Genomic DNA, 144179 nt, shown 5'->3' on the forward strand with positions numbered 1-144179 from the left:
GAAAATATTCTGGGGGCCATGAAAGTTTGTGAAAATTATAAAAAATGCTGGCAGAAAAAGTTAAAAGTTAAATTACAGTTAAAGGGTTAGTTCACCCAAACATGAAATTTCTGTCATTAATTACTCACCCTCATGTCGTTCCACACCCGTGAGACCTTCATTCATCTTCAGAACACAATTTAAGATATTTTTGATAAAATCCGAGAGCTTTCTGATCCCCAACAGAAAGCAATGTAATTACCACATCCAGAAAAGTAGTAAAGACATCAATAAAATAGTCCACGTGACTACAGTGGTTTAACCTCAATGTTATGAAGTGACGAGAATACTTTCTGTGCACAAAAACAAAACAAAAATAACAACTTTATTCAGAATGGCAACTCAGTATAGATCTAAGCCTGGTTTCACAGACAAGGCTTAGATTAAGCCATGATTAGGCCTTAGTTTAATTAGGACATTTAAGTATAGCTTTTATAAACATGCCTTGAAAAAAAAAAAAAAAACATTACTGGTGTGCATCCTGAGACAAAACAATGGCACTGACATATTTTAAAATGTTCCATTGCAAGTTTAGTTAAATCAGCTCAAACATAGTCTAGAACTTGACTTAAGCTTTGTCTGTGAAACCAGGCATAAGTATGATGTTAAGTTCACTTAAAGAAAACTTACAAATATTACAGTATAAATAGTACTTTCATAAACTAAAAAAAAAAAGTGCTACAAAAATTTAACCAGTAAATTATCAGTATACCTATAAGTCCACTTGTAGTTGCAGTACAAAAAAAAAATATTGTTGTAAATTACTGAATACACTTTATATTTTTATACACTAAAAAGTGGGCCAATTTAGTCACAAGTATTGAAATAGTACACTTCCAATAGTGTGTGTGTGTGTGTGTGTGTGTAGAAGATAATATATACATCTTTAACAGTGACTGAAGAAAGTAACAGGACCAGGAGAGGCCCTGAAGCACTGGCTGCAGTCAGTAAATGATGATAAGGGGACTGGCCGGTTTTGAAGGTGTGTGTGTGTGAGTAATTGTGAAAAAGTGCTGCTGCCCAGTCTGGTTTGCTGAGTGTGGCTAAAACAAATTGCAAACACATTCATTCTTGCTCTCTCTCTCTCACTCTCTCTCTTGCTCTAGCACAATATATACAGAATTACAGATATAGTCAAGGCCAAAAGTTTGTGAACAACCTATATTTTAGTGGGACTATATTCTGGACACATTTCCTTGGGCCATCAAGATCAGCCTTTCTCCTGTTTTAATTGTATATAATAAAGTGTGCCAGACAGGCTGTCTTTTTTTTTAAAATGCAATTATCTTTGATCAAATGAACAGGTATGCTAAGATCTTCACATATTTTAAAAACTCAGTCTCATAAAAAAACAAAAATCTGAGGTTGTTTACTGAACATTTGAATTGGCTGAATATTGATGCACAATTTACAGTGCAAGATTTTTAATTGTTAGTAATTCTAAATAAGGTATTATTTGTTGAACAAACAAAACAACACAGTATGTTCTGAACAGTTCTGTTGTTATAGTGTTAAAGAAAATTAAATAGAATTGATACATTGTGCACTGAAAATAAAGGAACAGATTTTGGATTGTGGATTTTGTCTACTTCTTATTAGTGAAGAGTAATATATGTGATAGGCCAACCAAATGTTTATTTGCCCTCATGTGTCCATCAAGGAAACGAGTGAGCGAAATGCTTTCGGTGTAAATCTTCACCTCACAGCACAATTCTTGGAAAAAAAAGCAGTAGGGCTATCACTTTCAAAATTCTAGGAATATAAATAAAACATCCAGGTTTGGGACTCTGTACTTTCTGGAACTAAGTTGTTGGTGTTAAAGTGCCCTTTAGTGTTTGTGCTATTGGGTTGTTGTTCTTCAGGATCTTTCACATTGGTTTAACAGCTCAGTCAGATCTAAACAAACAGATGTGTCAAACATTTCACGGTATCTGAAATGCTCTTTACACCACTGAGCTTTACAATAGACACAGTACAGTGTAACCTTCAGTAAACATGCATTTTCCCTAAAGTTTGTAATTAAGAGCAGGTTGTTACTTGCATGTACAAACAATTCAACAACTATTACCAACAATTAGTTTTGTTATGTAACATTTACAGAGTAACAAAGAGTTACATGTACATTATGGAGCTGTTGAAGTAGAGCTGTTTCATCACCAGAAATTTGTTTTAACTATAAACAATGGAAGCAACAAAACAAAAGCACAGTGAAGTGATGTTGTTGACTGAAGGCATACATGTTCAGAACCTCTAATGTAACATTTATGAATCACTCTACAAATATAAAATGTGACGCCTAAACTATTCTTCTCCTGCAGTAATTATGTTCATCAGGAACTCATTTTATTTCTAATCTATTTCCCTCTTCTTGAATCTCTACAGAATATATATGAATTTGATTACTTCGACTGAATTCGCTACCATTCAAAAGTATGATTTTTTAAATAAAATGAATTTTATCAAGCAAGGATACATTAAATTAATCAGGTCAGGTAATCAATAGATTTTAAATAAATGCTATTCTTTTGAACTTTCTATTCATCAAATAAGCCTAAAAGTATAATGGTTTCCACAAAAATATTAAGCATCACAAATCAGCATATTCCAATGATTTCTGAAGGATCATGTGACACTGAAGACTGCAGTAATGATGCTGAAAATTCAGTTTTGCCATCACTGGAATAACATTTAAAATATATTAAAATAGAAAATAGCTATTTAAATTGTAATAATATTTCATAATATTGCTGCTTGGACTGCTTTTGACTATTTTTTAATTTTAATAAATTTAATCTATTATTTATTTAATCTATTTCCCATCATTTCTTAAATATGTGAAGAAATGACCAAATGAGCAGTGATCTGTAAAAAAGATTGTTTTCTGGTATAAATATTTCTTAAAACAAATAATCTATAAAACAAATAATCTATGTTGTCATAGAAACGTAATGAAATGTATAAAGTTTTAAAGTCCCCCTGTAGTCAATAATTTCATCCCTTACAACTCATCTTTGATCACCAAAATGACATATTGAAACATTTTTCCTATGGAAAAAAAAAAATTATTGCCTTAAAATAGCTTGAATGTAACTCTACACCCTTGCCTCATTTAGAATATGTGGATCTATGAATATGCTAATTAGCCCCGCCTCCACTCACTCGCACGAGCTCAGAGATCCACTCGGTCAACTTACTGAGGTAACCGCTGCACAATGGTATCGTATTTTCCAGTGTCGGACATGATGGTAATTAATATGATTAGCCTTTTCAAACAGCTAATAATGTGTTGCTAATGTTAGACAAACCATGTTCCCATTCACGAGTCAGCTCTGTCTTCTAACAATCAGTATCCTTAGAAATGCTTTGAACACCTTAAAGGTGCCTTAGATTCAAAAATTGAATTTACCTCGGCATAGTTGAATAACAAGAGTTCAGTACATGGAAATGACATACAGTGAGTCTCAAACTCCATTGTTTCCTCCTCCTTATATAAATCTCATTTGTTTAAAAGACCTCCAAAGAACAGGTGAAACTCAACATAACACAGACTGTTATGTAACAGTCGGGATCATTAATATGTATGACCCCAATATTTGCATATGTCAGCCCATGTTCAAGGCATTAGGCAAGGGCAGCCTGTATTAATATCTGGATGTGCACAGTTAAATCAACAGACTAGGTAAGCAAGCAAGAACAATAGCAAAAAATGGCAGATGGAGCAACAATAACTGACATGATCCATGATATCATGATATTTTTAGTGATATTTGTGAAATGTCTTTCTAAATGTTTCGTTAGCATGTTGCTAATGTACTGTTAAATGTGGTTAAAGTTACCATCGTTTCTTACTGTATTAACGGAGACAAGAGCCGTCGCTATTTTCATTTTTAAACACTTGCAGTCTGTATAATTCATAAACACAACTTCATTCTTTATAAATCTCTCCAACAGTGTAGCATTAGCCGTTAGCCACGGAGCACTATCAAACTCGTTCAGAATCAAATGTGAACATCAAAATAAACACTGTACTTATGCGATTAGCATGACGAACACTTTGTAAAGATCCATTTTGAGGGTTATATTATATTATTGAACTTTTTTTTATGTTGTTTAAGGCAAGCGCAAGCTCTTGGGGCGTGGAGCACGAGAATTAAAGGGCCACACACCCTGAATTGGCTCATTTCTAATTATGCCCCAAAGTAGGCAGTTAAAAAAATGAATTAAAAAAATCTATGGGGTATTTTGAGCTGAAACTTCACAGACACATTCAAGGGACACCTTAGACTTATATTACATCTTTTTATAAAAAGTTCTAGGGCACCTTTAATGTCAGTGGAGAAACGCATATAGTTCATCATAACATCGCAATATATATCATACACCCGCTATATTGCTAAATCTACATGATTTTTATATCAATATACAACAAAATACTGGGATGGATTCTTGAGACTCTCCTGCTTCAGAGCTCTCATGGTTAATGATATGCTAAAGCCCACTGGCATGTTGACGTGATTGGTTACAAGGTAGTTTGTGATGTCAGAAACATCAGCGATTTTAAACTGCGTTTTTGAAACTGTCTTTAGATCACTGCAGATTTAAACAGAAAATATTCAGCAATGGTGTTACGTTGAATTTGCACACGGTTTGTCTTAAAGCATATTAAAAACACCACATAGACATATAAACATTAAAAACATTATTTTCACCAAAGGGGGAGTTTGATTGTACCATTGACCACAATCATTTTCTCATTTCAAGCATAAACCTGCATAAACAGCATAAACAATTTTTAGAAAGCATCATTAAGAAAAATCCAGATTACTGAAATTAAAGGTGCTAAATAGGATGTTTTGTTTTTAATTTTTGCAATATTACTTGAAACTGTCTTTACTAACTGATAAAAGACTCTTTATTAGGTGCACTGAAAGGAATAATAATAATATACATCATCTGTGCACGAGGTAGGGCCTTAAAAACATCAGCCAATCGTTTACGCGATCATTGCCTAAACGATTGGCCCTCTGGCTTGTCAATCACTGCCATGACGTTCCTTGTGAGAGGACAGTAACAGTAACTTTCCACACTCCACAGGCGCTGCATGCAATGTTTTTGTCAGGAGACAGGAGTAACAACTGCAGATTATGAGTTTCCTGCGGTGAGTCCGACATAATGAATCCACTAGCACAACACAGTGAATGCCGGTGGTAAAGACTTGTGTTCCAATACTCGTGCACAAGTTTTGGGTGGTGTTCCCTTGAAATGAGCTGTGAAGGAGGGGGGTTGTTCTTACGCATGCGCTCATTTCAAAAACTCACTAACAGTCTTTGGTTTCTCAGTCGACGGAAAGATCCTCTTTAACACCTTTAAAAGAACGCTGAAATTATTGATTTTATAATAATAAATTAATTTTTAATTAATAAACGAGCATTGAATCAGAAAAATAAAGGAGTCGTATATGGTCCATGTTTTCTGTGATGTTGGGAGACATTGTAAATATTTAATGTGGTCACCCATCCATTAGAGTGCTGATAAACAGAATCAATGGAGCTGATAGATTGACTATCCATGAAGAGACAGATAGAGAAAGAAAACACAAGAGAGGATGGGCAGGAGTTTTTTCACTGCTTTGCTCTCTGGCTTTTTATAATCCACAGGAATAATAATACTAGTTGATGTTATGAGCGAGGGGTTAAATGTTTAATTTTACACCGACTCTTGAATATGTTTGCGCGTTGGTGAGGAAAAGCCAGGGAGTTTATCAAAGCAGTGTGACAGGAGTATATGGGTAGGTATATCTGACTACATGACTCCACTGGTGTGTGTGCATGTGTGTGTGTGTGTGTGTGTGTGTGTGCTTTTTGCAGGCAGCTCCGTGTGGAATACGTGACTTCCTGTGTGTAGTAACTGACATTTGTGTGAGTGTGTCAGTGTGTGTGTGTTAGGAGTGAGGGGGATCTCTGACTCATTCCCTTGGTATTCAAAAAAAGAATCCGATCTCTCAAGAAGAAGAATTAATGAGAGTTTTTAGGACAAGAGGTTGGAGGACAAAAGGGAAAGGCATGTGCGCAGGAGAGAAAACTGAGGAGAGGAATTATGAGAAGAAAGAGAGAAGAGAAGCCGTGGCAGGTGAGCTGGCAGTGTGCGGTGCGTGCCGTGGATCTGTGGAAATGCTCCCAGTCACGCATCCAACATGCAGTCACTTAACATACAGAGGATGGGAGGTGTGTGGGTGTCCTAGTTTCTGCACTGTCATGACTGCACTCTGTCTGCTCTGCCTTAAATCATGACACTTTCAATAGGTCTTAAAATCATCAAAGATATATGAGTGCAGTTTACATTTACAAAGGCAAACTCTTGTCATTTTTACTTTATGTTGCCATTTGGCCGATATGTCAGTTATCTTGGACTTGGATACTGACACCTAGTGGTGTGGATGCAGAATCATGCTAACGCAAACCTTTTCAGTTACTAATTCCACTGTAGAAAATGCAACAGTCAGCAATAGTTATTGATTTCATGAGAAAAATTGATAATAGGGAGGATTCTGAGATATGAATAGTATTCGGCTATCTATCTATCTATCTATCTATCTATCTATCTATCTATCTATCTATCTATCTATCTATCTATCTATCTATCTATCTATCTATCTATCTATCTATCTATCTATCTATCAGCATAAAATGCTAGACAATGAGTCAATGAGAGATTCATTCTGAATCAGCATCACGTCTTCATGTTGGGTCCAGCCTGAGGACTTTGTCCAGAGGCAATGTTGTCTCTTGCCAGGCAAAGAAAAAACCCTCTGGTGTGTTGAATCCAGCCTTGACAACTCTCTCCACACCTTGCTCTTTCTCGTCCTCATCCTCTTCCTCCTCGTCCACCACCTCTTACATGCACTCTTCCTCCTCTCCCTCTCAGATTCAATTCATTGTTCATATCAACATTCAGTTCACCTTTGCCACCTGTGCAGTCTGAACTGACTTGTACAGTTGGTTTGGTCACATCATTCGGAACAAGTGTGAACAATTTTGAGTTGTTGTGTGTAAACAATGATAAATTGTACACTGCAAAAGTAAACAGTGAAATTAATTCAATGAAATTGAGTTAATTTCACTCAAATAATAATGAAAGTTCATTGTACTTAATAGAAAAAAGTTTAAGAAATTAAGAAATTAAGTGTTATTTTGTGTGTTTTTGCACAAGATTAACATAGGGAGACATAAGCTAATGTTAATATTATGTTAAAGTTAATATTATGTTGGTATTTTAGAGGGGGTTCTGTTAGTTTTATAGGGTTACCACTGTGGTGAAGAGCAGAGCCTGTGGTTAGGTTGAGGATGGGCTGCAAAACATTTAAGACCATACTGTATGTTGTTTCACTACATCTATATACAAGTATACAATGACAATACAAGTATATAATGACAGTCTCTTTGATAGTTATATTAGCATGTGTTATTTGCTATCTAACATTTCACCAAGATCTGAATGTGATGTTTATAAATTGTTATAAACTGTATGTAATTAGTTTTTTCAATTGCTAACATACTTTTGTCCAATCTGTAGTCACATTTTCAAAACTCTAAACACATTTAGCAGAACATCCGTCTGTTGTGGCCATACCATTAACACAATTCATGTCGTTTTCACACAAAATGCAGTCAATTAACACATTTCTTAAATGCTTAAATTTTCTTTTAATATAAGCTTACCTCATACCAAAACCATGGATCTTTCTCATCTTATTTGCAAATGCTTAAACACAGCAAGTCAGAAATGAAGACCCAATGTTCCAGTCATTAAATATAGTATAAAACCTGTGCATCTGCAACAACAGCAGCTCAAAGGTATTGAAAAAATATATCAAACAAATACTGAAACAATTGATAAGCATTTTTAATTGGCAGATCACTGAAATATTGAGAAATAGCAGAATCCAGTCTCAGTTGGAAGCATAGTCAGGTGTTGAAGTTCTTTCCATTACATGGGCATACAGTAAAATATGACTCTTTGAATCGGATTTGTTCAATGTGGATGAAGAACAACACAGAAGAGCAGAGAGAAAATAATATCTGGGAAAGGGAGAGGAATAGATGAAGGAGGAGAGGAGAAGGTGGATCAGGACAAGGGAGAAGAAGAGGTAGAGGAGAGGAGGAAGAATGTGTGCTGGATTGTGCATCTCTGTTGTTTTTTTTTCACTTACAAATGTAGAACCTATGAAAGCTTATTTCTGCCATGAATAGAAAATAAAAAAGGTAATTAAGTCTTTTTATCTCACAATTCTGACTTTTTAAACTCAATAAATGAATACAAAAATAGAATTGTGAGATAAAAAGTTACCTTTTATACTTTTTTTATTCTGTGGTGGAAAAAAAGCTTTAACAGTAATCAAAGGCCATGTATGTTGGATTTGTTGTTGATCAATGGCAGCAATTTCATGTTTTCATTTCAGTAAAAGCTTCATGTAAAGCTTTTACTACAACGATTCCACTACCACTGTTCCATATATGTGGTCTGCGTAGGGCACTACCAAGGGGACACCATCCCACCCTCTATGAGGGCACCATCAACACCACACACTAACCCCCAGAAAGAGATTTCAACCAAGGGGCCAACTGAAGTTCTGCAGAGGGGACTCATCTGACCAGCAGCTGCCCTGAGCAGTTCTGTTTTTTCTTTTTTTTTCTACTGCACATTCTGTAAAATAATGACTTACTTCTGTTGCCAAGAATGCACACATTCAACACTCAACCAAACATGTAGAAGGGCTTACATGCATTACACTTTTGCTGTAGTAAAAGTAAACTGCATTTTAAAATCAATGGATTTCATATTTTCTCCAGTTAGAACCAAAACATGACAAGTAATGCAGTTTTCGTAATGCTATCAACTGTTAGTATTTTGACAGTCATTGCGCTTTGATTGACGATAAGTTCATATTGGATAGAAAACTAGTGCTATGTTTTGACAGAATGACTCGATTTTGAATCAGGTTTGCTGTGTTTTGATAGAGTTAGTACAAACCCGATTCCAAAAAAGTTGGGACACTGTACAAATTGTGAATAAAAACAGAATACAATGATGTGGAAGTTTCAAATTTCAATATTTTATTCAGAATACAACATAGATGACATATCAAATGTTTAAACTGAGAAAATGTATCATTTAAGGAAAATATACGTTGATTTTAAATTTCATGGCATCAACACATCTCAAAAAAGTTGGGACAAGGCCATGTTTACCACTGTGTGGCATCCCCTCTTCTTTTTATAACAGTCTGCAAACGTCTGGGGACTGAGTTGCTCAAGTTTAGGAATAGGAATGTTGTCCCATTCTTGTCTAATACAGGCTTCTAGTTGCTCCACTGTCTTAGGTCTTCTTTGTTGCATCTTCCTCTTTATGATGCACCAAATGTTTTCTATGGGTGAAAGATCTGGACTGCAGTCTGGCCATTTCAGTACCCGGATCCTTCTTCTACGCAGCCATGATGTTGTAATTGATGCAGTATGTGGTCTGGCATTGTCATATTGGAAAATGCAAAGTCTTCCCTGAAAGAGATGTCTGGATGGGAGCATATGTTGTTCTAGAACTTGGATATACCTTTCAGCATTGATGGTGCCTTTCCAGATGTGTAAGCTGCCCATGCCACACGCACTCATGCAACCCCATACCATCAGAGATGCAGGCTTCTGAACTGAGCGCTGATAACAACTTGGGTTGTCCTTGTCCTCTTTAGTCCGGATGACATAGCATCACAGTTTCCCAAAAAGAACTTAAAAATTTTGATTCGTCTGACCACAGAACAGTTTTCCACTTTGCCACAGTCCATTTTAAATGAGCCTTGGCCCAGAGAAAATGCCTGTGCTTCTGGATCATGTTTAGATATGGCTTCTTTTTTGACCTATAGAGTTTTAGCTGGCAAAGGCGAATGGCACGGTGGATTGTGTTCATCGACAATGTTTTCTGGAAGTATTCCTGAGCCCATGTTGTGATTTCCATTACAGTAGCATTCCTGTATGTGATGTAGTGCCCGAAGATCACGGGCATCCAGTATGGTTTTCCGGCGTTAACCCTTACGCACAGAGATTGTTCCAGATTTTCTGAATCTATGGATGATATTATGCACTGTAGATGATGATAACTTCAAACTCTTTGCAATTTTTCTCTGAGAAACTCCTTTCTGATATTGCTCCACTATTTTTTGCTGCAGCATTGGGGGAATTGGTGATCCTCTGCCCATCTTGACTTCTGAGAGACACTGCCGCTCTGAGAGGCTCTTTTTATACCCAATCATGTTGCCAATTGACCCTAATAAGTTGCAAATTGGTCCTCTAGCTGTTCCTTATATGTACATTTAACTTTTCCAGCTTCTTATTGCTACCTGTCCCAACTTTTTTAGAATGTGTATCTCTCATGAAATCCAAAATGAGCCAATATTTGGCATGACATTTCAAAATGTCTCACTTTCAACATTTGATATGTTATCCATATTCTATTGTGAATAAAAAATAAGTTTATGAGATTTGTAAATTATTGCATTCCTTTTTTATTCACAATTTGTACAGTGTCCCAACTTTTTTGGAATCGGGTTTGTATATGTTGAAAAAGGTTTTTAGCATTTTGAAATGTAGAGTTTGTGTTTATATAACAAAATATGGTTTTGGGCAGAAAATTAACTATTTGGCTAATTGTGTGATGTAGGTGTGTTGCTGTGTTAAGAGGTTAGAAAAAGTACTTTAAGTATTGCTAAACGCTTGTTAGCAATTGAAAAAAACTGTAACATTATGATGAGTTGGGCGAGGCTGAGAACTGTAGGAGTGAAGGGATGCCAGTGACGTGATTGTTAATGAGAGACACCTGTGCACCACACTGGCCTTGCTCCGCTTCCATGGCTCTCAGCCCCGCCCCACTTGTCACAAAAAATTAAGTTCTACTAACTTAAAAAAAAAAAAGAGTTTGAAAGAAATGTTTTGATGGAGTAAATTTCCTCAAATGTTTAGAGTATTCTGAACTCACAAGTATTCAAGTATTCACAGTGTAGTTGTGTTTAAGTTTTGCCACTTGTGTTTATCGTTTACCCTTACGAAAACTAACCATGGTCTCATTATAGTAAAAGTGTAGTAACCATGTTTTTTTCAGCAAATTTATTTACAGTTTGTATAAAGTTTTACTACAAATATCATGGTTAAACTATGGTTAGTGTAGCAAAACCATGGTTAATTTGTGGTTACCATGGTTTAACTATATTAACCATGTTTTTTTTAGTTTTATTTAAAGTGATTAATTTTCCTAAGAGTTTGCAACACAAGTGCATCACAGTAAAAAATGTGTTTTAATTGTTTGAGTGAGAATGTGTCTAGAGTTTAGAGCAAAAGAGTGCATGAGATTTGCAAATGTCTAACTGCTTGAACTTGTTTACAAGTAATAAGGGGACAAATCATGAAAATCTGGCTTTTTCTATGTTTAAGTGCTATAATCGGGTCCCTGGTGCATCTACAAACTCATAAAACGTGAAAAAGGACAACCCAACTTTGTTTTTTCAAGTCTTTCTCTGCAAGCATGTGAAAAACGAGCCGCTCAGATTTTGCTCCCCTTGTGACATAGGAAGGGGATCTTGTTATAATATTACCGCCCCTTAATCTGCAGGTTTCCACCCATGGTGCCGTAATTTTGTTTTCACAAGCAAAAATGGTGTAGCAGTTCTAAGGCCATGGCAAAGGTTCAAGTAAAGCATGCTAACTGTTCTATCATTGGCTGCACAGACGAGCACAGAGCACTATTTAGAGTCTCGTTAGCTTGGATAGCCTGTAAGTTGACCCTGGCAAGCTCGATTGTTAAAGGAACACTCCACTTTTTTTGAAAATAGGCTCATTTTCCAACTCCCCTAGAGTTAAACAGTTGAGTTTTACCGTTTTCGAATCCATTCAGCCGATCTCCGGTTCTGGCGGTACCACTTTTAGCATAGCTTAGCATAGTTTTTTTAGCATAGCTTAGCATAGTTCATTAAATCTGATTAGACCGTTAGCATCGCGCTTAAAAATGACCAAAGAGTTTTGATATTTTTCCTATTTAAAATGTAATAATCAAGGAACTTTGCTGCCGTATCATGGCTGCAGCAGGCGCAATGATATTACGCAGTGTCTCTCACAAACGTCTCCATGGTTGCAAGGCACGTTCCCTGTGCAAGCAGGGGCTCACGGGTGCTGCGTAATATCATTGCACTGCTGCAGCCATGATACGGCAGCAAAGTTCCTTGATTATTACGCCTGAATGAGAGTATAGTCCCTAGCCATATCAGCCTAGAAAATCACAACTTTTTATTTTCCGCTGGTCTTAGTACACGATTTAACTACAGAAGAGTCAAGTTTTAAATAGGAAAAATATCAAAACTCTTTGGTCATTTTTAAGCACGATGCTAACGGTCTAATCAGATTCAATGAACTATGCTAAGCTATGCTAAAAGTGGTACCGCCAGAACCGGAGATCGGCTGAATGGATTCGAAAACGGTAAAACTCAACTGTTTAACTCTAGGGGAGTTGGAAAATTAGCCTATTTTCAAAAAAAGTGGAGTGTTCCTTTAAAAACGGAGTGATATTTTGGAAAAAAAAAATATTAGACCTTTCACAGCATTTGATAGCAATCATAACTGTTAGCCTGGTGGTGTGTATGGCTCCGTTCGGCAAACAGGTACGCTATGTATAGTGGGTGTCCATATGGGTTTTTTTTCACAAAAGATAAACATGACGGCACATGCTAGTGATGAGTTGAATCAACTCCACAGCAACTATATAAATGTATCCACTAACCATTCAGAAACGTCCAGTTGCATTCTAAAAATTGTAACTTCTTCCTCAGTCTCTCCATCGGTGAGACTTTGGTTTGAACAAAGTAAGACTGAGCACCGTTACTGACAATAGTCATTTTGGCTGCGTGAGATTCTCCGGCTTTGTTGTTGAGCAACTGAAGCGCAAGCTGTTAAAGCTCTGCCCTCTTTTGGAAAGCGGGCAGGGAGCAGCAGCTCATTTGCATTTAAAGGAACACACATAAAAACGGCATGTTTTTGCTCACACCTAAATAGGGACAAATTTGACAAGCCATAAATTAACTGTGAGGTATTTTTAGCTGAAACTTCACAGACACAATCTGGGGGCACCAGAGACTTATATTACATCTTGTGAAAAGAGGCATAATATGTCCCCTTTAAGGTTTTACAGAAAGAATGATTTATTTGACAAATGCGTTTAGGCCTTCGAGAATTGTGAAAAACTGAAAGTTTGTTCGTAACGCTTCTTTCTCTGTGGATTTCACTACCGCTAACCCTTGACATACATAAATTAGTTACAGCCATGTAAGTCTTTGAAGGGGCATTCAGTACTTTTAATAAATAAATAATTTAAATGAAGAATATGGTAGACATTTGAAAATGAGCACAAAAATGAGCACAAAACCATTATCTTCTTTACATCATGTTCACCATAAAAAGAAGCAGTTATATTAAATACATATTTTCCTGCAGCTGGTGTTCTAGTAAATCTGTTTCACTCTGTCGCTTTTTGCCACAGCCAAAGCATGTTTACAGTGAAGTAAAGACAACATGTGTTGCACATATACTCTCTGACCTGTGTGGAAATGCACATCGCTCCAGGATCTTGGCTGAAGAATCAATAGCAGAACAGCAGACTGCAGCAGACAGCAGAGGCGAGCAAACGTTTGGCCTGTGCTTTTAACCACACTCTTGTTTGCAGCCTTTTTCCTCTTTTGTATTTTTATAGGAAACCAAAAAAACAAAAAGACTAGTTTTTTTTCTCCAAAAATGTAAAAATCCTCCTGAAATCATGCCGCTTGGTTGGACTCCAAACCCACTAATAAGCCAGATTGATAGGCTTTTTATTAAAATGATTTTGAAAACATAAGGTCATAGTATTTACATACAATTAATCACATAACATTAAGTCTTATAAATACTTACAAAAAGGCTTTCATTAGAAATGTTGCATTTACTCTTACCAAAACCCCCAAACACAACACAAATACAGTGACTCAAAATACTGCTATCTGAAGCAGATATGGAGAAGAAACTATTTTTATATTCCTTCTATAGCTCTTTTTTATCAGATTGACTCGCAGGACTCTTTCAGTTGTCATCTACAGCAGGAAAAAGAAGGTACAGCGTAAATGGCAACAACATAACAACGACAGCTCACATGAGACTGAGCTCTGAGATCTGTCTAGTGTATTTGCCATGGTTTGATTACACTGGAAAGACAACCTTTCCCTGGAACACTCAAACAGAGACATTCCTTTTTCCCAAAAGAACAGATTTATGCATCTTTTGTCATCTTGACAAAAGAACTCAGGCGTGATTGTGCTAATCATACTAATTAAAGAAAATGAGATGCATGGAACATTTCCCATGATTCAACTGTCCACATGCAAATTTAATTGGCATACAGTATGGTGCAAACTCCTACATGCTTTAAATGTCTCTTTAAAATTCTGTGATATAATAGTCATAACAAGTTTAGATTACCAAGTTCAGATCTGTGCCAAGTAGGCTACTTACTGTATACTCATGACTCTATCATTCATGCATTTCTTTCTTCCTTGTATGAAGAACGTTTTGCATCATTTTTTAAGCTTGAAAGTTTTAGCCCCATTTATTTTAATAGCATGTCACTATTTTCTTCATTATGTCTCTTTTTATGTTCCATGGATGACAAAATTTTCATTTTTTGGTGAACTGTTCCTTTAATGGGGGTTAAAGAAAACCTATTTTTGAAAACAAAATTTTGTTTTGACAACTTTGTTTTCATATACATGCCACAGTCATGGCGGCAATCACAGTAATGACTGTCCAAACCACTAATAGCAGTTTGGTTGGTCTGGTGCAATTAGCATTGTTATGTAGTAACCAGGTGTTTTGAGGTGTTCACAGATATAGTGCAACTGCTTTGTCTCTCTGTGTCTGAGTTGATAGCATTAGATGGAGACCTATGTGGCCAACAGTGTAATATAAGAGCATGACTTCATTTTTTGTTTACCTGCTCAATCCTAGATTAGTGCTTTCCACATTTGACTAGTCATGCTGAGATACTACTACTTGAACTCCTGGACTGCCTTTGGGCTACCCAATGACTAAGCATATTTTAGTGAATACAAGACACGGCCTGAATTCTTAATAAATGAACAGATGAGCAGTGAAAAGAGGTGATTAACTTACAGAAAATGGTGATTTTCAACCTAAGGAGGTTAAGCAAAATATTATGATTAATTTATTTTATATGAAGTTATATGTATACTTTTAGCAAAATATGGGACTATAATATAGTTTAAAAACATGATTTATGTGAATTTATAATTGACAAATATTAACTAGACACATACATATATATATATATATATATGAAATGTTAATTGAACTACATAGGTCTGGGGTGGGGCAAGTGCGTTAAATGCGATCAAAATTTTAACGCATTATTTTTTACCGTAACTAATTAATCTAATTAACATGTAAAATTGACAGCCCAAATATATATATATATATATATTAATTGCATTTAACTCACTTGCCCTGCCCCAGACCTATGTAGTTCAACTGAAATTTCATACAGTTGATTGATGAGGAATATGATGCAATGCAACAACTCACTACGCAAAAGTCCTTAAAATTAAAGCTATGGGGCAAAAATGCCCCTGTACGGCAGTGTTTCATTTCTGAATCCGCATTTTGAACGAATCGAGTGAAATCAATGATTCAGCAGACCATTCATTTAAGACTTGTTGGACTTGAAGCGGCGCTACACAGACCGATCATTGTATGATATCAAAGTACAGCGGGAGCGATTCAAAAGCATACAGAGCTGTCTGCTCTCTTATCGCTGTCATGGTAATTTACTACTTTGATGTCATACATGTCATTGGTCTGTGTAGCGCCGCTTCAAGTCCAACAAGCCTGAAGAGAGCCATCTACTTCACTCCTGAATAAATCAGCTATTTGAGTGAATCGAATAAATAACTTAAAGGTGTCATCGAACTTTTTTTACAAGATGTAATATAAGTCTAAGGTGTCCTCTGAATGTGTCTGTGAAGTTTCAGCTCAAAATACCCCATATATTTTTTTTTTATTAATTTTTTTAACTGCCTATTTTGGAGCATCATTAGAAATGTGCCGATTCATGTTGCGGCCCCTTTAATTCCTCACGCTCCACGCCCACGGAGCTCGCGCTTACCTTAAACAGCATAAACAAAGTTCACACAGCAAATATAACCCTCAAAATGGATCTTTACAAAGTGTTCGTCATGCATGCATGCGCCGGATTATGTGAATATTGTATTTATTTGGATGTTTACATTTGATTCTGAATGAGTTTGATAGTGCTCCATGGCTAACGGCTAATGCTACACTGTTGGAGAGATTTATAAAGAATGAAGTTGTGTTTATGAATTATACAGACTGCAAGTGATTAATAATGAAAATAGCGACGGCTCTTGTCTCCATAAATACAGTAATAAACGATGGTAACTTTAACCACATTTAACAGTACATTAGCAACATGCTAACGAAACATTTAGAAAGATAATTTACAAATATCACTAAAAATATCATGATATCATGAATCATGTCAGTTATTATTGCTCCATTTGCCATTTTTCGCTATTCTTGCTTGCTTACCTAGTCTGATGATTCAGCTGTGCACATCCAGATGTTCTGCCCTTGTCTAATGCCTTTCATAATGTTGGGAACATGGGCTGGCATACGCAAATATTGGGGGCGTACACCCCGACTGTTACGTAACAGTCGGTGTTATGTTGAGATTCGCCTCTTCTTCGGAGGTCTTTTAAACAAATGAGATTTATATAAAAAGGAGGAAACAATGGAGTTTGAGACTCACTGTATGTCATTTCCATGTTCTGAACTCTTGTTATTCAACTATGCTGAGGTAAATTCAATTTTTAATTCTAGGGCACCTTTAATCATTAGGACATTTACCGCCACATACTGGCAGTTTTAGTTTCTTATTTAGATTTTTTTTTGTTTTCTTATTCTTATTTCTTATTTTTATTTTCTAATTATACTTAGAAAAAAATTATTTCATATTTCCATATTAATTTAAAAAAAAATAGTCCAAAAGTTCATGTGTAAAAAATTCTATGTTGAATAAAATAAAATAATACTTTCTGAAGCTACTTTTTGTAATGTCTATTTCATGCTTTAAACAATAATGGCTACAAATTATCTTTTGGAGGTAATTTTTCAGACAAAAAAATGTGCGATTAAATTGTGATTAAATAGATTAATTATCCGCCACATCATGTATTATTTAAATATTTTACATTTTTATAAAATATTATTTTTTAATACATAATAAAATAAAACAGTGTTTCAAATTTAGCCTGCAAAGCTATCAATCAGTAGAAACTAGCAAATTTAGGACCAAATGTTGGTTTGCAGTTGATAAATACACACTATATATATATATATACAGTACAGTCCAAAAGTTTGGAACCACTAAGAGGGAGGATCATGTGACACTGAAGACTGGAGTAATGATGCTGAAAATTCAGCTTTGCCAACACAGAAATAAATTACTTTGTGAAATAGAAAACAGTTATTTTAAATTGTAATAATATTTCACAATATTACTGTTTTTACTGTATTTTTAGTTCAATAAATGTAGCCTTGGTGAGCAGACGAAACTTCTTTTAAAAACATTAAAATCTTAGTGATCTCTAAAGATCTTAGTGGTTCCAAAATTTTGGACTGTACTGTATATTTTATATATATATATATATATATATATATATATATATATATATATATATATATATATATATATGTATGTATGTATGTATGTATGTATGTGTGTGTGTGTGTGTGTGTGTGTGTGCGTGTGTGTGTGTGTGTGTGTGTCGCACGCTGTATTCAAGCTATTCTACATTGTTTGTATTTTGGTATTGCTATATTTTTTAAAATGGTGTGTAGGTGTGCATGTCGCGGATGTCCTAATCGCCAAAATCAATGACGTAAAAGTGCATTACCAACGCCGACAAATGAAAGGATTCAATGGAATCAATTCAATGGAAAGGATTCCGGAAGAGAATACAGTGCTGAATAAAGTTGTAGTTTTTGTTATTTTTGGACCAAAATGTATTTGCCAAAATGTAAATGCTTCAAAAACTTCTAACTAACCCACTGATGTCGCATGGACTACTTTGATGATGTTTTTATTACCTTTCTGGACATGGACAGTATACCGTACAAACACTTTCAATGGAGGGACAGAAAGCTCTCGGACTAAATCTAAAATATCTTAAACTGTGTTCCGAAGATGAACGGAGGTCTTACGGGTTTGGAACAACATGAGGGTCATTAATGACATAGTTTTCATTTTTGGGTGAACTAACCCTTTAAAACAAGCTACTTTTCATGCTCATATTATGTGAGGTAATAGTTTATTGAAACATCTAATAATTAGCACAAAAGAGGAATTTGTGCCTAATTCTAAATAAAAATACAGTGTACTGTATTAATACACTTGAAAATATAGAGATCAGTAGATAAATAATTTCATGTTGACAAGGTAAATTCTATGACGCAGGGTGACAAAAGGGAAAGGTGACTTTTTGTGAAACTCATAATACAACATGTAGCACTTTTACAGTTCTTTCTAAAATATGAAATGGAGTCACAGCAGGTAAACTGGACTCACATTCTAACTCCTAACCATGCACGTCAGATGTATATGTGTGTCTATGCCAGGAAAGATACAACTTTAATGTCATTACTGGAGGTAAACCATGTATTCAGTGATTACTCAAACTCAAGCATGTCCACAGATCAAATCCGTGATCGAAAAATGTAACCAAACCCACAATAGATATAGGCCTATGCACTGTCACACACACATACTTAGATCAACTGGGATCTGATAAATATTTTAAAGCCAATTCCATTAGTAAAATGAATTGCACAGGAAGACTGACAGGTAAGAAAGACACACAAACACACCTATTCATGTGCTCACAACTTTTCATTCAAACACATTAAAGCAAGTCTGTGCCAATACTACTGATTAGTGGTAGTGAAAACCCTGGTGATTAGCAGATCATCGACACACACGTATCTGAGCTCAGATTAAATTATCCCACTTAAAGTAGAAGTATTCACATTTAAAGTAACCATGAAATTTTTTTTTGATGGGATATTGCAGTGTTTGCTAGAAATTATAAAAAAAAAAAAAAAAAAAAAAATCATGTGCCCTAGTAGCCTAATCTTAAATGTAAAGGTGCCATCGAACGTTTTTTTACAAGATGTAATATAAGTCTAAGGTGTCCCCTGAATGTGTCTGTGAAGTTTCAGCTCAAAATACCACATAGATTTTTTTGAAATATTTTTTTTTAACTGCCTATTTTGGGGCATCATTAACTATGCACCGATTCAGGGGCTGCTGGCCCTTTAAATCTCATGCTCCCTGCCCATCGAGCTCACGACTCTATAATACATTGCATTTACAAAGTTCACACAGCTAATATAACCCTCAAATGGATCTTTACAAGATGTTCGTCATGAATGCTGCATGTATGCTTCGGATTATGTGAGTATAGTGTTTATTTGGTTGTTTATATTTGATTCTGAATGAGTTTGATAGTGCTCCGTGGCTAAAGCTAACATTACACACTGTTGGAGAGATTTATAAAGAATGAAGTTGTGTTTATGAATTATATAGACTGCAAGTGTTTAAAAATGAAAATAGTGACGGCTCTTGTCTCCGTGAATACAGTAAGAAACGATGATAACTTTAACCACATTTAACAGTACATTAGCAACATGCTAACAAAACATTTAGAAAGACAATTTACAAATATCACTAAAAATATCATGATATCATGAATCATGTCAGTTATTATTGCTCCATCTGCCATTTTTTGCTGTTGTTATTGCTTGCTTACCTAGTCTGATGATTCAGCTGTGCACATCCAGACATTAATACTGGCTGTCCTTGTCTAATGCCTTTCATAATGTTGGGAACATGGGCTGGCATATGCAAATATTGGGGCGTACATATTAATGATCCCGACTGTTACGTAACAGTCGGTGTTACATTGAGATTCGCCTGTTCTTCTGAGGTCTTTTAAACAAATGAGATTTATATAAGAAGGAGGAAACAATGGAGTTTGGAACTCAATGTATGTCTCTTCCATGTACTGAACTCTTGTTATTCAACTATGCCAAGGTAAATTCAATTTTTAATTCTAGGGCACCTTTAAATAACTTCACCTCCCTCTTACAACAACATCTCTTTTCTTCTTTGATGACGTGTTTACTGGTGCGCAGGCGGGATATCCTGTCACTCATGAGATCACAGCAATATCAAACCACAAACATCCAATCAATTCCTGATGGACAAAATTGGACAAGTATATTCATTGGTCTGTGCATGCATTCTGTAGCTGCGTTTCATTTCGGAGGCCGCGTCCTCTAGAGGTCACATTTGAAGGCTGCTTATGTCATCAAGGATGTCTTATTTAAGAAAAAGTAACTATAATAAAATGGACTGTTATTCCTCATGAGGTGTTAAATACTGTAATTTCTTTCTTACTTTACAATCTAACAGTTACTTTTCTTAAACAGTTACTTTTCTTAAATTGTTCACCTCAATGACGTATGCATCCTTCAAATGCGACCTCTGGAGGACGCAGCCTTGCGAAATGAGACACAGCTTGTATGTTTTGGAGTTAAATGTTAAATTGTTAAAATTAAATGATAGTAAAACCGCCAGTAGGTGGCGACAAATCATTGTCTTAACAATTTAGTCATTGAATCATTCAGTCAAGCAATTTGTACAAAATTGCTGATTCATTCAGGGACAAAGCAGAAGTGTGTGAGTCGTTGGGCTGGGACGATACATCGATTCTTGATCGATACAATGAATCTAGATTGATCCAGATATTTTCTCTGTCTAATCGATTCTGAGCTTAGTTTTAACAGCAGATGGCACTCTAGGCTATTTTTTAACCACACGGTCTCAAATGCTCACAAAGAAGACTGCTGGATAGCACTCGTGCAGTCATGTAAGTGGTTAAATATACTTGCACCTCGCCTCAGAAGGCTATTATGATGTGAGATTTGTAATTCGCTTCAACCTTTTCGAACTTTATGAATGATTATTTTAGGTTTAAGTGGTGTGTGTAGGCAGGCAGTGTACAAGTGTTTCTAAAGCACGTATAGTGGTGCCATCTGCTGTTAAAAACTAAGCTCAGAATGGATTCAAGAGAGAATCGCGATACATTGGAAAATATCAGAATCGTTCCAGATATATAATCGCGAATCGAGATTTGATGTATTGTCCCAGCCCTAGTGAGTCGTCGAGCCATTCATTAGAATGATTAGTTGAAAAACACAGAATTTATTCAGAAAAAAACTGAAACTGTGTTGCTCAGAGACGTACAGACGTACAATGACTCTACTCTACTAATTGAACTATTTTCATTGACAAAATAGATTAAAAACAGACAATACTGACAATATTGTGTCTAAAATGTAAGTCACCTAATATCCTATTAATATTATTTATTATTATTAATATTATCCTATTAAAAGCCTTATTGTTTATTGAATTGTTGTATAAAATCAATATCACATTTGCAAATGTGCTGATATTTGGGAAAACAGCACTTTTGCTTGTGTGATATTGCTTATAAATATTAAAAACAAGAACATATATGGAGACTTTTTTGCATCCTATCTTGGAAGCATTTTTATTTATTTATTTATTTTCTTGGTGGCATTTGTCCCCCAAGCCCCCTTTAATTTTCTGACTCTGGTGTACAAGTGGAGGTCCATTCTGTTGTGAGGCCCATTTCAAGTGAAATGGGTGAAACATAGCAAAGGCTGCTACTGTTCTGAGCACTATAATGTTTTGCTGTAGTGGCTGGCAATGAAGCTTTTGACTAACTGAGTCATGCTAACCAGCCACACCCAGAGAAATACATTTGCACATTTAAATTAACTTGAGAGTAGAGGTGAGAATGAATACATTGAGCTGGTAGTGTGGAAGAGTGAAAAATGAAGAAGAATGAGTCGAGCTGAACTATGGAATGTGAAACTACAGGTTGCAGATTAAGGAAAGGTAAACTTCCAAGACGGTCATTCAGAGTGTTCACTGAAGCTTCCTTGACAGATTAGAGGGTGGGTTGTTAAGAAAGTGGGTTGTTTAACTGCTTTCATATGTTGGTCCTCTCTTAAAAATGTAGCGAGAGAACATAGAACGGAGAATGACAATACTGGAACATCAGTCAGAATCTTAATAGACCTGTTTCTGGTGCTTTAGAGCAGGGGTTCAAACTTCACCACTTCAACCGTAAAGATACTTAATAAATTGTATTGGTAATTATTATTAAAATAAATGATTTTTGACAGTGGGTCTCCAGGACCAAGTTTGGACACCACCTGATGTAGGGCAACAAATAGCCTGCTGGACCTTTACAGACCACCAGGGGTTCACAGCAGAAATCTGGTTGAAAGTCAGACTTTAGAGTAGTGGTTCTTCATTTTTGAGGATCTATTTGTCCACAACAATTTTCAAAGGCCATAGTCATTCATAATTTACTTAATGGGGATTTTTAAAAATATTTTTAACTTGCAATTTTAGAGCTAGTAAACTGTATATTCACTATAAAAATAGCCACTGGCCTGGATTCACAGACAGGGCTTAGATTAAGCCAGGATTAGGCCTTAGTTCATTTAGGACATTTGAGTAGCTTTTATAAACGTGCCTTAGAAAAAACATTACTGGTGTGCATCTTGAGACAAAACAATGGCTCTGACATATTTTAAGATATATCAGTGCAAGTTGTTTTCAGTGCAGCTCAAACATGCATTTTAGTCTGGGACAAATCTCAAGCCTAGTCTATGAAACCGAGGGATTGTGTTTTAAGAATTTATACATTTATACTACTTTTCCAGGTCTAAAAATCACACTTTTAATAACCTTCCACATACAGTGTATTCAGGTTTTTAAAGACAGCGGGAACCCTGGTTCTTTAAAGAAAAAAAAAAATTAATCAAAATAAGGACTATCTTGATTTTTTTGCAGTTTTAATTATTTAATGCTTGTTTTGTCTTATTGTTTGTCTTAAATCATTTTAAGTCACCTTGAGGCCCCCTTGGAAGTTTGCTGATGCCCTCTAGTGGGCCCCAGGCCCCTGGTTGAGAACCACACAAAGTCTTGTCCAAAAGCAGTGAGTCCAATATTGACCATAAAAGAATAACCAAAACCAGGCATGAAAAGTGCATGTGAACATGTAAGTATATTAAATATGAAGTTTGATAAAGATGGGGAAAATCACAACAACAACAACAACAAATTTTTACCATGTCTAAAGGGTTCCCCATTAATACCTTGTGTTATGTCTTTCACACATTTTTGCTTTATCATATGAGCAAAAGTTACATTGCATAGTCTGATGTTTCATAATGAGTATTTGAAAGTGCAAACTGCAGATAATAAGAATAACCACAAATACACTGGATCGTTTGTTTACTTGTATTTGCATGTGGATTTACTGGTGGAGGTTCTGTCAGAGGAAGATGACGTCATAATGTCATAGAGACCATCTGCAGAGATGGCCCTGGCACTCCACCACAACGACAGCTCCTTCCTGTCGTGTCACCGCAACAACGCCTCACACTCCCCTTCCTGAAGCCTCTCCAGGGCCAACCCTCCCAAATTCTCTCTTACACATTGCATATCATATTCTCAGCATGAGCATTTAAACATATTCAGACAACACATCAATACAATATACACTGGAAATTAGGCGATTTTAGTGTCACATGATACAAAAATCAATCTGATATGCTGATTTGGAGCGTAAGAAACAGTTCTTAAAGGGATAATTCACACAAAAATGAAAATTACCCCATAATTTACTTACCCTCAAGCTAGGTGTATATGACTTTCTTCTTTCAGACAAACACAATCAAGAGTTAAATAAAAAAATTTGCTTCCAAGCTTTATAATGGGGGAGATTGATGAAATTTTGAAGCCCAAAAAAGTGCATCCATCGATCATAAAACATACTCCACGCAGCTTCTGGGGGGTAAATAAAGGCCTTCTGAAGCAAATCGATGCGTTTGTGTAAGACAAATATCCTTATTTAAAACTTTATGAAGTAAAATAATGAGCTTCCGTCATTACAACCATACGCATTTGGCATTCTGTTGCGCATGCGCGAATTTAACTGCTACTTCTTGATGTTCTACTGTAACCCAGGTAGTAACCATCTACTACAGGAGAGTAGCCGATTTGCCGTAGTCAATAATACATGAAAGATTAGATAAGTAAATGTTATGTTTTATGGTTATGTGGCATGGTTATGGTTATCTGTATATAATTTAATGCCAAAAGCAACTATTCTCTAGTAATTTATTTTTTTATTATGTCAAATGATTAAATGATCCGTTACGCCATTCTCTTTGTTGTTGCTCAGTGATTTTTGCATTCTTTAGCTACGGCAGTTGACAGTTTACTTCTGGTTGCCATTGCCGTTTACTTAAAGTCCCTAATGATATGACATACTACGCGTTATAATGTGGGAAATAGTGTAGTACGTCATGGCATAGCGTAGAATGTCATGGCAATGAGTTTCCGGCGTGACAGCCATACGCATTAAACTTAAGTCTAAAAAGTGTTAACTTCTGCGATGTAGTACTCGATGACATGATGTTCTATGCGCTATAACGTAGGACATAGTGTAGTACGTCATGGCATAGGTATTCCGTTGTGTTCTGGCTTTATTTCGTTGTGTTGTGGCTTTATTTTGTTGTGTTGTGGCTTTATTCTGTTGTGTTGTGGCTCGATTTCGTTGTGTTGTGAACTTATATTTGCTTTTTTAATTTTGTTGTGTTGTGCACTACTGGGCCACCGTATAGGCATTGTGTACTACTGTACTACTGTACGTCGCGGAAGTTAACACTTTTTAGATGCATGTTGAATGCGTATAGCTGTCGCGCCGGAAGATTGTTATTTTACTTCATAAAGTTTTAAATAAGGATATTTGTCTTACACAAACACATCGATTCGCTTTAGAAGGCCTTTATTAACCCCTCAGAGCCATGTGGAGTATGTTTATGATTGATGGATGCACTTTTTTGGGCTTCAGAATTGCATCCTCCAATTGACCGTTCGCAAAGACCCACCCCCTTTAGTCACTGTTGCTATGTCCCGCCACAGGTTCTCACGCAGTGAAAAATACATTGCGGAATAAAGAGGGCGCTGACAGCGCGTCGACAGACAAGACAGAGCAGGTTACTTTTGATATGAAACAAAGTCTCAAATTTCATATTTTGTCATTTTTAACGAAATTTAAACAATAAATACCGTTTTGTGGCTCTTTAATGTGTCCTGACAGATCGCTGTAGCTCCTCAGATCAGCGGCTCGTAAACGGGTCATCTCTTCTTACTAGTTAATTTATAGCATCAAATAAATATAAACGAATATCAGAAGGAATGAACATCATCCGCGGAAAGATGTCAGTACACACCATTTTCAAGTTCAAGTCCATGTTACTTACTCCCCTAACTGCTTTGTCAGACGTAACGGCGGATTCGACGTTATGATTGGTTGGAACGCCTGTCAATCAAACTCCTGGCGGAGAGTCAGTCACTCTCATTATAAAGCTGGGAAGAGCCAGGATAATTTTAATATAACTCTGATTGTGTTTGACTGAAAGAAGAAAGTCATATACACCTAGGATGGCTTGAGGGTAAGTCAATTATGGGGAAATTTTAATTTTTGGCATTAATGAATTAATGTTATGAATTTTGAAATGGCGGCTGACATGTTCAAATCACATGACAAGTAAAATACTACTGATATCTCAGAATACCCCTATTATCATTCACTTTTGCACATGGAATCAATAATTACTGTTGCCTGCTGCATTTCTGTAGTGGAAATGGTAACTAAAAATAGGTCTTGCAATATCATTGCTCTTTTACTATACTTTTATCAAATAAATTCAGCCTTGGTGAGCATAAGACACTTCTTCCAATCTTTTGACTTTTGTATTTATACACACATGTTGCTTCGTCTGCAAGCATGTGTGTCTGTGTCACTGGATGAGAAAGCAGGACCATTTTGAGATTCCTTTCTCAAGGTCTTGTTAAGTATCTTGAGGGATTTCATGCTCTACACAGAAGGGGAGTGATTTGGAACATGTCTTCTGTGTCTGGGGTTCAGTTCTACCGCATCATTTTGCAGTGCAGGCAGATTGAACCTCGGCTGGATGTCACGCCTCAAAGCACTGGAGCCAGGTTCAGTGCCGCCTCCTCTTCCCCTGGCTTGGCTGACCAAAACGTGGGCACAGGGGCACCTTCACTCCCTGGTGTGTCCTAAGGTCTGGATGTGCTATGTTAGCATATTATCATTTGTATGGTGGCCGGCAATGTGATTTCCATTGATAGAGAAGACAGATCTGCACGTCTAGTGAAAAAAGAGGAAGATAGAATTGGTTTGAAAAACAACACTGTTACACCACATGCAGGTGTGTGCTGTACTGCATATTATTAAAATAGCAAAAAGGCCTAGTATTTTTTTACAGCTGTTTGGTTGGTGATTTTTGGATGGCCTTTTTGCATGTGTACTTCATTCTGCCAGTAGGTGGCGACAAGTGACTGTTTTTATGAGTGAGTCATTGAATTACACTCAACCTATTCGTTCAGGAATGAATCAAGTTACTGTTTTTCACAAAGAATATATTAGGTATACATATTTTGAAGTACACATATGTGAATGCAGCTGCCTGTCTATATTGATGAGTCACTGAATCATTCAAGCAACTGATTTGTTCAAAACACTGATTCAGGAACGAAAAACCTCTTACCATCTGCTTGAAGATATATTTGGATTCTTAATGAACTATTTTAAATAGCCGAGCAGTAATACACAAACTAACTGTCAATATTGTGTCTGCATTATAAGTTACTCAATATTACCTTCTTGTTTATTGAACCACCATTTAAAAGCAATATGTTCTGAATTGCATGGCTGTGATTACCTGATTTTTTTCTGAAATGTAACTCGATATTAACTTCTTTGTTCACAGCATTTCATTATTTCTGGCTGTACAGGGAGAGATCCCGTCGCAGCATGTGCTTGGTAACATGGTTAATTACTATTCTTGCACCAGTCAAAAAATAACATTAATTCTCATTGCTCTGCTGGTGTTCCTAAACACAAAGCTGATTTGGGGTCTGTACAGGGTTGATTGTTGCTGGTGCTTATGCACAGTGCAGATGGGTTGTGCCTCCTTTACAAGCATCAAGAGAGCCTCTGCCAGCCGTGGGCATCTGTTAACTCTGCAGTCTGAAAGGAATGAGAGATAGAACGAGAGATTGCCTATACATCTCCATTAGAGTTTATTCTTCATTCTGGCCCTCTGTCACTTATTGTGCCATTTTCTATCTGTCAAACTTTTTATCTCCTGTCAATGTATCATTCTGTTCCTGCATCTCTCTGATTTTCTCTGATCATCCTTTCTTTAAAATTTCCTTATTCTTCCTTTTCATTCACTCAGTCATGTTTTTACATTTCATCTGAAGAGACATTTATGCTATAAATGCTAACAGCTATCTCAAATTAAATTGTAACTTGAATACGGAAGGCGATCTGGCGGAAGCTAGATATTTTACTAAAATTAAAATGGAATAAATTAAAAATGATTCTAACAAAAATTAAAATGGAAAATATAAAAATAATATTTAGTTCAATATATGATCTAACTTTAACTATTTTATATAACTATAATATAACTAGTATCTGAATGATAGAAAAATAACACTGCATAGAGTCTAGTCAGAATTCCCTTCATATGACACAAATGTTTTAAAGGTGCCCTAGATTCAAAAATTGAATTTACCTCGGCATAGTTGAATAACAAGAGTTCAGTACATGGAAGAGACATACAGTGACTCTCAAACTCCATTACTTCCTCCTTCTTATATAAATCTCATTTGTTTAAAAGACCTCTGAAGAACAGGCGAGTCAGGATCATTAATATGTACGCCCCCAATATTTGCATATGCCAGCCCATGTTCCCAAAATTATGAAAGGCATTAGACAAGGGCAGCCAGTATTAACGTCTGGATGTGTGCACAGCTGAATCATCAGACTAGGTAAGCAAGCAAGGACAATAGCAAAAAATGGCAGATGGAGCAATAATAACTGACATGATCCATGATAACATGATATTTTTAGTGATATTTGTGAATTGTCTTTCTAAATGTTTTGTTAACATGTTGCTAATGTACTGTTAAATGTGGTTAAAGTTACCATCATTTCTTACTGTATTCACGGAGACAAGAGCCGTCGCTATTTTCATTTTTAAACACTTGCAGTCTGTATAATTCATAAACACAACTTCATTCTTTATAAATCTCTCCAACAGTGTAGCATTAGCTGTTAGCCACGGAGCACTATCAAACTCATTTAGAATCAAATGTAAACATCAAAATAAACACTGTACTTACGCGATTAGACATGCTGCATGACAAACACTTTGTAAAGATCCATTTTGAGGGTTATATTGGCTGTTTGAACTTTTTTTTCATGTTGTTTAAGGTAAGCGCGAGCTCTTGGGGCGTGGAGCACCAGATTTAAAGGGCCACACACCCTGAATCGGCTCATTTCTAATTATGCCCCAAAATAGGCAGTTAAAAAAATTAATTTAAAAAAATCTATGGGGTATTTTGAGCTGAAACTTCACAGACACATTCAGGAGACACCTTAGACTTATATTACATCTTTTTTAAAAAAAGTTCTAGGGCACCTTTAATATGTTAAAAGCAATTCAATTTAAATAATAAATTGATTGAAAACATTATACTTAAAATACAAACAGGTAAAGTGTACTTGCAACTAGTTTACTTTACTTAAATGGTACAGTTTGCAAGTAACATGAAGTTTTCAAAGACAAAGCAATATGGCTTTGGGATTGCAGTGTACTTACTTTCAAAGAGAAAGACTACTACTTGAGCCAAATAAGTATGGTTACATATGATCACATACAGTATATTTAGTTTTATTTACTTATACTTCAGGCTATATTTTAGCACAGAGTAGACTGTGTGGCTGTGTTTTGATTAGGCTCATTAATCTTGCATTAACTGTGTTTCTCTGCCATGTAATCACTATCTTGTAAAAGCTCAGGCTTCCACGGAAGTGTGAACATCCTGTCCAAAACCCCAACTCCTAAAATACATGGTTCATAGATCTTGCAATAAAAAAAAGATTATTATATGAAATAGCACCATTTTAAGCTTGAATAAGCTTGCATTTGCAGGAATGGTGTATATTGTTCAATTACCTTGAATATAATCAAAGGTATGATCGAACTGAACCACATGAGTTAGTTTTGTATTCATAAAAATGATGGCGCAATCACTATAAAGGTCAGTCTATGGGAGTGATATTTTTGTGTATTAATTGGTGTTGCTGGGATTGTCAATGCCAGTTTCAGGATATTTTTGCAAATATAATACCTGACTATTTAAGCTTTAGTCTATATGATATATTATTGTCAATTAGGTTTATGCTATAAAATCTATTTATTAATATTTCTAGACATTTAATAGCCACAATTAGGCTAATAAAATTCAAAATGAATAGGCCTAATATAAAAATAAAATAAGAATAATATTTAATAGAAAGAATTAAAAGCGCAAACAAACATTTCACCTAATTAATATGCAAAAGGCTGTGATGCATAAGTATATTTCTTTTTAATAAGCATTACATCTGTGTTTCATGACCACAGTTCCTTCTTTAATTTATGACAGGCTTTAACCACTAGGAGGCACTTCACACATACTTGTCAGACGATTTTCAAAGCTTTGTTGGCAACAGACAAGACTTCACCAACCCAGATAAGGTGATTCTGCACAGATGATCCTTACCAAGAAATATAAATATCATAATATTTAATAATTTATCCCACACTACACTTTCATGCTTGGTCCTGCCCATACTCTCAAAATATATTTACTAATAATTTGTTAAACAGTTATAAAGTGACCATCAAAAGAAAATATAGGAATGAAGTCTGTTGTAGCCATTAAAAGTACAATTAGGACACTTTGGACATTACGAAACTCTCTACTGGCAGAGACTGTTACATTTACAGACACTATTTGCTGCACTGTGTTAGAGTCAGAAACTAGCCTAACAACATATTTTTACATCTGCAGCCTAAAATGAAACAAGAATGACATGAAAGCTCCTAGAGTGCAATCAGTGCATCATGGCGTGTCTTTTCAGCAACTTGTAGTTATACTCTGGGCTTTTTACAACACTGATCAAAGTGCAAAACAACTAAGCTAGTACTGCCATGTGGTTTTGTTTGTGTGAGGCCATCAGACACTTCCTTTAGTTAATGTGTCACACTCATAGACTGTATTGTCACACTACTACAGCACAGATGAAATGAGACAGATGGCAGGAGAAAGTTAAAGGTGTGCGCTGTTGGGTGAGAAGGTTGGGGGAGGGAGGGAGTGAACTTTGGATCTCTCAGGCGTTGCTCTGAGTCTTCTGTGGCATTGTCACCGGAGTTGCCACGCAGGTCTGGTTGGTAACCGTGGTGATGGTGAATAATTGAGAGGGTACGACCAGACAAACACACAGTGTTTCAGGAAGAGAGAGAACCAGATAGAGAGGAAATAACCTTCCAGAGACATGTAACTAAATTGCTTATTAACATGTTAAATTGTTGTTGTTAACAGGCTAGACCCATACAGACACATTTGTGCATATTTTCAGTCATGGAGGGTGATGTAGATGAAGATGATGGGACTTTTACTAACATCTCACTAGCTGATGATTCAGGTAAGACTGCATGTCTTGTCTAAAAGCTGATTTGTTTGTTTTCTTTGAGGAACCAAATCAGTGATGGAACTTGGAAATGTGCATGAAAAAAGCACACAGGTGCACATTAAAATGACAGTTATAATCTGAATAATGTATCCACTTTATATTAAGTGTCTTTAACTACTATACTATTTAACTACATTTAAATGAATCATTTGAGACAATACATTGTAGTTACATTGTACTTAAAATTGTACTGGTCAAATGTATGGAATCTTTTAGATTTTTTTTTTTTTTTTAAAGAAATCTCATATGCTCACCAAGGCTGAATTTATTTGATCAAAAATACAGTAGAAAAGGTAATATTGTTAAATATTATTACAATAAAAGTGTTTTCTCTTTTAATATATTTTAAAATGTGATTTATTCCAGTCTTACTCCAGACTTCAGTGTCACATGATTCTAATGTATAAATAATTTTAATATGCTGATTTGGTGCTCAAGAAACATTTCTTCTTATTATTAATGTTGTAAACAGTTTTTGCTGCTTATTATTTTTTTGGAAATTGTAACACAGTTATGTTCGGTTTTTTGTCATTGTGTTTGGTTTTCCCTGTCTAACTGCACATCTGTTTTCCTAGTTAGTCTCCTTGGTTGTTAATTAGCTCTGTACCGTTTCTGTTTTACCTTGATTAATCTGTGTATTTTAACCCTTAGTTCTGTCTGTTCATTGTATGTCGTTTACATTTAATGTGGTTGTGTATTACATCTCCTGAGATTTCCTGTTGCAGTTCCAACTGCTCTGCCTGGAGCAAGAGCAATTAAACCTTGAGGACCTCACCATGGAATTTTTAGACATGGCGTACCTTACGATCTTTCCAGACAGCACTCTGTGCTTGTTTATCAGGACCAGCATTAACAAGCGCACAAAGGCCATCTGCCTGGTGATGGTCTTCAGGGAAATTTCACTGCGTTTGTAGAGTGGGTGCTGGTGAACAACAGTTCAGCTTTCACCATCTGCCCTGCTGAGGAGGACATCACCAGCCCCACTCTGGACCTAGAGCCCAGCCAGCCGCCTAAACTCTGCACGGAGTGTACACCAGAGCCCACCACAGACACGGAGCCCAAGCCTGCCGTGATTTAAGCACCAGTAGGAACTAAGACTGTACCAATCATCGTCCCGGAGCCCAAGCCCAAGGGAATGTCTAACCAGGTGCGAGGTGGAGTTTGAAGGCATGGAATGGAGCCACGCCCACGCTCCTGTTGCTGAGGGAGAGCTGCATCTGGCCTCTACATTATCCCTTAAATGCATGACTGTTTCGCCAGTCATTCTTACATATTCGGGTCTTTATCGACCCGCATCTATATCTAACATGAATGGATCTATACCTGTCGTGATAATATAAAACTCCTCTGATATTAGAGTAACAATTACAGAAGAATAAAATAAATAGTATTTTGTTACCTTTTGGAGCTTGAAAGGGCCCCGTTTGAGCAGATGTTTATTGCCATCATCACTGTCCTCGTCAGAGCTCATTTCCCAGTAAATTCAGCAAATAATGGGCTAGTTTTATGTTTGAGGTCACGAATATGAGCCCATTCGCAATCTCAAACATATTCTCAGAACTATATAATTTTCAACATCTTCAAAATCAATATTTCGATCGCTAACAGCTTCACCAGATCCATCCAGTGACAGTTACAGTCATATTTGATTGCGTTCAGTACTTGCTCTGCAGTAAATCGCTGAGCCATTTCATGTTTTTCTTATTATTTCGTTTTCTGTCTAAATGAGTCATCACTTCAGCATTGTGTATCAGACATTGCCACCTTGAGGAATAAAGGCGAATTGCACTTATTCTGTCATCTAAGATTCAATTATTGTTGTGCAGAAAAAATATATGTACACTCATACACACCTCGGGTCGTTTGCGACCCTATACAATTTTTTACAAAAAATGAATACAAAAATAGGCATTCTTTTAAAATTTTATCATTTTTTTCTTGTTATATTTGTTTTTAATGAATTGATTGTGGAATACCAAGAAGGTTGATGTCTAACTTTAAAAAAATGAACGAGGAGGAGGGTAGTGAATGACGTCCCGGGTCACTAAAGACCCGAGGTATGCATTTAAGAGTTATATGAGGAATTGGAAGATGATATCTCCCTGTGTCTCCTGTTTCCGCTGGTCCCATCCAGCTGCAAATCTCCTGTGTCTCCACTGGCCCGCCCAGCTCCAAGTCTCTTGCATCTCCAGTGATCCCGCTCAGCCTCCCTCTTCCAACTCCTCTGCCTATAACAGCTAGTTCTGTGCTTCAGCTCCTCCTCTGACTCCAGTCTGCTGTGTGGATATGCCTTGGGTCTTCCGGTTTCCAGCTCTGCCTTGTCAAGTGTATCCCCTGGGTCCACCTCCAGCCGCCAAACCCGGCTCCTACCTTGGCTCCCCCTTCCCTCGGCTCCTCCTTGGTCCATCGCCCTTAAGGCTCCACCGGGTTCCCTCGTCCCTCCGGATCCGCCTTGGTCAGATGTCACACTGCCTGTGCGATGGGCTTCCAGGCCTTCAGCTGCGTTTTGTCCCTCCACCTGTTTGACTCTGTCAGGTTCCACCTTGGTTCTTAGTCCCACTGGCTCAGCCTCAGTCCTCTGACACCCTGGCTCCACCTCAGACGCTCATCATTGTGGCTCACTCAATCAGTGTTACTCGGCCTCATCTCCATCGGCTCAGTCTCCATCTGTCATCCTACTGGTTAAACCTGCCAAATCTCTATTATGGCTCTTTCCTCCCTCGACTCTGCCATGGGCCTTTGTCCTGGCTGTGGTCTACGTCCCCACCTGGCTCCTGGCCCCTCCCTGGCTCCTCCCACCATCATCCCCTCCCTGTTTTAACAGTTATGTTTAGTTCTGTTTAGTTTCAGTGTGTTTTAGATGGGTTCTCCCTGTGCTCATTTGCCTGTGTTCTTGATATAGCATATCAGAATGATTTCTGATGGATCATTTGACACTGAAGACTGGAATAATAGCTTCTGCAAACTCAGCTTTACCATCACAGGAATAAATTATATTTTTAAATATATTAAAATAGATTATTTATATTATAATATAAATAGATTATTTAGTTATTTTAAATTGTAATAATTTTTCACAATTTTACTTTCTTTTTTTATTGATTTTTGGATGCAGCCTTGGTGAGCATAGGATTCTTTCAAAAACATAAAAAAAAAATATTTGTTTATGTTTAAAACTGTCACGATCATGTACTTTTTTGTCTTGTTTAGTTTCTAGTCTTTTCATTGTCTGTTTTTCCTTAGTTCTATTCATTCATTTGTTGCCATAGTCCCTGATAAGTGTCACTGTTCCCTGTTCCGTTGATTACCTTTCTCTGTGTATTTAAGCCTTTAGTTCTTCTCTGTTCTTCATCTTGTGTTAAAGGGACAATATGTAAGATATTTGGATTAAAATATCCAAAAACTACTAGAATAATGTTATATATTTTGTTGACTTGTACTTACATTATCCCAAATGTTTCCAAAAATGTTTAAATCCAGAAAAATAAGCTATTTTAACCAGGACACGGACCATGTCCGTCACCTATCAATGCCATCATACCCCCATTACCCACGATTTCCAGTTTTATTTTGTAGAAACCATGGAAACACCAAATACACTTTAATATATTATGTGTTTTATTAGACAGGTGAGCAACTATTTGCATACATTCATTGACAGAAATCTAATCATGTTATATATCGCAACACAGTAAGTCTTATTGTTGAAATATCATTTTCTTGATTTACCGTGAGTACCATGTTTTACCATATCGATCTAGCTTACTGCAGTGTGCAACAAGCAGTGTGTCTCATAGTAGCTATGACAAAAACATATATATGCAAAAACATATCTGCATGTCATTACCTGAAGTTACATCTATAATTACACTATTTATCATATCCCTTAACCTACCCATACCACCAAACCTGTCACTAAACTTACCTGTATTCCATCTCAATAGCAGCAAAAGTGTTTTGCAACACAACATAAATGCAATAAGTATATTGTACCTTACAATTTATATTTCTAATGTAAGTATACAGGACTACATAGTGGTTAAAGACACCTAATATAAAGTGGGACCTGAATGATCTTTTTTTAAATTATGCTTTATGAAGTATATTCTTGCAGCAAGTATGAATTCAGTGTCTAAATGCTTTAGTACTGTGCAGCATGTAGTTTTCTTGTCCAAATACATGAATGAATGGCGAGACAGTCAACACATGTCAGAAACCTCACCTGCCATAAGGGTCAGTAAGTATCTGCATGTGTATAGGGACTGTGTAGAGACAGTCTGACACATACAGTGAGCATGTGTGAATGAAGCTACTGTCAGAGCAGTAAGTAGAACAAAAGCTGCATATTTCAGATGACTCATGTCTACTCTCAGTGATCATTTTTAGAGATGGTTCACCACAAAAAGAAAATTCTGTCATTTACTCACACTCATGTTGTTTCAAACCTGCATGACTTTATTTTTTTCTGTAGTACAAAAAAGATGCTGGGGAGAGGGGACTGAAGCTAGCCTAGTTGTCAAATTTGTTTTGTTACTAGTTTAAAAGCTTTTGAACATTTCCACTTCCATTTCTCAGAAAAACACAGATACAGATAATGTGTGCTTTTGTGCCCCAATAGCAGGACATGTTGTCAAACTGTATGGGGGCAAGTTGTCACAATGGAATCAAGACTATTATAGAGAGCAAAATGTAATAAAATATCAAAACAATTATGAAACAAAATAACGCACCATTGTATACATATATTAATAGTTCTAATGAGAGCAAATGTTTACTATGTTGCATAATGCATTCTGTTCCAAATACTATTCTTTTAAAAATAGAGGGCAGTAGATAGGCATGCTAGCGTTGCTTTGTGCACACTTTACAGAGAGCTTTGTCTCCCTCTGTTGGTATTTCTCTGTAGTGAGTTAATGTGAGAGAGAAAAAGAGAGAAGTGATGAGGTAACGGACAGTCTGTACCATTACCCTGACATCTGCTTTGGAGGCCTGATTATTTTTGAACATCTTTAATAACGCTGAGAGTTGTAGTCTTATATCAGGTAGGACTGTGTGACTGTGTTTACTATAGCCGGGCTTCGCTATCACATGCGATCATGCTTATTTCGTCTCAGCGTGTATTAATTTCCTAAAGGCCCTTTTACCAAGTTTATTTGTTGCTAATGATTTAAACTGAATTTTGTTATTGGGTCATTTAAAGCCTTTTTCCTTAGCACAAAGGGTGTAGAGGCCTGTAATGCATGAGAACGGGTGGAGACTGAGTTTTGGACCTGGCACGAGTTAAAACTTTATAAAACCAGAGTAATAATGTTATGTCTCGAGTACTTATAGCTATATGATTACACTTTAATCATGCCATGTAAATCACTTAGCTCTCTGTGAACTATATTGGTTCATGTCAGGCGATGATTGTTTTGTTAGCCAATAGCTAACTTAGCCAAGTGTTTATATTGATGCGTTAGGACTTTGAACCGCTTAGTTTGCATTGTATTCGCGTGATACTTCAACGAACATCATAAGACGTCCAAAAACATAAGCAAATGTTTTTATTGTAAGTATATTTTGTCATATTGACTGATAATATCTCTTTTAGCTGACGGAGAGCCGACAGTCCTGCGCTTCATACCAGAGGACCAGAACAGCACCATGAACTGTGAGATTGATGGTAAATAGCTCTCACAATTTATTATAATAATTTATAATGTGTTGTTAAAATGCATGTTTTCCATTTCTGTTCAAATTGCTTTGGAGTAGTTTCAGATATTTGTGTCTTTTCTGAAGATATGGAGAATCAGGTTGAGCAAGAGGAGAAGTCGAGACTCATAAACCAAGTGTTGGAGCTTCAACACACACTTGAAGGTATAAAAGCTTATAATTTTTTACCAGTAGTTTCTTGTTGCTGCTTTTTGTTACTCAATATACACCCTTCATGTTGCTGTTTTTCCTCTAACCAGACTCCACTGATCCACTCAGGCACTCTTAATGGCTGCCAGAAAAGCTAAGTGATGCACTCTAATGCTTTCTGTCTGTTTTCATTAGATCTCTCTGCACGTGTGGACGCAGTAAAAGAGGAGAACCTTAAGCTCAAATCGGAGAACCAGGTTCTCGGGCAGTACATAGAGAACCTCATGTCCGCCTCCAGTGTGTTTCAGACCACCGACACCAAAAGCAAACGAAAATAAGTGACCGTGTGTATCACGTCAGCTAAATCCATCTCTTCTCTTCCCAACATTCAAACTACTAGCCTTACATAAGCCGCTATTTGTTTTGTATTTATTTTGTTGTTAAATATACTGATGCATCTCTCAGCATGGGTTGGGTAATACTTGAATGGACTGAGCTGCTGCCTCTCCCCGTCAGCTCACTGTGTTACAAGATTTAAAAGGATGCATTTTGTGATCAGATAAGTACAGAGCTGGTGTAATACCACCTCTTCTGTATAATTCACTTAGCAGGTCCATAACCAATCTCAGACCCTCACATTTTTTTTTAGATATTTTGGCTTTCCACTAACATTTACATTTAAAAATGCATTATGTAAATGGAAGTTCAAAGCAAGGAGACTGTACCCAGATATGTTCCCTTGAAAGTGCATGACATCCCATAACTAAATTGCATGAAGGCTAAGGATGGATATCCTAAACTAGTCCTCCCTCTTAGGATATTTTTCTTGTTTGAACCAAGGTCCACATTCCCAATTATATCAATGACAGTTGCTCAGCTGGCACAAAAACATGCTATTTGAATTCTGCCATATATAAAAAATTGGCCCCTGACCCATACTTATACAAGCATAACTATAAGGACTTCCCTTAATTAGGTACATTTTAAGAGGCCTTGAGTCAATGAATTACATTTACTCTCTTTCATGGTTGGATTTATCTTAAAAGATCCGACTAGTGCCCGACAAACTCAACATCTTTTGAGTAGGATCAATAGACCACAGCGTGAACTGCAGCATTGTGTTGTAGAGTTCGCTCTTCATGGTCACATCCTTTGGGTCGACTTAAAATGGACGAAATAAGCTTTTACTGCTTTCAAAGACTGGAGTGAGTTTGCTGAGTGATATTGATCCGATTGCTCCAAAGCATCTGCTTTAGCGACATTTACGGGTCTGGATGCTCTGCTCTTTGCTCAGAGTTTGCCTTTGTGAAATTTCACTTAGTATGAATTATTGACATGACACTGAAAGATCTGCCACAACACTACATACTCACTCAGTTCAGTATTTCTTTTGTGAAGTTGTTCATTTATGTAATTTATACCTGCCTGTTCTGAAAGTGTACATTTTCTTTTGTAAATATTTTGCCTTGAATAAAATAATTTGCTTTTGCACAAACGACTAAACTGTTCTTAGTTGAAGTCATGGCAACGGTGCACAGATGTTTATAGTAAATATTTATTTCCAAGAGCAATGAACAGTTTGCAAACATGTAAACAAAAGGCTGTCCTTGTAAGGCTGAACACACGACCTAAAAAAGCAGAAAAAACAAAACTGTTCATCACTTGAAAAACAACCTGTCGGTTTCCAAAGCTCTATGGTTTCATAGATGGCGGTCAGTCTGATGTCAGTGGAAGTGTTTTCAGTGTGCTTATGACTAGCTCTGCGGTTAGAGAGTGTCAGTGATTACAACTGTGCGTAATGACTTTTTTTTTGATGCCAAAAAAGCAATACTGATTTGAGTTCCTAGCACTCCGCTGACCTAGATGTTTGGTGGAGACGGCCTCTGGTCTCATGGAGCTCTTCTCCACAGCCTGCTAACTGTGGTAACGACACAGTAGAATGCGAGATTAAAAAGTTCTATGCCTAAATTCAATTGCATCATTTTTCAAACAAGATACAAACAATAAATACGATCAGAGCGATTTGATCATGTTAAAAAGCTCATAACTTAAAAACTCACAAAGAACTCACCCCTTTTTAATAACTTAACTTGAACTGAAACGTTGAGGTGATCATAAACTAGTTCATCTTTCTAAAATATCCATTGTACATTTCCCTTCACAGTATTCAGACTTTCATCACTAGTAGGGAAACACTGGCCCAGTAAAACTTATTGAAATTTAATCTAAAAAGAAAAAAATAGGAAAAAAAGTGGAGATAAAAAACTCAGCAGGTCTGACTTTTGTATCTAAATCCAAATCCCAACAGTAACCGATAAGAACTAAGCGGAAGACTGAAAGAGGGGAGGCGAGGTTCAGTCGGATGAAGGATGACCTCTTCGGGAGAACGGCTAGGCTTGCCGTTTTTTTTTTTTTTTTTTTTTTTTTTTTGCATGCTAAAGGGCATAAGCCGAAAGCATGCAGCAAAAAGAGGACTGAGAAGAGGGAAAAATGGGGAAAATGTGGTTCTTCAGTCCTTCCGTACTCTTCTCTTTCTCACAGCTTTAGGTTCTTCTCCTGTGCTCTGAATTTCCTCATCGGCGTCCTTCATCTGCAAAGACCCAAAATTGTCAGTCTAACAACAATCAGTGGTTCTAGATTGTCAATACAAATCAACCTAAAAAAAATCTCCCTAAAAAAAGGCACAGTGACATCAAGTTAGGACAATGCTTCAGCAAAATAGAATCAAACAATGTTACCATAATGTTTCCAGCAGGTTCTTTCTAACGGTGTTATTCGGTTGTTAAAGGGATAGTTCACCCAAAAATGAAAATTTGATGTTTATCTGCTTACCCCCAGGGCATCCAAGATGTAGATGACTTTTTTTCTTCAGTCGAACGCAAATTATGATTTTTAACCGCAACCGTTGCCGTCTGTCAGTCAAATAATAGCAGTGATTGGGAACTTGAACAATAAGAGTCGAAAAAACTTCCATAGACAAATCCAAATTAAACCCTGCGGCTCGTGACGACACATTAATGTCCTAAGACACGAAACGATCGGTTTGTGCGAGAAACCTAACATTTATATAATTTTTTACCTCTAATACACCACTATGTCCAACTTCGTTCAGCTTCCTGCTAGTGAGGTCTGATCGCGCTCTGACAACGGAAGTGATGTCTCGCGCTCATTGAAGTATATGGGCGAGACATCACTTCCGGCACCAGAACGTGTTTTTTGACCTCACTAACAGGAAGCTGAACGAACTTGGACATAGTGGTGTATTAGAGGTAAAAAATTATATAAATGTTAGGTTTCTCGCACAAACCGATCGTGTCTTAGGACATTAATGTGTCGTCACGAGCCGCAGGTTTTAATTTTGATTTGTCTAAGCAAGTTTTATTTACTGTTATAGTTGAAGTTCCCAATCACTGCTATTATTTGACTGACAGACGGCAGCGGTTGCAGTTAAAAATCATAATTTGTGATCGACTGAAGAAAAAAAAGTCACCTACATCTTGGATGCACTGGGGGTAAGCAGATAAACATCAAATTTTCATTTTTGGGTGAACTATCCCTTTAAGTCTGACGTCACGCGGCAGCGCTTCCGGGTCCAAACGCTCTATCTCATACCACAACAAAACAAAACAACAAATGGTGCTAATATACACACACGATGTGGTGTAATGCTACAAAAAATATATAATCATAACCTTTATCTCCATACCAAAATCCCAGATGGCCAGACAATGATTCATCTTTTATAAATCATTAAAATATTAATAACTGTGACGCTGTGAGCATGGAGACTGTTGTGTAGACTGTAAGTATTTAAAATGTTTAACTTTTTAAAATGTTTGATGTTTATTATGAATAAATAGCACTCATAAATGGCCGTCGATGGCATTCTCAAGTGAAACGAGTCGAAGCTTGGACCCGGAAACGGCGTTCCTTACGTCATGACTTAACAAGCGGATTGATTTCAGATTTGCACGCTTTTAAATGTCATGTAAAAATACAAACTATAATTGTTTCGTCAGGTACACATGAGCCCCTTTCACACATACAGTCATTAGGTTTGGGAATTGAAAATCGATTCCAATTCTCTAAAATAAACATTTTGATTCAGCCTCTCATATAGTGCGCGATACAGAATTGAGTTCTAGTATACCTCTATACACAAAAAATTAGGTCAAAATATCCTTGCAAATAGTTGGTTATGTCTTAAGTGAACGTAAACAGTTAAGAAAAGGCATGTTAATCAAAGAAGAAAAGAAAAATTCTTTAATAATTAACTTTAATAAGAAATAATCTACATTTTATTTATAAAAAGAAAACTATGCAGTGTTATTTTACATTTGATTACAATTTCAGTACCTGAACTTTAGTTGTATTTATTTGTGCTATTGCTAATTTGATTATTTGTTCTCATTTCATTACCGTTTACATGTCTTTAATCATGTTTGAAATTTATATAACTTAGCCCAGCTGTTTTTGCTGTGGTATATTTGTTAAAACCAAAGGAAAATGTTAGTGTTCTTTATGCTGCTGATTTTTTGTAGGCTGCAGATTTTTGTTTATGAAAATCAGCTGCAACAAAACGTTTTGCCAAAAGAGACAGAATAAATATGTTTGATATAAATGTTTGGCTAAATGTTTAACCTTACTGGAATTGAAACGATAAGAATTCGAATCGTTAAGCAGAACTTTAATCGCTAAAATTCAAACGATACCCAACCCTAACAGTAATTACTAGTAAATTACTGATAAGAGATCAAACATACTATTACTTAAAAATGTAGTATCAAAAATGCTGGTAAATCGGTTCTGGCAATTTCCCGGTATGAAAAGTTGTAACATTACAAGACATTCAAGGTCAGAACATGCTGATGTATGAAGTCTGCTTTGGGCCAATCATAAAGCTCTGTCAACGCTGTTTACGGTAAGTTCTGCTGCTTTTAATTGATTTGTATGTAATCATGTGCTAGACGGACATCTGACCGCTGAGCTGCGTCTCATGCTCGAGACGCTGCCTTCATTTCCATTCATAAGCGCAGTTACTATTGCATACTATAGTAACTCTTAAGCGTCACTTGTTTTTAAGAGTGTGATTCATCCCCTTATGTCTGTCACTCAAATAAAAAAATATATATATAGTGGACAGTGAAACTAAAGCGCTTCTCTGTAAGAATTGAAAATATCCAAAGATATTTTAAAATGAACAAAGACATTTGCTTTACTGTTTCAACCCCCTCTCTCATGCTACAAGGGCCTTTTGGGAGGCACAAAGGTGTTGATAGTGATCAAGGCCTGTAGGCCAAGATGTGTGTACATCGGGGGTCTACAAATGGTCACACCTTTAGTACAGTGGGGGGAAGTTTTAATCTTCTGATTGGTCAGTTTGAATGTCTCACATCTGAGTTTCAGTCACATGGTCAAGGAAGGGATAAAAGAAGATTTTAACTGTTGCTCTGGTCTCTTTTCTATGCTCTTTTTCCTTGGATCTCTGGCACTCTCTTGCCCTCCCTCTCTCTCTCTCTCTCTCTCTCTTTCTATTTCTCTTTCTCTCTCAGGTAACTTTTTTCATACATGCTGTGTAAGTTCAATGGTATATGATTTTATCATCTCATACATCTATTTTGTAATTATTTTAAGTGTAACCATAATCAGATATTGTCATTATACCCTTTCTATTACAAATGATGTGCTAACTAGTTTTGATTTAGTAACATTAATGTGCTCCCTATTGCAATACAATATTGTCACACTATAGCAACGCTCTCCCACATATTTTGCTATTATAACTGCGCTTATTTCCGTCGTTGGTATAAGTTGCAGTGGGTGGTAATAGTCAAGAAATGTACAGTATTCTAACATCTTACTGATGAAGTTTCTTTAGTCGCTCGGCAAACCTTACAGCCTGAACCCCTGTAGGAGTTCCACCCTTACATCTCCTTACCCAGGTGGATGAAGAAAATGGCTCAGCATTTAAAGGTAATTTTTGATGACTGACATCAGAGTTTTCAGGTATTTTGGTACTGATGTGTGAATGGTATCTGACCAGTACAAAGATGGAAAGCTGTTGCTTGTGTGAACAGCACATCGGACCCTACTCTTTTTGTCTAAATGGGTGGAATAATCGACTTCATGTTGATCAAAATCTGTCTACAGAAGACTAAACGACAACGCAAACTTGCTTACTTCATCCTCTGAGGCTGTGTCATTTGGCTTACTGGCCTCTTCCTCATCCTCTGTATCTCCTCCTTCTCCATCCTCTGTGTCCTTCTCCATCCTGTCCCCATTCTCATCCACTGGTAAGGGAATAACAAAAGAAGAAAATTATGGTTAACAGCTACACTGGAAAAGTACTTAAATGGGAAACAAGGATAAATTTTACAAACCATTAGCTTCAGTGGCTTCCTCTGCTTTAGTTTCATCTTCATCTTCATCTTTCCCTTTCTCCTCCTCCTCCTCCTCCTCCTCCTCTTCTTCTACCTCTGGTTCTGCTTTGGGCTGATCAATTTTCTTGTATACATAGTCATCATCTGACTTCTGCAATACACGACATATAAACATGTAAGTTGAGAATATTCAAGAAGTACTTCACTGTGAAAGGCACTGAAAGGCACAGGATGATGCCGAAAGGCATGTAGAACGCTACAGGGCAGGTCACTGATAGTCTGTTACTACGCCACCAATGATAAACGCTCATTAAGAGGATTTTGTGCTTGCAAGCTAATCCTAAACAAAATAATCTTTCGCAGCATATCAATTGAGTTAGCATAGTAAACCAGATTGATCAGCTGTATTGTTTATGTTTCAAGTGTACTGTTGATGTGGATGTCATCACATAGCAAACACACAACAAATACCAGATTTGAGCCAAGTATCTCAGAATGACCTATACTTGAACTTGAGTATCACAGTACCTCTTTTTTTAAAGCCTTACTTACAGTATATAATACAGTATATATATATATTGAATAATTTCTATCCTGGATGCTGATCGGCCATTAGAGCATTTTAGCCATGTGAAAATAACATAAAAAAATAGTAAAAGCTGTGACACAAAATGCTTTTCAAACCTTGCTGCTTAAAACTGGACAATTTCCCTGAAGGAAATACCGGTTCTTGACAGACAGCAAACAAAATTGAAAAAACAAACAAAACAAAAACAAATAAAACAAAACAAAACAAAAACACAAAACAATGAAAAACAAACTAAACAAAACTCAGAACCGTGTTTTAAGTAAGTTTTAAGAAAGCTTAGGATTTCTCAGTGCTAGCTTGTCCTGTATATTCCAGTACATTTTAGTACTGTGTTTTACAGCAGTAAAAACTTACTGTCTTACTGTCTCCTTAGAATGAATCACTTGTATAGACCTCATTTGTAAGTCGCTTTGAATAAAACTGTCTGCTAAATGTAAAATGTAAATTTGTACGGTTGACTGTGCATGATTGTTTATTTCATTCTGCTGTACCCACACACATCTATATGATTCACAGCAAAATACTGACAACCTAAATATATCTGTGCCTGCTATATATCAAGTGTTTCCTTTTGCATTCAATGGGATCTCCTCTGTGGGGTCAGGACTTACCTTTGGCCAACAGAAGAGCACAGCCAGTCCAATAGGCAAACCAACGGTAAGGATGTAAACCACCCACAGCCAGGGCCTCTCTTCTGCAGCTAGTGCCAACTGACTCAACACTCCAGGCTAAGACAGCAAAAGACAGTGAGTATGTCAACCAAACTAAAGCCCAATGAGCAATAATTCCCAAAGCAAAGCTTATGTGAGAGGCAGAGGCATACCTCATTGGCACTAGCCACCAGTTTTTTGAGTCCCCAGCTGTCTGCAGCCCAGCGGTCCGCCACTTCTTTCTCTGCGGTAACAATGAAATTGTCAAAGTAAATGTCAGAGGTCATAGACCACAGCTCCAGACCTACAGCTCTGAATGCTTCCATCCTAAATGGGTGAAGATCCTCAAAGTAGTCAGGGTTTGCAATCTTCCGTGGACTCCACACACCCTGTTAACAAATACACAAAGTCGTTGAATATAAGTTAAACATTTTTTGTATTATACTTAAAGATCAGTGGTCACAGAACAGTGCACACCCACTTTTTCTGCCATTGGTTACAGAAGTATTTTTCCGTTCATTTTTCCCATGGGGATGTAAAATTTTTGATAAAGCGCTATAAGCCATGAACCAAGCCAATATTTCAAAATTGGACAAAAAGACAAAGGAACAAGACTGTATACTTCAGTGTACAGCTTTAGTGGGGGAAAGAACTATGCTATTTTTAACAAAATATTCAAGTCAACTCTGACTGGAATTTTCTATGCACCATAATGGTTAATTTAGTTTTACACCATGAATTTGTCTGTTAAAGGATTATTTAAAAAAATAAGTGGAAATAATGCAAACAGATGGCTTCAACAAAAACATATCGTCGATTAACAACCTTGGAGCTCTAATGGGGCTGTGTTGAAAGGTTGGCAAGTTATCATTAAAAAACAATTTCCTTATGGTGAAAATGAATTAAAGGTGCCCTAGAACTTTTTTTTTTACAAGATGTAATATAAGTCTAAGGTGTCCCCTGAATGTGTCTGTGAAGTTTCAGCTCAAAATACCCCATAGATTTTTTTAAATTCATTTTTTAAACTGCCTATTTTGGGGCATCATTAGAAATGAGCTGACTCAGGGTGTGTGGCCCTAAACAACAGGGTGTGTGTGCCTTAAACAACATAAAAAAAGTTCACACAGCTAATATAACCCTCAAAATGGATCTTTACAAAGTGTTCGTCATGCAGCATGTCTAATCGCGTAAGTACAGTGTTTATTTTGATGTTTACATATGGTTATGAATGAGTTTGATAGTGCTCCGTGGCTAACAGCTAATGCTACACTGTTGGAGAGATTTATAAAGAATGAAGTTGTGTTTATGAATTATACAGACTGCAAGTGTTTAATAATGAAAATAGCGACAGCTCTTGTCTCCATGAATACAGTAAGAAACGATGGTAACTTTAACCACATTTAACAGTACATTAGCAACATGCTAACGAAACATTTAGAAAGACAATTTACAAATATCACTAAAAATATCATGTTATCATGAATCATGTCAGTTATTATTTCTCCATCTGCCATTTTTCGCTGTTGTCCTTGCTTGCTTACCTAGTCTGATGATTCAGCTGTGCATAGATCCAGACGTTAATACTGGCTGCCCTTGTCTAATGCCTTTCATAATGTTGGGAACATGGGCTGGCATTATGCAAATATTGGGGGCGTACACCCTGACTGTTATGTAACAGTCGGTGTTATGTTTTGATTCGCCTGTTCTTCAGAGGTCTTTTAAACAAATGAGATTTATATAAGAAGGAGGAAACAATGGAGTTTGAGACTCAGTGTATGTCATTTCCATGTACTGAACTCTTGTTATTTGACTATGCCGTGGTAAATTCAATTTTTGAATGTAGGGCACCTTTACGTTTTTACTACAGTGTATGACTGTTGCACTATATTGTCCCTAAAATACAAATATTTTTAACCAAATTTTAACCTAAATTTCAAAGACAGGCTGTGTGTCACATTGGCTTGTACTGAATAAAATCTGGGTACTTCAGCAACATTTCCAGACTTCAGATGTCAGTACCTGGTAGTTAGGGTTGTCTATGAGAGGAGCTTTCCATTTGCCCTTATACTGAGGATTATTAACCATGGGCGGCTTCCATTCTCCACAGCCAGGAACAGCTGTACATGCTGGATTTGGCACCTGAGGAGCCTCCCATTCTCCATCCATTTCCTCATCCCTGAGAGAGAGAGAGAGAGAGAGGGGGGGGGGGGGGGGGGTTGGGGGGGGACGGGTATGAAGAGAATACTGCTGACATGGTGATATAAAAGGAAGAAATACAGCTAAAGTGACAGCATTGCATATTACATACTACAGATGATCATCTGCCAAACGGGAGCATTTTTTTGTGATGTATAATAAAATGTGTGAAATAATTGCCTAATAATAATAATGTACTTGGGTGCTATACAATTCCAATATTGTGTACAACAGCAAGATAGTCTAAAATCAATTGTCAATGACAATATGTGACATAATGATTGAGATGGCTTATCAAATCAAAGAAGGCAGGACTTTACTGTTCACAGAGGTCAAGTATGAATTCCAGCGCTATTTGACAACTGTTACAATAGAAATGTTAAACGACCAACAGTAACATCCAGGGATGCAAACTACTCAACATTTATCAAATTAATGTAATGTAATTTCTAACTGAATGTGATGAGACAAGAAACATTAACAGTCCTTTTCAGCATATTAGGCACAAGATTAAGAATGAACATGTGCATATTGAAAATTCACTTGTCTAAAAAATATTCATAAAACTTAAATTGGTAGAGTTACCCTCCTCAGACTTATGAACATGGAAAAACATGTGGCTTTGACTCAAGTGTGTTTATAGTTTGTGGTTAGGACAGTCATTTAGCCTAATACATAAGCTAAATACATTATTTGCAAATCAATCAAAAGCATAAATTTATAGTAAATTATAGTTCTTTATTTTTCTTCATTTATTTATTCTTTTTTTTTTCCTTTTGACAAGAAACTGTACCGTTTAAAGGCAGAACATAAATTTCAGCGCAATGTTTCTGTTTTCTGTTCTGTTTTGTTATGTATATAGCTAAACGGTTATGAACAACTAGCAGTAATATCCAGGGATGCGAACTAAACATTTTTCAAATTTCAGAATTTTGATTTTAAAATATGATACATGTAATGTAATTTACAACTGAATGTGAGGGGACAAGAAACATTAACAAAGCTGTTTTCAGCATATTACGCATGTGTGCACATTTTAAATGTTTATATTGTTTGTTTTGTGAAAATTCACTCTAATAAAAGAAGTTGGGTAGAGTTACCGTCATTAGACCTACATTAGAATATGGTAAAACATGTGGCGTTGACTCAAATGTTAATAGATTGTGGTTAGGACAGTCATTTAACCTATTAAAGTGCCCCTATTATTCCTAATTTTGTTTTGGAGGTCTCCTGCAATAGATTGACATGCATTAAAGGTCAAAAAACACTTTACTTTACTTAGCACTTCACCTCATTTCTCAGAGTCTGAAAATGGTTTGTTTGAAGATTCAGTCTCTCTAAACCCATCCTTACCGAGAGCCAGCTTTTCTCAGATTGGTCAGACGGCCCAGTCTGTTGTGATTGGCCGACAGCTTACAGCACATCGGAAACAAAACTTCTATTACCATTATCTGAATTTTAGCTCCAGAGGCTTCCTCAGGGCTTGTATACAAAGTGATACGAACAATAACGACGGCGTCAGTTTTTTCTGTATCAATTCCAGCGTGAGTCCTCATCGCTTTGAAGTGCATGCAAAGTGGATTCACAGTGTTGAAAACTGACATGAACAACACAAAACTCTTCCAGACCTCAGCTACAACTACAGTGTTTGAGGGCGGTTCAAAGTAGATGATGTTCACAAGCAGCCAATGAAGTCCATAGGCTGATATAATGCAAATGTGTTACATTGTTACGTTGGTATTATAACAGGAAGTGAGACTGGAATTGCTGACGACTTGTTCAAACTGCCTCTTTCTTTTAAGAGACAATCACTCTCTTTCCGGCATAATAATCAAGGAACTTTGCTGCCGTTCCATGGCTGCAGCAGTGCAATGATATTACACAGCGTCTCTCACAAACGTCTCCATGGTTGCAAGGCACGTTCCCTGTGCAAGCAGGGGCTCACAGGTGCTGCGTAATATCAGTGCACTGCTGCAGCCATGATACGGCAGCAAAGTTCCTTGATTATTACGCCTGAATGAGAGTATAGTTCCTAGCCATATCAGCCTAGAAAATCACAACTTTTTATTTTCCGTCGGTCTTAGTACACGATTTAACTACAGAAGAGTCAAGTTTTAAATAGGAAAAATATCAAAACTCTTTGGTCATTTTTAAGCGCGATGCTAACAGTCTAATCAGATTCAATGAACTATGCTAAGCTATGCTAAAAGTGGTACCGCCAGAACCGGAGATCGGCTGAATGGATTCGAAAACGGTAAAACTCAACTGTTTAACTCTAGGGGAGTTGGAAAATGAGCCTATTTTCAAAAAAAGTGGAGTGTTCCTTTAAACAACAGTTCAATAAACAAGAAGTTAATATTATGAGCCAAATTTTAGACACAATATTGGCAATATTGTCTGTTTTTGCTCTATTACGCCGACACAAAAATAGTTCCAAACAAAGCCACGAGAGAACCGTTGTGCCTCTCAGAATAACACACAGTGGTGTTTCTTTTGCAGTGCAAAAATGAATTTTGTTTACACAAATTTCCATTGTTTGGTAACAACCAAAGTTTCTAATTATTGATAAATTAATGTAAGAATTTGACATAAAAGATGATACATACCATCTAATAAGTTTAGAAAAAATTGCCCTTATGAAGGAAAAAATGCCCCTTGAAATCAATTTAAGGTTGCCCCTTGAAGAAAGAGTTTCTTAAAGAAAAGAATTAATGTCACTGCTGTGAAAAGCTTTGGGAGTCAGCTGTCCACAACAGGATAAACCAGCAGCACAAAACCCACTCAGCAAAATACTGGTATTTATCATTATCAACAAAATCCCAGAAAATATTGAGATATAACCGTTTGTCAAAATCGCACAACCCTACTTCAAGAATGTGTAAATGTTTTTTTATTGTACTTTTTGCACTGAAGTCATATTCCTGTGAAAATTTACAGTGGTGTTTAAGATACATCAATTTGATGCACTATGACACATCATCAGATTACTCCTGGCATTAAGATTTGTTTTGTTCAATAAGTGGATGACACTAAAACAGGTGTAAACAGGGTGTAAATGTTTTGAGCTTTTCCACTTTCGACCACTTCCAAAAATAGTCGAAAACACATTTGACCGGATTGCTTTCATAGTGTAGACGCTCATGTGGTCGAATGCGTTTGAACAGCCACTAAAGGTCGCCAACTCTTCGCCTACTGACCTAATGTGTAAACATTATGGGAAGCGCTCTAGCCAGATGGGATTTAAACTTTGCCAGCTGAAGACCCAAGTTTGATCTGAAGATAAAAAAAAACTTGCAAGCACAATGTTCTCTCACCATTCCTGTTCCTGATTTCTAACTCACTCACAGCGTTCAGTGTGGTTTTGCAGCTGTCAGAGCAGAAACGAAAGCTGATGCTCTCTGTGTTTTTCCATTGTCTCTGGGCATGTTCATATGTAAATTGCACAAGCTTACTTTGCCCATTAGATTGAAACATCTGAAAAAACCCATACATTTACCTGCCCATAAACCCTCCCCTCGAAGAAATCAGGACAGAAGTAGTTGAATGTGGACAAAAGAGATGGATTAAAACACCAGGTGTAAACGGGTATGTGTCTCCCTCGTCTACTTGCGATTGACCAAAACATATCTTAATACCAGGTGTGATACCAACAGTGATGTCCTCGGATGTTTCGGGTCTTTCAACATCAGACACCCTCTCCCAGGGATGAGAAATAGTTGACAAATTTACAGTGGCAAATAAATTGATTCTGATAATTACTTTATAGCTCCTCACTGAGCACTGACATAAGCCACTGGATTAAACAAAATACTTTTGCTCTCACCAGTCATCAGGCTTTTCTGCAGTGGGGTCAGACACAAACTCTGGCTCATCATCCAACCAACCATCAGGCTTCACTGCATCAGGATCCGGCACCTTAGCAGGGGCATCCTCATCCCTAGATAGAGAGATGCATAGATAAAGGAAAGAAATAGGGTCTTGACATACCACTGCTGCTATTCTCTTGACACAACTTCATCATAAGTTTACATGGTTCATCATATGACTGCCATGTCTGTCACTATGACTTCAAAATGGAAATAAAAACTGTGAAGGTAGTCATAACAATGTACTGCTTTATGTAAGTGGCTTCGGCAAAATAATAATAACAAAAAACCCACAAGCCATCAAAAACATCGTCATTTGCATTTGACATTGCTTCCTATTCATAGACCTCACCAGTCATCAGGTTTGACTGCTTCTGGGTCCGGGATTTTGGCTTTCTCATCCCAGTCCTCCGGCTTGGAGTCTTTGGGATCGTCAATCTCTTTTGGAGGGTTCACAGGTGGAACGACGTCTGTCAACAGGCTTCCCCTGCTAACACTGGACTGGTCAATAAAGATCTCATAGGTATTGTCTGGATTTAAAACTGAGAAAAGGAGAAGAAGAGAGCAAAAACAATTAAAGAATAATTTACCTTCTAAATCATTACATGCATGCAAAATTGCTTTCAATTGAAAAAAAGAAAAAAAGAAAAAAAGAAAAGGCTTTACATTAATGTCACATTTCATATGTGATATAGTGAAATACTTTTCAGATTTAATCTCAAATTACATTTGCTTAATTCAATTATTTATTATAACATTTATATCTATAAAATAGTAATAATAATTGTTTTTAAAAGGTTGTCAGAGCTTTCACAAGCTTATCACTACAAGAACACAAGTGTGTGTACGCACCAAGCGTGAAGAGGTGCGTCTTTTTATCAGTATAGATCTTTTTCAGATCGACGTCGGGACGTTTGGCATGTTTTTCTTCCATATCTCCATTAAGGGGGTTTTTATGTCTGAAGATGAAGTGCAGTTTGTAGTCCTCTCCACATTTGTCCGGCCCAAACATGATGCTATATGGTGTCCTGTCATGAAACTGCTCCTGTGAGTCAAAAGACGCATACATCACCCTTAAGATAAATTTTTTTTTCCTTAAAATGGCAATTTTATATAATATTGCTTATACCATATTCAAATCCAATATCTTACATTTCAATTTCTACAATACCAGGGCAGGTGTTTTTAGGGGGTGTTCACACTTGTAGTTTGGTTAACTTTGTTCTTTTGGTCTGGACCAAAAAGGAAATTATACATTTAGTCCTGGTTAGCTTAGCGGGCCTGACTGAGGCCCTTTTCAGGGGTCTCGGACCGCTTGTTTGGTTCGGATGGCAGCGTTCACACTTATTAAAATGAACCGCACTAACAGAGCAATCGCACCAGAGTTTGTTTTAATCGAACCAAACCTGCCGAGTGTGAACACACCCTTAATTTGTTCTAAACATATGAAGCAGTTAATGAACATACCAGGTCTAAGTCTTCGGAGTCTGACAATAGCTTGATATAAGCGCCGCCACAGTCAATCCCATCCTGAAAATTGACCTCATACCTGCATAGATCAGATTTTGTTTGAATGCACAAGCTTTATTTTTCAAGTATCATAGAAATCCAGGGTTCTGTAAGCAAGAACAGCACTCACTGGACAATGAGGGGCTTGTCCTTAAACACGAAGGGTTTGTTAAGCAGAGCCGCGATGGCATGATGCTTAGCACGAGACTTCAACACCAAGCCCAAATCACCAGGCACCTTGTTTTCCTTCAGGGGCTCAACCTCCCATTTACCTACAGGCACGAGAGACATAATCATTTGGGATTTTAAGTGGGATTAATGATCAAATATATTATCAGTATTATTTACTAATAAAAATATTAATAAGCGGCACTCAAAAATCACAAATCCTCTCAGCTGGAAAACTAACCATCATATTTCGCAATATCTTCATCAGCATCCTCCTTCATTGTTTTAGACACCTGCCAACTGCAGAAAATAATAAAACATGAAAAAGCTTACAAATAATTAAGCAATAAGTAACAAGAGGCCATGCTTTTTGCATAGAGTATTTATTCAATATATTCTGTGATCATTAAATCATTGTTTTGACAAAAATCTTCACAAAATCAGTTATCAATATTCTTCGTAAGTTTTAAAATGTGTTTATCTGCTAAATGTAAATGTTGTCAACATTTATGAGTATAGTTGAATAAAGATGATCTCAAAACAAACATACAAGACTGTAATCTTGTTTTCATTGTTTTAGAATAATTTTGTGCAATATCAAATTGGTAAGCTTCACAAACCTGCCCAAAGATCCGTCATCAAATGTCTCAGTAAAGAACACATCTCCTGTTGGGACTGGGGTCTTGTATGTTACCTGTGCATTTCATATAATGAGTAATTACGAAACACTTAAAGATTAGAGCCCGAGCCATTTAGTGTGAATCAGTGTAAACTTTTCTTATACAAAATATTCATATTTATGTGTTATGACAAATGCATATTTTTTGATTTCGTGGTATCTAACCTGAAAAGACACATTGGCATCTGCTTCAATGCTTTCACCACTGTCTATCTCTATGTCCACATCTCCATCTTCCACTTGAGCCTCCTCTTCATCCTCCAGGTCTTCTTCCTGGGCCCATGTTACCATGGAGATGGAGAGTAACAAGAGACACGTCCAGCCCCACCGCAACTTCATCTACAAAAACATGCAAAAAACAGCATGACCAAACGAATCAACTAAATAATAATAATTAAAACGTATATATATTATTTTCCTTTGAGGCGGAGCGTGTGATTTCATGACACTTTGACCCCGATATTGATCGACACATCTGCCATCAGAAGGAGCTTTTTGTTGTTTCAATATTTGTCGTTTCAATATTTCACTGTAAGACTTTAACATAACAGAACCGTAAATAGCCGCAATTATACCAGCAGAATAAAAAGCGAATAGGACAAACAGATATTTCAATAGCATCTTTTACATTTCATCACAATAATAATGGATTTAATTTAATTTTGTAATGGATTTCCCAAAATAGTAAAATATTAAATTTATAAAATTGTTAGTTTTGTAATTTATATTATTTATAACAATACTGTAATAACGTGCTCTGACTAGCTGCGGTACCGTTAGCTGGGTGACGACGATGATGATGATGACGATGAAGAGGAAAATGATGATGCGACCAACGTTTGTAGTGTTTAGCAGAAAATGCCTTTCTTCACTCACCTCCTCCAGCTGAATTAATACTGGCAATGTGTCGGTTAACTGTAGCTTAAGCGGATGAGTTTGTCATCCAGTGTTTCGGCGCGAAGCGTCCGCTATGAATGAGAGCGATAGCCAGTGTTATCAGAAGCGCAGGGTGCCACTGACAACCGCCCCTCTGCGATAAAACACACTTCCGCAACACCTGTCAAAATAAAAGTCCCATATATTTACCGTATATGCATTCGCCGCTGCACTCTGTGATGAAGGATGAAATCCACTTTCACATCTCACGCCAAAATAAAGGTCCCGTTCATTTCACTTGTTGGCTTTTCTGTGAAAAAACACTACTTCCGCATCACCTATCAAAATAAAGTACCAATTTATTTCTTCAACAATTTATATGCCACTGACGCTTGCATCACCAGTGGCACTTACGCCAGGATTCTGTACCTAATTTTTTATGTTAGGAGTTTAAAAATATATTATTATTAAAGGATTTATATACATGCTTCAGTAATGATGTTACAGAAATAATAAATTAAGCGTACCCTATCTACTATAAAGGTCGCACCGGATCTGTGGAAAAACAGTGGAAAAACGTTTTTATTTTTTATAAACAACAAATAAAAAAAAATAAAATAATAAAAAAAAAAATAAAATAAAATAAAAAATAATGCATAGGATTTATCATTTGATACATGTATTGGATGTGAATTATTCCTATAAATTCTGTGGTAATGACAAACGATTTTAGATGTACAAATAAAATTGCAGAAATTATAATCTAGCACCTTTTTACTATCGAGTTTTCTAATTTATTGTTTACATAATTTAACCAATTATACTTTGTAAAATTATGTTAATTATATAATGTTACTACTTCTCTCTGTGTCGTCCGTATTCTTCTTCTTCTTCTTCTTCTTCTTCTTCTTATTATTATTATTACTATCATTAAATTGCAAGAACTTTGAACAATATTGAAAATGTCTTAACCAGACAACAGGCATCGTAAAACAAGACAAAGAAAATAAAGAATAGGTAATGGGAGAACAAATAAATACACAAGCAATAAATAAACGAATAAATACAAAAAGAGGCAAAAAGAGGAGTTGTCTGCTAGTTTAAATTCCTCTGTTAAGTTACTAAAATTTAAGACATTCTTCTTCTTCTGATAGGAAATAATGGCACGGTTCCTTGGGAAATATGTAAAGATTTGGATATTGTTTATACTAATATCTGATTGATATTCATGTACTGACAGTAAAAAATGTTTGACCCACAAATGACGCGCCCCCTGCTGTCCGTGAGGCGGCGAGCAGTCAAACAGCTTGACCCGGAGGAGAAGCGCCGCATCGGCCATTTTGGGCTCAAAGGGGGCTTTTCTGTCACCACGTGAGGGCTGGGTTAGTAAGTCTGACACGGGCACTAAATCGAGCCGAGCGAAGACTCAGAGAACAAGGGGGTAAAACACGGGAAAGACGCTGCCTCACACACCTGCACTCATTTTCACATGTGCTGATATAGAGAGTGTAAAGGATGCCGACAGTCACTCTGCCTCCCAAAGAAAACGCTCTGTTCAAGAGGATCCTGGTGAGTGCTAATGCTCCAGCACAAAAACATCCGTCTTACAAATAAAGCCTGTGGGCAGCCGTCATGAGTTTGATTCAGAGCTAAAGTTAATGCTCGGGCAGATCCAGCACTATTTTTCTACGTGCAAAACTGAATTATCAGGAGTCTCTTTCTGTCAAATGGAGGTTAGCTTTTAGCCTGTTAGCTGCTAGCTGTCAGTGTGCTAATGTAGCTTATCATACAGACACAATGCTGATGGAAAGAGGCTGTCATTGGTTGAATATAAGCGTACGGGTAGTGTAGCCTTTATTTATTTGATTTTAAACGGCAATATGCCGACGTTTATACAGTGAAGTGCTTTGCTGTGAGGCTGAATATTGCATGTCAGTGGCTGAAGTCAGTTTCATGGCCTGTTCAACCTGCAAACCACTTTTAAAGATCCTCAAGATATTTCTTGGACAATTGTTTTTGATTTAGCGAGCTTTGCAGAGTTGTTTGGGGAAGATATGAAGATCTCAACATGTTTGCAGTGTTTCCGTTATTTTGCCATTGAAGGAAAACCTGAAAGTTAAGTGATGCTCAACTTCAGAGCTGCAAACACTTGACGTCTCGTGTAACGTAATTCACTGTAATAGTGTACATTATTTTCACTCTACTGATATATATTGGAATAAACTTTGATTTTAATTAGATTTTAGCAGCCAGGCCTGCATTTTGGCTATTTTATTTAAACTCCTTTGAACGGCTTTGCAAGCTTTTTTTTCCAGTGCAGACCTTTAAATTTATTATGGTTGGATGTGGGCATTAATTTGAGATGGGCAGAAGTAGACTTTGAGATGGTAGACAGCTTGAGAATTGAAATCGATAGCATGATGGGCTTATATGCATGCATAACCTCAATTAAAACTGTGTGCTTACATAATGTCATTCCACCATTTAAAAGTGTAAAAAAAAAAAAAAAAAACCTTCATACAGCATGCATATATCTGCAACCCTATTGTGTTCACTTTTATGCAAATCTCTTGACATTCAACTGCTATTTTTGTGAAACTGATATGCAAGATGCAATATGTAAGAATTTTGCAGTAAAATATCTAAAAACCACTAGACCAGTGTTATATATTTTGTTCACTTCAGTACTTACAATATCGGAAATGTATATGTTTCCAACTATTTGTAAATTGTGAGAAAATTGCAATTTTAACCAAGGCTCCTGGACGTGTGAGGAGTCGCCTGTCAATTGCGTCATACCCGCGTTACCCTCGGTTTCCGGTTTTATTTTGTAGAAACCATGGAAACACCAAAGACGCTATAATATATTACATGTTTTAATAGACAAGGGAACAACTGTTTTGATATATTTATAGATAGAAAACTAATTATTGTTTTTTATAGCTCAACATGTTTAGTCTTATTGTTTAAATCAAATTTTCTAGATTTTTTGCGAGTACCGTGCTTTACCATGCCTCAGAGAAAAACACCATTTTGTGAAGTAGCTAACATAGCATAATCAGATGCAGCTTTATTTTTAGTAACAGCATTTAATGATATTCTAAAATCTAAAAATTTCTACCTTACTGCAGTGTGTAAAAGTGTCTCTCACAGCACCTGCCGAGTGAACGCACAGAGTAACGTTATAACATAATTTTCAACACACTCAAATGTATCTAATATGATAAACAGAGCTGCGTTACGTCATACTCATGACTGGAAAGGATGCAGCGCCGGCGACTGTCATAATAAAAGTTCTGCTGCTCGCGAGGCGTGTGTTGCGCAATCGCTCCAGCGGCCTCGTTCAGCTCCCACAACACTCGGTCCTGCACTGCTTCATACTACAGTAACGTTAATAATCGCATCCATGAACATGATTTCTTCCCGAGTCCTATCTCAATTGTTTTTCACCGGCTGTGTGGTGAAGACCACGTCCCAAGATTCTGCACTCAAACTTGGCATCATCAAGCTAAGCCTTTGTTATGAATAGGCCTCTAGCAGACAAAAAATATTACATATTGCATCTTTAATTTCAGCTTTTTTTCCCTTCATGCATTAGTGAAGATTCTAGTGTTGTGTTTTGGCTTAGCCTAGGTATAAGCTGTAATATGCACAGTCTATTTTATGAAGATGTTAAACTGTAATCATAACAAGGCAGGTCTACAACAACTTGGTTACCTCTCTGTTGATCTTTTTTTTTTTTTTCATTTTATGTATTATTTTTTACAGAACTTTTATTTATACAGAAGTTGTAGTTTTTTAAAATCTTATCCCCCTGTTTCACAAACAAGGCTTAAGGTAGTCCTAGACTTAAATGCATGTTTGAACCGTTTCAACTGAAAGAAACTTGCTCTGAGATATCTAAAAATATGTCAGTGCAATTGTTTTGTCTCAAGATGCACATCAGTAATGTTTTTTTCCAAGACAAGTTTATAAAAGTTACTTAAATGCCCTAATTGAACTAATGCCTAATCCTGGCTTAGGCTAAGCCCTGTCTGTGAAACTGGGCCTACATCTTGTCAAATACTATATGTGTACTCTTAAGCTCAGTCAGAACATGATTGATCACATTGTTATCATGAATCCACTGACTGATTTAGCAGTCAAAAAATTTTTTTTTTTTTTTTTTGATGGCCCATGCCTATATGATATCACACTAATTCATTCAAAAATAAGTAAGTAATGCATAACCATTTCTGCAATTTAATTTATATTTAATAATATTTACTAAAATAATTAGAAATAAAGAATTTAAACATGAATCAGTCCAGAACTTGGACCACCCCCACCCCCCAAAAGCGCTTTTTTATCCTGGCAGCTGCTTTTTTAAAGTTGTATTTTTTTTTTTGTTTTGTTTTGGAGTCTCTTACCAGGGAAACGGACAGTATTTAGAGAATGTTGATGATGGTGAAGTATGAGGACAGATCCCCTAGTACTTAGACTTTTGCTCATGGATTGGCACTCTGTTCTCTGTTTGATCCAAGCACTCAAATCGTGTTGATGGTCAATGTAAAAAGATGCTTTTTACAGTCAAAGTGTTTAGTTATGGCATCTACCAGCAGGTGCTAATGGGGCTATGCTATCCAACAAAACCTTGACCCCTCAGTAAGGACTGTCTGAGGGACTCAAAATCATCATCCGAATGTGGAGCCACAGAGTTGCTTTCTACTGCCAGAGAAAAAAAGCGGCAGTCACACTAGATTTTATGTTCTATTCACTTAGATTTAGGCCCTCAGGTTTTTCTTTCTGCACAGCAGGATAGGAGAGACGGATATCTAAGCTCTGTAGTAAAGTCTACCAGGACCTTATGAAATGTACCATTAGCCACATAAGAAACTGTGTTGGCATTTTAGTTAAAACTAAATTATCTATTTAAGTGTTAATTGAAATAAAGCTGTTCGTAAACATAAAAAATGTAAATGCAAATTAGAAATGTTGCCTTGGTATTTAACTGAAGTTTAAGTTGAAGTGCTAAAAATGAATAACTGCAATAACTATTAGAGATTGATGTGAAAAGCTGTCTCGCGATATCAGCATGTCGGAGTTGAGTTTGTGTCTTTTTTCATGTTCAGAAAGTGGAACGGAAGTGACCTTCATTACAAGATGATTAGTTTAGGGCTGTCATGATTTCTTAATTAAATTCAAGTGCTTGATTTTAAAAAATATTAGATTAAGTGGACATTTGTATTATATGTTGTTAGACCATTCTATCATGCTGTAAAGTGTAACAACAACAATCACTAGGCCCTTGGCGCCCTCTGTAGGCATTTATTATAATACGTAATGTACAGAAGTTGATTATTGTTTATAGTGTATTATATTATGTATTTTAACAGTGTTGTTCAATAAAACCATATGATTACTTGCTTTTAATACTTGAATTTGAATCAATTATTATTGCCTCATTGTTATTATATATGTATTTTAAGTAATTTTAAAGGCTATCGTTCACTTAGGTCTGTTTTTATTACCACATTGTTTTAACCTTTTAGTCAAATAAAAGACTATTAAATAAAAGATTTCTTAAAAATAGTGTTAAAATATAGTCTGGTTTAGTTCTCGTGTACCCAAATTTGTGTATTGTGTCGTGAGCTAAGTGTATCATCATGCCAACCGATATTGATTTTTTTATTTTTAATTAATTTTTTTATAATTGTAATAATTATAATTTGTATGTTTATATGTTTGATAACCGATATGCAGAACCAATGTTTATTTTGTTTTATTCTTATTCTGTTTTTATTTAATTGTTTATAATACGATTAGCATATATTTATATATTATATATTTATGATACAATTTTTTTTATATATATATATTTTTACAACAGCGACAATAATATTAACAATTAGGCAAATTTTTCAAATGGACATTAAAGATGACAAGGAAGTCTTAATTTTTTGATTTTTATAGGTGTTGACACTAAAGAGTAAAGATAACTATTTCACTGGAATAATTATACAGGATTTATAATTATGTCAGGAAAGTAAACAAAACAGTAAATGCATTACATTAGAGTCCATTTCGAAACACATGTTATGAGAATTATAAAAGTTTTTGTCATGGTCTAAAATAGGTTAATTAAACTGCTTTATTTCCAACATGCACTTGTCCAAGGCTCATTAACCGATAACCAATAATTCTTTATATTTGAAAGCAGATAACGAATATTGGCCAATAAATCTAAATCCATATCCAAATTTTAATATAAATTTTGAGGGCCTGATTACAAAAACAAAAGGCTCACCATTAAAAAACATGTCCCAAGCACTTATACATAAATCAAACAGTAGCCTAGTTCAGTGTAAGATTCCTTAACTTGTAAAATTAATTTTACACTCCTGGCCAAAAAAAAACATCTATTGCCTTACATGAAAATAAATAATATGAAATATTATTTATTTTCAATGAAATAAAATGATGCCTAAATAATGCAAACAAGTCATTGGACAAAATTACTTGCATATAAAGAATCAAAGTGCATGTTCCATGGATGAATAAAATGGAATAGCCTATGCACGGACAATAATTAAATTGTTTTAATTAAACCATATTGTTGATAAAACCATACTAGAAAAACAAAAGTTCTTGTTAATTAATAATGTGTCAGTGTTTTTGAAAAAGAAAAATCTAAATAGAGCTGCAAGCAGCAATTAAGGGGCCAAGCACCACAGAGGCAGTATGAGGAGATAAAAATCAAGGCAGCAAGCATCAGACCAACTGCAAAAATGATTAAAGACATTTGGAGACAAAAATTAAGCAAAATTGTTGAAAGCCCCCCAAAAAATAACAATCACTTGTAATGTGACATTGCTTATTACTTTTGACCAATAGGTGTTGCAGACACCAAATTGATTTGCCTTTACCTCAGATGCAGTTTGGTATTGTGCCATCAAATTTGTTGATGTGGTATACGGAAACGGTTTCATCTATCAGCACGGAATCCATACGTTTTTGCTGGCATGTGCTGAAGATGATATTGATGAAAGTCGGAGCAACAGTCTGGGAGGAGTTTGATAAAGTAGGTTTTTAAAGAGAATCAAAATAATGGACAAGAAGTTTGGCTAAAATAGGTATCTATGTTTTCAGCATGACCGAAGGAATCTATTAAGACCAGTTTCATTATAATACAAAGCTGCACCGAATCTAAAAGAATCAAGTCTTGCGAATATACTGTTCAAAAGTTATAAGTAAAAATACCAATTTTTCATATCTTATGACGACAAGTTGCAGAGATATAGCCTCACGTCCATTGCGTGCTGTTCACTGAATTTGTTTGTGTGTTAATCGAGAATTGTTTGAAGAATTGACTTGAATTCCATGTTTTTTGTCAGCATGGTCTGAGGATGATCTGATTCAGTTTCCATGTTAATCGGAGTAATGGTCTAGGAGGAGTTTGAAAAAGTTTTTATTTTTATGAAAATCAAATGGCAGACAAAGTTTGGCCAGCCATGGCAAAATCGAGGTATGACCTAAGGAAACTTTAAGAACAGTTTCATTACAAAAGGCAAAACTAATCAAAAGCTTTTATGGCAAAGCCCAGAAACCTTTGGAGTACCTTTAAAGTATGGTGCTGATGACACCTGAGTTTCGTAACGATACACCCATGCGTTTGTACAATACAGAATTTGACGACAAAAATCAATATTGCAGACACCAAAAATGGGAAATTTGTACATTGTTTGACCAAATCTAAAGAGGTCAGTGGTTTTTGGTCAAATCATTCAGAAGTTTCAAGCAAAAATAGCCCTTTTATGTCTCCTGACCACTAGGTGGCACTGTGCCGAAACTATGCATGTACCCTCAGCAGTGTTGCCAAGCCTGCGGTTTTCCCGTAGAATTGGGCTACTTTAACACTGTTGCCGCAGGTTGATTTTCATGTCCACTGGTTGAAGCAACCACAAATAACATATAGCCAGTTTTTACCTGGGGAATCCCTGCCAAAAACGCGGATTTTACCCCCAGAACGCAATTTTTACTGGGGGAACCCCTCTGAAACGCGATTGGACTAGTTTTGGGCTAGTTTTGAGTAGCAATTGGACAGGTTTTGTTGTGAAAACCTGGCAGCCCTGACCCTCGGGTCCATGTTTTTGCGTCTGCATGATCTGAAGATTTCATGAAAAGCTGACAAATTGTCTAGAAGTTTGAAAATTTTTTTTTTTTTTTTCATGACTTGAGTCAAGGAATCAGAGGAAATTTTTTTTTTTTTTTTTTTTTTTTTTTTTTCCCTTTTCTAGCCCTTACGGTTCAAAAGTTATTAGCATAAACATTGTTTCAATCTCTGATGTGTTATGCATTATAATTTGCAGTATTCTTTTCAGTTGTTAAGAGAAACTAAATTGTTTGCAGTTCCATGGGGAAATCGAGTAGGTGGTGTACTTTAACATTTTGAATTTATTGTTCTATTGTACTTACCACTAACAACTTTGTATTACTTAAGTAATATCATATTGTTAAAATCTACTGGGACTGGCCTTTTAATAGTTTTCAAAGACTCTATTTTTAATTTAGAAAGGCTGTTGTATAAACAATGCACTGAATTGATTCAGTAGTGCTGTATTGAATGGGTAAGAGCAGACTCCAGATTTGCTGACAGAATGAGGTGATGTTAGTGATCTAACAGGCCTGCGTAATAAAGAGGAAACAGAAGCTGCTCCAAATAGAACTACTCAGAGTAAATTACCATCATTTACGATGTTTGCAGGGACAGCGCAAGCATGTGCATTGATCAAGTGCACCCTCACACAAGGTTAAGCCAGCTATGGATTGTCTTTAGAAAGCACTATCTAACCATAAAGGAAGATAGTACTGCCAATGCTCTGAACTTACAATTTTATTTAGGAGAACCCAGAGTTAAAATGAATATTAAATTAGTACATTTAATATAATAAATAGAGATCGACGATAATTGGTTTTACCGATATTTTTCTTGATATTTAAGCATTTTTCCATTATTGTGTATTAGAGCTGCACAATTAATCGCAAAAATATTGCGATCTCAATTCAAGCACCCACGCGATCGTACTTTATTAATGACAGCGATTCTCCCACATCTAGAGCCAGAGAGAGCCGTTTTGAATCGCACATTAGTTATTTCTATGTAACAAATATTCACATTATCCCAGAAGTATTGAGATAAGTTTTAAGTTAGTATTTAAATAAAGATGTCTACGATAGTGATAAATAGAGCAAACTACTATTTGAAACGAACTTGGCACGTCAAATAATGGTTGTATCAATTACATCTAATTCCACTAGGTGGCGACAACTGACCATTACATTTATTTGTCATTGAGTTGTTCATTCAAAAGATTTGTTCAAAAACACTGATTCATCCAGCAATAAAAAAAAAAGTATTTATTAATGAGTCATTGAATTAATTCAAAACCATTTTTTAAATAATTCATTCAAACATTTTCCAGCAATAAAAGTCAGCAATTTATATTTTGTCAGAGCCTCTAGTAAATTACATGTTATTTTGTTTGGTGGTATAGATTTAGAATTGTAGGAGAATCAAAAAAAATTGTGATTCTCATTTTATTCAGAATCGTGCAGCTCTATTGTGTATCGTTTTGTTAAATACCTGAAACATTATATACTGATAAATGTTTTGAGAATTGTGCAAGACCGCTGTTAAAGCACTGCATCTGAGTCAACAATGGTGTTCAAAGTTAAAATAACTTGCCTTCCTTAATTAGTAAACTTTATTTAACATAACAGCCATCCAATGCACAGATGAGATGTTACATGTAGATGTGCCAGTATACGGTAATACGATATATCAAGATGATGAACATGCACAATATTGTTATCGTGGGCACATCAAAATACCATGAACAATTATTTATGAATGATTCAGATTTTTAGAATGCATTTTACCCATAAACTGTTTAAAATGCCCAAAACCACTGTATGCTGCATCAAAAAGGCACGCATTGATGTAAACAAGCCCAACACGCATGAGCAGTGCAGTGAGAAAATGCATATTCACACTCTGACAGCAGATGGCACTGTCAGAACAGCAGAAACGCAGTGGTTACCCCTGTAATACTCATAAACAAAGCAGCTGCGCTACTTTTTAGTATTTAAATGTTTCAAACAGCATTTAGATTTTTGCATTCGCAATGGTGTTCATCACAGCACCAAATACTTAAAGACTTAAGGCTATTTATTTTCAAATTTAAACATTTTTATATTTTAATCTACAGTTTAAGAAAAAGTTTTAAAACAGTTCAGAAATAATATACAGTGGGTACGGAAAGTATTCAGACCCCCTTAAATTTTTCACTCGTTGTTATATTGCAGCCTTTTGCTAAAATCATTTAAGTTCATTTTTTTTCCTCATTAATGTACACACAGCACCCCATATTGACAGAAAAACACAGAATTGTTGACATTTTTGCAGATTTATTAAAAAAGAAAAACTGAAATATCACATGGTCCTAAGTATTCAGACCCTTTGCTCAGTATTTAGTAGAAGCACCCTTTTGATCTAATACAGCCATGAGTCTTTTTGGGAAAGATGCAACAAGTTTTTCACACCTGGATTTGGGGATCCTCTGCCATTCCTCCTTGCAGATCCTCTCCAGTTCTGTCAGGTTGGATGGTAAACGTTGGTGCACAGCCATTTTTAGGCCTCTCCAGAGATGTTCAATTGGGTTTAATTTAGGGCTCTGGCTGGGCCATTCAAGAACAGTCACGGAGTGGTTGTGAAGCCACTCCTTTGTTATTTTAGCTGTGTGCTTAGGGTCATTATCTTGTTGGAAGGTAAACCTTCGGCCCAGTCTGATCTTTGGGTTCTTCTTTACCTCTCACCAAGGCTCTTCTCCCCCGATAGCTCAGTTTGGCTGGACGGCCAGCTCTAGGAAGGGTTCTGGTTGTCCCAAACGTCTTCCATTTAAGGAAGTGCTCTTAGGAACCTTAAGTGCAGCAGAAATTTTTTTGTCACCTTGGCCAGATCTGTGCCTTGCCACATTAATGTCTCTGAGCTCTTCAGGCAGTTCCTTTGACCTCATGATTCTCATTTGCTCTGACATGCACTGTGAGCTGGAAGGTCTTATATAGACAGGTGTGTGGCTTTCCTAATCAAGTACAATCAGTATAATCAAACACAGCTGGACTCAAATGAAGGTGTAGAACCATCTCAAGGATGATCAGAAGAAATGGACAGCACCTGAGTTAAATATATCACAGCAAAGGGTCCGAATACTTAGGACCATGTGATATTTCAGTTTTTCTTTTTTAAGAAATCTGCAAAAATGTCAACACTTCTGTGTTTTTCTGTCAATATGGGGTGCTGTGTGTACATCGAGTAAAAAAAAAAAGAACTTAAATGATTTTAGCAAATGGCTGCAATATAACAAAGAGTGAAAAATTTAAGGGGGTCTGAATACTTTCCGTACCCACTGTATGTCGGTTCTGTATATGGTTTATCGGGCACATGCAAATAAACAGTATTGATTATAAAAAGTTAACATTGGACGATAATAAAGATCATAATCTCTAATAATAAAGATCATGAAAATCATCTGAAAAAAAATTATTTATACTTGCTTTTTCACCAGTGCACTTTATGGTGAATTATTTTGAGTAGTTTATTAACACTGGCCTTTACAATTAAATTAGTTTATATTGTTTGTATTAATTGTTGTTCTCTCCTTATGTCATCAGAGATGTTATGAACACAAGCAGTACAGAAATGGACTGAAATTCTGCAAACAGATTCTCTCTAATCCCAAGTTCTCAGAACATGGAGGTAGGAATCCTACTTGGCTTAAACAGTTTCATGTGAATAATATGGACACAAATCTAATTTAAATTAACATATTCTAAACAATATTTACTCAAACATGTCCATATCTGTTGACAAAACAAGACATTTAGTGACTGTGCAGAATGACTAATTGGGTTATTAATAATCTTGAAACAATCACATATCACTCTGGCTCATTATTATTGCATAAAACATACATATTTATGTAGATTTAGAGTGCATTTGAGAATTCTTGTCATCATATTTTATCATCTTAAACATTAAATCATTCCTGAATGAAAGGTTTTCTTTTTTAATCCCATGTAAGTTTACTAGGGCTTAATGGGTTAAAGGTTATGATCTTTGCAGAGACACTGGCGATGAAAGGCCTGACCCTGAACTGCCTGGGAAAGAAAGAAGAAGCCTACGAACTTGTCCGTAGAGGTCTACGAAATGACCTGAAGAGCCACGTTTGTATCCTTGGAGCTAGTGAACAAAACACACATTTGAAAGCTTTCAATTTAAAATTTATATTTGTTAACCTCCAGTATGCAGAGCTGAGTATAGTAATGGTCCATGTGTTGGAGCAGTTGGAATGATTTTGTTTCCTCATGTTCATAGCAGCAGAATTAACACTCCAGTATTTGTCTCAATTTGAAGCCTGTCGCTGCCGGTGGGGGTGATGGAGCCCAGCCAAGATTCCTGCCCTGTGTCTGACCATGATGTGCAGTGACACCATGAACTGTTTAAAGAGCCAAACACATAGTGCAGTGTTTCCTCGCTGCCAGTCAAATGCTTCACATTCTAGAGGCTCATGGTTTACAAGAAAAAATATCACTCTGGAATATAATAGATTGCTTCATTTTATTGGTTGTTTGAGAGACAGTTACCACAATTTTACCTAAATTATAGCAAAAATACCAAAAAGTACTTAAATTTCTTTGAATTTAATGTAAAATGTTTGATAGTGGATAGACAAGACACTGTCAGCTTAATATTAATTAGTTTCTTGATATTTTAGTAATGTGGATTGGCTTTGTTGAAAATATACAGTAAAAAAAAAAAAATTGCAACATATTGTTCATACATTTTTTTGCCTACTATCACTCTATCTTCTTTCCCCCCACAATATAAATAAAAACATACACCTCTTGTGTAGTCCCTGGTATAGTCGACCCATTGTGTCCGGGGGCCCACACACAAAATATTTTGTGAATTTTAGCTATGGTTCTGGGCACACTGACTGTCATCAGCTCTCTTGTCTTGATTCTCTTTGCCAATAATTTTCCTTGCTTGTCCTTAACGTGACATTTTCAGGTTGGCATGTGTACGGTCTGCTCCAGAGGTCTGACAAGAAGTACGATGAGGCTATAAAGTGCTACAGAAATGCACTGAAATGGGACAAAGACAACTTGCAGATCCTTCGAGATCTCTCACTGCTGCAGATCCAAATGAGAGACCTGGAGGGTTACAGGGTGAGTATGTGTGTTCGCACTTGTATTTAATTTTTTAATTACAGTACCGTTCAAAAGTTTGGGGTCATTATAATGTTTTAAAGAAATTAACTTTTATTCAACAAGTATGCATTAAATTGTTTAAAAGTGACAATAAAGACATTTATGCATTTACAAGAGATTTCTATTTTGAATAAATGCTTTTCTTTTGATCTTTCTATTCATCAAAGATTATTCATCAAAAGAAAAAAAAAATCACAATTTCCACAAAAATATTAAGCAGCACAACTGTTTTTAACATGGATAATAAGAAAAAATGTTTCCTTAGCATTAAATCAACATTCTGAAGAATCATGTGACACTTCAGCTTTGCCATTACTGTCAAGAATTACTTTAACCCTTGTGCATTGTTCAAATTCACTACCCTTTCGTTATGTTCGTGGATGAAAACATCCACTAAATTAAACTGCTGTAAAAATGTATCAGATAAATATTTTTTCAAAATTTTTTTGCACAAATCTGGTAATCAACCTCAGTCCTGATCAAAACTACTAAATGTTTAAAAAAAAATCCGTGATTTTTACTCTTTAATTGCCAAATTCCTAAATGATGTCACTGACTTTGGGAAAAAAACACACAAAATGACTTATTTTCAATATAAAAAATAATTGTGGACTGGATTTTTTTTTACCTTTTATCACAGTCTTGGACATGTCAAAGATTAGTACTAACATTGGTTTTGATGCATTGTTAGTTTTTGTGCAGCATCAGATTTTAATTTTTTCTCCCTCATTTGTTGTTCGTGGCTGTTTTTGCCCCATTGACTTCCATTATAACCACATTTTTTGATTGCAAAGCCGTGACACCATATAATCATGCATTCTTGATTGTTTGTGGTTTTCCCTGTTGGCAAGAGGTAAAATTTGTAATTTTTACTGTTGATCACCACGTGGCACCATTAACCCTTTAGATAGGCCTGTGCAAAAAAAAGCTTAGTTTCTGGCTTTTATATGGAGTTATATGGAGTAAAACAGTATATTATAGTGTGTGTGTGTGTGTGTGTGTCTGAGAGAGAGTAAGACCTTTGCACACTTACTTTGATGTGTCTGAGAAAATCAAAACATGTACCTCAGCTCTCAGAACTACATGGAGTAAACAAAAACAAAGTAAGTGTATTTATGCACCTGCTGCCTTTTGATGGTGAGAAGTACAGACGGCCTATGCGTGAAATGCTTGTCTTTTTGTGATGGTAAAGCCAGTTTAAAACCTTAAAATCCTTCAGTGATACACTTTTCCATTTTTTTTCTGTAAAAAATCTACTCTGGATCAGATTTATGAACAATTTATTACGAGCCAAAATGCAACAACAACTTCAAATAAACTGAACAATGGTGCAAGAGTTGAGGATGGATGGAGAACTAAACAATTAAACTAACTATTTAGAGTGTGTGTGTGTGTTCAGTCTTTCCAGCAGGACTTGCAGCATGTCACTTGGTGCTCTTTGCAAATGTGTCCACCACAACAGATGCAAGTGCTGACTGTTCTTTTTTTTGTCCTGTGCACCACTTGCATGTTCCCCTCTTCACTCCGGAGGGGAACATGCAAGTGGTGCACAGGACAAAAAATTTTTTACAGAAAAAAAATGGAAAAGTGTATCACTGAAGGATTTTAAGGTTTTAAACTGGCTTTACCATCACAAAAAGACAAGCATTTCACGCATAGGCCGTCTGTACTTCTCACCATCAAAAGGCAGCAGGTGCATAAATACACTTACTTTGTTTTTGTTTACTCCATGTAGTTCTGAGAGCTGAGGTACATGTTTTGATTTTCTCAGACACATCAAAGTAAGTGTGCAAAGGTCTTACTCTCTCTGACACACACACACACACACACTATAATATACTGTTTTACTCCATATAACTCCATATAAAAGCCAGAAACTAAGCTTTTTTTTGCACAGGCCTATCTAAAGGGTTAATGGTGCCACGTGGTGATCAACAGTAAAAATTACAAATTTTACCTCTTGCCAACAGGGAAAACCACAAACAATCAAGAATGCATGATTATATGGTGTCACGGCTTTGCAATCAAAAAATGTGGTTATAATGGAAGTCAATGCGGCAAAAACAGCCACGAACAACAAATGAGGGAGAAAAAATTAAAATCTGATGCTGCACAAAAACTAACAATGCATCAAAACCAATGTTAGTACTAATCTTTGACATGTCCAAGACTGTGATAAAAAAAAAAAATCCAGTCCACAATTATTTTTTATATTGAAAATAAGTCATTTTGTGTGTTTTTTTCCCAAAGTCAGTGACATCATTTAGGAATTTGGCAATTAAAGAGTAAAAATCACGGATTTTTTTTTAAACATTTAGTAGTTTTGATCAGGACTGAGGTTGATTAACAGATTTGTGCAAAAAAATTTTGAAAAAATATTTATCTGATACATTTTTACAGCAGTTTAATTTAGTGGATGTTTTCATCCACGAACATAACGAAAGGGTAGTGAATTTGCCCACAGTGTACTGTTGAGTTTTTGAAAATTTTCAAAGCATTTTCCCAAAATATGTGTAAAAATAAGATTTGTCACCAAAAATCATTCCATTTGCTGAAACACAGAGAGAGTTGTGGCCAAATTAATACTCAAAATCACCCCATAGTGGATGAAAACATCCCCAACAACACATAAGGGTTAAGTTGTAATGATAATTCACAATATTATTTTTTAGGTTTTGCTGTATTATTTTATCAAATACAACCCGAATGTTGAGACGTTTTTTAAATTTGAATAAAATAAAAACTAAAAGACTTTCAAATCACATGAGCCAATATTTTATTCATGATAGAACATAGATAACACAACAAATGTTTAAAGGGAGAAATGTTACACTTTTATCCATTAAATGAGCTCATTTCAAGTTTGATGGCTGCTACAGGTCTCAAAAAAGTTGGCACAGGGGCAACAAATGGCTGAAAAAGCAATACATTTTGAAAAGATTCAGTTGGGAGAACATCTAGCAACTAATTAAGTTAATTGATATCAGGTCTGTAACATCAGCTATAAAAGGGATGTCTTAGAGAAGCTGTCAGAAGTAAAGATGGGTAGAGACTCAAATCTGTGAAAGAGTGCATAAAAAGAATACTTTAAAAACCATGTTCTTCAACGTCAAATTGCAAATCTCATCATCTACAGTGTATAACATCATCAAAAGATTCAGAGAGACTGAAGAAATCTCTGTGCGTAAGAGACAAGGCAGAAGACCTTTATTTGATGCCCGTGGTCTTCTGGCCCTCAGATGACACTGCATCACCCATCTGCATGATTGTGTCAATGACATTACTAAATGCGCCCAGGAATACTTCCAGAAACCACTGTCGGTAAACACAATCCGCTGTACCATCTGCAGATGCCAACTAAAGCTCTCATGCAAAAAAGGAAGCCATATGTGAACATGGTCCAGAAGCGCCGTCGTGTCCTGTAGGCCAAGGCTCATTTAAAATGGACTGTTTCAAAATGGAAAAGTGTTCTATGGTCAGACGAGTCTAAATTTCACATTCTTGTTGGAAATCACGGGCTCCGTGTCCTCCGGGCTAAAGAGAAGGGAAACCTTTCATCGTGTTCTCAGCGTTCAGTTCAAAAGCCAGCATCTCTGATGGTATGGGGGTGCATAAGTGCATACGGTATGGGCAGCTTGCATGTTTTGTAAGGCACTATGAATGCTGAAAGGTTTTAGAGCAACATATGTTCCCCTCCAGACGATGCCTATTTCAGGAAAGGCCTTGTGTATTGCAGAGGGACAATGCAAAACCACATACTGCAGCAATTACAACAGCATGTCTTTGTCGTAGAAGATTCCAGGTGCTGAATTGGCCTGCCTGCAGTCCGGATCTTTCACCTATAGAGAACATTTGGCGCATCATTAAACAAAAACTGCATCAAAGACAATCACAAACTTTTCAGCAGCTGGAAACCTACATCAGGCAAGGATAGGACCAAATTCTAACACCAAAACTGCAGAAACTCATAACCTTGATGCCCAGATGTCTTCAAACCGTTTTGAAAAGAAGTGAAGATGCTACACCATGGTAAACATGCCCCCGTCCCAACTATTTTTGTGAGACCTGTAGCAGGCATTAAATTTGAAATTAGCTCATTTTGTGCATAAATTTGTAAAATATCTGTTTAAACATTTGTTATCTAAGTTCTATTATGAATAAAATATTGGCTCATGTGATTTGAAAGTATTGTAGTTTTCATTTTATTCAAATTTAAAAAATGTCCCAACATTTCCAGATTTCAGGTTGTGAATTGGTAACGCTTTACACTGTTTCATTTGTTAACATTAGTTAATGTATTAACTAACATAAACCAACCATGAGCAATACATTTGTTACAGTATTTATTAATCTTTGTTAATGTTAGTTAATTAAATACAGTTGTTCATTGTTTGTTCATGTTAGTTCACAGTGCATTAATGTTTACAAAAAAACTTTTGATTTTAATAATGTATTAGTAAATGTTGAAATTAGCATTAACAATGATTAATAAAATGCTATAGAGGTGCAATTCATTATTATATATTTTTTTTTATCTAATGTAGTTTACAATAAGGTTCATTAGTTAACATTAGTTAAGTGTTACCAATAAATTCAGCCTTGTTGAGCATAAGAGACTTCTTTCAGAAACATTAAAAAATCATGATGACCCAAAATCTTTGAACAGTAGTGTGTATTTCATTTATTGCAGAATATTCACTATGTTCACTTAAATATGTAAAATATGCTCTTCAAAGTAATTAATTAAAGAGATGAAACACAAAGGGATGCATGTGTGTGTTGGACCAAATACAGCGGCCATGACTCAGCAATGTCCATTTCCTGTCTCTTGAGCTTGTTTCTTTCTCCCCTTCTCTTGTGTCTTCGTTTCTTTGTCTTCTGCGGTATTATAAAGTGGGTGTTTAATGTTTCATAGCCGCAGGCTAGTCTGATATCTGCTTTTACCACTGAAATGAAAGCCGTTCAGATTTGGGCTTTGTGCAATATGGCTCCACTGTTGTGTTCTGCAGTTTTACATGGTACTTTGTTGTATTGTTTTGAGATCCAATTTCTCCTCTGCATTCATCAAGAGCTTAAACCTTTTAAAAAGCTTTTTTTAAAACCTAACACCTTTGTTCTGACTTTGTTTTGACTTCCTTGTAGGAGACCCGGTATCAGCTGCTGCAGTTGCGGCCAGCTCAGCGAGCATCATGGATTGGTTACGCCATTGCGTATCACCTCTTAGAGGACTATGAGATGGCCGCCAAAATCATTGAGGAGTTTAGAAAAACACAACAGGTAGATACAGACATGACAGGCTGATGCAGTGTTTATCTTGTAGGGTTGTCACAAAATCAAAATGCAAGTATGCTTATATTTCATGTTAATAATATATTAATATAATTTGAAACAACATGGATTGTGAAGTGTTACTAAATAATTTATTTGACAAATTAAATGAAAACAATGGTTTGTAGTATATACAAGTGTTATTTTAGTATTGTGCGCTTGTATTAAGGTTATCATAACTAAAATTCCCCCCCCCCCCCCCCAAAAAAAAAAACAATTGTTACTTTAAATTAGTCATGTGACCATATCAAATTTTCAAGTTGCGATAATTGCTGAAGCTTTTATCACGTATACGGTATTATCACGATTGTGAAATAAGTTGCAAAAAAGTGTTGTCATAGTATGACAGGTTTAAGAACTCTTTCTTATAACAAAAAGAACCCTGAACGTTTAAATATAATAACACAATACACTAAAAATTATAAAGTAAAATGTTTCAAACAGATTAAACTGCAAAAGAATTACAAAGAACAACAGGTAACACTTTACAAAAGGTCTCATTATTTAAATGTTTTTTAATGCATTAACTAAGATTAAGAATGAGCAATAGCTACATTTGTTACAGAAATTGTACTGGCATTATTTTTTTGTTAGTGTTAGTTAAAAAATACAACTGATCATTGTTTGTTTTAGCTCTGGTCTATTAAATAATAGTTACAACTTTTTATGTTATTAAACATTAACATTAAATAAGATTAATAAATGTTTTATAACTATTTTTCATTTTCAGTTTGGTAATAATGAATTAACGTGAATTAACAAATGAAGCCTTATGTCACTGTTGACATAGTGTTACAATAACAAATAACAACAACAAAAGTGTTATTTAACAATAACAAATAATCAGAACATTTTCAATTATTATAGGGCATGTTGTAGCCCAGATTAAAATATAAAAAAATTTAAGTTTGAAAATAAATAACATATTAAGTCTTTAAGTATTTAAGTATCTGGTGCTGTGATAAACAACATTGCGAATACAAAAACTGAATGACTATTTGAAGCATTTTAAATACTACTCAGTAGCAGCTGCTTTGTTTACGGGGTTTCCGGGGGAACCGCTGCTTTTCTGCTCTTCCATCAGCGCCCTCTGCTGTCAGAAAGTGAACATGCACTTTTATTCATTGCCTCTCCTTCACTTGTTCTGACATGTGCTTCTCATGCACATTGGGTTTGTTTACATCTGAGTGTGTATGGTGTTGTGCATTTTATACTGTTGATAAGGAAAGTATTACTAAAATGTATTATAAAAATTGGAATAGTTCATAATAAATATTCACATATTTTGAAGTGCCCACGATAACAATATTGTGCATTCGAGATATCATATTACAGAATCTCGGCACATGTCTACTTTAAATAGAATAAACATGAATTGAAATAAAATATAAAATAGTATAATGATTTAATTTAGTACATCCTTTAACTTGATATACTAAAAAAAAAAACTAATTGAAATAAAAAGGAAAATGAATAATAAAAACTATACTGAGAACTATACTAAAATAATACTGGCTTCTATATATATTAATTACTCAATTAGCTTATTTTTATATTTTCAGTTTTCATTTTGGTTTGTTCTGCTTTTGTCATTTTTATTATTATTTTTTTAATTCAAATTTTTTTTAAATTATCAACTTAAGCGTAAATCTAATATTTTATTTTATATCATATTTCATATCATTTCAATTAACATAATAGAATTTTAATAGTTTAACAATAGCTAGTATTTTTTCACTTGGACACTCAAGTTTTTCAAATAATAATTCAAGTACAAAGCCAGTAAATAAAACAAAAATTGACAATTGAGTTTTTTCATAATGCTGTTGTATGACTATTAAATACAGACTTTTTCTTCCTTTTTTCCTTAATGTTGTTGTTTGACTAATATTAAAGAGACCTTCCTTTTTTTCCATAATATTTTCGTTTGACTAATATTAAGGACAGACCTTTTCATTTTTTTTATTATATGGGAAAGTGGAGAAAGATTTATGCAAACATCTGCATTGCATCAAAACATGAATGCTCTTCTCAGAGCATCTATTCAAAAGCACATATGAATGTTCAAAAACTGCCTGTCAGAAAAATTAAATAGTGCAGTATAAACATGCGTGCCAAAGTACCTGGACTTTTCACATCCCTATTAACTTGGAATAGATTTGTAAGAACAGGGTCAGAGTAACAGGAGTGTTAAATGAGGTATTGTGAAGACTTCGACCTGCCACTCCAGGTCAATAGGCAACACAATGGCACACGATTATTGTGGCTTCCAAGATAAGGCGCTTACTTCCTCTTGTTGGTTTCTAACACAACAGGAAATTACAAGTTGGCAGGCTAAATAAATGATTCCTAGCTATTGTATATTATTTTGGAGGGATTAGTTCATGCAACAGATAATTTCTCTATATATGTGTATTTTTATGGTGTTTATGAATGTTAGTTTGATATTTTATTTATTTATTTTTTCCCAGACGTCCCCTGACAAAGTGGATTATGAGTACAGTGAACTGCTGCTGTATCAGAATCAGGTCCTGAGGGAGGCAGGACTCTTGAGAGAAGCTCTGGATCATCTCACCACCTACGAGAAACAGATCTGTGATAAACTGGCTGTGGAGGAAACCAAAGGTACATCAGTGCACTGCTTTCTTCCTCATCTTCCACATTTTTCCTTTGTTTCCTTTTTTTGTTCTGCATTTTCTATTTTGTCCATTATGCAGTTTTTCTTGTTCACATTTTGCCTGTCTAGCAGATTGACTTCCTGTTTGTGGTGCCCAATGGAAAGTTGTCTCTCGTTTCATTCCTCTGTTCCTGTTGTGGATGTGTAGGGGAGCTTCTGTTGAATCTGGAACGGTTTGAGGAGGCGGCAGATGTATACAGACGATTGCAGGAGAGAAATCCTGAAAACTGGGCTTATTACCATGGCCTGGAAAAAGCCCTCAAACCTGGTACACGCATGCAAACTGATTCCCCAACATCGTTTTTATCCCTCATCTTACAAAAATATGCATGCACATTAGTAACAGTTTAAAAAAAAAAAAACACACAGCATTTCTGGTGTTTTTCAGTGAATACAGAAGAGAAGCTAAAGATCTATGAGGAGGCCTGGGAGAAATACCCTAAAGGTCTCGTACCTCGCAGGTTACCACTCAGCTTCTTGTCTGGTAGGCAACTCGTCTTCTAGTCTAATGCATCAGCTTCTACCGTAATTTTACATTTGTTGAATAAAATAAAATGTTTCTGTATTGTTCAGGGGACAAGTTTCGAGAGTGTTTGGATAGATATTTAAGAATGAACTTCAGTAAAGGCTGTCCTCCAGTCTTCACCACACTCAGATCTCTCTATCAGGACAAAGAGAAGGTGCGGAAACACACTACACATGTACAGAACATGCATACTACTGTTTACGTCCAGATGGGTTTTTCACATTTTATTTTAATTGCAGGTGTCAATAATTGAAGAATTAGTTGTTGGTTTTGAAACGTCGTTACGGAGCTGTCGAATGTTCAGCCCAGATGGTATGATTTTTTTTTTTTATTTATTTCCTATATTTACCTTTTTTTTATTTAATTTTATTATACTATTTGACTTATAGGGATTGTATCAATGTGGAATCAAATTTTGCTTGATCTTTTAAAAAAAGTCAATCATTATTATAGCTTTCAGAACACAAAACTTTCTCCCTAGTGCAAAAATACCATATCAAAATGGTGTTAAAGCAGTTGTTATTATATGAATACCCACATCTATGTGAAAAACAGTTAAAGGGATAGTTCACCCAAAAACTTAAATTTGCAGTTAATTTACTAACCCTCAGGCCTTTCAAGATGTAGGTGTATTTTTTTCTTCTGTAGAACAGCAAAGAAGATTTTTAGCTGAAACCGTGGTCCTTGATGATTCATATAATGCAAATCAGTGGCTACAGTCACTTTGGAAGTCAAAAATATATACAGTAAACACAAAATTAATACCCGTGGCTCCTGACGATACATTGAGGTCTTATGAAGCGAAATGATCGGTCTGTGCGAGAAAATGTACATTTACAACATTATTACCTGTAATCCACAACCTCGGCAAACGGTCCTGAGAGCGTTCATGCAGTCTGGAGTTCGAGCTTCCTGATGCATAATGACGTATGCACAGGATCTAAAATGTTGGGAATCTGAAAAGATTGAGATTGAAGTGTACGAAATCTACATTTTTTTTTTTTTATATAGGTTGCGGCATCCAGGATAAACACAAGCAAGTACTACTTTGATGAACAAAACCATATGCACGTCATTCCTCTCTTTTGTTAACAAACACAGTGTCAGCTCATGTGTGAGTTTGTTCTCACGCATACATTATGCTACAGGAAACCGCTAGTGTGCATTTTGTATATATTACTCAAAGTGACTGTAGCTATTGCATTATATGAAACATCAAAGACTACGGTTGCAGCTAAAAATCTTCTTTATACTTACATACATCTTGGATGGCCTGATGGCGAGTAAATTAACAGCAATTTTTCATTTTTGGGTGAACTATCCCTGTAAGCCCAAAGTATACTTTGGCTGTACACTTTCCGTGACTGCCTGCGTGACGTAATTTATGTCATCAGGAGGGTCCGTGGACATCCATGCGCACTGTGTCCGCATCCAGCCCAATTTTTGCGTCTGCGCAGATGGTGCGCGTACAACAGTGCATGCGCAAGGTGAATATTGAAACCAAAAAGTCCACTAGGTGGCAATACCCAGTCATGATGGATTGTGTATAGAAGACTGCAGAAAGAGGGATACAAAACAACATGCTGTTCCAAGAACAATAAACACAACAGCATATTATTCTCCATCGTTTTTGTTTTGGTTCTTGTTCTAAACGTTGCATACAATGGCGTACAAAATCTTTCTAGCGAATGGCCTGTAAATTACACTACTCAGTGCTGCCCTCTGTCATCTTGTAGAGTATAGAAAAGAAACTGCACTCCGCACGTGTTGAACTCATCCAGCAAGTGGAAATTATGGAGAAATTAAATAATGATAAAAATGTATGATATGATGCTTTTAATGCTGTGGTGAGCCTGCATGGTGGATTAGTATTATCTGATTGGTTCTTTTGATGGTTATATGTAGATGATGGCAAAGAGGAGCCGCCCACTACATTACTTTGGGTGCAGTATTTTCTGGCTCAGCACTATGATCAGATCGGCCAGCACACCATGGCACTCGAATACATCAACGCTGGCATTGAGAGCACACCTACTCTGATCGAGCTCTTCCTCATTAAAGCCAAGATATACAAGGTAATGTACAAAACGCATCACACACCATTACCATTTTGCAGATGCTTTCCATTCAATCTGCAGTATGCTAATAGTCACAACGGCTTGGCTCTCTCACTGAAAGGTGCAACTAATCAAAAAATAATGAGAAGAATTAGGTGGGTTCATTGATTTTGATGGTCAGATTTCCTAGCTCCGTTGTGTCTCTTTTGTATTTTCCTCCCTCAGCATGCTGGGAACATCCGGGAAGCAGCTCGTTGGATGGACGAAGCTCAGGCCCTGGACACAGCAGACCGTTTTATTAACTCCAAATGCGCAAAGTACCTGCTTAAAGCAGGTCTGGTCAAAGAAGCTGAGGAAATGTGCGCCAAATTCACGAGGGTAAGCGGAGTGTGCGTTCATGCTCATTTACATACATAAGCAGTATTTTGTGTGTAACATTTTGTGTGTAACTTTTGTCTCAGGAGGGAGCGTCTGCAGTAGAGAATCTGAATGAGATGCAGTGTATGTGGTTCCAGACTGAATGTGCTCTGGCCTATAAATCTATGAAGAAATGTGGAGAAGCACTCAAAAAATGCCATGAGATTGAAAGGGTCAGTCTTTTTCTGCTTTATTTATATCATGGTTTTTGCGTGCTGATTTTACCTCATCTGATTGTTTCCCACTTTATTGGCTCTCTGTCACACATTTGTTCCTTACAGCACTTTGTAGAGATAACAGATGATCAGTTTGACTTCCATACGTACTGCATGCGGAAGATGACACTGCGTTCCTACGTGGACCTGCTTAAGCTGGAGGATGTGTTACGCATGCACCCATTCTACTTCAAAGCCTCACAGACCGCCATCCAAATCTACCTCAACCTGCATGACAACCCGCTAACGGATGACAGCAAGGAGCTACAGGCTGAAACTGGTAATATGACTGAATTAAGCCTGCATGTTATTGTCAGGCGGAAACCTTCCATATTTCGCCTTTTTTTTTTTTTTTTTTTACTCCATGAATTATTACTGTTGGTCACCCTTTGTCTGTGGGTTTTGCAAATAATTAACCAATGAAAATTATTAAAAAGAGCTTGTGTCTAAACCTCATTGCTGGATCCTCAAACTCAGTAAAACCTCATAACTTTGATGTAAAAAATTGAATGCAGTTCACTTAATGCCTCAGATGTAGCCATTCTAACGAAGGACAAAATGTTTATGTCAGACATTTGCTGGCCAAAAATCAAATTTGAGCTTGATTTTGATAAAATGTTAATAATTTAATGACACATGCAAGTGTCTGACCATATATAAAGCCACAATATCAACTCACAACAGTGTTTTTTTTTTTTGTTTGTTTTTTTTTTTGGGAGAAAAAAAAAGTAGTGTTTCCCCATTTCCTGAAAAGCAGTTTTGGATTACGGGGTTTCTGCTCGACAGGGACAATATGTTTTCTGTTTTCTTAAGAAATGTGCTTAATGTTGCTTGTTTTTCAAACAGGGAACCTGACTGACAAAGAACTGAAAAAGTTAAGGAATAAGCAACGGAGAGCACAGAAGAAAGCACAGCTGGAGGAGGAAAAAAAGAATGCAGAGAAAGAGAAACAGTTAAAGAACCAGAAGAAGAAAAAAGAGGATGATGACGAAGAGATCGGTGGCCCTAAAGAGGAACTCATACCAGAGAAACTGGCCAGGGTGTGTGTTTTGTTTTGAGAAAAATGTTTTTGAAAGTGGGGAATTCTGATGAGACCTGCAAATAGAAGAAAAACACAATTCATGTCATTAGTTGGAACCTAAGGGGAAATTTGAAGGAACTTTAAAGCTGTTATTGTACTTGGACAGAAACAGTTCTTTTGTTTTCCAGGTGGAGAATCCATTAGATGAAGCTGTAAAGTTTCTGACACCTTTGAAAAACCTGGTGAAGAATAAAATAGACACGCACCTTCTGGCCTTTGAAATCTACTTTAGGAAAGGTATATGCTTTATATTTCTGAACCACATTCTCATCTCCATTTGAACATTCTAATAATAGTAATCTGACAATATTTAGTAGTCATAATATTTAAGTCGGAATGAAAATTCACCTTATCTATTTTCTAAATGCACATCATTGATCTTATTGTGAACAATTCTTTCGACCTTGTAATTTTAATCAAAATATCATAATCGCTGAAACTTAAAGGATTAGTTCACTTTAAAATGAAAATTACCCCAAGATTACACAACCTCAAACCAACCTAGGTGTATATGACTTTCTTCTTTCTGATGAACACAATCTGAGTTATATTAATAGATATTCTGACGTGCCCAAGCTTTATAATGGCAGTGAACAGGGACAATGAGTTTGAAACTCAAGAAAGTGCTTCCATCCATCATAAACATACTCCACACGGAATAATATCAATATACATCATCTGTGCACGAGGTAGGGCCTTAAAAACATCAGCCAGTCGTTTGTGTGATCATGGTATAAACGATTGGCCCTCTGGCTTGTCAATCACTGCCATTACGTTCCTTGTGAGAGACGTGCATGGATTGGCCCTCTTGGGCAATCGTGGCAGTGACTGACAAGCCAGAGGGCAAATCGTTTATTCAGTGATCACACAAACGATTGACAGTTTCCTTTCAGTGCACCTAATAAATAGTCTTTTATCAGTTCGTAAAGACAGTTTCAAGTAATATTGCAAAAATGTATAAAACAAAACATCCTCTTTAGCACCTTTAATAAAGGGCTTCTGAAGCGAATTGATGCATTTGTGTAAGAAAAATATCCATATTTAACACGTTATAAAGTAAAATATCTAGCTTCCGCCAGAACGCCTTTCATATTCAACTTATGAAAAAAGTGTAACTGACATGACATCAGTTATGCTTTTTTTGTAAGTTGAATAGGGATGGCATAGGATGTAATGTAAGCATTTTGAACTGCTAGAGGCTTTCTTTGTAATTTGAATACGAAAGGCGGTCTGGTGGATGCTCGATATTTTACTTTATAACTTGTTAAAGATGTATATTTTTCTTACACAAATGCATTGCTTCAGAAGCCCTTAATTACCCCCCGGAGCTGTGTGGAGTATGTTTATGATGGATGCACTTTCTTGAGCTTCAAACTCATTGCCCCCGTTCATTACCATTATAAAGCTTGGACGCATCAGGATATTAATATAACTCTGATTGTGTTTGTCTGCGCCGATGGCCTCATGGGCAGCACGCCGACATGAAACACCAACACGCTTCGGGCGACCCGAGTTCAAGTCCCGGCTCATGGTCCTTTCCTGATCCCGTCCCCCTCTCTCTCTCTCCCACTTTGCTTCCTGTCTAGTAACTGTCCTATCATAATAAAGGCAAAAATGCCAAAAATAAATCTTATAAAAAAATTTTTTTTTTTTTAATTCTGATTGTGTTCATCAGAAAGAAGTAAATCTTGGGGTAATTTTAATTTTAAAGTGAACTAATCCTTTAACTTCTCTGGTGACATATGACGCTCACTTTCAGATTTGCCTCCATTCGTTCAACAACTACCTGTTCTTTTTCTTTTTCCAATTATATTTCACTTGGATGTACATTACAATATGGAAGAAAACTTTCTGCCGCTACTTCCGTTACATTGCGACTTTAATAGTTTAATAATTTTAACATTCTTTGTCATCAATTTCCTCACAGAAAAGTTCCTGTTAATGCTGCAGTCGGTGAAGAGGGCCAATGCAATAGACCCGGACCACCCTTGGCTTCACCAGTGTCTAGTGCGCTTCTTTAAAGGAGGTGAGTGAACCCAGAGTGCCTCTTGCTCTTAGTTTGGTTTTATCAATTGGTAACTATTTTGTCTTATGTATTGCTTTTGACACCATATTCATCCCCATGTGTTGTGATTGGTTCTGTTGTAAAGTTTGGTCAGTAATGTGTTCATATTGATTGGCCAACAGTGTCCGAAAGTAAAGACCTAGCAGAATCGGTCAGCATGGTGCTCAAGCAGGAAATCTCCAGGCTGTTTGGGGAAAGCAATGCTAAGAGCTTCAATCAGGCCTTCCTCAGCAAGCACTCCAGTTCCATCCCTCACCGAGTAGCAGGTGCACATGCTCAACACGTCATATGCTTTTTTTTTTTTTTTTTTTTTTTTTTTAAATACTACTTTTCCATAATGCATTTTCACATTTTCTTCCTTCACAGCTGCCAAAATGATGTTCTACTTAGACCCTTCAACACAGAAGAAGGCAGTGGAACTGGCTATAGCACTTGATGAATCACTGAACAACAGGAGTATTCAGGTACATAGTAGACTACATGACCATGAGATGATTTTACTAGCTGGTTAATGTACAAAAAGAATGGACACATTTGGTAAATATTGTAAAACTACTTTTTTGGAGTTGCCAGGTGTAAACAAGCCCTATATTATAACCATACTACTTTATTTTCTTGCAGATCTGTACAGAGGTTTTGGAAAGCCTGTGTGATGGCAGCCTTGGAGAGGCTAAAGAAACTGCCGAGTTATACCGGGCAGAGTGTCATAAGATCTACCCCTATACGCTGGCCTTCATGCCCCCAGGCTACGAGGAAAACATGAAGATTGCTGTCAACGGAGACGTCTCCACGGAAACTGAGGAGCTGGCCAATGATATGTGAACAGCCGAAGAGGGTGAAGGACTGAGGGAGGAGGAGGTGGAATGGGAAGCGGTGCGGCACCGCCACTGTCGAACACCCAAGACGGTTGCCATTGACTGCTGCGGTTCTTTGAGGAACTTCCTGCGATCTTCTACGCCCCCAGAAATTGCAGTTAGGACTGACAGACAATGACTGTGTTTTGGAGTGGAGGAAGAAGAGGAGGGGTGTGGAGGGAGAGATGAGAATAAAACGCCCATTTTACTTTTTTAACCTTGCTGATGACTACTCTCTAACTAAAAACTAGTCAAACATGCATCCCATTTTGAAATACAGTATGTCTGAATGCAAACTTTGTGCAATGGCGAGAGCAAATCCCATAGTCAACACACCAAGCAAGAGAAACGCACTCAAACCCGTCTTTCCCCTGTTTTAAAGAGTAATTTATATGAAAAATAAAAGCTTAAAAAGGATATTGCTTTTTGTGCAGAAGATCTGATTTCAAGTGGTGGCTGAATCATCTGAAGTTGGACATGGTTTTGGGGGCAGGCTCGATGTGGACAGGAAGTGATGTCGTAATGAGGAAGCAGCATGTGTAGATGTTCCTTATTGCATTTTTTTGGGTGTCGATGGAAAAAAAAAAAAAAAAAAACTTGCTTGATAATGACAGCAAACCATTATCAAGAGCCCTTTTCCCCCTCTGCTCTCTGTTCCAGCTTACCTCATTTTATCACTCTGTCTGATCCAATTGGGTTACAGTGTTCAAAGAGTTTGTTGTATGATATAGATTTTTTTGTAATAAAAAAAATCAAAATGTGAGCACATATTTAGCACCATCTCGTTGACATTGGTAAAGTACACTTTGTCACACACACACACAAAACTTTTTTTTTTCTTTCACTGGATACATTTTAAGCTCCTCAGAGGGATATGAAAAACTGTGGGCTGTTTTTGGTTTCTGTCTAAGCTGGATGTCAGACTTCCCTTTTAACAACGGTTCTTACCCATTTTATTATGCATAATTACATAAATGAATTCATGAATAAAAATGAGTAATCGTGTGTATTATATTGCAAAAAGACAAAAGTTTTCTTTAATTACCTGCATATGAAGGTGGGCTTAGAAAACGAGTTCAAGTTTCTCTTTAATTTAAGGGGAAGTTGTAATCAGTAACTATCAGTCATGGGCATGTGAGGAGTGCTCACTGGAGCACTCTGAACTTTAAGCCTCCTTTAAACATCCACTTCGTGTTTATTTTTCGCCACGGGAGCGGTAGATGGATTCGTCCTTGGAGAGCTCCAGCTCATCGAACGGCGCGCTGCCTGTGCGCTGCTGCCGAACCTGTAAGATTATTGTGATCGGAGATGCCGGTGTCGGCAAGACCTGTCTGACACACCGCTTCTGCACCGGACAGTTTCCCAGCAGAACGGAGGCGACAATTGGTGTGGATTTTCGTGAGAAAGTTCTTGACATAGGAGGCGAGAAAGTCAAAGTAAGAATTTAGTCCTTTCAGTTTTACTGTATTTTTGATTAATTTTAAAGCACGTTTATTTTGGAGCAGATTACAAATGGTTGCCTGGATGTCAAATCATAAACGGTACGTTTTATTTGTAACGGTCGTTATTAAGCTAAATTAAGTTTTCACCCTTTTAACTTTTCACCCCATAAATCGAATCCTCGTCTTCTCACGATATGAATCAGAAATGAATCGTGCGTGTTCGAAAGAGTCATACGGCTTGTTCAGAACGATCGGCGAATGACATCAAAGTACCGCGAGAGCGTTTGGAGAGCATACGACCCTTTATGCTTTTGAATCGCTCTCGCGGTACTTTGATGTCATTCGCCGATCGTTCTGACTCCAAAAAGGCCGGTTTTGGAACTAATTCGTTGAAGAGATCCGACTCAAAGAAATGACTGACTAAATCAGACATTCTGACGCCTCATCATGATTTGATATATTTTGGGAAGTAAATAATTAGGATTTACAGGATTTGTTTATCGGATTCAATGACCAAGACGTAAATTCTTTACTTCTTCTTTAATTTTTAAGTGGTAGGAGGATGTATTGCTTGTGAATCCCATGGAGGAACAGCAGCAGAACGCGGGATTTCACCGTGTTGTTGAGATCTCACCTTCTAAATGAGGGATTTGACTTCACTTTTGAGAAGAGACTATGTAGTCCTACAAATATTAAATAACAACTGCATTAAAGATGAACATTTACTTTACAGTACTAGTACTACCCATACTACCACAAGTTCAACCGAGGCACTAGTTTTTTGTTTTTTTTTTCTTTCTTTTTTTAATTTCAAGCTCTGTCTATTTATGTAAACTTTAAAAATGCTGTTAAAAACAACTCGGGTTGAAAATGGACAAACCCAGCAGTCCAGCAGTTGGGTTAAATGTTTGCCCAACGTGCAGTTTTATTTAACTCAACTATTGTTTAAAAATACTATATGGCTCATGGCTGGCTTAAAATCAACCCAAAATAGGTTGGAAATTAAAAATAAGACACATATTTACTAGAGGCAACAATAATCATCAAAAGATGAACATTTATTAATAAGCAATTTAATAAATGTTTATTGTTTCATTATTATTAATTAAACTTATTAATGTTAATTTATTAAACACATTAATACATTTTAACTGCCAACATATTTTGGGTTCATTTTAAGTGAGCAATACAGTAATTTTTAAACAATAATTGAGTTAAATAAAACTATCCAGGAGGTTGGGCAAACATTCAACCCAACCACTGGGTCAAAACAACCCAATTCCTGCGTTTGTCCATTTTCAACCCAACTTGGGTTGTTTTTAACCCAGCATTTTTTTAGAGTGTAGTCAAAAAAACAAATAAACTTAATAAATACCATCAGATCAGGCAGATATAACTCAATAGACACTCAAGTTTCAATTTTTAATGTTTCTGTAGCTCAATTGTTATGCCAAGCAATCCCAAGGTTATGAGTAAAAATCTGTATAATATATATATATATATATATATATATATATATATATATGTAGCCTGAATGTGTACAAAAATATAAATCTTGTCCTTTTCCATCTCACTTTAGGTACAGCTGTGGGACACGGCTGGTCAGGAGCGTTTTCGTAAAAGCATGGTGCAGCACTACTATCGCAATGTGCACGGGATTGTCTTCGTGTTTGATGTCACTAACCCCATTAGTTTCCGCAATCTGCCACTGTGGATGGACGAGTGCCGTCAGCACTCTCTTGGTCCAGATATACCCCGGGCCCTTGTTTGCAACAAGGCCGATCTGGTCACTTCAGCAATTACATCTGTGTTAATCGAGCAGGCTCGTCATTTGGCCGAAGTCCATGGAATGTCTTTTTATCTTACTTCAGCCAAAGGTCGCAAAGGGGACCAGGTGGACAGCATCTTTGTGACATTGGCAAAGAGTCTGAAAAGCCAGAGAAGCCAGAGTATGAACGAATGTGTGTTACAGTGCAGATCTGAGAGCTCCACAATCCCAGCAAAAATTATATTAGCACAAGAGAGCAAGAAGAAATGGGCCTGCATCTGCTAAAGGACAGATGTGCTTATTTCAGTTTGTCCACTAACAGGGACAAGAGTAAATAGCAATTGTGTCCTTTGAGAATCACAAGTCTGTGGTCAGAAAGAGAGAGAGAAAAAAAATCTTTAAACTTCTTGAAGTCAAAGCAACTTATGTTGGCCATTATATAAAGGAGGAATTATGAAGTAATTCTTCCAGCATGGAGCTTTCTACAGAGAAGTGTAACACTGCTAGACTAAATGACTTCACTCTAAACCTGGAGATAAGGACTAGTTGTGACTTCACATGTTAAAAAGGATAGCTTTTGGCTGTATATTTGTAGTCTGTGACAACTGATTCTTCGCTTATTTGTTCTTGCTGCTCTGTGCTGTCCCATATCTGTGGGTCTAAGGCTACTGACTAACCATTACAGTCAAACCAAAATTTATTCAGACACCTTGAACATTCATTAATACAGTTTAGTCACTATAGTTTAATAAAATATGACAAGATCTCAGAGTTAAACTGTGTCAGAAAAAAATAATCTTAATTATGTCAGATAACACTTAAGCAAGACATGGTCAGCTCAAAGTGTCTGAATAATTTTTGGTTCGAAAATTTTATCAATTTAACTGTTAGTCCACTGTATGAAGGATTTTTGGGTGTAATATGTCACAGTTTACTTTATTTTGCTATCCTCACTTACATAAATGAGCTATAGTGTCCTGAACCCATTAGTAAAAATATATAAAAAATGTCTGAATAATTTTTTGGCTTGACTGTAGATGTAACTGTATAACACAATTTAAATATATTTCACAATTTAAATATATTTAACAGCAAACTTGTTTTTATGATTCAATAAAAAAAGAAGTACATTGTCTTTCATTCTGAAAGTTACTACTTCTTCTACAATCCTCTGACATAATGACCTCTACCTGCAAAAAAGAGCAGATTCTGGAACTGAAGCAGGAACACAAGATTAGTTGACACCCTCATGTGGTTGTTAGAGGAAACTGATGGGCGTTACATAAGTAAAAAAAAAAGATTTTGGAGATTTATTTACATTTTTGGCTATTACAAAGTTTGATTTGTTGATTATCAGACTATGGACATTAGCTTTGCTGCAGCTGTCAAATAGTCAAATTTAATCATTGTATAGATTACAAATAGTAGGCTATGTGTTGTGCAGTCTTTGTTGTCTTTATGAAATACTGTACAAAATTTAAATTCAAAAATGTGCATTTAGGTTTTTACTTTAAGAATGTTGCCTGTGCATTTGTCTTTATACTGTTTCAGATCACAGCATCAGATGTGGAGAAAAGATCTCCCTGTCCACTGCCTCAACCAGTATAGGCCTATAAAACAAAACTTTATAGATTTAACTTTGGTATTTCAACAATAAGAGTATCCAATTTCAAATTACAATGATATCATTCTCTCTCTAAATGGTGCGTGTACATGAAAAAAAGGGTTATTTCAATAATATCAAAACTGTTCTAATACTTCGTTATCTTAAAGGGATAGTTCACCCAAAAATAAAAATCATAATTTACTCATCCTCAAGTTGTTCCAAACCTGTACAAATTTCTTTGTTCTGCTGCACACAAAGGAAGATGTTTTGAAGAATGTGGGAAACTGAACTGTTTTGGGGCACCATTGACTTCCATAGTATTTTTTTTTCTACTATGGAAGTCAATGGTGCCCCAAAGCAGCCTTGTTACAAACTTTCTTCAAAAATGTTCATTTGTGTTCAACAAACCAAAGAAATTTATACAGGTTTGGAACAACTTGAGGGTGAGTAAATGATGACAGAATTTTTATTTTTGGGTGAACTATCCCTTTAAGAAGACATTCTGCATACAATGGAAGTCAGTGGGGTCGATCACCTGTTTGGTTACCGAAATTCTTCAAAATATCTTCTTTTGTGTTCAGCAGAAGAAAGAAATTGATAGAGTAAATGATAACAGAATTTTCACTTTTAGGTGAACTATCCCTTTAAAAGCCCTCAGTGAAGCAAATCCTCGTTCACCTTGTCATAATTAAGTTTTAGTATGCAAAATGTTTGGCATTTTTTCTGCATACGCCACAAGGAGGCATGATAAAGTAGGAAACGGTGAGCTGAGAGAAGCTCACGTGTTGTAAAACTGAGAAATAGGCATTTACAGAAAATGACAGCAGAAATACTTCAGTTAAACAACATTTTTCCACATTTTGTACTTCTATTATGGTGGGGAGTTTCTATTGTTTTTTTTGTTGTTGTTGTTTTTAATACCCTGATTATATTTTTCTAGCCTGATATTTCATATAGCCTCGTGAGTTTGAATGCATATTCCATAAACTTCTTGAAATTGAGCTATTTCCACATAATGTGATCAAATGAATCCGCTCTTTATTGCATTGTTTTGTAATGACACTGCCCTGCCTCTTTCATCACACCTCACACTGAGAGTGTCAAAGGATCTACAAAAGCAGTGAAGTGGAGGGAGTGAGTGAGTGTGCCGCACACGAGAAATCAGAGATTTATCCAGCACTGTATTTTTTAATGGCATAACACAAGGAGCATAAGAAAGAGCATCTGAGACTGACCTTTTAATCTAGGGAATGAACTACATCTCATGTTAAACTCCATTACACCAGCGTGTGATGCTCATGGACAAGTCAGCGGAGCTCTTTGCTGTATTTTGGACATCATAGGCCACGAATGAATATCACAAATAATTAGAATACTGAAAACTGAACAAACTGACCGACTGACTGTCTACACTGACTGAATTTCTCTCCAAGTGTACCTGAAAACTGAAGAGGGAATGCTGGTCATTCTGTTTGCAGCAACAATGCTCTTTGCGCAGGACCTCGCCGTGGCCGAGCCGAAGACGAAATGTTCATCCAGGTGTGATGTGAGTAAATGTCCGAGCCCGAGTTGTCCGAGCGGGTATGTGCCCGACCACTGCAACTGCTGTCTTGTGTGCAGCCTGGGCGAGGGAGCGTCGTGCGGTCGGAAGGATGATGCTCCATGTGGCGACGGGCTAGAATGTAAATTTCCAGCCGGTAAGCGACTTTCCAAAGGCGTTTGCCAGTGTAAGACAACTCACAGAGTGTGTGGCAGCGACGGAAACACCTACGGTAATGTGTGCAAGATGAGGGCAGCCGCGCGTAAAGCGCAACAGCGAGGGCTTTCCGTTATTACCCAAACGCACAAGGGTTCATGCGCGCCATCAAGCTCAGGTCAGTAACTTATAAGTTCAACTATTCATTTTTCCTCTTGATTTTTCTATTTCTGTTCAATTACACTATCAGAATTGGTGATGTGCAGTTTATCTAGACTAGCAACTAGTTGTCAATTATGTTAGCGCCACTATAGCAGTATAGGTATGCATCGACATCACTTTCCCGCCGAAAACGCGCTCCCTCAGCTGGACTGAGTGGCAAAAGAACCTGCTGCGTAACTGGATTAATAGGAGAAACGGCGAAAACGCGAGTAAAACTAACGAATTACCCTAAAGGTTGGACTCGAAAGTGTTTCTTACAACTTGTCAAATGAACCTAATCCATGGATATTGACATGCAGCCAGGAATCGTGTTTCCTGCCATTTATATGTACCTGATTTGACGCAGGGGAAATACATAAAGCAAATCTGGCTGTGAATATTTTATGTAACTACAATATCGGTAGGTTTAAATCTGCTTAATCACTTATATCAATGTTATATCGTCATATTGTCCAGCCCTAAAACATATATAGTTTTATAGTATAGTTTTTGACAGTGTTGTTTATTTAAAAACACCCAATTATGCATAATATAAGATGGAAAATATTTAATTGATTGGTCGTCAATATAATATATAACAATACAATATATAAGGTATGATTTTACCTCAAAATCCAACAATTCGACACAAAATGATAACTGCAAATCCATGTTTCTCTGCTGGAGTCCAGCTGTTTCTGTGAATTGCAGTGAATTCCATTTGCTTCTTTTTCTGTTGCTTTCTCTAGTTTTTAAATATAAAGGCTACCTCAGGGTTTGTGTCAAATCTATTTGTAAAGTCAGCCGCAAAGCTCTTTCCCGTTTTGAATGTGTTTTGTGTGTTTTTCGCGACATTCACGCTGAAAACCAATGCTGCCTGACTGTCTTTTGCCACTCAGCGTGCGTGACCGCAGTCCTAACGGTCGACGGTGACGTCACGTGCATACCCTCTATTAACACTGTTAGCGCATGGCAATTAAAGGGTTAGTTCACTCAAAAATAAAAATTCTCTCATTAATTACTTACCTTCATGTCATTCCAAACCGTAAGATCTTCGTTCATCTTCGGAACACAAATGAAGATATTTTTGATGAAATCCGAGGGCTCTCTAACTTGTCCATAGACAGCAATTTAACATCCACTTTCAAGGTCCAAAAAGGCACAAAAAACATAATTAAAATAGTCAACGTGATTACAGTGGTTCAACCTTAATTTTATGAAGCAACGAGAATATTTTTTGTGCGCAAAAACAAAAATAACGACTTTATTCATCAATATCTTATCTTCAATGTCATTCTCGTACGTTGTTTACGTTCAGCGCTTCCTGGTTCTAGTCAGAGCACCGGCTCATTATTGGTTGGATCAAGCATCAGCATCACGCATGCGTCGTGCTGCTCACGTGAACAGCTTCAGCCAATACTGAGTCGATGTACAACCTGGAAGCGCTGAACAGAAGAGAAGATTTTGTTGAATAAAGTTGTTATTTTTGTTTTGTTTTTGCGCAGAAAAAGTATTCTAGTCGCTTCATACAATTATGGCTGAACCACTGTAGTCACGTTGACTATTTTAACAATGTCTTTAGTACTTTTCTGGGCCTTGAAAGTAGTGGTTAAATTGCTGTCTATGGGGGATAAAAAAAATAAATAAATCTCTCGGATTTTATCCAAAATATTTGTATTCTGAAGATGAACGAAGGTCTTACGGGTGTGGAATGACATTAGTGTGAGTAATTAATAACATATGTTTTTTATTTTTGGGTGAACTAACCCTTTAACTCATGCTAGTTGTCTACTATAACTCTATTTGTAAAACTTGAATTTCATAAATGCATTGCATTTGACAGTATTTCCTGTCTTATAGTTTCCAAAGGTTTGGCAAATATGTTTAAATGATGTACACTCACATTAAGGGAAGACTCAAATCAGTGGCATACATATAGGGTTCATACCCATCTCTTTTCTACCCTCCTTTCTGAATAGTAGAAACCCCCTTGTTACTGGACCTATTTGAATGTGGGGTTATACAAATGCACCTGCAAAATGGCATCACAATGGCATCAATAACTGAAAACTTATGACTGATGCTTCATGCATATTGATAAGATCATTGTTGAACTGACTGGCAAAAAAAATAAATAAAAAAATAACTTGTGGGTGAAGCATAATAGTCAGTCAGCTGTAGGACTGTTGCTATATCTCCACTAATTTTGGCTTCCTGTGTGATGTCTGACTTTGTCTGATTGAGACATCTTGGAATGCCTACTAAGTAGAAACAGCAGTGTGATTTTGGATGTTTAGTGAGATGTAGAGTCAACAGCTCTTAGTTCCTCTTACTATTCAAGTGTGGTCTGTAGTTATTTCACTCAGAACCAGAGAACATAAACACCATCCAAATGCAGCTTTAACCTTTTTATACTTAAGTGCGAAAAATGTGCAACAATGTTAATAGAGGACACAATCTAGGCCGAATACCATCTGCGTCCAGCCCACAGAATGTGAGGGAAGTATTAAATATGACACACCTAATCACAGATGAGTAGTGATCTAAATTATTACAATGGATGTCTTATATCTATTCTGTTATGTGCTCTATGGGACATCAGATAGAACAAATAGAACATTTGGTCACAGTGATTTTGTAAGTAAGACATGTTGCTGGGTCAACATATTTTGTTGATTCTGGAAGAACATTCCAGTCCAAAAATTTAGTCCCAACCCTATCCTTGCCCCTAAACCTAACCCTACCCATAACTTATCCCTTAAATCAGAGCTCACTGCCGGGTTAAATATGGACAAAACCAGGGATTGGGTTGTTTTTACCCAGCCATTTTTTTCAACCAATTTTGGATTTATTTTTTTAGCCAGCAATATATTAATATAGTAAAAGGCATGTTTTTGCTCACCCCCAAATAGGGGCAAATTTGTGGGGTATTTTAAGCTGAAACTTGACCAGACCAGAGACTTATATTACATCATGTGAAAGAGGGCATAATAGGTGCCCTTTAACCCAACCTGCTGGGTTTGTCCATATTTTACCCAGCTTGGGTTATTTAACCCAGCATTTTTAGAGTGGGAAATGATGAATTACACTAATGTAGAAGCACCTAACCCTGGTTGTAAGCCTAGACATAAACTGTAAATTTGCCCCTCAAATTCGATTGGTTGTTTGGAATGTTGTTCCAGGAACATGTTGTACTTGGTGAAATCATGTAAACCCAGATGATTTAGTTCTGAGCAGCACTTTGGAGGTTGCTTAAGTTAATGATGCCTAAATATGTTTGTCTTTCATTGATCTGGGCCTACAGTATATTTAGAGGAAATTCCTGTATCAGTGATTTCTCACTTAAAATCATACTACCTGTCAAAATTTTGGAATAACTAAGTTATAATAATTTAATGTTTTCAAAGGAAGACTGCATTTATAAGTAAAACTGAAAGAGTATTATTAAAATACAGTAAAAAGCTTTATTATTATTCATTTTAATTATGTTGAAAACAGTTGTGCTGCTTATAATTTTGTGGAAACTGTGATAAACTACTATTCAGAAGTTTCGGGTAAATAAGATTTAAAAAAGTAAAGAAATTAATACTTTTATTCAGCAAGGGTGCATTAAATTAATCAAATATGATAGTAAAGACATTTATATTGTTACAAAAGCTTTCAATTTTAATGAAATGCTGTTCTTTTGAACTTTCTTAAAAAAAAAGAAAAGTATCACATTTTCCAAGGGGGGAAAAAAACAGTTTCCACAAAAATATTAAGCAGCAAAAATAGTTTTTAACATGGATGATAATAAGAACCATTATTAATAATAGAGAACCAATAATAACTGATAAATCTGAGTGCCAAATCAGCAAATTAGAATATTTTCCATAGGATCATGTGACGATGAAGACTTTAGTAATGGCTGTTGAAAATTCAACTTTGACATCAGAGGAATAATTAACATTTTACAATATATTTAAATAGAAACAGTTATTTAAATTGTAATAATATTTTACAATATTACTGTTTTTTTATTGTATTTTTTGATCAAATAAATGCATAGGTCTACTTGGTAAACTTCAAAAACATACTTTTGATCAGTATAGTGTATTAATTACACCATACATTTAAATTTTGGTTCAGTTCAGTTCAGTTCATCTTTATTAATTTCCCGAAGGCAATTTGGTTGCAGCACAAAAGCATTTGTGTGCTGTGTTGCCACTTATTCTGCTAATAAAATATAAATTCTGCGAGAAAGATTTGCTTAAATATTAATTTAGTGCACATTTACACTTGTATATCTAGGATATTTACCAAAAACAGATAAGTATTGCTAAAATAGTAGACATTAGTCCTCATATCTGGCATATCATGTCATTAACGTGAATGATTCTTCCTGCTAGTATAGGTTCTGCACATCTGAACAGCCCAAGGTATAAGTTTAACTTCATCGCTGATGTTGTGGAGAAGATTGCCCCTGCTGTGGTACACGTCGAGCTCTTCCTCAAGTAAATACAATTCTGGTCTTCTATATATTTATTTGTGATTTTTGCACTGATTGATATCTCACTGATTGATATACCTCACTGATAGTCAACAGTTGCTTTGGTATTATATTTTCAAGCAATACTAGAATATAATTGTAACATTTTCACACTTATTCATGCGATAACTACTGTTTTCAATGTTTGTGCCCAGCCATCCGCTCTTTGGTCGTCATGTACCTTTGTCAAGCGGTTCTGGATTCATAATGACGCAGGCAGGTCTGATTGTGACCAATGCTCATGTGGTAGCTAGTAGTGCAACAGTAACGGGACGCCAGCATCTACAAGTGCAGCTACACGATGGCCAAACCTATGAGGCCTCCATCAGAGACATCGACAAGAAGTCTGACATCGCAACTATCAAAATTAATCCAAAGGTGAGAATCAATTAATGACCCTTAACTATGGAAGCTTGTTTCAGGCACTAAATTAAAAATTAAAAAAGGTATTTTGTGACTTTTTATCTCACAGTTCTGACATTATAACTCGCTACTCACAATTCCGACATTATAACTCACAATTTCAACTTTATATCTCACAATTCTGTAAACTCGCAATTGCGAGAAAAAAAGTCAGAATTGTGAGTTAAAAAGTCGCAATTATCTTTAACATTTTTTAAAATTTTGTGGCGGAAAGTTTCAATACTTAATATTTGAATACTTGCTGCTCTTTTTTATTGACTTTTTTTGTTATCACATATTGTAGTAATAATCATAATTTAGGTATCAAAAAAAAAAAATCATCCTGTGAAAGTGCTTTGAAATTGGACTGCATTAACATGGAAATGGTAGATTAAAATCTTTTAGCAGGCTCCTCCCCCTAGTGGACATTGTCATGTTTCATATTTCAAAAAGTATTTACAATTTACAATTATTTTACAAAACGGCTTGTGACGACACATTGATGTCCTAAGACACAAAACGATTGGTTTGGACGAGAAACTGAACAGTATTTATATCATTTTTTACCTCTAAAACACCACTATGTCCAACTGCGTTCAGCATCCGGTTATTGAGGTCTGAAAACACGTTCTGATGACAGAAATGATCTCTCACGCTTTGCTTCAATGAGTGCGTTAGATCACTTCCATTGTCAGAGCGCGACCAGACCTCACTAACAGGATGTGCAGGGCAGTTGGACAGTAAAAACTGATATAAATACTGTTCGGTTTCTTGCACAAACCAATCGTTTCGTGTCTTATGACATCAGTGTGTCGTCTCGAGCAGCAGGTTTTTTTTTTACTCTTATAGACGAAGTTCCCATTGACACGCATTATACGACCGACAGACCGTAACGGTTGGAGTTAAAAATAATCATTTGTGTTCTACTGAAGAAACAAAGTCACCTACATCTTGAATGCCCTGGGGGTAAGCAGATAAACATCAAATTTTCATTTTTGTGCGAATTATCCCTTTAAAATTTGTGATATCAACTTCAAATTTGGAACACAACTTGGTTATACATATGGCTTTGATTTTATAGCAATTTTAGAGTAAAAAATATTTTGTCAAATGTTTAGTACAGTACATTTGTTTTACAGTAAACCTAAACTTTATAACTTTTCATACTTTCATTTTTTGAAGTGCTTCGGGGGGTCCTTTTTTCCTTCTTTTTCCTTTATTTTTTATTTTATGTTGTGTTTCCATGGTCTCCTTTATTTCTTTTTGTAAATGTGGAACAAGGCCTTGAGGCTGAAAAAGTTTAATCCTCAACCTTTCTTGATGTCACCATACATTCTTCATTACAGTGCAGTTTCCAAACACAAAGCCTATTAGCCAGTAGACCAGAGTTCACCTTTCAGAAAGTTTCAAAGTATAAACCTCAGCACAAATCATCCAAAAATGGCAACACATTGACTCTCAAATCTCATGTTTATGACTCTAGAGGCAGATGGTTTATATCACACAATCTGCCTCATCTAGACAAACTTGGACATGTTAACTGTAGCACATGTTGACCTACATTTGTGTGTGGGAATTTAGGAGGTGTTGTGTGGTAAGAAGTGTTTTGTTTCCAGATGCATATGGATCTGATTATGGAGATGCGTAAATGGTCTAGTGCAATATTTCTGTAGCCCATTTTTGATTTAGACTATCAAAGAGAAACTATTCAGATTGCTTTGGAAAAATAAAATCGTAGAATGTTCCCACGTCAGAGAGTCTGGAATGCTTGCAGATATTTTGTGTCTGTTTATAGTAGTTGATGTCATTTCCCCATCTCTTGCCCAGCAGCCTTAGACTTTTTCTACACTGCACCCCATTCTGATTTGTTTTTCAAATTTGCTCTTAAGGATAGACTGTTCAAATTTTTTTGCAAGTAATGAAATCAGGCTAGTTTGTTCAGGTAGTGCAATTAAAGGGATAGTTCACCCAAAAATGAAAATTTGATGTTTATCTGGTTACCCCCAGGGCATCCAAGATGTAGGAGACTTTGTTTCTTCAGTAGAACACAAATGATGATTTTAAACTGCAACCGTTGTCATCTGTCAGTCAAATAATGGGAGTGAATGGGAACTTCTACTATAAGAGTAAATAAAACTTGCTTAGACAAATCCAAATTAAACCCTGCAGCTTGTGACGACACACTGATGTCCTAAGACACGAAACAATGTCTCGCGGCAGTGATGTCTCGCGCACATACTTCAATGAGTGCTAGACATTACTTCTGTTGTCAGAGCGCGATCAGACCTCACTAAGTGAGTGCTGAAAACAGTTGGACATAATGGTGTATTAGAGGTAAAAAAATTCTATAAATACTGTTTGGTTTCTCGCACAAACCCATCATTTCGTGTCTTAGGACATCAGTGTGTCGTCACAAGCTGGAGGGTTTAATTTGGATTTGTCTAAGCAAGTTTTACTTACTCTTATAATAGAAGTTCCCATTCACTCCCATTATTTGACTGACAGACGGCAGAGGTTGCAGTTAAAAATCATAATTTGTGTTCTACTGAAGAAACAAAGTCACCTACATCTTGGATGCACTGGGGGTAAGCAGATAAACATCACATTTTCATTTTTGGGTGAACTATCCCTTTAAGCAATATTACATGAGTATGAGTGCTGTTGTTCATATCACCATTCCTGTGTTCTGATGATTTGTGCTAACTGCAGTTAAAACAGTCATTTTTCAAGTTTAGTAGCCTGCTTCGTGAGGCAAAAAAGAAGCTGTCAAATGTGGTAGGACAGCGTGAATTGTGTAAAAAAAAAATGTGAGTAGCATATCTTGACAGGAAAATAACTCATCAGAATGTGCCATTGAAATAACAACTGACATTATTTCAACTACATTTCAACAATGAATGTTGATAGCTGTGATTTGGGGCAAGGCTGCACTAAATCACAGCTGTGCTGCTTTTCAGACCAACAGGATGATTTAAAGGTGCCATTGAACTTTTTTTACAAGAAGTAATATAAGTCTAAGGTGTCCCCTGAATGTGTCTGTGAAGTTTTAGCTCAAAATACCCCATAGATTTGTTTTAATTAATTTTTTTTAACTGCCTATTTTGGGGCATCATTAACTATGCACCGATTCAGGCTGCGGCCCCTTTAATTCCTCACGCTCCCTGCCCCCGGAGCTCGCGCTTACCTTAAACAGCATAAACAAACTTCACACAGCTAATATAACCCTCAAAATGGATCTTTACAAAGTGTTCGTCATGCAGCACATCAGATCATGCATGCTGCACACATACATCAGATCATGTGAGTATAGTATTTATTTGGGTGTTTACATTTGATTCTGAACGAGTTTGATAGTGCTCCGTGGCTAACGGGCTAAAGCTAACATTACACACTGTTGGAGGGATTTATAAAGAATGAAGTTGTGTTTATGAATTATACAGACTGCAAGTGTTTAATAATGAAAATAGTGACGGCTCTTGTCTCCGTGAATACAGTAAGAAACGATGGTAACTTTAACCACATTTAACAGTACATTAGCAACATGCTAACGAAACATTTATAAAGACAATTCACAAATATCACTAAAAATATCATGTTATCATGGATCATGTCAGTTATTATTGCTCCATCTGCCATGTTTTGCAGTTGTCCTTGCTTGCTTACCTAGTCTGATGATTCTGCTGTGCACAGATCCAGACGTTCTGCCCTTGTCTAATGCCTTGAACATGGGCTGGCATATGCAAATATTGGGGGCGTGACTGTTACGTAACAGTCGGTGTTATGTTGAGATTCACCTGTTCTTCTGAGGTCTTTTAAACAAATAAAATTTATATAAGAAAGAGGAAACAATGCAGTTTGAGACTCACTGTATGTCATTTCCATGTACTGAACTCTTGTTGACTATGCCAAGGTAAATTCAATTTTCCATTCAATGGCACCTTTAAGTGTGATATACAATAATTCAGTAGTGGTGTTTCATTTCTAAGTGAATCTGTGTTTTTGAACAAACAGAAAACATACTGACTAAATCACATTTCAGTTGATTTAATTTGCATGAATTGTTCTGTTTGTCTCCAGAAAAAATTACCAGTGTTGTCACTGGGTCAGTCTGCTGACCTGAGGCCTGGTGAGTTTGTGGTTGCCATTGGCAGCCCATTTGCTCTTCAGAACACAGTCACAACAGGCATCGTCAGCACAACACAGAGAGATGGAAAAGAGCTCGGCATCCAAGACTCTGATATGGACTACATCCAGACTGATGCTATCATCAATGTAAGACAAAAGAGAATGATGTTTTCAGGGTACAACAGCTGTTTAATGGATGTTTTGCCTGAATTTAATTCTCTATTTCTCTCTCTTTCATCATCAATGGGAAGTATGGAAACTCTGGAGGTCCACTTGTCAATCTAGTGAGTGTGAATGGAGATTTACGTAAGAGGACACTGGTTAGATACATTATCTTTTTACATAATATTTTTTGTCTTGTCTAGGATGGTGAGGTAATCGGAATCAACACACTTAAAGTTACTGCAGGGATCTCTTTTGCCATTCCATCAGACCGAATCAGCAAGTTCCTTGATGAATCCAATGATAAACAGCAGAAAGGTAAGCAGTTCAGCAGAAAGACAGGGAATTCCAAAATGAATTCTTCAACAGAAATGTTAGCCCACCGAAATCTGATATAGAAATAGATGTTCATTTTCATTCAATTCTGTGGATTAATCAGAGAATAGGTATTTGTGAGTCCCACCTATTAAGTTACGTTCTGCCAACTGTAACAAAATGGCTACAAAACACAAGCAATATGCATGTAACAGCCTGTCCATTACATCCTTGGTGTCATTTACTTTGATTTCAGTCAAACAAAGGGTAGTCAGGACAAACTTCACGCAGTCTCAAACTGTGAAGACTGCCTCAGGTGAGGTAATTTCCAGCAAATTTCAATTTGCTAGCTAGCTGCTAGTCATCTTGCCAGCCTGATAACATCAAACATGCAAGCTATAACAGAATCAATTTAACTGGTCCATTATTAAATTACTTTGTGAGAGGAGCTAAAGTGGAGGTACAGTATTGTAAATGTTTAGGACTGAATGCTGTATTAGGTTTATAACTGTTAATCAAACATACTGTGAAACTGCTACGCATGAATTTGTCCCAGTAACCTGCTACTAGCTAACTGCAAGTCAATATTAAAATATTAAAACTCTTTGCTTCGGTGTTTAACAAAAATCGCTAACAATCAAAAAAACAGCTGTTATTTTGTTCAGTTTCACATTGCAATGCAAATATTTGTGCTAAACTCATGTTTGGAAATATGGGTTACTACAGTTATCTGATGGTACTTTTCAAGTCCTCCTGGGAAGTTTGTATTTATGAGTTGGGAAGTTATGACGGCAGGTGCGTTCAAATCACTTTGGTTGGAGAATGATGGCAATGTACCAATTCTACAAAAAATTCTACAAGATTTTGTAACACTGCTAGTACAAAATGATGAATAAAGAATGTGCATCAGGTGTTTTTGTTGTTGCTTTTTTATGTTGCTATTGAATTTTTGAAGATGCTGAATTGTTATATATTATATTGTAATAGTACAATACTGTCCTATTTAGTATATAGTTTCATAGTATATAGTTTCATTGTATATATATATACACACACAATATTTTACATAAATTTACCATCAATACCGACCCGGCATCCAAGGTGTTTGCCCTATTTACACACTGACATGCCCCCAACTCGGAAATTCATGCAGGGCTCAAAGACAATCCTGAATTTCCCTATCATATTTACTTTGTGGTTCAATTCATATGCTTTTAACTCATAAACACAATCTTTCCGGCATGACTTAAATTCACTATGAAATTGTACAAATATCTAAAACTAATAATTTCTCTTTCAGATATAAAAGACCCCAAGAAAAGGTTTATTGGAATCAAAATGGTCACTTTAACAGAGAAGTATGTTATGTCAGTCAGTAACATTGTTTTTTGTTTTTAATAGGATCCATTACATTTGTTAGTGTCAGGTACAAACAGTAAGCTTTCTGAAAGGAGAAATCTCTGTCTGCATCACTTTTTCATCAGATCTCAGGTTTTGTTATATTTCTCTTCTTTTCCTCAGCATTGTCCAGGGGTTAAAATGGCACAATCCAGACTTTCCAGATATTGGCAGTGGAATTCTTGTCCATGAAGTTGTCCAGGATTCCCCAGCTCAGAAGTATGTCTAAAGGCCAATTCACACCACACCAACAGACGCCGACAGACGGCAACAGACACTTCATTGGGTTTTCTCGGATCAGTGTATTACGCGCCTGTCAGAGTGTGTTGGAGCTTATTTTCGCCTACTGAACATGCTGAACTGGATTTAGAATGTCTGGTGACTGTCGGCATTGGTCTGCGTCTGTCGGTGCAGTGTTAATTGACTTTAAAGGGATAGTTCACCCAAAAGTGAAAATTTTGTCATTGTTTACTGTTGACAATGTTGTTCCGAACCTGTATGAGTTTTTTTTTTCTTTTGTTGAACGTAAAAGAATATATTTTAAAGAATATTGGTAACTAGACAGTTGATGGTAACCTTTGACTTTTATATTTTTCCTACTATGGAAGTCAGTGGCTATTATCAGTGGCTATTTTTTTTTACCCCAGATTTTCAAAATGCTTTTTAGAATATAATATTTTAAGCTTGCTGTTACATATAGTATATGTTGTTGCAACATCAACCAACTGCAATTTTATTTATCCCAAACTAATCAAGCGACATTCTTCTTTCATTGGTTCCTGTACACAGGGGTGGGCTTGAAACAGGGGATATTATAGTGAAGCTAAACGGCCATCCATTGGTCAGCACTGGAGAATTACTGGAGGCGATTCAGGGAGACATGCCTCTCCTTCTGGAAGTTCGGCGTGGTAATGATGATCTACTATTTAACATTGAACCTCATATCCTTATGCAATGACAATGGCAGAGATGTGGAGCCAGAGGAGTGATCTGAAGAACAAGATCAAGTGAAGCAGATTGGTAGAGACTGAAGTGTGCTTGAGTTTCTACAGATGGATGAAAGTGTAAAGAATGTAAAGCACAATTTACATTGCATCTGGGCTTCAAAGGACAAATGTAGTAACAATTGCCTAGTATGCCCACTGAATCTTCAGACCATTTTTATTAAATTAATTAATTGTTATTAATGTCATTCTAACTCCAAAGTAACACAGTGCGTTTCTGTCTGGACAGACTTGGTCCTGTCAATGAAGATCAATTATCATTTCGAAATAAAAAAAGAGGCATTTTGTTAATACACTTTAGATTTACACTACTGAATGCTTTCAGCACATAAAGTGTATCATTTTCATTTGATTTGATATCATTGCTTACAGGAAATCCACAAGTCACAGTAGTCTTTGCACATAGCTTTTTTTAAAGGCAAATGCTGATATTGTTTATTAGTTTATTAAATGCAAAATATTTGCACAATGAATATGCGTTTTGATAAATGACTATTGAATAGGCTATACTCTTGAACTATTATTTTCCAAAGCTGACTGACAGTGTCTAGCACTGTTTTAACACTGTTTTTACAATGCGTTTTTGAATGTCAAGTAATAAATGTTTAGAATTATATCAGTCATTGTACTCATTTGTATCACTCACTGTGTATCCAGGTATCCTGTTGCTGGATAGGCAGAAGGAAGCCAGGCTTTGTGAGAGTAGTACAGTAAACAAAAAGATGGATGAGTTGATGTTAAGAGTATGACATTATTATAATAATACATTATTCCCTGATGAAAAGCCTACATGTAGAGTAATAAATACAAAGAGCTAAATGTATTTTTATATATTTATTATGTTTTTATTTTATTTTATTTGTTTGTGTGTGTGTGTGTGTGTGTGTGTGTGTGTGTGTGTGTGTGTGTGTGTGTGTGTGTGTGTGTGTGTGCTTTTGTTTATATTACATTGTGGGGACCAAATGTCCCCATGATGTAATATAAACCTGAGTTCACCTACATCGTGGGGACCAGCCAGCGGTCCCCACAATGTAAATGGGTTTATAAATCATATAGAATGAGTTTTTGTGAAAAAGTAAAAGTTTGCACAGTTTCCTGTGAGGGTTAGGTTTAGGGGTAGGGGCAGGGTAGGGGGATAGAATGTACAGTTTGTTCAGTGTAAAATGCATTGAAGTCTATGGAAAGTCCCCACAATTCACAAAAACAAACATGTGTGTGTGTGTGTGTGTGTGTGTGTGTATTTGAGTGTTGAAATGTGGTGGGGATTGACTCTTAATGCAGATTAGTGAAAGTGTAAGTGAGGTCATGTAAATCAGTGAATTTCAACCTTTTTTGGACCCCCGTCATATTTGGAACCATCCTCAAGGACCCCATAAAATTGGCTCATTGGTATCATTAATGTCTTTGTGACGACCAAATGCAATCAAGTAATTTACTAATACGTTAGTTAACTTGTCCTATATTTAGTCATATTGTCAGTTATATTACACATATATTATCTTCTTTTATGGGAACAAGTCAAATGTTAAATATACAAAAATTCATATTCAGATATTTTATAAGGACCCCCTGGCATTATGTCAAGGACCACTGGGGTCCATGCAGGGTGCGAACTAAGGGGGAGGAGCTATTGGGAGCTCGGCTCCCCTCGATAAGACATGGGCTCCCCTGAAAACGTGATTTGTGAAATTTTGGGGGGTCTCAAAAAATATTGACAATGTGTTATTTTGATGTGCAATTTCAGTTTTGTGTAATGTTATCATCATGGATTATTATGTGTAAAACTGCAAAAATGTTCATTCATGCATGAATTTAAACCTAATTCACTTCAATAAAGAAAACTATACATGCTATTTTTGTCATGAGCATCAAGGTGTGGGGGCGCTGCGGTGCAAATTCCACTCATGTTTAGTACATGTTAAATGGATAGTTCACCCAAGAATGAAAATTTGATGTTTATCTGCTTACCCCCAGAGCATCCAAGATGTAGGTGACTTTGTTTCTTCAGTAGAACACAAATTATGATTTTTAACTCCAACCGTTGCCGTCTGTCAGTTGTATAATCTATAAGAGTCAAAAAAACATGCACAGACAAATCCAAATTAAACCCTGTGGCTCGTGAACTATAACTCGAACAGCAAAGGAAGCTGACCTCAGGCCTGTGTTAAGGTAAGGAAAGGCATGTTATGTTGTGGCTGAGTTGTTACAGGTCTGCGTGACTCTCAATGTATTAGTCCAATTGAACGGAGAATTTCTGTATTCTTCTGTAGCCTGACGAGTAATTTTAACCGTTGGTCATGTGAACTCGAAGACAGCGACAGTGACAGCCTGATGCTTTGTTTATAGACTATTTTGGGGTAGCTGGTTGTTGTTTCACTTATCAATTCGTGTCGATAATTGGGTAAATCCTGTATAGTTAATGATCCTATAGTGCTTGCATAAAGCAAGTTGTGTACACAGTCTTAAGGGGCGGTCACACTGCACTTTTTGTTCCATTGACTTCCATTCAAACGCATGCGGAAACGCAATCTTGTGCGGAAAAAAAAAATCCCATTTCACTGCATTCCAAAGTTCAAATTTGGTGAACTCTGATCTGCGAATTCGCATCACGTGAAGACGTGCGACCAGTAGTAGAACGATTCGTCATGGCATGACCTCTTGGCTGAATTTTATAGAATAGAGTGCCCCAGGGATGACGTGTTTTTGTAGGCCAACCCGGAAGTTAGCAGCACATGGGTTCCCTCAATCGAAAGTCTATTCATTTTTCCCATTGACTTTTGGAAAATCGCAAAAAATAAGCTCTGTGTTTAACAAAGGGTTATGACACTTACACATTTTGTCTATCAAGATAATCTTTACAAGTTTAACACAACATTTATACATTTTGAAGCCTAAATAAAGTCGTCAGATATAAAAGGCTAACAGTAGGAAATAAACGGACTACAGCACACCATGGTCGCGGATCAACGTCGTCACCACCAAGCTTCCTCACACTTTATTTAAAAAACAACTTTATTTAAAAACATGCTCTCTGATCTGTGCTGTGTATGAATACTTAAACACTTTTTCATGAGAAATGCTGTCCAAATGTCCTGTTTATCATGATGATGTCTAAAGTCCCCGCCAAAGGAAGTCCCTTTTAGCACTTTGTTAGCAACCGCCATTTTGAAGACACAGTAAAAGTTTAAAAAACACAAGTGGGATACAACTGGTGTGTTTTATGTCATAGATCAAAAAGTGAAAATATTTAGAGGCTTTGTTAACCACAGACCTTATTTCAGGCGATTTAGCAAAAACCCATTCAAAAAACCATAGACTTTAGGGGGATGGAACCGGAAGTCCTAAAATGCTAACTCGCTTCCGGGTTTTGCCTACAAAAACACGTCATCCCTGAGGCACTCTATTATATTTTTTGCAGTTAAGTCGAGTAGATTCTATATTTTTACATGTTGAATGTATTACTTTAAGTTATGTTGAATTCATGTTTATAAAAAGACGCTGTAGACCGTGACGTCATATCACGACCATTACACCATCCGAAAAAAATTTGCACGTTCAAAGTCTAGTGTGACCGCGGTTTAGCTGTTATGTTTCTTTGTATCGCACAACCCCTCCCCCTCCCCCCATAGAGCTCCATATGGGGCCTTTTACACAGAACTCATGAAGTCTACTGCGATACTTTTCATTGTTTTTCCGTGTAAACATGCGTCAGACGAACGCTGATCGTTGCGCTCGAATCTTGAGTATGACACATGCCTGCTAAAAATGCGGTGCACAATTTAAAAGTTCATATTTTAAAAATGTTGACTGATCACTAATGCAACTTTCAGTTTTTTTTCCCCAGTTCCACTGCTCAATTCTCGAATCTTCGAATTGTAAGATGAATTTTGAGATCAAAGTCTCAATTACCTTTTTTTATTTTATTTTGTGACGGAAACAAGCTTCCAGTGGCATCAAGACATGTAGGCCTACTCAAAATGTCCAGCATGTGAGACAAGTTTTCAGCATACAGAGTAAGTGTTCCGCCTGACATGGATAAGATAACAGTTTGAAAAGAAAAAAAGTGCAATTTTATATTTTTGATTGATGAAATAGGGCAATTGCGGAAAGTAATATTTTTCTCTTGCCTGGGTTGAGGATGAGTGGATACTTCCGAGAACTGTTTTCTGTCTGGTCATCACCCTAAATCATCACAGACAGATGTTATGAAATAGCTTTCTGCTATCCAGAACTTCCTCTGTTTCCAACAATTCACAGTTTATAGTTTCTCAAAATATATTTTGAAGAATGTTGCTGGATAAGAAATTCTCAACAAACATTGTAACCTACTTTCCTTTTAAGGTGATCTCAGGCAGTCAGGAGCAGTTCTGCGCAGTTATTTCATCAAGGCAAAATCCAAAACAACTAGCAAAGCCTGCAGTGACTCCACTGCTGTCCTGAAGACAGGTAGGTGTGATTGGCTCAGTGGTGGAATGTGACACTAATCTGTGTAAACAAACACATCTCATCTACACAATAAGTGCTGCAAACAAAATATAACACATTTGATTTGGTTTCTCCAGACACATTAGCAGTAATAAATAAAACAAAACAATAATAATGTTAGGTGCATAGAGTTAAACATTGTTGCTGTGTAATAATAAAATGAAAAAAAAAAAATAATATAAAAGAATAATCATTTGTTTTAACTTTTAAAAAGTGGACAAATGTCAAAAACTGTATTAATAACATTTGTTATAATCTGGTAGGATGCCTAAAATCTGATGCATGATGTCTTCTTGACTATATTGAAGACATACATAAGTTCAAGTCCACAGGCAACCTTTTTCTGGAAGTAGGTCATTTTTTTTTTGAACACGTGTCCACACTCTGACTCACATGGCAGTTCCTCTCCACTCTGTTTTGAGGCCATTTAGAAGGGAAGTGTTTGTGCATGTTGGTCAATGTGTTGTTTACTAGATAGAAAACAGAGACAAATATTTTACACTTTAAGAAGACATGATGAAAAGTGTTTGAATTTCAAGTCAACTTTTACAAATAATCTAGCATTGCTAATGTACACTGGTTGGCAAGCACTGCACCTTATAATTTTTGTTTTCAAGTTTTTACTATTAAACTTTTTAAAGGGACACTAACTTTTTTGTTCAAAATTAAGACGCGGTGTATGATGCAGGATGTAGGTGCAGCGTATCATACATCGCGTCTTAATTTTGAACAAAAACGTTACAGTAATAACTTCCGGCAGATGGCCGTATGCATACTCAATTGGTGACTTGCACAGTATGCGTACAACCGTCTGTCGGAAGCTAGTTATAATAGTTAAATAAGTTTTAAATATGGATATTTTTTTATATTTTTAAATATATCTCTGATTGTGTTTATCTGAAAGAAGATTGTCATATACACCTAGGATGACTTGAGGGTAAATCATGGGATAATTTTCATTTTTAGTTGAATTAAAACTTTAATGGATACAGCTACAGTAACGTCTTCAGCTAGTCAGCTTGAGATCCTTTCCATCTAAACTGGTTATATCTCTCAGTAGTGAAAGTTTTATTTATTAGAAAGAACCATATTCATTCAACACAGTCATGCAGAGCTGAAGCACAACCAAAACAATGTTCTTCTACAAAATGCATGCAATTTTTATTTATTTATTTTTAACCAAAACGGGCCAAAAGTTACATAGCGTACCTTTAATGTAGGCAATATATGTTAGTGAGAAAGAGAGTAGAGTAAAATCAGAACCTGAATAGTTAGAAGGATGATGCAGTATTCTTTTTGGCTGCCGACACACTTTCTCATGTACGTGTCCAAGTTTATTTTGGAGAAAGTAAAACCAAAGCTGTGACAAAGCAGTCTGAAACCTCAAGACCATCACTGTGGACTTGATCTGAACTTCAGCAAACTTTTGTCTAGTTATTTTGGTTCATGTTGTGGTAAATCTGTGGGATTGAGACATTATTGTGGATTTGGGAGACTAATAATTGTATTATTATTATTATTTTTTTAGGATTTTCAAAGAGCGGTCATTAGTGTGTGTTATTATCTAAATTATAGTGGAGTGATTTTGATCTTCTGAGGTTAATACCAGAGTCATAGCACAGCAGTAGCACATGTCCTTATGTCGCGTAAGGTTTTTAGTGCTCCTATAAGGACACAATTCTGAAGCCAAACCACATAATTTCCCAATCCCACACACCCCTCCTCCCTCCTACTCTTTCCTGTCATCGTTCTTTAATAAAAGGTATAAACTTTTCTTGGCAAAAGTTAAAATTAGGTCTTTTGACATGTCTATTGCCTACAGTTTCCCATCTTGGATAAAGCTTAAAGTGATGAAGGCAGGCAGAGTTAAATTTAATTTACTGTTTAGAGCAGTTTGTGAGCACCCTCTGGAGGAACAGACCATCAGAATAAAACCAGCTCATGCCACATGCACCTATAACTACTGTATAAAGGAGGACAATTGCAGATGATTTGACCCTTATTGCATTGAGTGCTAATTCAAACATATAGGTTATTTACATTACATATGTCTGTCTTTTGTAACTGCAAAGTATATAGTGCTCGAGTGACTACTTGTTTTAACAAGTAATTCTTTGAGAGATTTGAACTTTTAGTTAACATTTCTACTATAAACACTGTTGGTTCCAGCAGAGACTGATCTGCTCAAGCTGCCAATACCTAAATATTTTTTTCTTCCACATGTTTTCTTTGTTTTTGAGATCAGTAATGTTGACCGACCACTAGATGATGCTATTTGTTTAGTCATCAAGTAAGTCCTGCTCTTTGAGAGACGTGGCACAGTCATGTATCTACTTTCTTGTGTTTATTCTAGTCTTTCTCAGGCTGTTTAAATACCAGAGTTGTTCTTCCATCATGATTCCATCGTGATTTTCTTAATATTTTTTTGTCTTGTTTAAAGTTAAATTATCCTGCAAAATATATATATATATATATATATATATATATATATATATATATATAAAATATATATAATTTAATATATATATATATATATATATATATATATATATATATATATATATATATATATATATATATATATATATATATATATATATATAAAATATATATAATTTAATGTTTTAACATCACCTCACTAAATTTTGTTACATTTATACCGATTTGAAAAAGCTGAAATTAAGTCTTAGTTTTGCTAATCAAGTGAACTTGTTTAGAATTTGTATTGGAAAATAGGACAAAAATAATGATTATAAAAATATATATATTTTTTGTAAAATTATAAAGCAAATAAACAGAGCAATTCCAAGAGGGTCTGCTCACAATTGGTGATTTTGAGCTCACAAATGAGATTTTGTTTGCACAAAACTATGAGAAAATAAGCATGGTGAGATACTGTAAATATTAACACTGCATGCCAGATCTCCTTTAAATGTTTGTCCATGTCTCATAATGAACTTTCTCTGTCACATTAATGGTGTAACAGAGCATTATAATAGGCAGGCAAGACAGACGTCATCTACTGTATGTTCCTGTTATTTATTTTTTTTATTTATGTTTCGTCTTTTTTCTTCCTCTATTTCTTAAATTCAACCACTGAACATCACTTACAGAAACTCACAATTACACATTGGGGCCCTCCTACAGAGACTCCTTAGCATAAACTTTTTTTTTTCTTCTGTAAGTGGTAAAAGAGCAGTGGGGATTCATACCTCTGAACACACAGCAGACAAAAGAAGTTAAACACCGGTCACAGATGCACTGGCATCTGCTATACTGTCTCTGCGCCAGTACTGATAATCTGTTTCCTACACACACTGTGCTAATACTTATGTTATGACATCTGGTTTATGGATAAAAAATAAGATATTTTTTGTATAATAATTAAACATTGTTAAACTCTTATTTAATTTTATTAAAGTTAATGTTGTATACACTCAACTTCCAAACTCAAATGCTCACATACATATGTCATCTTCTGAACCTCTGAGTCTGAATATGAGTGAATGTCCTTTTTGAGAGCCAGCATACATATTTCATCACATCTAGCTCATCTATGGTCACAATACTGTAGCATTTGGAGATTTTTGTTTGTGTTATTTCAATGCAATTTCAGTTCAATAACTTGCAAGGGTTTATTTAATGGCAATTCTCTTGGAAAACTTTTAACTTGATGTGAAACAAAAATATCAACGTTGTGTTTAAAAGTAAATGTTGATGTGACTTGAATCAGTCTACCTGTGTGATTCAAAATATAATTACATGACCTTTAATGCTCACAAAACGCCACTTAAAACCATCATTTGTGATTAGTCAGTCATTCTTATAAAAGCTGAAGTCCCTAAGTTTTGTCTCTTTGTCGCCACATCTGTTTAAAACCTGCAATTGCAGTTATTTGCAGAATTATCTTTTTTACGTGGGTTGTGCATCGGCACGGCTCCTGAATGCGGATAAATCTATTGTTTTTAGTAGAATGTGTGGCTGTCAGAGGTGGATACTGTACTTCGGGATAACAGATTGTAGTCTTGGAAGTATGACCAATAGGGATGTAACGATATTATCAATATCGTGGTATCGCGATAGCAAAATTGTCTCGATATTATCGTGGTCACATGACTGTATGAAACGATACGTCTTCTGGGCAAAAAGTGTAGTTTTTTTTTTTTTTTTTTTTTTTTCAGCCCGGTTCGGATAATGGTTCTGGTATGATGGGTGGGTGAATTGCGAGGAGCGTATCCTTTAATAGACACATCTCACCTCATAAATATTATAACAATGAATGCACTGAAAAGCCCTCGCAGCTCGTTCTACTCATATACGTCAGAAATCAATGCAGAGAGAGAGAGAGAGAGAGTGGTGCACAAAGGCAATCTGGATGATTGTTAATCTTTAAAAGATCGCGTTCTTGATTTCCTCACCCACATGATCTAATTCCTAAATGACAACGATTTGCTCGTGTGTATTAAACCTTTGACAGAAATAAAATCGTGTCATTCAAATCTGCGTTCACGTTGCCGTTGATCTAAAGAGAGTTGTCATGATTAGATATATAAACAGCTTCACAAACAATTTTGTCAAACACACAAAATCATTTCTGTTAAAAATATTCCAATTATCACAGAAGCATACAAAAGTGTATTATTGAGATATGCTGATGTCTACTTTACCAATCAAAATAGAATAAATCACCTTTAAAAGTGCAATTGTTTTATAAAAGGGAGTTCTTGGTGATTAGTTAAATCTCATACTATACCTCATACCTCTAAGCAACAGTTATGATTAGAGGATAAAGAAAAGAGGACAGGATATGACATGGTTAATTTGTTGTAATGTTCAATCATTGTTTAACACTTACGGCAATTTTTTCCAAGTCTTCATTTGGCTTTTTTAAAAAAAAAAAAAATTAAAAAAATATTGCAATAAATATCGTATCGTGGACTTTATATCGAGGTATTATCATATAGTGAGATTTTGATATCGTTACATCCCTTATGACCAAAATAAGAATTTTCACCAGAGAATGATCTGAACAAGTAAAAAATCTGCCAATTTTTTTTCTGACTAACTGAGATAAAAAGCATTATAATAAATCGCGCTGCCAATGGTGATTAAAGGTGCCTTATGACTTTTTTTAAAACATGTAATATAAGTCTAAGGAGTCCCCTGAATGTGTCTGTGAAGTTTCAGCTCAAAATACCCCATAGATTTTTTTAATACATTTTTTTAACTGCCTATTTTGGGGCATCATTAGAAATGAGCCGATTCAGGGTGTGTGGCCCTTTAAATCTGGTGCTCCATGTGCCTTAAACAACATAAAAAAAGTTCAAACAGCTAATATAACCCTCAAAATGGATCTTTACAAAGTGTTCGTCATGCAGCATGTCTAATCGCATAAGTACAGTGTTTATTTTGATGTTTACATTGATTCTGAATGAGTTTGAGGCTGTGCTCCGTGGCTAGCGGCTAATGCTACACTGTTTTTATTTTATTTAGATTTATAAAGAATGAAGTTGTGTTTATGAATTATACAGACTGCAAGTGTTTAAAAATGAAAATAGCGACCGCTCTTGTCTCCGTGAATACAGTAAGAAACGATGGTAACTTTAACCACATTTAACAGTACATTAGCAACATGCTAACGAAACATTTATGAAGACAATTCACAAATATCACTAAAAATATCATGTTATCATGGATCATGTCAGTTATTATTGCTCCATCTGCCATTTTTTGCTGTTGTTCTTGCTTGCTTGCCTAGTCTGTTGATTCAGCTGTGCTCATCTAGACGTTCTGCCCTTGTCTAATGCCTTTCATTATGTAACAGACGGTGTTATGTTGAGATTCGCCTGTTCTTCGGAGGTCTTTTAAACAAATGAGATTTATATAAGAAGGAGGAAACAATGGAGTTTGAGACTCACTGTATGTCATCTCCATGTACTGAACTCTTGTTATTTGACTATGCCAAGATAAATTCAATTTTTGAATCTAGGTCACCTTTAAATCTAACGATCACTTAGCTCATATCACATCAAACCAAGCAAATTATTATTATTATTGTTATACTTCGTTCTCAAATTGTTAATGTTAACAACATCAGCATTGCGTGTGTATTAGCGTCACCTGTAGATTTCAATTGTCCTTTTTTCATACCATACAATCCGCCATTAAAATGATAAGTTTAATTATTTCAGCTGCTGTGAGAAAAGGCTATAAATGATCCGCCACCTGCAGCATCCTCACATGCCATATAGCCTACAAGGCTACTGGGACTTGTTCTTTATGTAAATAGACATGACGTAATGACACAAAGACGAACGGTGGCCCGCGGAAACCTACCAGTAGAAAACATTATTAGAAGCTTACCGTTGTAAATCGGGCTAAGGTAAGGAGATAGTTTTGAACACTGGTTGGTTATGTACTTGCTCAAAAATTGATTTTGGATCATTTTTAATAAAAAAGTTACAGACAGCAGCTTTAAAACTTCATGTTAAAATCAACCACAGAGTAGAAACACCGAATCTATTGGCTGATCTGCCTGGTTCATGGCTGTGATATGTAAATGACCCATTTGTCAGAGAAAGTCATCCACATAGCAGTATTTCTATGCTGTCCTGAGTTGACCTGGTCACCCCCTAAAAATCCCATGAGCCAGCGATGGCATTTTGTTGTCCGGTATACTTGATTAGTCTGAAACTTGCTACAGTATGTTTAACGCATGCCAGTCACACAGTCAGAATGTGGTAAAGGTCGCACAAGGAGACAATATGGGATCTTATTAGGTCAAACCTGAACAAATGATGTCTGGGATAATCTACAAATCAGAACAGACATTTATCCTAATCTCTGGTGATTACAGTTGAGTGATTATAGTTACAGCTGTTGCTAAGCAGCATCAGAATGAGAAGACTAACTACGGTAATTTATTGATTTTATTAACTAAGGTTGTATCTCTATTTAAATTGCATGGGCTGAGCTACAGTATATGTGCATGAGTTTGTGTCTGTAAGCTGCATCTTATACTGAATGTGTAGGACTACTGACTAATGCTCTTTTAGGTCTAAGCACATGGCTGTCATTTGCAGTTGTAGTAGTTATGAAACTGGTTACAAATGACAACTACCGAATTATTTTGAATTACATCTGCTAATTTTGGTTTTTAGTTTTAAATTAAAATTTTTTAACGACATTCTGCTTTCAGTTTTAACAGAGACATTTATGTATGACAGATTAGTGCACACAAAAACATTTTGACTAATGCAGACATGCAGGCTTCATGTAGGCTGCAAATAGTTTACATTTGTATTTTAGGCCTGTAATAAACCATGCAGAAAATTATATATTAGGCTACTGTTTAACATTAACATTAAAGACCAAATCAAAATGCAGGAAGTGAAAACTGATTTAAGGGCCGGATTTAAGGATAAACTAAACACTTGTGGGATGTACAGCAAGTATCATGCACATCAAATGTTCGAGACCCCTGATCTAAACTGCTACTATCTCCCTTAATCTTTGGCTTCTTCCTTTTACAGCTGATGCCTGCAGTTTTTTATTTATTTGTTTTTCATTTTTATTCAGTACTATCCACTATTTCCAGATGCTATTTTTATTAGTGGTGTTCTGATGAAATTTTAGATAATGGGTCTCCTTCGCTGTTAATTTCACATGAATACACAGCAGGTGTGTGCGCTAAACACATACTGTGTATTTGTTCTTTCGCTTATTGTAATGTTGATGATTCTGAATTATTCTGAAAAATGGAGTGTATGTCCACAGCTAGTAATTTGCATAAAACACACAACATGTCTGAGTGCTTTTGGTACAATGCTCACTTCTCCCTCTCCTACTTGCTCATGCTCTCTCTCATGTAGTACTCTTGACTGAGCACACAGAAAGATCTTTGAGCAAAGTAATTTCAAAACCAGTATTATGAATCAGCTCAAAGGGGAAATATTAATAATCATTCATAACTCATTATGATTAATTATGAATATTTAACCCTTTAAAACCTGAAGGCTTTTTTAGAGTGTTTTTTTTTTTCTGAGCGACATGCACAAACGTAAAAACTCATAATTTCAAAACTATAGCATAGAGAGTCAAAAGGTAGGTATTGTATGATAGAACTCTTTTTACATTTTTAGAAAATATAAATTACATTACATTTGGATATTTTCTTGCTGAGAAACTGCTGATAAAATACCAAATATATAGAGAATTTTTATTATAATTTTTCTTTTCTTTTTTTTTTTTTTGACATGGAATAACTCAGAGACACGCTAACGGGAGCGCTGATGCTCCATCCGGTCTTAAAGGGTTAAATCATTTAATCAGATTAACATGATGTAGCTACATTAAAATTACAATCAATAAATCAGTTCGGTGAACTGATGCACCAGTGAACCCTCAGGATTGATTATTAATTAATTCTAAGATAATGGTATTTTTCATGGCCACAGAAAAAATATTTCTTAGCATTTACAGTGCTTAGAGCTGTTAATCATTAGAGTCTGATCATTTTAGAGACAATCTATTGCAGACAGAGAGTCAGAACCAAATATGCATTGTGCACAAGTTTTATTAACTAAATCAACAAACACACATACAGACTAGTCACACGTACATGTGTAAAATGAGGAATGATAGAGTGAGACCGGAAGTGGGAAACAGGAGGAGCTATGGAGAAGAGTAAAAACCCGGAAAGAATCATCAGTATTCATTACAAAGCTCCTTTGTTAACAAAGGAGGTTCACAACTTTAACTAACTAGCATCAATTTAGTATATTGTACGATATTTGCATTAGGCCTCTGCCTTTTTGAAGAGCATCTGGATACACTGTGGCAGTAGGAAGTCCTGAGAATTCAGTCCGATGGTGCTGAAGTTGCAATCGATGTCTTCTGCATTGAATGAAGAACCAATGACAAACTTGCGTGGTTACTTTCTCTCCCAGTTAAGCACATGCCTGGGGTGCAGGGCAGGCCTACAGGCAGAACCCCCACAGATGCAGTTTTGCTGGGATCAGAAAGAGAGAGAGAGAGGACCATTGTGCGCTGGCTTTTAAGATCCGGGAGAAGTCACACCCCTGACGGTTGACCTAACCAATGAGATGCTTAGGATTTGTGTGCGGCCAAATTCCTCCTGTGGGAGCTTTTACGACTGAGCATGATTAAACTGGGCTGTGTGGATTTGTCCATTTATACTCCAATTAATGCAACAAACACACACTGCATCCGATGAGGAAGTCACATACATAAAAATATAAGTTGTGAAATGAGCATTAATTTGATCGGAGACACAGTATACCAAGGGTTATCTAAATTAATAGTTCACTCATAAAATGTGCATAAAGCAACATGCAGTGCAAGAGCCCATTTATAAGACCGTTATAATCATACACTCATTGTTCTGGCATGCATGCTCATTTATAGATCAGTTCATCTATAAATGAATGCTGGACAGTCTGTTTCTACAGGCCTTGTGCCTTCCCTGTAACTTGACTCACAAGGACTTTTGGGTGCAGATGTCTGCATAGTTCGGGGTCATAAAAAAAACATGGCAACCAGTTCTATTACCTTAGGGTTTGGGCAGACACCTTGGCTTGCATTCAGTTAGGGTATTAAGAATATTTGTTAAATAAAACAAATATTTGGGTCTGATTTATCTCAGTCGTTACATCAGTTAAAATACAATATGTACCTATAAAATGCAGAGCTGGTGGAGGTGAAAAGACCAGATGACACCGACAGTCCTGGATCCCAAGGCATTGCCGTGGTGACGAGTGACTGAGGCGGAGCTGGTGCGACTGAGGAGGATCCAGAAGAAAGGAGGAGCCTGACGGAGCCGAAGGGTTGAAAAAAGATGTGAAAAGACTGGTTGATAGGCCGAAGTGGAGTGACGGGCTTGGAAGTTCATGGAGCCAGGGGTTCGACATACCAGGGTGAAGCTGGTGAACAGGAAGTCCAAGAGCGGATCAGAGTTGCAGAGAGGAGCCAGTGAAGTAGGAGCTGAAGGACTGAAGGGAGCTAGCAAAGACATGGCCGAAGAATTGGAAAGCATGGGCAGAGAATGGCCTCCATGGCTTACACTGGACAGGCAGACAGTTCAAAAACAACCTCCTTGGCCGATACAGGACAGGCAGAGAGTTTAAAATGGCCTCCTTGGTCAATATGGGACAGGCAGAGGAGGTGGGAGGCATCATAATCCACACTTACATGGTGCTTGGTGACAAACAGGCATGGTGCCATGTGACGAAACGGGTATGGTGCTGATCCTTACTTACTCCTCAATAATGGGGTTCAAAGTCAGCAAACTCACATTAGCATTGGTACTTTGGGTGGGCTCGTCAAGAAGTCCGCTGGTGGCTTGGCTGATAGTGTGACGTGCTGTGGTCGCTAGTGGGTTTTGATCCTCCTCACTCTCACCACTGGAGATGGGGGACCCACACTGATGTAAAATCCACTAAATGTACTCATGGAATGTTCTTTGAGGGGTGTCTCAGGGCAGGTCGACTTGGTCTGTTGATTCAGACTTGACTGGAAAAATACACAGAGGCTGATGTCATCATAGTGCACAAATGGAATCAGACCTTAAAACTAGGGATGCAACGACACCAGTATCGGTATTGGGCCCGATACCAAGCTCATGTACTTGTACTTGTAAAAATACTCCCTATACCAAAGGCCGATACCACATGTGATGTAACCGACAGAATTTTCCGTGCACAGAGACACCGGTGGCAGCAGCAGAAACAATGCCTCAGGGGTGTGGAAATACTTAAAAATGAATGATGACAACCCACTCATTGCTAACTTGCATGCTTTGTTCTGCATTAATATCAAGAAGAGGAACAAAACAAATGCTGTGAAGAACATCCTTAGCTTAATTCTTATGAACAGCCCTTTTGCAGCAGTTATAGTGTTGCTTACCCAGATTTAACAGTACACTATTATATTTCACACTTTCAGTTGCGTTGGGGTGACCAGACGCCCCGTTTTTCCCGGGACAGTCCTGTATTTCAGCTCTATTTTTTAGTGTCCCGACTTATTAAGAAAAAAATCATGTTTTGTCCCATATTTCATCTTTCCTAAAATTTCGTTACAACTGGGTGATCATAGTAGTAGAAGTGTTCTGTCATTCAAGAACAACCCAATCAATTCGTCAAAGAACAAAATTATATCAACTTCATGATCGGCTCTTTTGATACTCCCCCCTTTGAGGTTTTTCGTAGTAGCCCCATTGGAGTGGCTATTAGGAAATTCTTGGGTAAAAAAAACCTCCTTTTAATCGATTTGTTAGCTCCATATAATTCCCCATTCCCAAGCATAAACAGCTTGATTTATCTCAACGAATATTCTCTCAAATACCACAACTGACAACAACTGAACAATTCCTCACCTTATTCACCTGCTAGAAGATTTTCTTAATCATCTTGCCTCCCGATGCCATCCCAGCTGCACATATCCTTACAGTTCAAAAAGTTTTTTTTTTTTTTTTTCTGAGCTCCAAATCCCCATTGCCCAGGAGAAAACCATGGGCCCTGCCACATCCTTTGATTTCTTCAGCATTAATTTTGATTCAGACAATTTCCAGGCTTCTCTGCCCAAGGAAAAAAAAAGGTCAAAAAAATCTTTCTCATTTTCAGAAATTCAGGATGCTGGCTCCAGAGGTGGACCAATATTCAATTCCAGTACCTCACTCTTCAGAACTAATATTCCCATTACCCACCCATTAAAACTCCTCGTTGACGCATCGCTTGATGCCATTCTCCAAGCAGTTTCTCCCAGAACCCTCTAATCCTGTCACAGCATGAGGTGTTCAAAGCTTTATGTATAACCTGCCTTTACCCCATTTTTCCCTCCTCTCTATCACCTCATTTATCTCCTACCTTAGCAGTGTTAGGGGCCTCCAAGTCGGGTCCATCAAAGGCTATCTGAGTGGCGTCCAATTTTTCCACAAACTGATCTTTTTTCAATCTTTTTGCCTCCCCCAAGATAAATAATTCACAAACCTCCTTCCTGATCAAAGGAATTCAGTGATCCCAACCCACCCGCCCTGACACCAGACAACCCATAACGTTAGACATTCTCACAAAATGTATTCATACTCTCTGCACTGGCTACCACCCCATTAATACTGCCCACACACACTACGCTATGTTTATTTTAGCCTTTTTTGGTTTTCTTAGATGCTCTGAACTCACTATCACTTCCAAATTGCTTCTAAAAAATCCACCCCACCATCTCAAACTCATTAGTACTCGATAGGGAAACAATCTCCTATTTGATTAAACAAAGCAAGACAGACCAAGCTAAAAAAATAGGCCTTTTCTTTTTATATATTTTCACCCTTTAGTCACAAATCCAACCATACCAAATTCTTTTTGCCTACCTCCAGTTCAGAAGCTCTCAGGCTAAATCCCCTTTTGAGCCTCTGTTCATAGATGACTCCAAAAAACCTGTTATACTTTCTGGTTCCAAAAACGCCTAAAATCTGTTCTACAATTGGGCGTCCCCACAAAAAAAAGTTTCTCCAGTCACTCTTTTGCATTGGGGCAGCAACCACAGCAGCCCAAAAAGGCCTCTCCCAGCAGCAGATCCAAGCTCTCAGTGATGGTCTTCAGACGCTTTCAAAAGCTACATCAAGACCAATCAGTTCCACAAGCCCACCAAACCCTCATCAACTAACTAGTCCACACCTACAAAAAACCAAACAAAAAAAAAAACCCTGGGGTTTCTATCCTTGGTCAGCCTCAAGCAGAGCATTGAACTCCCTTCGGATGCTGCAAGAGCCCTCCAGGTTGAGCGACCACGCTTTCTCTGTTCAACCTCAGGCGGGGCTTACCCTTCCGATGCCGTGATAATTGAACTCCCGTCGGACCCTGCAAGGGTCGAACGGTTATGCTTTTTCCCGTTTGTTTGCCAGCGAGGCTTACCCGTCCAATGCCATGAGTTTTGAACATCTGTCGGATGCTGCGAGAGGCCTCCCGGGCGGTTGTTTCAAACCGTGCTATACCCCGTGCGTCGGCCTGTAGAGCCCATCCACCAGTGTCCAGTGGCATGAGCCACTCCCGTCAGAGGAAGTTTAGGCCCCCTGATTGGGTGGTTCAAATCACGCTGCTCATCATTCATCGGCCGGTAGGGCTCACCCTTCTGACACCGCGAGCTGCTCTCATCAAGAAGTGGCGTGAGCCCTCCCAATTGGGTGTTCCAAATCACGCTGCTCCTCGTTCATTCTCGACTTGCTCCCATCTGAAGTTGCTTGAGCCTTCCCAATCAAACATCTAGGCTTATTTTTGAAATGCCAGCCTGCCAAATTTCAGCGCTCATTTTGGGGGGTCTTTTAGCTCATTACCATAACCTTTACTCTATTTATGTAAGTGTGAACTTGAAATGTTATTTAACACTCTCGGGTTGGCGGTCACGCCGGCGTGATCACCGCGTTTTTTTTCTAACCAGTGTGAAAGAGACTCAAAATACTCTGTCAATGTTGCACATACAATTAAGAGTTATACACCATTTTAATCTGTGGAATATCTTCTTTTATTTGTGTACACTCAGAGTAACAACAAAATGTTGTGCTTTTTGTAAAATAAAGAAAACTAACATGATGCGTGATCTCTCGTCTCCCTCTGAAGGAAGTCCAATCTAATAGTTCTCAGAAAATGAACTGTAACTTAGTGAACACTAATGACAAAACAATTAGACCTATGTCTAAAAAAACGTTGAAATGTCAGGTTTTAAATAGTGTAAGTCAAATAGAAAACAAACATTCTGTGTTTATGTAATCTGTATGAAAAGAGAGCCATGTCAGAAATCCGTGATTCAGCTCATTATCCGCTAATGCGGCCACGCCCACGGAGGGAGCGCTATTCAGACGAAAATTCTGAGTCAATGCTTGCATTCATCGTCTCAATCATGTATTTATTGTCTTGAAAAGTGTTTTGAATAGCCATAGTTAGCGATCTCTGGCCTCTGTTAGTTCAGTTATTTCCTGGATTGCCTATTCTTCTTTAGTGCTCAGGCATTTGTGGACTAAAGGTGTACAGAGCACCCTCCGGCTTCAAGTATGAATTAAAAACACAGTATCCAGCACTCATAGTAATGACAATAAATCCTGAATAAATATTACTCCTCTGTATAGAAAATTGACAAACATATGAGAATCCATCAGTATTTCTCCAAATGTGCATGCTTTTAAGCTAAAAGAATATATGAAATGCCATAGAGGTAACATAATTGTTCAGACACTTTGCATCACAGAAATACATTATATTTTAAAGTATATAATAGAATACCATTATTTGAAATTGAAATAATATTTCACAGTATTGCTATTTTTTCTGAATGTTTGATTTACACCATGATGAGATTTGAGTCATGATCAACAGAGGGTTTTTTCACAGCCTACCTGACTGAAAGAGCTCATTATTTATGCAGCTCATTAGAGCTCTTTATGCAATTTTTTTGTCTTCTCAGGTGAGAATCACCCATTATTCATGATTATTCACGCCTCCACGCATACTGTGTTTCTTGACCAAAGATGTTTTAGAAAATTTAAAGCTCTCTATTGTTTTATATGAACAAGCAGGCAGCATAATTTTTACCTCATTTTGAAGCAAAAACTCTAGTCTACAACCTCAAATACCCAGAAGTCTTGTGAACACAGATTTAATATATATTTTTTGGCTTTATTTCAGTGACTTAAGATTTTTGTTTTTTCAATAACCACGCATAAACGTTATTCCTTCAAGAACACAAACATGTACATACATGTTCCTCACATATTATTGTAGCCTAGTTTGTAGTGAATACAGTGTAATGACACTTTTTCCATTAATATGTTTATGAACAACTGAAAAAAGCACAAATGTCAGGGCATGTCAAAACTTCTCTAAGGCCCCAAAAATCCTCAGACCCCTGAGGGTTAAATACATTATGATACTTTGCTTGTTACATATACGTGCAACATTTCAGCCATAAATAAATCATAAATGTTAGCTATATTATTTTAATTATCTGTCTAGTGATGTATGTTCATGCTGAAATATAATTAAATATTAATATTATATATTAAATAGTTTGTATTTTATAAAACATTGCGTCATTATGTGTTATCTTTTGTGCTTCAGAACTTCTGTTAAGGGAACATAGTGAGCATTGATGCTCCCTGGTTTTCACGTTGCGTTGTGGGACTTTTTAGGGAACAAACATTTCAGTGCACTGAAAGGATTTTGCGTTTGAGACAGCCCTTAAAATGCCAACTCCTTGAACAGTGTCCTGACTACTAAACCAGGGAGCTGATTGAGACGCACCCAAACAAAACTCAAACCCAGAAACAGATGTATACATGTGATTTTTGTGTACATGTGGTTTCAGTTAGTTTTAAATTTTATTGTTATTTAAAATACATTTTAGTGTTAACTTAATAGGATACAGAGGATTTTTCTGAACAACAGAGCTCAGTTTAGAACAAACAAGGAACTCAAGAACATCCATCACAAAACAAACAAACAAACAAACAGTCGTGGATCATCCAGGTAAACACACAGTATTGAGAACCAATGGTTCACATACGTTTGAATGGGGCCATTTTAATAAATTCAGCTATTGTTTTTTTCTTGTGAACTAAATGCAAACATCTTTTATGTAAAATATCTTACTCAGGACAGTACTAAACAAAAAATAACATGCATTTTGTATGATCTCTCTTATTTTTTTAAAATAATTCTCATTTTCACAGATTCTGCAAGGGGTTCACAAACTTTTTCTTGCCACTGTATATACAACTTAAGTGCATATTCTACACACAAAAATGTGAAAATGGTTAGTGAATAAGCTTGTAGAATTTTCCTCATAACCTCAGAGGAACAGACTTTTAATCACTCACTCCTTCAGAGCTCTATTTCTGGAGGCTGAAGTAAGCACATGTGGCCATTTATGCAGCCCGCCTCGGTGGAGAGTTTGCACACAGACTGATAGGGGAGAGGGAACAACGGAGAGTGCTTTTGCACAATTGTAGTCTGCCACTTACCGAATCCAAGCTCCATGGACACACACACATGAAAACACTATTACAAATGGAGCATCTAAGCCATGGTAAATAGCCTTTGAAGCTAATCTGGACACATAATATATAAAGCCATTACAAGAAATGAAATAGCAAAGGTGATGGAGATGATGAGACCGAGCAAATAGGGTGTGTTTTATTTTCCCTGCTAAAAATTGGCTGTGTTTGAAGATTTCAGACATATATATTCTCTAATAGCACTGACCAAGATTAAAGGCCTTCCAGAAAGCTTATTATACTATTTTTAGTAAGTACTTTTTCCACATACTTTATCTCTAATGCTCTTTATTGATGTATTTTTGTCTTTCTTTCTCTGTTTCTGTTTTTCTCTTGTCATTCTTCATTATCTTCTCTCCATGTCCAAGAATGTTTTTCCAACCACATTCTTCACATTCATTCAATTAATTTTGCTCTATTTGCCAGCAGATAGAAAGAGGAAGAGAACATTAGTTTTGTCTTCTGTCACTCCAGTGGTAACAGACCCACCGTCTCTCAGAGCAGCAGGTGCTTGTGGATGATAAGAAGTACCTGTCAACTGGTACAGCACTCTCACCTGTCACATTCAGACTGCTGTGAAGTGCTAAATATAGTCAGACCACTGCAGTGCGTGTGTTTGTGGGTGTGTTCATCTAATGAGTAATGCATGTATAAAAAAATGAAAGCAAATAATAAACATAATTTAAAATCTTTTGTTTAATTGATACCTTAATTTAGGTTTGTGCAGTTGTTTTTCAGTTTTATTAATTAAAATTAAATGAAATCCCACTTCACAATAAGGTCTCATTTGTTATCATGAACTATGATCAGTATGTTTTTACAGCATTCATTAAGTTTTGTTAGTAAAAAATACAACTGTTCATTGTCAGCTCATGTTGTTTATCATTACTTCATGTTTAAAGGTGCCCTAGAACGCTTTTTCACAAGATGTAATATAGGTCTAAGGTGTCCCCTGAATGTGTCTGTGAAGTTTCAGTTCAAAATACCCCATAGATTTTTTTTAATTCATTTTTTTAACTGCCTATTTTGGGGCATCAATAAATATGCGCCGATTCAGCGTGCTTCCCCTTTAAATGCTCACGCTCCCCGCCCCAAGCTCACGACTCTATAATACTTTGCATAAACAAAGTTCACACAGCTAATATAACCCTCAAAATGGATCTTTACAAAGTGTTCATCATGCAGCATACACGATTAAGTACAGTATTTATTTGGATGTTTACATTTGATTCTGAATGAGTTTGATGGTGCTCCGTGGCTAAAGCTAACATTACACACTGTTGGAGAGATTTATAAAGAATGAAGTTGTGTTTATGAATTATACAGACTGCAAGAGTTTAATAATGAAAATAACGACATGACTCTGATCTCGGTGAATACAGTAAGAAACAATGGTATCCTTAACCACATTTAACAGTACATTAGCAACATGCTAATGAAACATTTAGAAAGACAATTTACAAATATCACCAAAAATATCATGATATCATGTCAGTTATTATCGCTCCATCTGCCATTTTTCGCTATTGTCCAATTGCTTACCTGCATAAAGTCTGATGGTTCAGCTGTGCACAGATCCAGACGTTAATACTGGCTTGTGTAATGCCTAGAACATGGGTTGGCATATGCAAAAGTTGGGGGGGTACATATTAATGATCCCGACTGTTGCGTCACAGTCTGTTATGTTGAGATTCGCCTGTTCTTCGGAGGTCTTTTAAACAAATGAGATTTACATAAGAAGGAGGAAACAATGGAGTTTGAGACTCACTGTATGTCATTTCCATGTACTGAACTCTTGTTATTCAACTATGCCAAGATAAATTCAATTTTAAATTCTATGGCACCTTTAAGTGTTTCCAAATTCTCTAAAAACAATATTATGAAACTTATAATGGAGTCTTTCAAAAAGGAAAGCAAAATATCATAAAAGTGGTCCATATGACATACATTTCATGTCTTCTGAATCCATATGATCACTTTTTGAAGAACCTTTCAATGAACCTTTAATGAAGAGATTCAATACATATCTAATGATCTGGTTCTCGGGGTCTCATTTTTTTCTAATAAAACTATCATAATAGGCTTTTGAAGATTTGGAATAGTATAAGCACAGTTCATGTGGACTACTTTTCAAGTGGACTACTTTTTTTGAAGCTTAAATCACAATCACACAGTATATTATTTAAAGTCCCCCTGTAGCCAGTCATTTTATCCCTTAAAACTCATCGTTGATCACCAAAATAACACATTTAAACATTTTTTCAGTGAAAAAAATTCTTTATGCCTTAAAATAACTTGAATGTAACTCTATACCCTTGCCTCATTTATTATACGTGGATCTGTGAAAATGCTAATTAGCCCCGCCTGCACCCGTGGTACTACAGTGGTATTACTTTTTTGCAACGTCAGACACATAACGGTAATTAATATGATTAGCCTTTTGCTATGTTATCAAACAGCTAATACAGGTGCTGGTCATATAATTAGAATATCATCAAAAAGTTGATTTATTTCACTAATTCCATTCAAATGTTTATTTCTTTTAATTTTGATGATTATAACTGACAACTAAGGAAAATCCCAAATTCAGTATCTCAGAAAATTAGAATATTGTGAAAAGGTTCAATATTGAAGACACCTGTTGCCACACTCTAATCAGCTAATTAACTCAAAACACCTGCAAAGGCCTTTAAATGGTCTCTCGGTCTAGTTCTGTAGGCTACACAATCATGGGGAAGACTGCTGACTTGACAGTTGTCCAAAAGACGACCATTGACACCTTGCACAAGGAGGGCAAGACACAAAAGGTCATTGCAAAAGAGGCTGGCTGTTCACAGAGCTCTGTGTCCAAGCACATTAATAGAGAGGCGAAGGGAAAGAAAAGATGTGGTAGAAAAAAGCGTACAAGCAATAGGGATAACCGCACCCTGGAGAGGATTGTGAAACAAAATCCATTAAAAAATGTGGGGGAGATTCACAAAGAGTGGACTACAGCTGGAGTCAGTGCTTCAAGAACCACTACGCACAGACGTATGCAAGACATGGGTTTCAGCTGTTGCATTCCTTGTGTCAAGCCACTCTTGAAAAACAGACCGCATCAGAAGCGTCTTGCCTGGGCTAAAGACAAAAAGGACTGGACTGCTGCTGAGTGGTCCAAAGTTATGTTCTCTGATATAAGTAAATTTTGCATTTCCTTTGGAAATAAGGGTCCCAGAGTCTGGAGGAAGAGAGGAGAGGCACACAATCCACGTTGCTTGAGGTCCAGTGTAAAGTTTCCACAGTCAGTGATGGTTTGAGGTGCCATGTCATCTGCTGGTGTTGGTCCACTGTGTTTTCTGAGGTCCAAGGTCAACGCAGCCATATACCAGGAAGTTTTAGAGTACTTCATGATTCCTGCTGCTGACCATCTTTATGGAGATGCAGATTTCATTTTCCAACTGGACTTGGCACCTGCACACAGTGCCAAAGCTACCAGTACCTGGTTTAAGGACCATGGTATCCCTGTTCTTAATTGGCCTGCAAACTAGCCTGACCTTAACCCCATAGAAAATCGATGGGGTATTGTGAAGAGGAAGATGCGATATGCCAGACCCAACAATGCAGAAGAGCTGAAGGCCGCTATCAGAGCAACCTGCGCTCTCATAACACCTGAGCAGTGCCACAGACTGATCGACTCCATGCCATGCCGCACTGCTGCAGTAATTCAGGCAAAAGGAGCCCCAACTAAGTATTGAGTGCTGTACATGCTCATACTTTTCATGTTCATACTTTTCAGTTGGCCAAGATTTCTAAAAATCCTTTCTTTGTATTGGTCTTAAGTAATATTCTAATTTTCTGAGATACTGAATTTGGGATTTTCCTTAGTTGTCAATTATTATCATCAAAATTAAAATAAATAAACATTTGAAATATATCAGTATGTGTGTAATGAATGAATATAATATATAAGTTTCACTTTTTGAATGGAATTAGTGAAATAAATCAACTTTTTGATGATATTCTAATTATATGACCAGCACCTGTAATGTGTTGCTAATGTTCCACAAACCATGTTCACATTCGCAAGTCGCAAGTCAGACCTCTTTATTGACATTGACGTGATTGGTTTCAAGGTAGTTTGTGACGTTAGAAACACCAGTGATTTCAAACCGCGGGTTTGAGACTGTCTTTTTTTCACGTTTTAAATAGAAAATACTCATAAATGGTGTTGTTTGTGTAGCAATGGTCAACTTGTGAATTTGCACATGGTTTGTCTTAAAGCATATTAAAAACACCACTTAGTCATAGACATACAAACAACATTAAAAACTTGATTTTCACTACAGTGGGACTTTAAAATGTCTTTTTATCATTTTTCATTTTAGCATAAACTATCTCTTAGTGAGCTGTGTCCAATACATTCCATCTGTATGGTGTATTATTGTTTGTGGACTGTATGTATTGGGGAATATGGGAGGACTGTGATAAGCCTGTGGAGCCAGTACTGATTACAGAGGTATTGCTTGCAAAGAATACATTACTGGGGGGGCTTGTGCAATCTCATTATAAACAAGGCTAAATGACACTAAGTGGCTTGTAAAAACAAAAGGAGAGATGTTAGTGTTTACAGGCAGGGTAAGAATGGCTTTGTCACATTGTTTAAATCAAAAGCACAAGTAAATAAAAATGAACTGCAGCTTTTTGTTTTAAAAATTATGAAATAAAAAAAAAACCTTTTTCTGCTAGAAAAAGGAACATTTATATTAGATATGATTAAGTGCTGCAATTTTTACAAATAATAAAGTGCTGACAGTATGTCTTATGATGTCAATAGTTATTTCAGATGAAATTCTTGGCTTTAGGATGTTCGCTATGTTGTATGGCGTACTCATAATTAATAATGAACTGGATCTTGAGTGAACACAACCCCATCCACACACACAAGTGGAGAGCCCATTAAATTTAAAGGGAAAACAAGTTCATTGCAAAACTGAAATTCCAGTCGCTTTAGTGTAACATGTTGCTCCATTAACAAAGGAATTAAACAGGAACTATTACCCAGCAGTAAACTCCTTCAAACCCCAGAGCGCTTGAGAGGCTGGAAAATTAATGGGATTTTTGTGGAGGAGTAGCGTATTTCACAACAGCCTTTGGGTTCACTCCAGACTAGCCTGGCTCTGGGTCCACTTTGACTCAATGTGATTAAATCTTTTTTCAGGGTTATTTTATCAACTTTATTCTTACAAACTTGTGCTCCGGGATGACGCCCATCTATCCCACTTTCAAAAATAAACCATCTGGACATGTTTCTAGCCACTATAGTCACACAAAGTACAAGATGTTAATCAGCACCCACAACAAAGTTAGCACATAGTAAGCAGATAAGAAATACAAACAAGACAGTTTTCCTGAGAAAAACATATAATGCAACATATAGATGCTTACACTATCAGTTAGTGACAGGATACAGCCTACAGATATAGTCTCATACTGAACTTGAATAATTTATGGAATGTTTTTATTGCCTCTTTCTTTGCATTTTATGACCTGACATTTCTGCTGTGAGATGCCATGTCTGTTGAGTTAATTTAGAGCTGATGTCTGTGGGAAAGATGCTCTGTAAAGTGTCCTGGAAATATGACACGTGATAAACAATACAGGTGCAACCGTTTAGAGGAGCGGCGGAAACTGTTTCCCACCCTTCCCTTAAACTTGCAAACTGCAATGGAAAAATCATGGCGTTAATTCAAACTAATACTTAACATTAATATTTAAGATTTAAAACACAATTACACATTGAAATGATTGAGGAAACATGCACATGTGACATCACATACTGCGAGCAATGATCCCAGTTCTAGACTCAGCTGAACTTAGGCGACAGGAGTTTTTAGTGAATTATTTACTAAAGGCTGCAGTGCGGAGGAAAAAGCATGTTATATTTAAGGCTTGTATACCTAAACGACGGTCTGTCATTTTCAGATTTCAGTAGGTCTATTTGAAAACCATTATATACAGTGGATATAAAAAGTATAAACTATTTATTTGTGATGTAAAAAATGAAACAAGGATCAGAACTGTTGCACCTTTAGTGTAAAAATTACAGTACAACTGAAAACCAAAGTGACTTATTTTCAGAGAAATAAGATATAAAAATAAAAACAGGGGTGTGCAAACTTTTTATGTCCACTGTAGTGTATACAGTCAGGTCATAGGTCGTTCCACAGAGATTCATATGTCTGCAAATATACACTGCATCACAATGTCCATTTTATATATTTATGCCATTTACAGAATTACTGAACTAATTAGTCCACCATACACAATGTCTTTTGTCTGTCTTGGAGGGAAAAAATATGGCAGAAGTTGATCTTAACTGAAAGCACATTATTATCTATGGAGATGAAAAGATTTTCATCTATTTCAAAAGCTGCGCGCCTGCTGTGTGTGTGCCTGTGGTGCAGGGAAGCTGAAGGCTGTGGATGGTCAACCTGTCTTATCATATTAATATAACTGGAGCAACAGCAGAGCTTCTCTTCCTCTTCTACTCCTGTCCCTTCCTTGTATGTGTTTGCATATATATTTACATTACTTGCTTTTACTACATAAAGAAAATGAACCTGTCAATAATTACTGTGCCCTTATCATGACTTTGACTAAATATGGGGTGTAATACAGGAAGTCATGGTTTACTTTGGTTAGATTAACTGTTCTGCAAACAGTCTGTTGATTTGATGACACTATAGGCTGCTTAATTTGATAAAGACATAAATATTGTAGTAGATGTGATCCTGGATCGGGTCAAATGTAGGTTCGTTAATATTCTAGACACAATAAATGACAATTTTGTGTGTGTGAGTCATGTTTTATATCCCACAAGGAAATCGTAAATCCTGAGATTGCATCATTGCATTTGAAAAACGTGCCTCTATCTACATTTTTTGCAAAACTTAAAACAAGCACCAATACATATACAAATCACTGCAGTTTTCAGCTGAAAATGAACACTAGAGGCAGAAAAACAGCAACAATTTATTATTTTTACACAAAATTATGATTATCTTTTGTGCGCCCAAAAAACCCCCAAAATAACGACTTTATTCAGCGACATCTAGTGATAGGCGATTTCAAAACACTGCTTAATGAAGCGTTACAAATCTTTTGTTCTGAATCAGTGATTCGGTTTGGCACACAAAAAGTATTCTCGTCACTTTATAGCATTAAGGTTGAACCACTGTAGTCACATGAACTGTTTTAAATATGTCTTTAGTAGCTTTCTGGGCATTTGAAAGTGTTAATTATCTTGTTGTCTATGCAGGCCTCACTGAGCCATCAGATTTTATGAAACATATGATGAACGAAGATGAACGAAGAACTTACAGCTGTGTGAGTAATAAATGACAGAATTTTCCATTTTTGTTCAACTAACCCTTTCAAACTATCAGGTATGTTAAGAGTTTGGTGTAGGTAGTGCATCATTTTCAACCGCGATAGAGCATTAACCTTTTAGCTCCACTCTAGACATTTCATTTCTGAACTACCATGATACTTAGAACAGCCAACTTAATAAAACATTACCAGATTCATGTTCATCTGTTTCAGATATGACTGAACATGCTTTTAGTACCACTCACTAGACATTTCACTTTCCAATGAGCCTGGGTTGCGAAATCACCATCATGGTACCAACCACCATTCGCCTAAACGCCTTATTATTTCTTAATATAAATGCAAAAAAATTTCTATGGGGGTTAGGGAAAAGAAAATATCATTATCTCTGTACAAATACAGCAGAGGTCAATGTAAATTGCCCACCATGATAGAAAATCAAAGTATGTGTTTGAGAAAATATGTATGCAGTTGTAGCCTACTTTATGGGACAAAAATGGCTAGAGGGTGTCCATATGGATGCGGGTACAGAACACCTCCATAAGGACAGCAAACAACCTTATGTTATGTAATCTCTCTCTCTTTATATATGTATGAAGAGAGTGAGAGAGGGAAAGAAAGAGAGAGGTATACCCTGACTGCTGACATCTTAAGTGGTTCTGTCATCAGCACTTTCTTGCGTAACATCCTCTCAGGGTCTGAACATGTGAACACAAAGAGGTTTCCTTCTTTACCACAGGACATTTGCTCAGCACTCTAAAGAGGTTTTCCAGCAAGACATCTAAAATGACCGTGATCAGAGCTAATAGCTAAACACATAATGAGAGCATATACTTATTATCTCAATGTGTGACAGTAAACTGTTGAAGCACTGTTGGAGCCTTGTGGTGTTTTATTTATTTTTTTATTACTTTTTTTTTTTTTTGTATATCTGCAAATTGAATCACAGCAGAGACATTTTAATTTGTATCTATAATATAATGTGATGCAGTATGATGTTGTGTTACCAATGAAGTGATGGACACAGATTCTGTTATTTAACCTGCACTGCATGCTCGTCGTCATCATCACCGGGCTCTGAATGCAGAGGACTCTTGTCTGAAATCATCTTAAATAAAACATAATAGACAGAGGTTGAATATGTTATCTTATGTAATACAGGTAGTTTACACAAACTGAGAGGGAAAATTAAGTATTATTCAGATTAGCCTTGGATGTATTTAGTAAGAGCCATCTGCAAACATAGAAATGCCAGTATATTGTTTGTGATTTGGAGTTTAGTTAAGTAGGGTCAGGCATTGGTTTTCTTTTAGTATTCAATAAACAATTTTTTCGATCATCATTTTTTCAGCCAGAAAGAAAATCCTTAAGGGGTTCATTGTACACAGATCAGCTGCCTCAAAATACCACAATGACAGACATGTTTCATAAATTGTCCTCAGTGTTTAAAGAAGAAAAAAGCCTCAAAATATGGAATAAAAGCCCATGCTTTACAAGTTGCCATGGTGATGGAGAAAAAATAGCCCTAGCTTTACCTGCTGAGCAGTTTTGTTTACATGTGCGTATAAAGAAACACATTTCACATTTGTACTCCCAAGAAAGAAAGAAATGCAGAAGGAAATGGACTATAATAGCACTAAAAGTGCTTCTTGGCTCTAAAGGGGAACCACTTTTGATGCTATGTAGCACCATATCTTTAAAGGTGCTCTAGCACCTTTGTCAAATGGTGCTATGTAGAACCCATAAGAGGTGCCATATTGCATTTTATTTCTTCAACAAAAATGGTGCTAAACAACACCAACAGTAGTTCTTTGGCTCGTAAAGAACCTTTAAAGCGGCTGAACAGGTTCTTTGTATGGCAGTGATGCTATATAGCACCTTAACCACCACAAAGAACCACTGAAGAACCACTTAAAGGGTTAGTTCACCCAAAAATGAAAATGATGTCATTAATGACTCACCCTCATGTCGTTCCACACCCGTAAGACCTTCGTTCATCTTCGGAACACAGTTTAAGATATTTTAGATTTAGTCCGAGATCTTTCTGTCCCTCCATTGAAAGTGTTTGTACGGTAGACTGTCCATGTCCAGAAAGGTAATAAAAACATCATCAAAGTAGTCCATGTGACATCAGTGGGTCAGTTAGAAGTTTTTGAAGCATCAAAAAAACATTTTGGTCCTGTAAACGAAGCTCGGGTGCACCAGATAACACGTCAGCAGCGTCTTACATCAGCAGCGTCACTGCGGAGTCGTGAACCACACTCCAGAACAGAAGGGGGCGGCAATGCACCAATAAGCTGGATGCCAACCACCGTAAAACAGGAAAGAAGAAGAAGAAGAAGAAGAAGCGGAGTCGTGAACAGGGATTGACAACAGACCCGGAAGAGAATACAATGCTGAATAAAGTCGTAGTGACAGATGAAAGGATTCAGTGGAATCAATTCAATGGAATCAATTCAATGGAAAGGATTCCGGAAGAGAAGACAATGCTGAATAAAGTCGTAGTTTTTGTTATTTTTGGACCAAAATGTATTTTCGATGCTTCAACAAATTCTGACTAACCCACTGATGTCGCATGGACTACTTTGATGATGTTTTTATTACCTTTCTGGACATGGACAGTATACCGTACAAACACTTTCAATGGAGGGACAGAAAGCTCTCGGACTAAATCTAAAATATCTTAAACTGTGTTCTGAAGATGAACGGAGGGTCTTACGGGTTTGGAACGACATGAGGGTCATTAATGACATACTTTTAATTTTTGGGTGAACTAACCCTTTAAGATCATACAGGGAGCTATACAGCACTTAAAGTGGTTCCCCTATGATTACAAGCCAAAGAACCACTTTTAGTACTATATAGCATCATTTATTTTTAGAGTGTATATCAAAAAAGTCTTTACCATTTACCAATTACCATATCAAAAAGTTGAGAGTTGAGTTGAGAGAGGCTATGTAATATAGAAACTATCTCGCAATCCTTCACTGATCAATGGCTAAATTCAGCTCTTTATTAAACAGGTTCCAGCCTGTTAAGTATCCTCACAATTGTGCTGTGTATATAATCGAGCTAATGGTTTTTCTAAAATATAATTTTTTACAATACAGACCTCAAAAGGTACTGCATCAGTTCTTTTATTTTTGAACAGAGCTTTGCAACTTCCTTAGGCTTAAAATAATCTATCTCTTCCATCTTTCCCGCTGGCCAAACTGTATGTTTATCAAGCAAACGTCACATGTAATAAACTGGCTGCACGTGATCCGGAGCGCTCAGAGAAGAATAATTCTAATACGCATGAGCACGCGCTCGGCTGCGCGCTCCCAATTCACCGTCGAACGTGTTGTTATTCGGTGCCTAATATAAAACCATACACATATTATCGTTTTAACTTAGTCAATGTGGACGACAGGATTGAGCTTAATTAAAGGATGTGATGGTAATCAAGTCAGTCAGAGATAACTTCAGCACACTGGACAGCGTTCATTTTTACCAAAGCAGAATGGAAAGCAGCAAAGATGAGCCACCGAGGACCCTTGGGGATATCACGGACAAAACCCCGCAACAAATCAGCCGTCATTGACTTTAGACAGAGACATGAACTTATTGGAAATATTTCTGGAGTTACTCATCGTTGTAATTGCAGTTGTGTCACTCGTGGCGAACTTGCTAGTGTTAGTATGTTTCACATGCAGCGCACAAGTTCGTGCACAGGTACCAGGGATCTTCATCGTGAACCTGTCATTCTGCAACATCCTCATCACCGTTCTCAACATGCCTTCTACCCTGCTTGGGGTCGTAAAACGCCAAAAGCCATTTGGCGAGCACTTTTGTTATACAGTGAGTTTTATGGATACTTTTCTGACTACCAACACAATGTTGAGCATGGCAGCTCTTAGTATAGACCGCTGGATAGCCGTGGTTTTTCCTTTGACTTATTCCAGCAAAATGAGACTCAAGAATGTCGCGCTAATGGTCATCTATGCCTGGCTTCACTCGCTCGCATTCTCGTTTACTGCTGTCCTGCTGTCGTGGGTCGACTATAGCCCCGCGTACGCGTCATGCACTGTGCACCTGATAGAAGGTGATGGGAGCCGTTGTCACTTCATTGTGTTCACCATAGTGTTCCACGCATGTACTTTCGCAATCTCGCTTTTCATCCTATGCTTTACCTACCTGAAAGTACTTCAAGTGGCTCGCTTCCATTGTAAGAGGATAGACGTTATAACGGTGCAGACACTTTTGCTACTTGTCGACATTCACCCAAGGTACGTTTAAAACATTATATATCAACTGTTCAAACAGAGAACAGTTTACATATTGTAAGCATATGCATCCTTGACGTATACTTTCAAACTTTTTAGTGTGAAACAACGGTGCTTACTGGAGCAGAAGAAAAGGAGACAGAGGGCCACCAAGAAAATCTGCATATTCATCGGGTCGTTCGTCCTGTGCTTCGCCCCCTATGTCATAACACGGTATTGTTTTATGACAATACATTTTAGTAGAATGGAAAATATAAAAATAATTATAAACAATGTGCACATACTATTGCCATGATACAGATAGGTCTATTATTTCGATGGCAATATTAGCATTATGTTTATTTTTGAATGTCAGTTTCTGTATATCTTAAAGGGATAGTTCACCCGAAAATGAAAATTTGATGTTTAAGATGTAGGTGACTTTTTTTCTTCAGTCGAACGCAAATTATGATTTTTAAGTGCAGCCGCTGCCGTCTGTCAGTCAAATAATAGCAGTAGATGGGAACTTCGACTATAACAGTAAATAAAACTTGCTTAGACAAATCCAAATTAAACCCTGCGGCTCGTGACGACACATTAATGTCCTAAGACACGAAACGATCGGTTTGTGCGAGAAACCAAACATTATTTATATAATTTTTTACCTCTAATACACCACTATGTCCAACTTCGTTCAGCTTCCGGCTAGTAAGGTCTGATCGCGCTCTGACAATGGAAGTGATGTCTCGCGCTCATTGAAGTATATGGGCGAGACATCACTTCCGTCTTCAGAACGCGTTTTTTGACCTCACTAACAGGAAGCTGAACGAAGTTGGACATAGTGGTGTATTAGAGGTAAAAAATTATATAAATACTGTTCGGTTTCTCGCACAAACCGATCATTTCGTCTCTTAGGACATTAATGTGCCGTCATGAGCCGCAGGGTTTAATTTGGACTTGTCTATGGAAGTTTTTTCGACTCTTATTGTTCAAGTTCCCAATCACTGCTATTATTTGACTGACAGACGACAGCGGTTGCAGTTAAAAATCATAATTTGCGTTCGACTGAAGAAAAAAAGTCATCTACATCTTGGATGCCCTGGGGGTAAGCAGATAAACATCAAATTTTCATTTTTGGGTGAACTATCCCTTTAATGCTTTGCTACAATGAAGGTATTGAACATTTACACAGTTATCGCCCAGAAAAAAGAATACATTTTGTTGCATGTGAGCCCTATTATGTAATATGATTATTAAAGCAACCTCTTTAATAATCCTATTGCAGACTACAAAATACTAAGAACTAGTGTTGACAAAAGCAATGACTTTGATACCAAGTCGGTACTGAAATTTAAAAAATGTGACGCATTGAGCGCTGTTGAACAGATTCGTAAACCCGATTGGTCTTTGTGTTCACGCACTCATCAGATATGTCTGTGATTGACTACAATGATCAACGCACAAGCGTTTGAAAGCGCACAGAAGTGTTTGAATTTGAAAGTGCCTGTGTTTATATGTGTAAGTGCTTGATGAAGAGCGTCATTGATGTCTATTTACAACATGTTTTTGAAGCGCTGATCATTGTAGCCAATCACAGACATATCTGTTGAGTGCGTGAACACAACGGCCAATTAGAGGTGTTTACGAGTCTGCTCAACAGCGCTCAATATGTCATATTTTTTAAATTTCAGTACTAACACTAACACTAATTTCTTGTAACTTGCTTCCAGCATGGCCATATATCAATTCCCTCAATACAGTGCCATAATGAATGTTTATATAATAGCCTAATGTATATCCTTCTTTTCTCATAGACTGACTGAACTGACTGCTTCAGTAAAAATCGACCGTTACTGGGGGATCATGAGTAAGTGCTTGATGTACAGCAAAGCTGCCTCTGACCCTTTCGTGTACTCCCTCTTACGGCAACAATATAAGAAGGCCCTTTTCGGAGTGTTCAACAGGATTTTGGGACGGAACTCATACACACTGTCTGGTCACAGCAGCCCCTCGGACATAGAAAATGGATGCTACTCACAAAGGGTTAACAATATGCTGAAGGATAACTGTCACTAGAGCAGGTCAAAAAGACTGACAACTGACACCTTCAGAAAGGCGTGCTCAGCAGTGGGCTCTGCTTAGTTAGTGGCAAAATGCCAAACGAAACTACCTACAATTTCTGAAATAATGGCTTATACTGTATAATTTCTAAGTCTGTGTAAACCTTGGAAGGCCAGAAAGTTTGCCAATCACTGGATTTTCTTTTATTGAATTCAGACCATTTGCACACTCATCTGTTATATGACTTTATTCACAACATAGTCCTATAACGTGTATAATAATGTTCATTCTGAAATAAATAAATAAATAGTAGAAGAGTAAGTATTGAATAGATATTTGTTGCCTATATGAGATATATATTTATTTGGATAAACTTGACTTTTTCACCATACATCAACTCATAATAGTAGGCCTACATTAATCTCACATGTAATTAAATATTCAGAGCCTTATTCTGCCAAGTGCAGCCTCTGGCAGGGCCACAAGGCCATTAAAACCTGTCCTAAAGTCACTCCAGTGTTGTCTTGAAAGGTGAAAATTAGGCCTAGCTTAAAATGTCTGATTCAATATTCTCTTAATTCAATTGTTGCCCTATCAAACTGCCATCATCACTCTCTGGTTGTGACTGTTATTTGTCTTGTAGAAGTTATGTTCGTCTAAATTGCAGTTGACACTCACATGAAAATGAAACATTTTGAAATATAAGTCATAACAAGACATACTGAAATGCACAGCTTACAATGCAGTTAATGTGTTATTTCCATAAGCAGATTGCACACTTTAAAATTACTGTATTGGTTTACAAATAAAAATGTAAAAATACAATTTAATTCAACACATAATGTTAATAGTTTATAGTGTATGTTCAGAATTTTAAGTTAAAGTCATAAAGAAATGCAGTAGGCAGTATACATTCCCATATTACATCTGCCATGCATTGTCCTTTGACCCTTGTGCCCTTTGACCTATGACATACTAACAACAAGCACTAAAAGGTGCAATTCAAAACAAAAGATATAACTTTTGTGGTAGCCTTGTAATGTACACTTAAAAATGCCAATTCTACACGTTTTTCAAAAGGCCCCTCATCAGCTCCAGTGAATAAAGATTTGTTTCTTACTCATACAACATAGCTACTTGAGTTCCTTTTTAAGCTGTTATAGGTTTTAGATTTTGGTCTAAAACAACGAGAAGTGTAGCCAGGTGGCCACGTGCCTTTCTGAATCCCGTCCAGGCAAGTGAATTTACCACACATAGGGATTACTGTCACGTTCTTGGAAATGGAAAATGAAAAACGTACGTTTGTTTGTTTTTTTAAACGCGGCATTGATTTTTAAGTCTATACCGCAAGAAGGTTAAATGTGAAGTCAGGCTTTCTGAAAGAACTATAATTACAGTGGGTCCTAGACACAGCAGAAGAGCGGCCGCCTACGGGAGAAACTTTTTTGCTGTAATTTGATCATTTGGCAGCGGTGCTCGTGCAGGCTCTCCCTTAAGCGATGGGGGTAGCGGGACTTTTCGGAAGATGATCAACTTTGTACGTCGTAGCGACTGCCACATCATTCGGTTTATGGACAACAACATGCTCACGGTTTTAATTCTTTTAAGCGCTCTGGCGACGTGCTTGTGCATCCCACCACAATGTACACCGGAAGAAGCAGCAATAGGTAACGTTGTACATTCAGTGTTACACCAACTTTAGTAAGCTACAGTTAACTCATGCAATTTTATGTGAGGGAAAAGTGGAGACGTTTACAATATAACTACACTACTAGTCACAAATTTGAACGCTGTTTTGAATTTGTTTTATTAAAAAAATTAAAGCAGTTTTTATTTTTGTAAGCATAAATTGTGACTACAAATGATATTATTATTCCATTTAATTTTATTATTGCAACAATATTAATAATAAACAATTATTTAGTTTTATTAGTAAAGTAAAAATAAGTTCCCAAGACGCTTAAATACTGTTTAAAAAGCATCCTACGATGCACCTCATCAAGTTGGTTGGTTGAATGCCCAGAACTGCTAATTGAGGCAACGGGCTGCTGCCTTTACTAAAAAGCAAAAATGTTAGCTTAAAATATTAGCAATAATAAACCGTACTACTAATTTAGAATGTGTAAATAGCAATAATAAAGAATGAGAGGGTGTGTAACCTACAAACTTTTGACTGGCAGTATAAATGCTCAGAGGTCAAATAACGTTTTGCTTATTCACAAATACACGCGCCAAGTGTGCGAAAGCTTGACATTTATATATTCGTGCAGAAAAATGTCTTTCTTTCCACTGTGTACTCTACTGCCATCTAGCCTTCAGAGACCAGGCTTTGCATCAACTTCAGCAGCTGTAACATCCTCTGTGAATAATTGTTTTTTAGGAAGATGCAGAACACCTGCAGGAGAGAGGCGTAAGTATTCATTTTATTACATTGTGCATAGTGAGTCAGGTTACTGCATGTACCTATAGTTCTATGTAATACACAATTGTTATATCATCATGTTGCATGTTTTTCTGAAATAAAGTGCAGAAACTTCTAGTGTTTCACAGCTCTAGCTTGTAAGGGATGGTGAATACCAAACACCACTGCAAGATGGGACTTGTCCACATCACTGTAGAAAGGGAAAGACATAAAATGCATTTAAAGGCCTTAGGGTGATTAAGTTAAAGTTTTGAGATGGCTTATAAGGTGCAATCTGTAATTTGTTTAATAAAGGCCAAAAAATTAATCTGATAAATGAAACTAGCAGTAATGTTTTGTCATGCTGGGTGTCACATACTGTCATTGTAAGAAGGTATTTATTAATAAACTGCCACTAATAGGCTGAATAATTGATGCAGCCATGCATTTCTTTTCTTGAAACTTTAAAATAGTCCATATATTTGATTCATGAGGCCCTCCCTTCAAAATCTAGTATTAAAAACATTCCGCCGCAGATGACATTCCACAAACTGTTCCATTCCAGGAACTTGGAGCAATATAATTCTCTTTAGTTTCCATATTAAATTAAAATAGTGCTACACCGCCCATGACACATTCTTCCTCCATTCTCCACCAGCCTCAAACTGAATTTAATGTAAAATCCTTTCTCTCCTTTCTCTAGCACAGTGCATAGAGATGGTGCTTGGTTACTGTCAGGATGTGCCCTACAGCCACACCACATTCCCCAACATTGTGGGCCACCGTTCACGGCAGGATTTAGAGACGGGTGCAGAGTACCTTCTCTTGAGCGTGATCCACGGGCTGCTGAAAGGAGAGTGTTCTCCAGACATCCGCCTGTTGGGTTGCTCCGTATTGGCTCCACGTTGTCAAGACGGCAGACTTATGAAGCCGTGTCGTAGCACATGTGAGATGGTGAAAAAAAGCTGTATCCATGCCTTTGAGGCCATACAAATGGCATGGCCTTACTTTCTGGACTGCGACCGATTCTTTGTTGGCCGTGAGGAGGGTTGTTATGACCCATTGTCAGAGCTAAGAGGTAAGAGTTGTGGAATGATTAAAGTAAAATTACAGTTCATAAAAAATATTAATATGCTTAAATACTTAATTTATACTTAAAAAGTATTAATAAGTAAGCTTATTTATATAGTATTTATATGTATTAAGAAAAATACATACTTTCTTCCCTCAGAAAAGCAGGAAGTGGCCTTCGCCAACATATCTGATGGTGGTCTTTCCACTATCATTCAGTTCACTTACCACTCTAACTCTCAGATGTTCAGCATCCTGAAGAAGACAGCAGCAAAATGCCCCCATATCTCACAAACGTACAGCATTGGACGCAGTGTGGAAGGAAAAGACTTACTGGTTATTGAATTCTCTAATAACCCTGGACAACATGACCTATGTGAGTATGAGGTACACTACAGTTTAAAATTTGGGGGTCAGTAAGATTTTTTTTTTAAAAGATTAGGGTTTTATTCAGCAAATATGCATTAAATATATCTAGAGTGACAGTAAAGACATTTATAATGTTACAAAAGATTTATATTTCAAAGAAATACAAAGCTCTGTCATAAAACTGATGGTGCAGGCTGATAGGTCCTTAACTCAATCTGCTTGCAATCACATCATTCTCTATAAGGCACCGCTGATTGGTTCTTACTGTATCAGTAGCCAATGAGCTTGCTGTTCATCCTTTAAATACTTGGTCAGCATTTTGCTGTAGCAGTTTGAAGCGTGCTTTCAGAAACCCTCCCCTTCCCCAGCTCCACCTGTATAGATCTGCGATGGATAATTCATGTACGCTATATTGTACAGCAGCAGCTTACTTGCTCACAGCAGCATGTTGTGTATTGGCAGTAGCAAGTCTGTAATAAATTACATTTTAAAATAAATTAAGAAGAAAAATGTTATTTTAAATTTGTCACGTGTGGTTGTAGTGAAGCGCACAACGATCGATATTTAAGGAAATAAGGTCCGAAATTCGTGTCTGAAACTTTCGCACATTAAAAATTAAATTCGACCTCACGTTATCTCGATCACGTTTACACACTGCCTCCGAAACTTTTGTCTGTCATAAAAATATTTGGATCAGGTTCGATTTTCTGCGTTTTTCGCATCCGTGGCACACATTTTGAGAGATGTTTTAACAAATTAAGAGCCACTGTACGTGAATGGCAAAATCCAGAATACCATCTGACAAGTTGATCCAAGGCGTCTACAGCAGTGGTTCTCAAACCTGTCCTGGGGACCCCCCACCACTGCACATTTTGCATGTCACCCTCATCTAACACACCTGATTCAAGTCATCAGCTAATTAGTAGAGACTGCAGGAGTTGAATTGGATGTGTTAGATGAGGCAGACATGCAAAATGTGCAGTGTTGGGGGGTCCCCAGGACAGGTTTGAGAACCACTGGTCTACAGCACAAAGCAGTAGCACTGTATGACAAACAATGTGTGGAATACAAAGAGAGAATATAAAGACAGATTGTGCTAGTAGCAAAGCATCAAACTGAGCCACTGACATCCTGAAGTAAACTTTGAAACGTTCGGGATAAAAAACATCTTTTCATCCCCTGTTAAATCTCCTTCCCAGACACAATATCTGTATTTGGAGTAGCATACTTCTCTTGCTATTTCTGCTCTAAACAATAGTAAGAGTACTATTCTAGTATACTATTCTGAATTCAGCTTTGATTAAATTCCTGTTCCCATTTTTCTCTTCACTGCCTTCTAGTGGAGCCGGAGATAAAATTAATTGGAAACATGCATGGAAACGAGGTTCTCGGCCGACAGCTGCTGATATACCTGGCTCAGTATCTGTGCTCTGAGTATCTGCTGGGCAATGAGCGAATTCAGACCCTCATCAACACCACACGCATCCATATCCTGCCCTCCATGAATCCTGATGGCTATGAGATTGCCGCTTCTGAGGTAGCCGATAGGAATGACCCCGAAAACATCCACCAGGAAGTAAATATTTTGTTGTCTGAGTCTGTCTGTTTGTTGGCTGACTGACCATAGCAAGCTCCCTGCACCAGAGAGTGTCCTCCAGAACAGTTCAGGCCTCGGAGGAAGTCCATATCAAGGCAACTACAACCCTTGCTATTGTGGAATAATTGTGTTTCAATGTTGGCACAGTTTATTACTGCCTAGGAAATAAAAACCATAGCAAAACAAACATAAAAAAGATATATAAAATTGGTCTAGTGATTCAACTATGAATTGAAAAGGACAACTGGTAGAGGGAGGCCTTGACTAACCACTCTTATAGACTATTGCCCGCATTTTGTTTGTCATATAACACAGCAGTATTTTAACAATAGCTTGGTAAACTAATAGATTCATCTACATTTTCTCAAAATCTTTTTACTGGTCACCACGGGTGATGTTTAAGAATATAATGTGTTGTGTTGGAAACAACTGTTTAATTAAGTAATTTCAAATAATGTTTTATAATAATTGTTATAAAAAAAAAAATGTATTTATAAAAAAAAAATGAATTCCATATAAATTGTTTTAGATAACATAAAAATGAATTCTAATCTTAGTCTGAATCTTAAATACGAGGATAAAACCGTGTTGGTCTACTCATTTAACACTAACAGACGTATCTTTGCCTGGTTCTGATGTTTTCTGCCTTTGTATAAATTTTCATCGACTACAGTCTTTTAACACTTGCCTTCTTTTTTTAATGTTTCGCTTTCTGATCCATTCAATGTGTTAACTTGTTTAACTTCTTAATTAGTAATTTAGTTTGTGTAGCTAATGTCTTAGATGTAAATTGAAAGAGAGTAATACGAATATTTTTACATATTTAGTGACTCTCTTTGAAGCCCTGTTAAAAATTTGCCCATGAATTTTGACTGGTTGGATTTGTAATATTTAGGGTCATGAGTACAACGGATGGACCAGCGGTCGGGCCAATGCACAGAATCTCGATCTGAACCGCAACTTCCCTGATCTCACCTCCATCTTCTACAATCGGCGTCGCTTCAGACATTTCCGTAGTGACCACATACCCATCCCTGATTCCTACTGGTTAAATAAGGTATACATACAGTTGCATAAGGTATACATTTTGCACAACAAAAATACACTAAATTCATGTTCTTTGTGAATATCCGAGTAACATTTGTATATACAGTGCATCCAGAAAGTATTCACAGCGCTTCACTTTTTCCACATTTTGTCATGTTACAACCTTATTCAAAAATGGATTCAAGTCATTATTCTCCTCAGAATTCTACAAATGATACCCCATAATGGCAACGTAAAAGTTTGTTTGAAATCTTTGCAAATTTATAAAAAAAAAAAAAAAACAATCACATGTACATAAGTATTCACAGCCTTTGCTCAATACTTTGTTGAAGCACCTTTGGCACCAATTACAGCCTCAAGTCTTTTTAAGAATGATGCTGCAAGCTTGGCACACCTATTTTTCCGCAACTTCTCCCATTCTTCTTTGCAGGACCTCTCAAGCTCCATCAGATTGGATGGGGAGCGTTGGTGCACAGCCATTTTCAGATCTCTCCAGAGATGTTCAATCAGGCTGGGCCACTCAAGGACATTCACAGAGTTGTCCCATAGCCACTCCTTTGTTATGTTGGCTGTGTGCTTAGGGTCGTTGTCCTGTTGGAAGATGAACAGTCGCCCCAGTCTGAGGTCCAGAATGCTCTGGAGCAGATTTTCATCAAAGATGTCTCTGTACATTGCTGCATTTATCTTTCCCTCGATCCTGACTAGTCTCCCTGTTCCTGCTGCTGAAAAACATCCCCACACCATAGTATTGGCCAGGTGATGAGCAGTGCCTGGTTTCCTCCAGACATTAAGCTTTCTATTCAGGCCAAAGAGTTAAATCTTTGTTTCATCAGACAAGAAAATTTTGTTTCTCATAGTCTGAGAGTCCTCCAGGCAGGCTGTCATGTGCCTTTTACTGAGGAGTGGCTTCCGTCTGGCCACTCTACCATACAGGCCTGATTGGTGGAGTGCTGCAAAGATGGTTGTTCTTCTGGAAGGTTCTCCTCTCTTCACAGAGAAACACTGGAGCTGACCATCGGGTTCATGGTCACCTCCCTGACTAAGACCCTTATCCCCTGATCGCTCAGTTTGGCCGGGTGGCCCGCTCTAGGAAGAGTCCTGGTGGTTCCAAAATTCTTCCATTTATGCATGATGGAGGCCACTGTGCTCATTTGGACCTTCAATGCTGTAGAAATTTTTCTGTACCCTTCCCCAGATCTGTGCCTCGATACAATCCTGTCTCTGAGGTTTACAGACAAGTCCTTGGACTTCATGGCTTGGTTTGTGCTCTGACATACACTGTCAACTAAATTTACCACAGGTGGACTCCAGTCAAGTTGTAGAAACATCTCAAGGATGATCAGTGGAAACAGGATGCACCTGAGCTCAATTTTGAGTGTCATGGCAAAGGCTGTGAATACTTATGTACATTTGCTGATTTGTTTAGTTTTTTATTTTTTATAAATTTGCAAAGATTTCAAACAAGCTTCTTTCACGTTGTCATTATGGGGTATTGTTTGTAGAATTTTGAGGAAAATAAATTTAATCCATTTTGGAATAAGGTTGTAACATAACAAAATGTGGAAAAAGTGAAGCGCTGTGAATACTTTCAGGATGCACCGTATGTTTCGTTACTTTCATATGAATCTGCTGTATTATTGTAATGTTCAATACAGTGATTCAATATAGTGACAATACTGTACCTTGTTTATACAGTGAAGCTATGAAGTGACAAATCACATAGAATATTATTTAGAGCAGTGTTTCCCAACCCTGTTCCTGGAGGCACACTAACAGTACACATTTTCCAAATCTTCCTAATCAAACACACCTGATTCAACTCATCAGTTCATTAGTAGAAACTCCAAGACCAGAAATATATGGTTCAGATAAGGGAGACATTCAAAATGTGTACTGTTGGTGTGCCTCCAGGAACAGGGTTGGGATTTAGAGAGCATATAGAAACTTTCAAATGACATCTTGTGTTCATTTATTTATTTTTATTTATTTATTCATTTTTAGGTAATTGCACCAGAGACCTATGCTGTAATGAAGTGGATAAGATCCTATCCTTTTGTTATATCTGCCAGTCTACATGGAGGAGAACTGGTCATCTCATACCCTTTTGACTTCTCTAGACACCCTCAAGAAGAAAGGATGTACTCACCCACACCAGATGAACAAGTGAGTAATTGAATGTTCCTCCAACTTTTTCTGCGGGTGAAGCTCCTGCACTTGCTTATTTTACATAACAAAGTCATTTCCTGTGTGTAGATCTTTAGGCAGTTGGCTAGGATATATGCAGATGCCCATGCCACAATGTCCAACAATGACACAGAGAGATGTGGAGCCTCATTTGCCAATAAAGGAGGGATAACAAATGGAGCACAGTGGTATAGCTTTGCTGGAGGTAAACACTTTCCTTAAAGAAAATCATTGTGTCTTTGAGGCTTAATTAAAAGGGTTAGTTCACCCAAAACTGAATGCCGGCCAATAATGAGTCGATGTTCTGACGTAGAACCTGAAAGCACTGCACTGTGTTTCCAATGTCAACTACAAAGGAGAATGACAGGGAAGAAAAGAAATTGC

General features: G+C 36.7%; 7 protein-coding genes across 14 annotated transcripts in view; 6 read left to right on the plus strand and 1 right to left on the minus strand.

Annotated features, from left to right (window-relative positions):
* Window positions 1-30637: 30637 nt before the first annotated feature.
* scoca (short coiled-coil protein a) lies at window positions 30638-38276 on the plus strand. Of its 4 annotated transcripts, none has more exons than XM_067402586.1 (5): window positions 30638-30705; window positions 30826-30928; window positions 36570-36641; window positions 36758-36835; window positions 37016-38276. In XM_067402586.1, exons 2-5 carry the CDS (start codon window positions 30865-30867, stop codon window positions 37156-37158), a joined length of 357 nt encoding a protein of 118 aa, XP_067258687.1. In that variant the 5' UTR covers window positions 30638-30705; window positions 30826-30864; the 3' UTR covers window positions 37159-38276. The 4 variants fall into 4 exon arrangements, with proteins under 4 accessions (XP_067258687.1, XP_067258688.1, XP_067258686.1 ...); XM_067402587.1 differs by lacking the exon at window positions 30638-30705 and adding an exon at window positions 30710-30780 and having other exon boundaries at window positions 30863-30928; XM_067402585.1 differs by lacking the exon at window positions 30638-30705 and having other exon boundaries at window positions 30745-30928.
* Window positions 38277-38409: 133 nt separating this feature from the next.
* Window positions 38410-53893, minus strand: clgn (calmegin). Of its 2 annotated transcripts, none has more exons than XM_067402584.1 (15): window positions 53632-53893; window positions 53023-53196; window positions 52799-52872; window positions 52420-52478; window positions 52141-52282; window positions 51969-52050; window positions 51354-51546; window positions 50854-51043; window positions 50459-50572; window positions 46459-46615; window positions 44613-44828; window positions 44401-44517; window positions 43201-43351; window positions 43001-43110; window positions 38410-39410 (listed from the first exon to the last, which is right to left on the minus strand). In XM_067402584.1, the coding sequence occupies exons 2-15, from the start codon at window positions 53194-53196 to the stop codon at window positions 39330-39332; spliced, it is 1860 nt and encodes a 619-aa protein (XP_067258685.1). In that variant the 5' UTR covers window positions 53632-53893; the 3' UTR covers window positions 38410-39329. The 2 variants fall into 2 exon arrangements, with proteins under 2 accessions (XP_067258685.1, XP_067258684.1); XM_067402583.1 differs by having other exon boundaries at window positions 38411-39410; window positions 53734-53893.
* A 1202-nt stretch (window positions 53894-55095) lies between these two features.
* On the plus strand, window positions 55096-82678 carry naa15b (N-alpha-acetyltransferase 15, NatA auxiliary subunit b). 2 transcript variants are annotated; one of them, XM_067402382.1, is made up of 21 exons: window positions 55096-55302; window positions 65443-65527; window positions 65894-65998; window positions 66842-66999; window positions 72184-72318; window positions 74841-74994; window positions 75195-75314; window positions 75435-75530; window positions 75620-75726; window positions 75812-75884; window positions 76967-77059; window positions 77478-77647; window positions 77855-78007; window positions 78091-78219; window positions 78328-78541; window positions 79108-79301; window positions 79471-79579; window positions 81270-81368; window positions 81530-81673; window positions 81774-81871; window positions 82029-82678. In XM_067402382.1, the coding sequence occupies exons 1-21, from the start codon at window positions 55249-55251 to the stop codon at window positions 82227-82229; spliced, it is 2691 nt and encodes an 896-aa protein (XP_067258483.1). In that variant the 5' UTR covers window positions 55096-55248; the 3' UTR covers window positions 82230-82678. The 2 variants fall into 2 exon arrangements, with proteins under 2 accessions (XP_067258483.1, XP_067258484.1); XM_067402383.1 differs by lacking the exon at window positions 76967-77059.
* A 354-nt stretch (window positions 82679-83032) lies between these two features.
* LOC137031447 (ras-related protein Rab-33B) lies at window positions 83033-86600 on the plus strand. Its single transcript, XM_067402387.1, has 2 exons — window positions 83033-83697; window positions 85283-86600. Exons 1-2 carry the CDS (start codon window positions 83482-83484, stop codon window positions 85754-85756), a joined length of 690 nt encoding a protein of 229 aa, XP_067258488.1. The 5' UTR covers window positions 83033-83481; the 3' UTR covers window positions 85757-86600.
* A 1533-nt stretch (window positions 86601-88133) lies between these two features.
* On the plus strand, window positions 88134-102812 carry htra3a (HtrA serine peptidase 3a). Of its 2 annotated transcripts, XM_067402385.1 has the most exons (10): window positions 88134-88951; window positions 93368-93467; window positions 93658-93880; window positions 97982-98176; window positions 98281-98313; window positions 98395-98509; window positions 98763-98822; window positions 99807-99864; window positions 100028-100123; window positions 100694-102812. In XM_067402385.1, the coding sequence occupies exons 1-10, from the start codon at window positions 88534-88536 to the stop codon at window positions 100860-100862; spliced, it is 1467 nt and encodes a 488-aa protein (XP_067258486.1). In that variant the 5' UTR covers window positions 88134-88533; the 3' UTR covers window positions 100863-102812. The 2 variants fall into 2 exon arrangements, with proteins under 2 accessions (XP_067258486.1, XP_067258487.1); XM_067402386.1 differs by lacking the exon at window positions 98763-98822 and having other exon boundaries at window positions 88136-88951; window positions 100694-102810.
* Window positions 102813-132271: 29459 nt separating this feature from the next.
* Window positions 132272-135226, plus strand: gpr78a (G protein-coupled receptor 78a). Its single transcript, XM_067404935.1, has 3 exons — window positions 132272-133089; window positions 133186-133299; window positions 134880-135226. Exons 1-3 carry the CDS (start codon window positions 132419-132421, stop codon window positions 135139-135141), a joined length of 1047 nt encoding a protein of 348 aa, XP_067261036.1. The 5' UTR covers window positions 132272-132418; the 3' UTR covers window positions 135142-135226.
* Window positions 135227-136530: 1304 nt separating this feature from the next.
* cpz (carboxypeptidase Z) overlaps window positions 136531-144179 on the plus strand; it is a 14117-nt gene continuing 6468 nt past the window's right edge. Inside the window, exons 1-8 of one of the 2 annotated variants that reach the window (XM_067403075.1) lie at window positions 136531-136793; window positions 137507-137536; window positions 138231-138605; window positions 138759-138974; window positions 140308-140543; window positions 141460-141621; window positions 143613-143774; window positions 143865-144000. In XM_067403075.1, coding sequence (XP_067259176.1) covers window positions 136652-136793; window positions 137507-137536; window positions 138231-138605; window positions 138759-138974; window positions 140308-140543; window positions 141460-141621; window positions 143613-143774; window positions 143865-144000 — 1459 coding nt within the window. In that variant the 5' untranslated portion in view covers window positions 136531-136651. The remainder of the gene's footprint in view (window positions 136794-137506; window positions 137537-138230; window positions 138606-138758; window positions 138975-140307; window positions 140544-141459; window positions 141622-143612; window positions 143775-143864; window positions 144001-144179) is intronic. The other variant, XM_067403077.1, reaches the window with a different exon arrangement.

Source organism: Chanodichthys erythropterus, chromosome 12, assembly GCF_024489055.1.
Source record: "Chanodichthys erythropterus isolate Z2021 chromosome 12, ASM2448905v1, whole genome shotgun sequence".
NCBI lineage: Eukaryota > Metazoa > Chordata > Actinopteri > Cypriniformes > Xenocyprididae > Chanodichthys > Chanodichthys erythropterus.

Excerpts from the sequence above, each read along its gene's own strand:
- scoca (XM_067402586.1), top strand. The coding sequence starts at position 30,865 with ATGGAGGGTGATGTAGATGAAGATGATGGGACTTTTACTAACATCTCA. Across the intron at positions 36,642-36,757 it reads CATGAACTGTGAGATTGATG|ATATGGAGAATCAGGTTGAG; the intron begins GTAAATAGCTCT and ends TCTTTTCTGAAG. Across the intron at positions 36,836-37,015 it reads GCTTCAACACACACTTGAAG|ATCTCTCTGCACGTGTGGAC; the intron begins GTATAAAAGCTT and ends TGTTTTCATTAG.
- clgn (XM_067402584.1), bottom strand. The coding sequence starts at position 53,196 with ATGAAGTTGCGGTGGGGCTGGACGTGTCTCTTGTTACTCTCCATCTCC. Across the intron at positions 52,873-53,022 it reads ATGCCAATGTGTCTTTTCAG|GTAACATACAAGACCCCAGT; the intron begins GTTAGATACCAC and ends TGAAATGCACAG. Across the intron at positions 44,829-46,458 it reads TAGACAACCCTAACTACCAG|GGTGTGTGGAGTCCACGGAA; the intron begins GTACTGACATCT and ends ATTTGTTAACAG.
- naa15b (XM_067402382.1), top strand. The coding sequence starts at position 55,249 with ATGCCGACAGTCACTCTGCCTCCCAAAGAAAACGCTCTGTTCAAGAGG. Across the intron at positions 75,885-76,966 it reads TCGAATGTTCAGCCCAGATG|GAGGGTCCGTGGACATCCAT; the intron begins GTATGATTTTTT and ends TTATGTCATCAG. Across the intron at positions 81,369-81,529 it reads AGTGCGCTTCTTTAAAGGAG|TGTCCGAAAGTAAAGACCTA; the intron begins GTGAGTGAACCC and ends ATTGGCCAACAG.
- LOC137031447 (XM_067402387.1), top strand. The coding sequence starts at position 83,482 with ATGGATTCGTCCTTGGAGAGCTCCAGCTCATCGAACGGCGCGCTGCCT. Across the intron at positions 83,698-85,282 it reads TAGGAGGCGAGAAAGTCAAA|GTACAGCTGTGGGACACGGC; the intron begins GTAAGAATTTAG and ends ATCTCACTTTAG.
- htra3a (XM_067402385.1), top strand. The coding sequence starts at position 88,534 with ATGCTGGTCATTCTGTTTGCAGCAACAATGCTCTTTGCGCAGGACCTC. Across the intron at positions 98,177-98,280 it reads AGACTGATGCTATCATCAAT|TATGGAAACTCTGGAGGTCC; the intron begins GTAAGACAAAAG and ends ATCAATGGGAAG. Across the intron at positions 100,124-100,693 it reads CAGGATTCCCCAGCTCAGAA|GGGTGGGCTTGAAACAGGGG; the intron begins GTATGTCTAAAG and ends TCCTGTACACAG.
- gpr78a (XM_067404935.1), top strand. The coding sequence starts at position 132,419 with ATGAACTTATTGGAAATATTTCTGGAGTTACTCATCGTTGTAATTGCA. Across the intron at positions 133,090-133,185 it reads CTTGTCGACATTCACCCAAG|TGTGAAACAACGGTGCTTAC; the intron begins GTACGTTTAAAA and ends CAAACTTTTTAG. Across the intron at positions 133,300-134,879 it reads GCCCCCTATGTCATAACACG|ACTGACTGAACTGACTGCTT; the intron begins GTATTGTTTTAT and ends CTTTTCTCATAG.